This window comes from Leptodactylus fuscus, chromosome 5, assembly GCF_031893055.1.
Source record: "Leptodactylus fuscus isolate aLepFus1 chromosome 5, aLepFus1.hap2, whole genome shotgun sequence".
In the NCBI taxonomy this organism is placed as follows: Eukaryota; Metazoa; Chordata; class Amphibia; order Anura; family Leptodactylidae; genus Leptodactylus; species Leptodactylus fuscus.
Genome location: NC_134269.1, coordinates 186,385,440 through 186,529,618, shown reverse-complemented (window position 1 = coordinate 186,529,618; position 144,179 = coordinate 186,385,440). Strand labels below are relative to the sequence as shown.

Sequence of the window (144,179 nt, the reverse complement as noted above, 5' to 3'; positions counted from 1 at the left end):
ATCCTCCTTTTGCAAAGATAACAGCCTCTAGTCGCTTCCTGTAGCTTTTAATCAGTTCCTGGATCCTGGATAAAGGTATTTTGGACAAACAATTCAAGTTCAGTTAAGTTAGATGGTCGCCGAGCATGGACAGCCCGCTTCAAATCATCCCACAGATGTTCAATGATATTCAGGTCTGGGGACTGGGATGGCCATTCCAGAACATTGTAATTGTTCCTCTGCATGAATGCCTGAGGATTTGGAGCGGTGTTTTGGATCATTGTCTTGCTGAAATATCCATCCCCGACGTAACTTCAACTTCGTCACTGATTCTTGAACATTATTCTCAAGAATCTGCTGATACTGAGTGGAATCCATGCGACCCTCAACCTTAACAAGATTCCCGATGCCGGCATTGGCCACACAGCCCCAAAGCATGATGGAACCTCCACCAAATTTTACAGTGGGTAGCATGTGTTTTTCTTGGAATGCTGTTTCTTTTTGGACGCCATGCATAACGCCTTTTTTTATAACCAAACAACTCAATTTTTGTTTCCAAAATGAAGCTGCCTTGTCCAAATGTGCTTTTTCATACCTCAGGCAACTCTATTTGTGGCGTACGTGCAGAAACGGCTTCTTTCTCATCACTCTCCCATACAGCTTCTATTTGTGCAAAGTGCGCTGTATAGTTGACCGATGCACAGTGACACCATCTGCAGCAAGATGATGCTGCAGCTCTTTGGAGGTGGTCTGTGGATTGTCCTTGACTGTTCTCACCATTCTTCTTCTCTGCCTTTCTGATATTTTTCTTGGCCTGCCACTTCTGGGCTTAACAAGAACTGTCCCTGTGGTCTTCCATTTCCTTACTATGTTCCTCACAGTGGAAACTGACAGGTTAAATCTCTGAGACAGCTTTTTGTATCCTTCCTCTGAACAACTATGTTGAACAATCTTTGTTTTCAGATAATTTGAGAGTTGTTTTGAGTAGCCCATGATGCCACTCTTCAGAGGAGATTCAAATAGGAGATCAACTTGCAATTGGCCACCTTAAATACCTTTTCTCATGATTGGATACATCTGGCTATGAAGTTCAAAGCTCACTGAGGTTACAAAACCAATTTTGTGCTTCAGTAAGTCAGTAAAAAGTAGTTAGGAGTATTCAAATCAATAAAATGATAAGGGTGCCCATACTTTTGCACCGGTCAAATTGTGGTTTAATGCATATTGCGCATTTTCTGTTAGTACAATAAACCTCATTTCAATCCTGAAATATTACTGTGTCCATCAGTTATTAGATATATCAAACTGAAATGGCTGTTGCAAACACCAAAATATTTAGAACTAAAAATGATTAAGATTAATAGAGGTGCCCAAACTTTTTCATAGGACTGTACACTTCTATGGCCCCATACACACAGTCATACTTTTTGCGATTGAGTGTCCAGGCCGTAGTGATGAGCTGCAAAATATGGAGAAGGTGTATACATGTTTGTTTTTGCAGCCATTCATTTCAATGTATGGATCAGTGAAAACAATGGTTGACAAATGGATATCAAACAGTGTGTCCTCCATGCCATTTTTACTGACCTGTAAGGTCATGTGCGGAGGCCTTAGGGTTCCCATACACATTTGATAAAAGTAATCCAAAACGATGTATAATGTGTATGGTGACCTCTCGACAGCAAATGTGGGGAATAATGAGTGCTCAGGCGTGTTCGTTTCAACATAGCAGCACAATATAAGTCGTCATCCAGGCTGATGTCACAGGTTGAGAATACGCAGGGTTTTTGGTTTGGAGAGAAAAACACTTTGGAATCGATTCAGGTTTTTTTTCCTCAGCGTTTTTCATTGCGTTTTCGCAGAGTTTTTCTCTGCGGACTTTCTGCCCCTATTATCCCTAGATGGAAAACGCTAGCACATGTATAATTGACATACTGCACTTTACAAAAATGCAAGCTTTTTCAACGCAGGGTTTTCAATGGGAGGCAGATTTCGGGCATTTTTCACTGGCACTTTACACGAGAGTCTGAATGTAGCCTTAGTCTACGTTTACAAGAATGTCATAGTTGATTTTTTTTTTTTTTAACAGTCATCATGTGTTGCATTAAAATCCGTTGCGGTTTTGGAAATTGCAGCACTTCCATTATACCTACGGAAACACCAGCAGTTTCCCCATAGGTATAATTGTAACAGAAAGTCCGCGGAAGAAAACTCTGCAAACTTTCTACCTGCGCTGCGTTCACAACCGAGATGCACATTACCGTGTGTATGTCACAAGGCCATGACACATGGACAACATCCATGTACAGCCCCTGACTCAACGGCCTCATTCACTGAGGTCAGTGAGCATGGGCTGCAAAATGGACAGGAATAGGACCTGTACTGAGTCTTGCTCCTGCCTCACAGCCCCATACATAGAACCGTGAAAATACATGGCTGTATGTTTGTGACCATAGAAATAAATAGGACACAGCTAGCACACTAATAATGCACACGGTCATGTACATGAGGCCATAGGGTATGTTCAAACATTGGGAATGGGGTGGAATTCCACCTCCCTATTTTCCACCCCTCCTGTTACCAGTGGCAGTAAGCTGAAGCAGAATCCATGGCAAAATTCACCAGAACACTCTTTTTTTTCAACCGTCTTGCTACCATCTCTTCCTCCCATTGAATACAATGGGGGACATATTCAGGACGGAATGTAACACAAAATCAGCACCAAACTCCGCCATGTGAATGTACCCTTAGAAGCACATGTATTCTATACCACTATGTATTCTATGTATTCTCCATGGAGTCAGGTATCTATTGTATTAGGGCTCGTTCACACGGTGTAACGTCCCGCAAGATTTGGCACGTGTACGCCGCGTGACCCTTTGCGTGCCGTACACGCTCCCATTCATTTCAATGGGAGTGGGGATCGTATGTGCCGCGCTAGTTTGCGGCCGTGAATAATTGCACGGCCGCAAACTAGCGCGGCGCATACGATCCCCGCTCCCATTGAAATGAATGGGAGCGTGTACGGCACGCAAAGGCCGCAAACTAGCGCGGCGCATACGATCCCCGCTCCCATTGAAATGAATGGGAGCGTGTACGGAACGCAAAAGGTCACGCGGCGTACACGTGCCAAATCTCGCGGGACATTACACCGTGTGAACGAGCCCTTAGATTGTAAGCTCTTAGGAGCAGGATGTGTATTGTATTAGATTGTAAGCTCTTAGGAGCAGGATGTATATTGTATTAGATTGTAAGCTCTTAGGAGCAGGATGTCTTTGTCTCTTTCTTCCCTTACAGATTCAGCTTTCCGGATAATATAACAAAATACAAATATACAGCAATATGCAGCAGGACAGACGTGATCCAGGGAGATATCCGATCGCCACTTCTGGGGTCAGGAAGGAATTTTTTGCCCCCCTGAGGTATAACACTCCGGGGGGTTTGTTTCGCCTTCCTCTGGATCTTTGGGTCGGGTGGCTCTCATCTCAGGACATGGTGGTCAGAATCCATCGGCCTGAGAGTCACTGTGACCCATTTTATAGTTTATTAAAGGGCCAGTAATCATTTTATTACAATGTTGCTTATTGCTATTCAATAAAAAAATAGAAAGTAAAAAATCTATATTTTGGTTTTTGTCTTTTGTTTGGATTTCTCCTTACATAGCCACCATGATGAGAGTGGTCACTGAAGTAGACTTGGCCACTGATCCAGTATATAATAAAGTCTATCATCTACATATGGTAGTAGCAGCTGCTGTAGCACCAGGGTCTCTAGGGGGTGCCAGAGGAGGTTTCCAGGTTACATGCCAAGTGTTATGGGGGTCAGTCTCTGTGATGGGGGGTAATACTATTGTTTGTCCTCACTATACACAACATACTACCTGAAATACTAAATACTGGGACAACAAGAGCGGCTGAATACAGTACACTCCAGGGGTCTTGTATAAAAGTATACAGTCCTATGAAAAAGTTTGGGCACCCCTATTAATCTTAATCATTTTTTGTTCTAAATATTTTGGTGTTTGCAACAGCCATTTCAGTTTGATATATCTAATAACTGATGGACACAGTAATATTTCAGGATTGAAATGAGGTTTATTGTACTAACAGAAAATGTGCAATATGCATTAAACCAAAATTTGACCGGTGCAAAAGTATGGGCACCCTTATCATTTTATTGATTTGAATTCCCCTAACTACTTTTTACTGACTTACTGAAGCACAAAATTGGTTTTGTAACCTCAGTGAGCTTTGAACTTCATAGCCAGATGTATCCAATCATAAGAAAAGGTATTTAAGGTGGCCAATTGCAAGTTGATCTCCTATTTGAATCTCCTCTGAAGAGTGGCATCATGGGCTACTCAAAACAACTCTCAAATGATCTGAAAACAAAGATTGTTCAACATAGTTGTTCAGGGGAAGGATACAAAAAGTTGTCTCAGAGATTTAACCTGTCAGTTTCCACTGTGAGGAACATAGTAAGGCAGGCCAAGAAAAATATCAGAAAGGCAGAGAAGAAGAATGGTGAGAACAGTCAAGGACAATCCACAGACCACCTCCAAAGAGCTGCAGCATCATCTTGCTGCAGATGGTGTCACTGTGCATCGGTCAACTATACAGCGCACTTTGCACAAATAGAAGCTGTATGGGAGAGTGATGAGAAAGAAGCCATTTCTACACGTACGCCACAAATAGAGTTGCCTGAGGTATGAAAAAGCACATTTGGACAAGGCAGCTTCATTTTGGAAACAAAAATTGAGTTGTTTGGTTATAAAAAAAAGGCGTTATGCATGGCGTCCAAAAAGAAACAGCATTCCAAGAAAAACACATGCTACCCACTGTAAAATTTGGTGGAGGTTCCATCATGCTTTGGGGCTGTGTGGCCAATGCCGGCATCGGGAATCTTGTTAAAGTTGAGAGTCGCATGGATTCCACTCAGTATCAGCAGATTCTTGAGAATAATGTTCAAGAATCAGTGACGAAGTTGAAGTTACGCCGGGGATGGATATTTCAGCAAGACAATGATCCAAAACACCGCTCCAAATCCTCAGGCATTCATGCAGAGGAACAATTACAATGTTCTGGAATGGCCATCCCAGTCCCCAGACCTGAATATCATTGAACATCTGTGGGATGATTTGAAGCGGGCTGTCCATGCTCGGCGACCATCTAACTTAACTGAACTTGAATTGTTTGTCCAAAATACCTTTATCCAGGATCCAGGAACTGATTAAAAGCTACAGGAAGCGACTAGAGGCTGTTATCTTTGCAAAAGGAGGATCTACTAAATATTAATGTCACTTTTCTGTTGAGGTGCCCATACTTTTGCACCGGTCAAATTTTGGTTTAATGCATATTGCACATTTTCTGTTAGTACAATAAACCTCATTTCAATCCTGAAATATTACTGTGTCCATCAGTTATTAGATATATCAAACTGAAATGGCTGTTATAAACACCAAAATATTTAGAACTAAAAATGATTAAGATTAATAGGGGTGCCCAAACTTTTTCATAGGACTGTAAAAGAGGAGCTGTTCACAGGAGTGCAAAAGTAACCATGGGGCCCTATTACAAAACTTGGAAGTGGGCCCCATTCGTCAATAACTACTACGGGCAGACGACAAAACATGGTAAAAGAAGGCCACAACGCACAAAACGGCCACTGGGAGGATACACCTAGAAACATAGAATTGTGACACTATACAAAAAACATTGTTTGTTTGTTTGTTGTTTTTTTTTTTTTTTTTGGGGGGGGGGGGGGGGTAATTAAAAAGTGATGTTTCCTACACCAGTCTTAATCTATCCCCCTACTGGCACTAGATGAGCCCGAATTATTAAGAGGCTAATAAACATTTTTATTCTGTGGCTCTTTAGGAAGGTAAATTATGTAAATTGCCGTGACTCTTATTACCAGTGACTCTATTTTTGAGTTATCCACACTATCCTGGTCCTCAGGTGTGTCATGTGACCAGCACTCTCACTCTCCAGTGTCTAATGTGTGTTATACTCACATAATACAATGGATTCCTGTCTGCACATAAGACACTGTGTCACCTGGAGAGTCAGAGTACTGGTCACATGACACAGCTGAGGACCAGAAGAGTGTGGATAACTCAGAAATACATTCACTGGTAATAAAATAATCCTGGTAGTCCTGACTAGGTGGTATAGATGTCCAGTGCTTCTCCAACGTATTTTTCCGGCTGTTTCCGGAAATCAGTGTTGGCGTTGTGGCACCTCAAGGGGCACTATGATTCACATCTGGTGGGACTGTGACGTTCTGCGGCCTTTCTGGGACGCGGTGTTTTCTTTATACTCCAAGGTGAGTGGGCGCTCTGTCCTTGCATCACCGCAGTTGGCGCTCCTGTCTGTCATTCCGGGCAAATTGTCTGCGATTAAGAAGGACCTCTTGGGGCATTTCCTTACGGCCGCCAGGGCGGTCATTCCGAGGCATTGGCGTAGCCCCACCCCCCCCCTCTTTGCTTGAGTTCCTCCAGGAATTCCTTGTTATTCAGAGGATGGAGGCTTTGGTGGCGGAGGACTCTCCTGATTACTCCAGGTTTGAACGCCTCTGGCGGCCTTGGATCTTGTTCCGGGAATCGTCTGACTTTTCTGTTTCTTTTGCTTGAGTGTGGTGTGGCCTTCTATATTCTCTTTCTCCCGTTGTCCTCTCCTCTCCCTTCCCTGTTTGTTTCCCGACGTTTGTCCTGACTATTTCTTTTTTTCTTTTCTTTCTTTTCTCCTTCCGTTTTCTTCGTATTTCTGTCTTGTTTTTGTTCCCTCCCCTTCTATTTCTTTTGTATTATGTTGAGCAGGTACTGCACTAATTTGGCGGTTTGGGGTTTCCTCCTGAGCCGCCCCTTTTTCCTTGTCCATTTGATTAGTGACGTTGCTCCGTTTGTTCCTTTCTGTTTATATGTTTTAATTTTGAAAAATCTCTAATAAAACCCGTTTACACAAAAAATAATCCTGGTAATAAGATAAAATAATCCTTTAATAGTCCCACCATGGGGAAATTCAGTGTGTTACAGCAGCATGGATAATACTGTAATATAATTCAGGAAAGAACACATACAAGTGCATAGCAGATAGAAAAGATACTAAGAACCATACTAAGAAAAAAAGAAAGACTCAGGATCATTTGTTCTCTGTGGAGAGTGATCTTCGCTTAGCCTGATGTTGATTATACAGCCTGACAGCGGTTGGGAGGAAGGATATTCGATAGCGCTCCTTCTCACACATGGGGTGAAGCAGTCGGTCACTGACAGTACTGCCCAGTGCTGTCACGGTCTCATACATGGGATGGGAGTTGTTCTCCAGCATGGAGCTCACCATAGACTGTATCCCTCTGTCACCCACCACCTATACTGGATCCAGGGGGCTCCCCAGGACAGAGCTTGTCAAGTCTGTTTCCGTCCCTGGCTGGTATGCTACTCCCCCAGCAGGCCACTCCGAAGAAGATGGCCTAATAAGAATATGTTCACTACAGCTATATACATCATGTACCTAAAGGACCTGAAAAAAATTGTGAGTGTAAAGTATAATTTATCCCTCAAAAACATCTAAAACTAACATCTGTAAGAATTCATATTTTTTTGCCTAATGTGGGAAACTGTCTTATCGCTTAGGGGGTTAAAAAAGAGAATTACAGCAGTAGTAGAATAATAGTGAGATCTAGGAACAGAGCATCTGGAAGGGGGTGGCCGACACAATATTGGCGGGACAGAATGTGGTGAAAGTGAATTACAACACAGACAACGTTGTGACACTTAATTCAGCCCAGGATTTGGTTTGCTACGGGGAATAGCGCGCACAATGATATCAGGTTCATCTGGAGAATACAACTATTAGGAGAAGCGGGGCGCACTGGATCCTCTCCAGGACAATACAATGAGAATGGAGGATTGCAGCGAAATCACCGCACAACTACAACATTCTTCAGTTCTGAAAAACGCCCCAAAGCTCCAAGTTTCCTTAAGGCTGCGAGACAAAACAAAGCCGTTCTGTGCACAAGGAGAACATAGCAATTAACAAGGTCTTTATAAGCCAAAATATAACATCCTCTTTGTATTCCTCGTAAATTTACTTAAAGGGGCGCTGCACTTTTTTTTAGAATTTGTCGCTCCTCCACGCTCATCAATGTGAATGGATCTGCATCAGTTGGGTTTCTAGTGGCAATCATCTGTACAGAAAATGTACATAGGCACTTCTTGTCTTAGACTTCATCTTAGTTTTTGATATTACCATGGGACAAACTGGGGTAGTATCCCATCTAAGCCACGTTTCTGGGTTAGATAGAGGACAATGTGGCGCTCATTTGTTGCAAGGCCCTTTCTTGCGCCAAATGTGCAACACATCCCCATCTTCTGCGTCCTGCAGAACTTGATAAACTTGCAAAACTAATGGCACCGATATCTCCAGCTCTGGGGCTCATATCAGGAAAGCTGATAGTGTGCTGGACATGAAAGGTCCTCTTTAAGAAGACACCTGTATTTATAGATGGCACATGTAAGTAGGGGCCCCATTACAGATAATGTATTAGGAAGAAGCCTCTGGAGCTACTCCAGCACAAGACGGTAAAGATGAGAAAACCATTTCCTTTTCTTAATTGGCTGTTTTCTTATCTGCAATATTTTGTAGAATTGAAGATATTTTAGATATATTAGATTATGCCACAAAGAGTCATCTCATAAATCTGCCCGCAAGGATTCCCCTGAATGTGGACATAATTGAAGTCATCTTGAATCCATATTTTCTTATCTTGCAGAAAGTAATGATCTGTTATAAAAGGTTCTGAACTTTTATGAGGATATAAATCTTAGTTTATTGTCTTCCGGTTTCGGATTCTGTCTTTCTTCTTGAAGTCCTCCTTTAGATATACAGCAGAGTATCACGTACCGGTATGGCAACTAACAATGACTAAGAAGAAAGGAGCCAAACAAAAAAGTAAATACATTAATATTAACTACGCTGTGGACATTCACTGACAAGTGTCAAATATTCAACTTAAGGCTCTATTCACACAGAGTAACGCCAGGCGTCATTTGTGTGTAATTTGTGTGTCTTTTACGGCCGTCATAAAATGTTTACATAGAGTTCTATAGGAACTCTGTGTGAATGGAGCCTATAGGGGTTATCCCATCACAGTCTCTTTAAAGAGGACCTGTCACCAGGCCTGAAAAGCCCAATGACATCACCCTGAACATTTTGTTGTTTTTCACTTCCAAATCTGTTCAGCCATTCAAAAGATAAAAGCCCTTTCAGTGTTCATGTAAATTAGGATCTACTAGTTAAGTGGACACTAACAAGTGTCTTTGGGGCAGGTTCTCTGTGTGTTATAAACACTAACAGGGCTTATATCTTTGGAATGGCTGAATGGATTTGGATAAATAAAACACCAAAATGCTCAGGGTGACAGCTCTGACCAGATGAATTATGACATTGAGCTCTTCAGAACTCATGACAGGTCTCCTTCAAGATCACTTTTGGACACAATCCCTTGTTCCACTGGTAATACTTTCTGCCCTTTGCTGTGGCAAGTTGTAAGTGCAGTTCCCATGTAACATATGGCCATTCAGTTAGCACTCTTGTGGGATAAAAAAAATTGCCATGGCTATATATTGGCACAGTTTTATATGCACAGTTGGCACACTGGCTCACTAAGATCATCCTTGCAGGTAGTAATGGCTTCCCTTGCAGTGGGTCAGTTGTCACTGTAACACGGTTGCGATCTGCTACCATTATACGTACAATTCAGTCTCTGCTGTAGCCAGAACTTCTTTCTCTCTGGTCTCTTTCTGTTATACTCCAAGCTCTCATTGGTGGCAGCGTTGGACCCTATCTGGTTAGTACAGAATCGGTAGTAACCAAATGTCCTGCAACTAAGTCGGATCTCCACTGTACTGTAGCCCTGGCTTTACATACAGTCCTTCACAATGTGCCCCCAGTTTCCCTCTAAGGCCTGTTACTTGACCGTAATTTCTCTCCCTACCTCCATTTTCCACGTGGCTATACGTCATCACCTGGCCTGTAGCTATGACTAACAATGGTAACCGAGTCAGAAATCTCCTTCTAACCTTTGTAGGTATATCTGTCACATCTTATCACATGTCTCTGTTCCCTACACAGCCTTGAACAACCCTTTCCTTTTTGTCTTGCCCATCACTGAATGGCAGCCGATCTGCAGTTACTGATCTGGCCACAACACAGAGAACAGTGCTGTTTGCTTCCTGTCCCATTCTCTGTGTATAAGCTGATCGGTGGAGGTGCTTTATGTCAGGCCCCCACCAATCTGATCAATCAACATACCACTTTTTTAGCCCCCCCAAAAAAAACACTTTAAACATACTGCAGGTGCAATACACTTGTCTGAATGAGCTCTAATGCTCCCAGTATTGGTTTAGGGTACTTTAGAAACCACAACACATCGGGTAATAGAGATTTGTCTACAATATTACAGCTAAAGTTGCCCATACAGAAGCACTGTCACTTTTAGGCAGAAAAAAATCTTATAAAGAAGCCAAAAGTTACAAAAAACAATTTCCACTTTTAATTAAAGCCTTAAAATGTCCACAATGATCCCAGACGATATTTACACGTTTTACTTCCTCAGACATTGTGCTATGCTAAATTAAAAGTCTGCCCCAGATGGCATCATGCCCTCGCACGGCACTATGACATCACTTTATTTATTTCCCTTTTATTGCCCTTCTTCGGTGACAATAAAATTTCCTAGAAAATTAATAAACAAGATATTTTTGGAGCCTTTAAATTTATTGCCAGAATTTTATGTGGAAAAATCTTATTTTAGAATGCAATTATCATAATGCCATTTAGAAACTGGGCACTAAACTCTACAGCTCCATGGCAAAAGGGCAAAGAATTGAAAAAGGGACAAAATGTGCAGTGCTCCGTCCACTTCCACTTTGTCTCCATCTAATCCTATCTATGTCCCTTTGTACCTCTTTACAAAATAATACCCTTACAGTGGCCCTGACACTGTCTTATGCCCCTTGAGCTCCTCACGGGGTATAATGTCCCTCTTAAAATCCCTGGTATAATGGCCCACACATTGGTATAATGGCCCCCCATATATGTCCGTTGAATATGCCCCTACATTATATCACCCTGAACATGTCCCCACATTATAATATCCCCTTATAGCAGCCCTGACACTGTCTCATGCTCCTTGTGTTCCTCCACATGGTATAATGTCCCCTTAAAATCCCTGGTAGAACGCCCACATTCACACTGTGGTAATTCATTTACAACCAATCCCGTGCAAATGAAACCCCGCCCACCTATGTGCCGAGAGAAGCAGGAAATGAAGAGAGCACAACAGCCTGCAGGTTAGTGAACAAGCGTCATGGGAACACCCCTTTAATAACATGCTTGCAAAATGTTATTGCAAAAGTGTACACACCCCTGAAAACTTCAGCTTACGCTAGGTTTTCGACTCTCAGTTCTTTGGTTCTGCTTAAGGACCTTAAAAACGGAAAGCTAACCCTTTTAAGAAGTGGTTACAGAGACCTGCATACCCCATAGACTATAATGGGGTCCATCAGGTTTCCATCTAAAAAAGGCACAAAAATGCAAAGAGAAAAGTCCTGCTTGCCCAAGCCCCAGTGTGAACCTAGCCTAAGATAAATCTGACATTGTAGAGCAAACATATTACAAAAAAGGCCGCACGTGCCATATGCTGCAGCAAAAACCTAGCAAATCCCATCAATACATTGCAGTAAAATATGCGCAGCGGAAATGCGGCATTTTCCAAAACCGTTGCAACCTGCTACATGGGCTCTTAGGCTTAGACTCTATTCAGATCACGTTTTTTACATCAGTTTAACGGATGCCAATATCGGATGCAAACAGATGGTTATCCATTTACATAGACATCAATGTTTAAAAAAGTGTATCCATTGCTATCCAATTTTTTTGAAGGACACAAAAACATAGCTTGCCATCCTTTTGTGTCCAACCAGAAAAATGGACATCAACGGATCCGTTTTATGTTTTGTTTTTTTTTAACATTAATGTCTATGTAGACAGATGACCATCTGTTTGCATCTCTTAAACGAGTGTAAAAAAATGTGATCTGAACAGAGCCTAAGGAAAAGTTTTTGCACATAAAAAAGTGCATTAAAAATAAATAAAAAAACACCTTGCATGAGCTCATCCTGTGTCCCAGACACCTGTAAACCCAGATGGCGCCCAGTCTCCTCTTCACAGCCTTATGTAATACAGTAAGAGAAAAGCTTAATGTAAACACGCTTATATTTACTTTTTGCACCAGCGTCGCTCTGCACAGACGGGTTAGAAGCTGGCACATTTGTTGAATGCACTCTGAATTTATTATAACAACCTATCTCTTATTGAATGTGAAAAACGTGTTTTAACATGTTAGTTCTATACTAGGATAGGATGACTCAAAGTCCTAGGCCCAGAGCCTGAGGCTGCACTACTGAGGAATTATGATTCTTTTATGTTTGTTCAGTGGCGTAACTAGGAATGGTTGAGCCCAAAGGCGAACTTCCTGCACAATTATGCCCCATAGTGGCCCCTGCACACACTGTTATGCCTCATAGTGGTCCCTACACACACTATTATGCCCCATTGTGGACCACCCATGAACAATTATTACACAGTCTTTTCAGACCCCAGAATATAATGATCAGAGACCCAGGGGAGAATACAAACATAAAAACCAATGTTACTTACCTCTCCCTGGCTCCACCACCCTCCCCTCTGCTTACGGTCATCTTCAATGTTGGACTAGAAGTCACGTGAGCCAGGCCAGCGTAATGATGCATAAGGACTAGAGATGAGCGAGTACTGTTCGGATCAGCCGATCCGAACAGCACGAACGCATTGAAATGAATGGACGCGGAAGTACCAGGTGCTTCCATTCATTTCAATGCATGCGTGCTGTTCGGATCGGCTGATCCGAACAGTACTCGCTCATCTCTAATAAGGACTCTAGCCTGGCCTGCGTGACGTCACCAAACAGGCCCGAAGCCTGCTGGAGCCCAGGAAAGGTGAGTAACACTGTATTTTATGTTCCCTCACCTCCTCTGGCCCTCCTATCGTTAAACTCGGTGTCTGAAAAGACCCCCAAGTATAATGACAGTGTTTGGGAGGTTTGCAAGCCTGCGGCCTTACTTACCAATCCCAGTTCCCGATCACAGCCGCCTCCACTTACGCAGAAGGGAAAGCGCCGGCATCTGTTAACCAGACCGAGGATCGATAAGTAAATAGGGCCCGTTAGCTGCTGAGGTTACTCCAGCAGGTAACGGCCTATTAAATTAAAAAAAAAAAAAAAACATCAGGAGCCCACCGGATCCCCCAATGTCCAGGGACCTGTGTCAGCAGCTACCGTTGCTACTGCAGTCTTTATGCCACAGCATTAGCTGCAGTGTGAGCTTGCATCTCCTTCCACATCAACATCTATATCTAAGGCTGGTCTTACATGACTGTGTTGATTTAACAGTCCGCAAGTTGCTGATCATCAACATAAAGACACCACAGATGCCTGTGTCCTGCCGCACTCGCGAATAGGGTTCTATGGACAAGTCCGTGCAGTGCCGTGAATTCACGGCCTTTGCGGACCTGCTCTATTCAGTGAGGAGGCCCAGCACACCACGTTTAAAATATCCGGTGGTGTAAGAGGCCGCAGTGAATATAATGTGTCCGCAAATGGTACGCAATTAAAAGCCCTCAATTGCGGACCATTTGCGGACTTAAATTACAGTCGTGTAAGACCAGCCTTAAAGGTGTATTTCCATCTACATAATTATTTTTTAATTTGTAGATGATTAAAAGTTAAACATTTTTGCAAATGTAAGTAATTAAAAATTCTGCAGAGTTTTAAAGATTTTCTCTAACTTTCTTAGTGGTGACAGCCTGTTATCTTGATCGATTGCCATGGATACGAACACTAATGCAGAGACTTTCTAAGGTCAGAAAATCAGCCATGATTTCCTTATTGTGGCCAGGATATCTTCTCATATATGTAGTGTCCCTGCCTGATAACCCAGGTACAATAAGAAAGTCATAGCTGGGCTCCTGACAAGTCCCAGACCATAGAAAGTTTCTGCATTAGCATACCTCCCAACTTTTGAAGAACTGAAAGAGGGACAAAATGTGTGGCGTGCGTAGCGCGCCGCGGTAAATTTAGCCCCACCCACTTTTGTGTTGACTCCGCCCGCTCGTTAATTTTTCATGTGCCCGCACACAGTATAATCCTCCTACAGTCACCCGTAAATTATATGTCCCCCCTCTATCTCTCCCCCAGTTTCATATACACCCTTCATCTGCCCCCAGTTTCATGTCCCTCTTCCATCTCTGCCCCCAGATTCATGTCCCTCCATCTCTGCCCCTAGATTCATGTCCTCTCCATCTCTGCCCACAGATTCATGTCCCCACATCTCTGCCCCCAGATTCATGTCCCCCATCTCTGCCCCCAGATTCATGTCCCCTCCATCTCTGCCCCCAGATTCATGTCCTCTCCATCTCTGCCCCCAGATTCATGTCCCCACATCTCTGCCCCTAGATTCATGTCCCCACATCTCTGCCCCCAGTTTCATGTCCACTCCATCTCTGCCCCCAGATTCATGTCCCTCCATCTCTGCCCCTAGATTCATGTCCCCACATCTCTGCCCCAGTTTCATGTCCACTCCATCTCTGTCCCCAGATTCATGTCCCCACATCTCTGCCCCCAGTGTCATGCCGTCCTCTCCTTCATCTGCCCCCAGATTCACGTTCCACCTCCACATTAAACTTACCTTCTCCTCCGCTCCCTCGTCGCTCTCTGCCCGCCTCTCTCGCTGACACATGCGGCTGAAGGAAGGAGCTGACACAGATCAGCTCCTCGCTTCGCCGCTGCCCGCCTCTCTCCCTGACACATGCGGCTGAAGCTGCTCGCGTGCTCGCTTCGCCGCTGCGTCTCTCTCTCGCTGACACATGCGGCTGAAGCGAGGAGCTGACCTGTGTCAGCTCCTCGCTTCGCCGCTGCCGCCGGCTCCTGTCTTGTACATCGCGTCTACAAGCCAGGAGCCGGCGGCAGCGGCGAAGCGAGGAGCTGACACAGGTCAGCTCCTCGCTTCAGCCACATGTGTCAGCGAGAGAGAGACGCAGCGGCGAAGCGAGCACGCGAGCAGCTTCAGCCGCATATGTGTCAGGGAGAGAGGCGGGCAGTGGCGAAGCGAGGAGCTGATCTGTGTCAGCTCCTTGCTTCAGCCGCGTATGTGTTCAGCTCAGATCGGCGTCCTCTGGACGCCGATCTGAGTTGAAATCGGGACATACCTCCCTCCAACCGGGACCGCGGGACATGTCACCCAAATCGTGACTGTCCCGCGGAAATCGGGACGGTTGGGAGGTATGCATTAGTGGTCGTATCCACGGCAACCGATCAAGATAACAGACTGTCATTACTAAGAAAGGTAGAGAAAATCTTTAAAACTCTGCAGAATTTTTAATTACTTATATTTGCAAAAATGTTTAACTTTTAATTATCTACAAATATAGATCTGATTATGTACATGGGAATATCCCTTTCACTGACTTGAATTGTGGTGAATAGGTGTGAATATTATTGGAGATGATGATGATTCAGGAAACACTGATACCAAAGTATTTGGGCAAAAACCATCTGTTGGAGACATCAACATTAGTGTTGAGCGAACCCATCGAAGTTTGGGTTCGATGAGTTCAGCCAAATTTTGCCCCATTCATGTACTAGAGTTTGAAATCAATGGGGACCCGAACTTGGTGATGCAAAAATGGCTGTAAAATGGGGATAGTAAGGGGTCGAGGACTGCAAAATGGAGGTAATAACAGGGCAAGTGCCCTACAAAAAATGGGGTATGGAAATTACTTAAAATATATAAATGAAGGAATGAATTAATTATAAAAATAAAAACAAAGAGTATGAGAGAGAGAGAGTATGAGTACACATGCAGTTTTTGTAACTGTGCTAAAAGACAGTATGGGTACACACGCAGTTATTATTGGGGCACAAAGAGACAGTATGTGTATATACGCAGTTAGTGTTACTGCTCTAGGAGAAGGAATGGGTACACACACTGTTACTGCTGTAGGAGACGGTATATTAGAGTACACACACACTTTACTGTCACTGCCCTAAATAGACTATTCTTATTTCTAGGCTATCTGCCCCTCACAGTATCCGGCTCCTCTCCCTGCAATGGTCAGCCCCTTTGCTTAGCCGGGATCCACCATCAGGGTCCCGGTCAACTGCGGTTTTCACCGCATCCCATATTTATGGTGTGGATAGGTTAGACAACATGCATCGGAGATTGAGGGTAGCATGAATGACTTATATTGTCTCCTGATGATTAGTCAAGAAACGCGTTGAGATGCCGAGATAGGGGTGGACGCGGAGATTGAGCGTCCCATGTTATTATCTGTATCTTCCACTGGTGTAGCCACTAACACTGTCAACTGTATGTGGACCTGCATTGCACATACACACCCCGGATATATATAGAACCGGAGAGTGGATATATTTAAGACTGAATTAGTCATCTCCTGGGGCTAATCACTGAAGGAGGTGTGTGCTTGTTATAGGTCCTGGTTTGTAACAGTGTATGTGATACAAATTCCTAAAGAGTGTGGATGTGGTTAGACGCCTAGATTCAGGGGTCGCTGGGGTGACCCGATGACGGATTAGGCAGGATCACCAAACACTTCTGGGAACAAGCCGGTGTAGATAACTTTATTAAAGCAAAAAAAGGCTACAAAAAGATTTTTTAAAGAAACAGTTTTTTATTTAAGACAAATAATAAAAGGTTTTAATATCATTTTGTTTGGGGATACCCCTTTAAGAAAGTATTCCTCTCCCTGCACTGCCCTGACAAGGACAATTATTACATTTAGCTCAGGCCCTGACTGTCCCATCTCCAGCTGCAGCCTCTCCCTACATAGTATAACTAGCTAAAATGGCGACAGGACCTGTGACCCCGCCTCTTATACAGATGGGTCACATGTCCTGCCTGGCCAATCACAGCCTTGCACATAATGGGCATGTCTGTGATGTCTGTGGGCTTAAAGCTGACTGATTGGCTGTTTAGCAATGTATACAGTTTATACAGTGTGCTGAGCAGTGTATACAGTATATACAGTGTGCTCAGCAGTGTATACAGTATATGGAGTATGCTCAGCAGTGTATACAGTATATGGAGTATGCTCAGCAGTGTATACAGTGTGCTCAGCAGTGTATACAGTATGCTGAGGAGTGTATACAGTATGCTGAGGAGTGTATACAGTGTGCTCAGCAGTGTATACAGTATATGGAGTATACTCAGCAGTGTATGCAGTATGTTTAGTAGTGTATACAGTATGCTCAGCAGTGTATGTAATATGCTTAGCAGTATATACAGTATGCTCAGCAATGTATACAGTATGCTGAGTAGTGTATACAGTGTGCTCAGCACTGTATACAGTATATGGAGTATGCTCAGCAGTGTATACAGTATGCTGAGTAGTGTATACAGTGTGCTCAGCACTGTATACAGTATATGGAGTATGCTCAGCAGTGTATACAGTATATACAGTGTGCTCAGCAGTGTATACAGTATATACAGTGTCCTCAGCAGTGTATACAGTATATACAGTGTGCTCAGCAGTGTATACAGTATGTTTAGTAGTGTATACAGTATGCTCAGCAGTGTATGTAATATGCTCAGCAGTATATACAGTTTGCTCAGCAGTGTATAAAGTATGCTCAGCAGTGTATACAGCATATGCAGTATGCTCAGCAGTGTATACAGTATGCTGAATAGTGTATACAGTATGCTCAACAGTGTATACAGTATATACAGTATGCTCAGCAGACAATCTACCAGCTTTAGGGATGAGCCGAACCCGAACTTCAGCGCAGAAGTAATCTGCATGTAATAGCCCCCCCTAGTGATAGCAAATAAAAAAATATTTTTAACGCCTTCCCACCACAGCCATTTTTCAATCTTTGTTTTTTACTCCTAGCGTTCCAAATCCCATAACTTTTTATTTTTCCGTTCACTGAGCCATATAAGGGCATAATTTTTGTGGGACATTGTGCAACAAAAATGACACGTCATCTGTATCCTATGGGTCATTATGAATAGGGCAATGCCAAAGTTATATAGCTGTTATCACATGTTAACACCTTAAAATGAAGCCAAAACTTTGATCAAAAAAATTCTTGTAGTCGCCATGTATTGACAGTCATAACTTTCTTATATTTCTGTATAGGGGGCTACATAATTAATTTTTTCAGGGCTATATGTACTTTTTATTTCTACCATTTGAGAATGTCTGAGGTTTTGATCGCTTTTTATCCAAATTTTTATGGGAAGAAAAATGGCGATCACCATATGGGAAAAATACTATAGCAATATAATTTTATAACTATAGATTTATCTGATTATAGATTTTGTTATTCTATTGCATGTGGTATGTGCCTGTATGTGGTTGTGGAGACGGCCGCTTTGCTTTATCTATAGTGGTGTTATCTTCTATTGTAATCATGTCTGTGATGTAAATGAGGTTACTGCTGTAAATAAATTCCCTACAGATTAGCAAGTGTTAGGCTTAGGGGGGCGTTCACACTACGGCCACTATCCGTCCTAAACGCTGAAGAGACTGGACAGGGGATGGCTTGCCGGTGGTCTGCTTTAAAACCCATTCATTTGGATGGGTTTATCGGTTATGGGTTATCGTTCCGTCCAGTTTTCCCGGGGTTTAGGACGGAAACCCAACGGACGGGCATAGTGTGAACGCCCCCTTAGTGGTTAGAGTGAAAAACACAAGCTATGGTACTTTTTTAATATAAATAAGTGAACCATGGGGAAATTTTTTTTAAAAAAAACCCATCAAAATACTTAAAAAATATTTTTAAAATGCAAACTTTTTTTTCTGGTGATGTCTTCCCATTAAGGCTCTGGCCCCTTCAAAATGGAACATTTACCCGTATATACTCGAGTATAAGCCGAGTTTTTCAGCACAGTTTTTGTGCTGAAAAAGTGCTCCTCGGCTTATATTCGGGTCATTACAGTAATTTTCTGCTAGCAGGCCAGGATAGCAGACCCCGCCCCCCCACCGCTCCATCACACGCCGGGTGACGTAGCCACGTAAACTCAGGCCCGCACCCGGCATGTCTGCTTCCTGCCCTGCTAGCAGAAGTACCATAAGTACTTCTGTAGATTTTAATGTACAGCATCGCCGCGCTCCTGGCAGGAGCGTGGGGATGCTGTGGGCCCCGGCACCCGCCGCGGTGTCTGGATGCCGGGTCCGGATGCCGGGCTGTAAACGTAATGGCGCCGCTCTGCAGAGCAGCCGCCATAGAAACCAGCACCTCCGCTGTAATGCTTACAGCAGAGATGCTGAAGCTTATGCCTGCGATCTCTGATTGTAGGCATAAGCTGTGGCATCTCTGCTGTAAGTGTTACAGCGGAGGTGCCCTCCGGAGATGTCCTCCCCCCTCCTAGTTCAAAATTAGCCCCCGGGGCCGGTGCCCACCGGCCCCATACCTTTAAAGTTGCAGGCCGGCTCCTGCGCAGCGAGCTCGCAGAAGCCGACCTGTTCCGATGACAGCCGGGAGCCTAATGAAGGCTCACAGGCCTGTCATCGCTATATTACTATTACGGCTGGTCTATGACCAGCCGTAATAGTAATGTAGAGAATCTCCCATAGACGGCAATACACTTGTATTGCCGTCTATGGAACTTGCAATCAAATGACTGCAGGTTCAAGTCCCCCAGGGGGGCTAAAAAATTTTTTTTAAAAAATATAATAAAAAATAAAATAAATAAAAGTTCACAGCGGGTTCACACCAGCACCTGATCTCAGTTATGCAGGTTTCCGTTTTCTGTCAGCAGAAGACAGAAACCGACATTCAGTGTCTGTGGGTGAGCCGTCTTCTGCTGCCCATGGCGAAACCGTTTTGTTTTTTACTGGACACAAAGTCCTGCATGTCCGACTAAAAAAAAAAAAACGGTTTCAATGCGGAGAGCAGAAGACGCTCACCGGCGGACACTTTTCAAACCCATGAATGTTTCTCGGGCAGGAAACGGAAACCTGCATAACTGAGATTGGGCGCTGGTGTGAACCTGCCCTCAAAGTAGAAAATGACTGTGAAACACATACACATTAGGTATCCCTGTGTCTGACAGTGCCCAGTCTACTGAATATAGGGGGTCTGCAGTGCTTCTATTCCGTCGGGAAGGGGTTAATAGGAGCACTGCAGATCCCCTATATTCAGCCAGGCTGAATTCCAAGTGGGGGTAAAAAACCCAGTCCTCAAGCTCAGGGAAGGGGCAGACAGACAACCAAAAGACCCCCTCCCCTTTCCCAGCACTTACTGCACCCAAGAACTCGGCCATTTTAATTTTTGAAATTTTCCAGTAGCTGCTGCATTTCCCCCTAGGCTTATACTCGAGTCTATAAGTTTTCCCAGTTTTTTGTGGTAAAATTAGGGGGGTCGGCTTATATTCGGGTCGGCTTATACTCGAGTATATACGGTACTTCTAATTATTTTTTAGAAATTATTGAATTGGTCACATGCTCCACATGACACGTAAACGTGACGAGTCACCTTAAGATGTCCTGATGCCAGAGACACATTACACAAAGAATGACACTTATCCTTACACAATGGTGTTCACATACTAATTATTGGATACAATGTGACCTATATATCTGTACCTGACAACTGTTTATTAGAAAGTAAAATGCTACTTCTCTTCTTATGTGAAGTAAATGGAACACCAAAAAATAAAATCAATTTTCTAACGAAACCTAGGAATACATCAAATTAGAAAAACAGCAAGAACACTGCGGAAGTGCTGAAAAAAAATTAGAGAGAAAAGATGGAAAACCCTTCTAAATAATCACCCCTGTAACATACAGTACATCAGTGATAGACAACCTGTGACTCTCTCAGTGTCTGTAAGGAAGGTGCTGGAAGGGATAATTGCTATCACTGGGGACGGTGACAATATCGTGTTCAACTCCACCTGCACCAAACTTCAACGTTGGGTAGTGCTACACTCCAATGTCTGGCCCTCACGGAACTGCCTGACAGTTCGGTCACCTGGAGTCCTCCACCAGTGGAGAAAGGACATACATGACACCTGCCCTCACACCATGGCTTCTTTCTTTACTGTGTCAGATGTTATGCTACAGCAGGTCTATGAGGGAATGACACACAAGGTGCTAAAATAGCTATGAAGGTCTTCAAGATGTGGCACCAAAGTCTACTGTCGTAGGGATTGTGCCACCTGACACCACTGGACTTGTGCTCCTGCTCACCATGTACTTTCTGTCAGATGCATGTGGTCACCCAACTAGGTCTTCTGGCCTCCCTAAATGGTCTCTTCACACAAGCTCTCATCCAAGATTGTGCCATCTTTCCATCTTCCTGAGCCATCTTCAAGCCGCCTCCTCCCATTGAAGTGCAGGAATGAGCTCTTAAATACCAATCCAATTCCCATCTTGAGTAGTCTGGACAATGCCTGACTTCAGTAGATTAGACCATGGCATAGTAACAAACAACTTTGCTGGTTGTGCACTCCATGGTTGTAATTTTGTTCCACCTCCAAGGATCAGTACATGCTACAGATTCCAGACCCTGTAACCTCCCTCTAGTGGTGGTTGCAGACAGCTCAAATTTTCTCATTTAAAGGGACTATCCATGAATTTGCAATCTATGGAATTTCTTCAGGATAGGCCATAAGTATCTGGTTAGATTAGGGCCAACAGATGGCCCCCACATGAATCAGCTGCATAAGGATGCTTTCAACACTCATACTATACACAACATTGGGCTGGGATTAGTTGGCTCTGTGCCCTGTTTAGAGGCTGGGCATTAGTATTACAGATCAACTCAACTTCTTGCCTTGTAAAATTGACGCGTGCAGGGACCACTTTTTGGCCCCCTACGATGCAATGTTTATGAACTATCCTAAGGATAGGACATAAATTACAAATTCTTAGATAATCCCTTGACTGGTATGTTCTGATCCCAATAAATCAATCATAAGTGCAATTTTGCCAACAAATATAGTGCCCCTTGATGGTTAATACACTTTATATGTACTGCCAAGAGGAGTGGTCAGAAGAGAAGTGACAACTGGTCTGGCCATAGTTCCAGTGTGACTTCTCAAGAGTATTCAGTCAATGGCCCAACAAACTCAGTTCTAATAGAGACAAGAATACTGAGAAGTTTCATAGTTAACATATTATGTAAGGCTAGGACTATGCATTGACTTTGGATGTGATTCCCGCTATCTCTGGCCAACAGCTTTACCAACGTAAATAAATGGAGTCACGTTACAACCTCAATGGTGCTGAAACTGCAACTTCTACTCATAAAGAGATCGAGCGCTTATATTAGTGAAAAACTCAAAGAGAACACAAAAACGACACCGAGCAAACCAATGATAGTATAGTATTTTTGTATAGCGATCTAATATATAGACAAAAAAAGGTTAATAGACCAGATGGCCTCTCACCTGCTCCGGTTGTGACAATTCCGTTCACAACCACGTTCAGAGCTTAGCCATAATGGGCTGAAAGAGCAGATGGAGGGGGCAGCACGCCTTATATCCACCGGTAGACCAAAAGGAACCCGGGAACGACAATGGAGAAAGAAGAAAGAATATTGGCGGCGCTCACTGATCGAAAACAGGTCCTTTTATTGGAGAACAATAGGCACCAAGACACAAAGTGATGCGGCCATGTTTGGTTGTGCAACGAGAGTCATACCCTAAGTTGTAGAGTAGCCTAGCCTAATGACCCATGCCCATTTCCAGATGCCTAGACCTGGCATGGCATCCCTTGGGCTTTATAAGGTTCCCTATCACATAGGGGTAGTGTCGGACCAGAGGATCCTCCAGTGGGCCTAGTGTCTAATACAATAATGGTCCAGCAGAAGACACCCAAATTTAGAGGGTACTACTTCCTAGAGGTTGACCACAGAATCATTTTATCTGGTGGAACCTTAGTCCAATACCGCATAGGGGACATTGTGTGCCTCCACATTCTCCCCTAAAACAACTGTCATGTCTGAGGTTGTCTCTTGTTCACATAAGTGTTCACCAGACTACAAACAACATGAAATAGTTGGGGGGAACTTTGTCCTAAACTTTGAATTAAGGCACAGGAGCTTCAAGTTACCTCTAGTAACCACATTTAATCTGCTCAAGGGCTTATTAACCCATTAATTCTTGGACAGAATAGACTATGTAGCCTCAAGAAATTGCCTAGATCAGCCTGTGGTGTGACACAGCAGACTTGGAGTGTGCCAACACAGATATTATTATCTTGCTTGGTATTGTGGTGGGGGTAGACGTAATGTAAGAGAGAAGAAGCAGCGAAATAGACCTGTCATATGAGATGATATGTCCCTGAGTCTGATTACTATGCCACAATAACCAGCTCCATCATGGGGTCATGTAAGGAAAGAGTAACCCAACTCATTCTGATCCCAGTTGTTAAGCCCATCGAAATACCTAGGTATTGGGAATAGTCTTTACTAAGGCCTGTATGTTAAGAGGAGAGCATTCACTAAGCATGTGCATTACCATTCAATTTACATCGAGGACTCTTTCAGGCCTTCTGGTTGTTGGGAATCTTAGTGGTCGCACTGCCAATATTAGTCAATCCTAGGGATAAATTATTGTGTTGATTTTAATTTTTGCTAATATTTTTTTTTTTTAGTTAATTTTTTGAATGTTTTTGTTTTTTCCCACTTGGAGACTTTTTGTTTATAACTTTTTTTCACTATGTCCATGGTTTGGGGACAGAGCCAGGTTCGTCTTGCCTTACTCTCCATTGCCCACCCTCACTCCCTTCCCCACATTGCAGGTTATGGCTAGGTAAAAACATTGAGTTCACATTGTACCTAATGGTTGCAGCAATTTTTCATCCCCTGACAACCTCATGAGGTAGCAACACATTTTCTTGGTTGTTTCCTTAATTCCCATAGAATAGGATGGAGAACATCTTCTTTCACAGCCTGGAGACCTCTTCACCACCTTGGTATGGAGGACCCCCATTCTCGACATAGATCCCAGAACCAACAGTTGTCATTATGGGACTTTTTTAACAGCAGTAACCTTAGTAAGAAAAGTCATCTAGTGATCGCTGTATTGATGCCAATGTCGTCAGATCTCATTTGATTCAGTGATTCTGTACTCGATAGTAGAAGCCATGTGACATGACCATATGGTCAATACGGAATAATCCAGGCTTATGTATGAGTCTGTTTTCTGTATAACACAACTTTATCTGTCACTGTGAAGTACAGAAAACATAAGAGCGGATTTTTTTTTTATCAGGGGTGATATGTTGTGTGATATTTATAAATTCTCCGTTATAGTTCTGACCAAATCCTCAGGAATGTTAACAGTTTCCATGTTTTTTCAGCATGAGATTTTCCCTTTCTGAGAAGAGAAGCATGCTTCGTTCTGTGGACACTTTGCTGTGTTGTGTAAAGTGATCCTAATAATGACAGAGCCTCCGGGAATGGAAGCGTACATTTTGCATGCATTTTTTACTACTCTAATCCATCAAAATGTCAAAAATTTAAAGGAGTTTTCCCTTTATGGACACTTATCCGCTATCCACAAGACGTGGCAATCAGATATGTATCCCCTGCCCTGTGGTAGCGAATAAGTGTCCATAAGTGTCCTAATTAGAAAAAAAAACCTCTATTGTTTTGTGTATGTGTATACAGCGCCTAGCTGGACTTAGGTGTCTCTATGACTACCCAACACAAATAATCCTGTAAAGTTGGATTCTCATTCATACACTGGGTTCACACCTGTTCTGCTCTATCCATTTTTCTGATCCACACAGGACCAGAAGAAATGAAAAAACATTTTGTCAAATGAAGGACAGCAACAGATCTCGAGGGACCCCATTGACTATAATTCAGAATGTTATAGAGTGGAAAAGTTGACAAAATTCTTATATAGATTCTGGTCCAGAATAGAATAATATCTAGGAACCAAAACTGAGAAATTTAGGAGCAAAAACAAATTTTTAGCCAGCAAAAATTATAATGCTCCATGGTGCCCCCCCCCAAACATAGTATTATGCTCTCCAGTTGCCCCACACACAGTTTAATGTTCCCCAATGGCCTCTCCACACACAGTGTAATGCTCTCTATTTGTTCCCTCATGTAGTATAATGTTACCAAGTGCCCCCATACACAGGATAATACTGCTGATTGGCCCCACACAGTTTAATGCTACCCAGTCGTCCCATTACACAGTAGAATACTCTCCACTAGCTCTACACACACATATAATGCTCCCAATGCCTCCCCACACAGTATAATACTACTCAGTAGCCTTCCCACAAGTATAATGCCCATACACAGTGCTTACAAATGAAAAAAATACATACACAGAACTCTCTACAGAGCCGATCTTCAGCTCAATGCCAAGCCCCAGACAGTACTAGTGGCAGCCTGAATGGTGGAGCAGGAAGCTGAAGTCTTCCCACTTGACCATTCTATTCAACTTAATTGACATTGACACACATAGCTGAATGTACTGCGTCTGTTTGCTTGCTACTCACAAATAGCACCAGACTGAAAAGTCTTTGTAAATTCATGAGCCCTGAGATTGGTGGGAGAAGTCAAGAGCAGTCTTCCTTGTATAAGTGTAGTGATGACAGTCAATCACTGAGTAGGACCGCCCACTGGACTCTTAAATCCAGAATAAGCAGATATGTAGATGAATAAATGATACTAAAAGTTATAGTACAGTCCTATGAAAAAGTTTGGGCACCCCTATTAATCTTAATCATTTTTAGTTCTAAATATTTTGGTGTTTGCAGCAGCCATTTCAGTTTGATATATCTAATAACTGATGGACACAGTAATATTTCAGGATTGAAATGAGGTTTATTGTACTAACAGAAAATGTGCAATATGCATTAAACCAAAATTTGACCGGTGCAAAAGTATGGGCACCTCAACAGAAAAGTGACATTAATATTTAGTAGATCCTCCTTTTGCCTCTAGTCGCTTCCTGTAGCGTTTAATCAGTTCCTGGATCCTGGATGAAGGTATTTTGGACCATTCCTCTTTACAAAACAATTCAAGTTCAGTTAAGTTTGATGGTCGCCGAGCATGGACAGCCCGCTTCCAATCATCCCACAGATGTTCAATGATATTCAGGTCTGGGGACTGGAATGGCCATTCCAGAACATTGTAATTGTTCCTCTGCATGAATGCCTGAGTCGATTTGGAGCAGTGTTTTGGATCATTGTCTTGCTGAAATATCCATCCCCGGCGTAACTTCAACTTCGTCACTGATTCTTGAACATTATTCTCAAGAATCTGCTGATACTGAGTGGAATCCATGCGACCCTCAACTTTAACAAGATTCCCGGTGCTGGCATTGGCCACAAAGCCCCAAAGCATGATGGAACCTCCACCAAATTTTACAGTGGGTAGCAAGTGTTTTTCTTGGAATGCCGTTTTTTTTGGACGCCATGCATAACGCCTTTTTGTATGACCAAACAACTCAATCTTTGTTTCATCAGTCACAGGACCTTCTTCCAAAATGAAGCTGGCTTGTCCAAATGTGCTTTTGCATACCTCAGGCGACTCTGTTTGTGTCGTGCTTGCAGAAACGGCTTCTTTCTCATCACTCTCCCATACAGCTTCTCCTTGTGCAAAGTGCCATGTATTGTTGACCGATGCACAGTGACACCATCTGCAGCAAGATGATGCTGCAGCTCTTTGGAGGTGGTCTGTGGAACGTCCTTGACTGTTCTCACCATTCTTCTTCTCTGCCTTTCTGATATTTTTCTTGGCCTGCCACTTCTGGGCTTAACAAGAACTGTCCCTGTGGTCTTCCATTTCCTTACTATGTTCCTCACAGTGGAAACTGACAGGTTAAATCTCTGAGACAACTTTTTGTATCCTTCCCCTGAACAACTATGTTGAACAATCTTTGTTTTCAGATCATTTGAGAGCGGGCTGTCCATGCTCGCCGACCATCAAACTTAACTGAACTTGTATTGTTTTGTAAAGAGGAATGGTCCAAAATACCTTCATCCAGGATCCAGGAACTGATTAAAAGCTACAGGAAGCGACTAGAGGCAAAAGGAGGATCTACTAAATATTAATGTAACTTTTCTGTTGAGGTGCCCATACTTTTGCACCGGTCAAATTTTGGTTTAATGCATATTGCACATTTTCTGTTAGTACAATAAACCTCATTTCAATCCTGAAATATTACTGTGTCCATCAGTTATTAGATATATCAAACTGAAATGGCTGCTGCAAACACCAAAATATTTAGAACTAAAAATGATTAGGATTAATAGGGGTGCCCAAACTTTTTCATAGGACTGTAAATCATTTCCCATAAACCTATATATTAATACTCTCCACTCCTCCTGCCCTATAACATGGTGCAGATTACACAGCAGTTTTAATATGATATTTTCTCTTAAATTTTTACATACCAGAAATGCAGGAATCATTTCTTATTTCTGTAATTTTGTATGAAGAATTTTTGTCATTCTCCGCTGTCATTTCTCATAGATCCCTGTGGGACAATATGGCATGATATTCACTCTGCAATGTATTCTAGAATAATAAGTTATCCGTACACAAGGAGGCTGGCATTCTTATACATCCCACCATCCCTGGAGTACCATTCCTTCCACGTTACATTAATTAGTATTTACGACATTGCCTTACAGATTAAATTCATACATCGTCCCTCTGAGATTCATTTCGTGGGAACTGTCTAGTAAATTCCTCTATATATTTTATATTATTTTTCTTTCTTATGTCACAGAGGACACCATATTGGAATTTGTATATCAAACAATTGGTAAAAACTGTCAATTTGTAATATTAGTGACGAGGATACACCTTAATAATGCTGGCAGTAAAGACAAATAGATCGACAACAGTGGAGTAACATTCATGGATGCAAGGGGTTTGACCGTGATGGGCCGTGAAGCACCATGGTAGCGGTTGGGGAAAGCCATGTTCCGCAACCACTATCTCTGCTATATATCTCAGGCAGTAGAAATTGGCACTCATCTCTTCAGCCTGTGAATATCGCTACTAATAGAAAAAGGCCTGGCATTATCTGATGTATGTACATGCCACCAGGCCCCTTTCTAATAGAAGCCTGCCCAGGGTTGGTGAGTAAAAATAATAAACATCTATACTCACCTCTCCTGAGCTTCCAACAGTCCATGGTGTTTTTGGACCTGTGATTAATGTCACATGGGGTTCTCAGGCCCAGGCTGTTGAGGTCTGAAGAGGATGCTGGAAAGAGACAGACAGAGCATGGATGCCCAGGAGAGGTGAGGCAAGGTGATCATAGGTATTTTTTTAATTTTTACTCACCTCCCCTGGGCCTTCACTTATTATACTCTAGGAACTGAGGAGACAGGGACAACCTGAAAAGGGGAGATTATACTGGAGTGGCAAACTAGAAAGGAGACATTATACGGTGGGGGCAATTTGGACAGGTATCATTATACTGTTGAAATAAACAGGAACGGAGACAATATATTGTGGGGGAAACATAATATGAGGGGGAAAACTGGAAAGAAGACATTATACTGTGGGGCAAAGTGGACAAAGGACATTATAATGTGGGGACAAAGTGGAGGAGTACATTATAATTTAATGTCTGTGGGACCCCTGGGGTAGAACAGGTTAATGTATGTAGGGCCACTGGGAGTCATGCTAATTAGTCTGATGCCTCTGCAGGGGAATTTGATGGACCAATGATGGGCATTATATTTTATGAGATCCACTAAGGGGCATTATACCATATGGGAGACACTGAAATTATAATTTGTGTGGGTCAGGTATTTTTAAGGGGTGATGAGAGGGGAGCCGAGTTTTGAAACCTTTGCACTGGGCCTACCCTGCTCACACATGTATGTGTCTTCAATGGGAAAAAGGGAGCATAGGCTTATCACCCATTGTAACATAGCCTGGTTTGCCCAATCTACATCTAAAGAGTAAGGGCAGCAGTACTTCTCATCGAAAGGGGTCTTCAGGAACTTAAAATATTGATGACCTACCCTTAAAATAGTGGGGGTTCTTACAGATCAGCTGATCAATAAACATTTAATCACAAGTCATGTGCTATCACGTTCATCAGTCATATGACCTTTTTGCAGCTTAGTCCCATTCAAGCCCTGTGTTTGATACAGATGATCAGTGAGGTTCTGAGCGTTGGACCCCCACCAGTCTGATATTGATGATGTATCCGAAAGACAAGTCATCGGTAGCTTTGTCTTAGAAAGAGCCTTTAAACATCATTACATAAAAATAGAAGATTACAACACCCTCAAAACTAGAAGAAAATGACTTTAAAAAGCTATAAAAAGAAGTTGGACCACACATATTGTAAAATGCTACTAACACAGTAGAAACTAAAACAACATCCCCATCGCTGACCAGCAGATGTTGTGCTTCTAGCAACGGGTCAACATAAGGGTTTCGAGCCTATTTCCTCGGGACATTATGTTTCTTACTGTTCTGATTATCCTTAGAAATCTCTCAGTTTTAAGGTTTTTGCTCTCACATAGAATGAGTCACAATGTTCTCCTGTCATCTAACCTCAATGACCCATCAATAATCCTGACATAGACGTCAACGTACTTCTCAAAAACTCTTCAAGAACTTTTGTTGAACAAGTATGCCCTGAATCACTAATGGTTTACGATGCTAGACATTAGACCCTTCTTCTATAGATGGTATACAAAAATAAAAACTGAAGCTTCCTGGCACAGTCTAGGATTACAATTTCATAAGAGAAGGAATTCTGTGAGGTTCTTGACCAGAACAGCTGCTCTTAAAGAACATCTTCAGATATCTTCTGCTGATTAGACAACATAACCTTGACAACCCTCCAACTACGGACAGAGGGTGAGAAAGCAGAATTATTAGCACTCTTTTTAGAGTGTCTTGAGATGATAAGTGAAATAGTATTCCGGTCATATCACATTACCTCTATCCACAGCTGATTGGTGGGGGTCTGACTACTGGCCGACTACTGGCACCCTAAAGTATTGAATGAATTGGGGTGTTTTGGATTGAATAGGTTGTAACCCTGGAGACATACAGTACAGACCAAAAGTTTGGACACACTTTGTCATTCAAAGAGTTTTCTGTATTTTCATGACTATGAAAATTATAGATTCACACTGAAGGCATCAAAACTATGAATTAACACATGTGGAATTATATACTTAACAAAAATGTGTGAAACAACTGAAAATATGTCTTATATTCTAGGTTCTTCAAAGTAGCCACCTTTTGCTTTGATTCCTGCTTTGCACACTCTTGGCATTCTCTTGATGAGCTTCAAGAGGTAGTCACCTGAAATGGTTTTCACTTCACAGGTGTGCCCTGTCAGGTTTAATAAGTGGGATTTCATGCCTCATAAATGGGGTTGGGACCATCAGTTGTGTTGTGAAGAAGTCAGGTGGATACACAGCTGATAGTCCTACTGAATAGACTGTTAGAATTTGTATTATGGCAAGAAAAAAAGCAGCTAAGTAAAGAAAAACGAGTGGCCATCATTACTTTAAGAAATGAAGGTCAGTCAGTCCGAAAAATTGGGAAAATTTTGAAAGTGTCCCCAAGTGCTGTTGCAAAAACAATCAAGCGCTACAAAGAAACTTGCTCACATGAGGACTACCCCAGGAAAGGAAGACTGAGGAGGGGGTGTGATGGTGTGGGGGTGCTTTGCTGGTGACACTGTTAGGGATTTATTCAAAATTGAAGGCATACTGAACCAGCATGACTACCACAGCATCTTGCAGCGGCATGTTATTCCATCCGTTTTGCGTTTAGTTGGACCATCATTTATTTTTCAACAGGACAATGACCCCAAACACCTCCAGGCTGTGTAAGGGCTATTTGACCAAGAAGGAGAGTGATGGGGTGCTATGCCAGATGACCTGGCCTCCACAGTCACCAGACCTGAACCCAATCGAGATGGTTTGGGGTGAGCTGGACCGCAGAGTGAAGGCAAAAGGGCCCAACAAGTGCTAAACATCTCTGGGAACTCCTTCAAGACTGTTGGAAGACCATTTCAGGTGACTAGCTCATGAAGCTCATCAAGAGAATGCCAAGAGTGTGCAAAGCAGGAATCAAAGCAAAAGGTGGCTACTTTGAAGAACCTAGAATATAAGACATATTTTCAGTTTTTTCACACTGTTTTGTTAAGTATATACCGTAATTCCACATGTGTTACTTCATAGTTTTGATGCCTTCAGTGTGAATATACAATTGTCATAGTCATTAAAAATACAGAAAACTCTGAATGAGAAAGTCTGTCCAAACTTTTGGTCTGTACTGTATATATCTGCATTGGAGCTGTAAAAACTATTTGCAAAGTTGACATAGGGGTATTCTGGTCAAAATAAGTTATCCCCTATACACAGGATAGGGATCATTTGCTGACCATGGGGGTCCAAAAGCTGGACAATCACCAAGAACTGGAATGTTTTGCATCTCAGTTTGGGAAGAGTTGAGGGTTGGAAATCCGTGCCTCCTCTTTATTCATTTTAATGAGACCACCGGAGATACTCAAGCACTGTTACATAGATGATCTACGTTCGTGCGTTGTAGTAATGAGAATGGGCACATATCTCCAACCACCGGTTCCATTCAAGCTGGGGTGCAAAATCATTTTCATGATCAGTGGTGGACCCTCACAGATCAGCAAGTTGCCCACATCTTGTGGCTATGGGTAGAGATGAGCGAACACTGTTCGGATCAGCCGATCCGAACAGCACGCACGCATTGAAATGAATGGAAGCACCTGGTACTTCCGCTTTGACGCCGGCCGGCCGCTTAACCCCTCGCGTGCCGGCTACGTCCATTCATTTCAATGCGTGCGTGCTGTTCGGATCTGCTGATCCGAACAGTACTCGCTCATCTCTAGCTATGGGGTAAAGCTACTGTTACAGTCTGTTGCTGTTATCCGTCATGTTATATGACAACAACAGACTAGAATAGTAGAGTAATGGAGACAGACATGACCCTCCCCACCCCCACCCTGTATGCCTCTGTATTTCCCATTGACTTTAAATGTAAACAACATTACGGACACTTTATTCTGTTATTTATGTTTACTTTTGTAAGGGAAAACAAGTAAAAAAATGAAAGAAGAAAGCTTCCGTCATGTTTTTTTACATGGGGATTAATTTAGTCAGACATCACATGGAGGGGGCTCCATCTGCATCTGTTGTTTAAAGCGGGTTTCCAACCCCAAATCAAATTTTAATACTGATGACCTATCCACAGGATATTTTGGAGAACTAAACTAATCCCAGACAGACTGGATGATGTTAAGATCAAGGCTCTGTGGGGGCCATATCATCACTGAGGGGCATAACTACTGGGGTAGCAGCGGTAGGGGTTGTCACAGGGCCCAGAACATTAGGGGGCCCATCGGACTCCTGATGTCTTTTTTTTTTTTTTTTCTTTTAATAGTCCATCACCTGCTGGAGTAACACCAGCAGGTAAGGGGTCCTATTTTCTTACCGATCCTCCCTTCTGCTCATGGCCGCCTGCGCTTCTCCTTCTATGAAGAGGGCTGTGATCAGGAGCTGGGATCGGTAAGTGAGGCCTCGGCCTGCGAACCCCACACGGCCAGCTATCATTGTACTCTGGGGTCTTTTCAGACCCCGTAATATAACGATCAGAGGCCCAGGGGAGGTGATGGAACATAAAGAATCCTGTTACTTATCTCTCCGGTGCTCCTGAAGGCTTCAGGGATGTTTGATGAAGTCACAGACAACACCCGACCCAGTTCAGTGTCATTATTCGTTGCATTATTCGTGGCTGGAGTCAGGTGATGTCTGGTCCAACATTGAAGAGATCTGCAGGGAGTGCGCTGGAGCCAGGGAGAGGCAAGTAATATTGTTTTTTATGTTTGCATCCTCTCCTGGGTCGCCAATCATTATATTCTGGGGTTTGAAAATACCCCAGAGTATAATAGTTGTTCATGGGTGGTCCACAATGGGGCATAATACTGTGTGCAGGGGAAATTATGGGGCATAATATTGTGTGCAGGGGCCACTGTGGGGCATAATACTGTGTGCAGGGGCCACTATGGGGCATAATACTGTGTGTAGGGGCCACTGTGGGGCATAATACTGTGTACAGGGGCCACTATGGGGCATAATACTGTGTGCAGGGGCAACTATGGGGCATAATACTGTGTGCAGGGGCCACTATGGGGCATAATACTGTGTGCAGGGGCCACTATGGGGCATAATACTGTGTGCAGGGGCCACTATGGGGCATAATACTGTGTGCAGGGGCATAATATTGTGTGAAAGGGCTACTATTGGGAATAATACTGTGTGCAAGGGCCACTATGGGGCAGTACTAGTGTGTACAGGAACAAAGGTTTGTGCGGGGGAAAGGGTCAGGGGGGCCCCATGTGAAATGTTCCCCTTCGGACCCCACCATTCCTAGTTATGCCACTGTCATCACTTCCAGCACTCCTCCTCCAAAGGGCAAAGGTCACACCAAATATTAAGATTTAGATTTCGCTTTTCTTCATTCACATTATTTTGGTAATTGACAAAAATAAACTATTAACCCTTCTATTTTAGAAAGCATTCTTACTTTGCCAAATTTTGCCATCTGCACCCAAAACTTTTGCACAGTCCTGTGCAGCATCCAGATAAGCTGCTATATGGGTATGAGTGAGTATAAATGCTTTCCACTCTGCTGCCCTGGGTACATTGTATTAGAGGACATTGCGTTCTATGCTATGTCTGCTAATGTGTTTGCTGTCCTCAAATAATTCAATGGACTTCTATAGAAAAACCATTAAAAGTCAATGGGTCATATGAGAAGAATAAATAGGTGGCCATATATGTGCACAGCTGTCATCATTCACTTCCCATCCTAGAGATTTGTGTAGGTCCCTGTGGATATGCCATAAATGTCTTAGATGGGAAAACGCCCACCCATGCCTAAAAAAAAAATACATTCTCAATGCAATGTTGTGCATAACCTTAATACGAGTTGCCTATGAGTGGTGATGGTAAATTCCAAGCATGTGAATACAGTGATGGTTTCCCCATGTATGGAAACTTCAGAATCTCCCTGCACTTTCAATAGGAAATTAAAATGTAACAAAATTTTTTAAAAAAACATTTCACATATCATCAAATTTTGATCAGTGGGGCTGTGGGTGCAAAGACCCCCTCCAATCACTGAAATAAAGGGGCAAAAGCTCTTCTCTTCAATCAGCTCCATTCTGGTATGAGTGATCCACAGAATAGGGGATGACTTTGGGGGTCCGCTGACCCTTACTGATTAGGAGAGCAGGGGACACCTGAATGTAGTGGTGGCCGGGCCGCAATACCAAAAGCATTCATCTCAGTGGGAACCCCAGAAGGGAGTGGTGTATGCATTGCCTGACCACTGCTCATTTCAGAGCAGAGGACAAAAGATCCCATACTCCTGATCAATGGGGGTCTGAGTGGTCAGGCTACCACCAACCTTCTCTTTTTGAAAACTTGAAAGGTTGGGAAGCATTGTTCTAGATTACAACTGGGAATCCCTAGGAGTCTCAAAATCGGGGCATCCAATGATCAACTTATTTATAGAAGATCCTTTTATCAATAGGAACTGGGAAAAGTAGACTGTCCCTTAAAGGGAGTGTGTCACCAGATCCCAGTATATCACCCCAACCCTGCAGATAGATTGGTTAGGGTCACCAGTGTTTTCCCCTTGTGAATCACTGCTTTTGTAATATGCTGTTTGGAGCAACAAGGGCATTATCATGGTTGCAAAGTGGGGAAGAACTCATTCGCATATTGACATAAATAAGTGATATCTCAGTAACAAAAGTAGCGATTTACAAGGAGAATACACTGTTTGATTCAGGTCACCCTAACCAGGGTTGGCATCAGCACCTGGCCAACCCAGGCTCAGAGCTCTTGGGGAGTCCATTGGGTGTCAGCAATCTATTCTGAGATTCTGTTCTGAGGAATCGCTCATAGCCTGCTAACAGCCAGGGGTGCAAGTGCCGTTACACATTTCATCATTAATTACCGCAACTCCCCGGCCTCCCTGCCCCTTCCTTGCTCTGGTGCTCATAGGGTTCATTTGTGCCGATGCCTGAGCTCAATGAGGGGGCAGGGAGGCCAGATGCTGTGAGAGGTAAGTAATGATGAAATTTGTATCAGTGCCTGCAGCCTGTGGCCCAACAGAAAAAGCGTACATATGGGGCTTGGGGCCATTATACTTGGGGGGACAAAAAGGTGCCATTAAACTGCGCATGCTAAAATTGTGCCAGTAAACTGCGTGGGGAAAAAGTGGACCATTAAACTGTGGGGGAGGAGCCATAAGAGGCTGCTATATGGTGGGAGGGCAAAAGGGATCATTTAACTGCATGTGAGGTCAAAAATGGGCTATGCAGGGCAAAAGGGGGCCATTATACAGTTTGGGGGGGAAGAAGAATGCACATTTTATGGTGTTTGGGGGCAAAAGTGGGAATTGTAATGTGTGTTGTGGAAAATGGGGCCATTATACATAGTGTGAGGGCAAAAGAGAGTCATTATACTGTGTGTGGAGGCAAAAGGGGCCATTATACTGTTTATGGGTGAAAAAGGGGTAGCTATGGTGGCTTGTAGAGGAATACACTGCTACTGAATGAGTTGGGGCCTGCTGGGGTTCTGTTGCTCAAGGGTCCAGACCCTAACCTATCAATCTCTGGGGCTGTGGTTGATATCCTCCCTTTAAAAATACAGCTATTATCTAATAAGAAATGAACCAACAACCAGTATAAATAAGGAATAAATTGACATAAATTAACCCCTTTAAAGTTTTATTAAATAGTCATAAATTCTCATCTGGACATAATTTCGCTATGTGATCCTAAAGTAACCCATCCCCAAGCAGCAATGGGAATTCTTACCACAGTTGTTTCCTTGTTATTTCTGGTAAAGAACCAGCTTGGAGATTCACAAACTTATCCCAAGATCCAGACTGCATTGTGAGTCTATGAAGCTGGACTTGGTTGTCTTTCTTGGCACTCATATAATCCTATTAGAGATGTACAGTAATACAGGCCGGGAAGAGACAGGAAAGCGATCACACAAGCCACAACTTCCTTATGGAACATTTCATACTAAAGCAAATACAAATAATAAGCGGCAAATACACAGGGCAGACGTCGGACCGTGATGTATTACACTGTGGTTATGAACAGTGACTCAAGAACGGAGCAACAGCACTGCCACATCATACACTAAAACCTATAAACCATGTATTCCCTAAATCCAGTAACACAATTCATAGGAAGAACCTTAATGCTCAGTGTCAGGGTGCATTCACACGGAGTAACGTGCCGCGTGACCTGGCACGTATACGCCGTGTGAGATTTTGAGCACCGTATACGCTCCCATTGATTTCAATGGGAGCCTGGATCGTATACGCCGCGTTATTTTGCGGCCGTGATTTTACGAACTCTGTAAAGCAAAGGATCAGTAGACCTATTAATATATGCAAATGATAAAAAAATGGAAACAAAATATTCAAAACATCTCAATTTATTCAGTAAAGATTATGAGCGACACAAGTAAAAATCCTAACACTTCCACGCCTTGGCATGCTATCATTGAGATTAATGGTTGTGTGAGGAATGTGATGCCACGCTGAATGCCCTTGGGCACGCAAATCATCAAGATTGGCCGCTGGCAGCTCCCTTTGCAGTTGTGGACCAATTGACATCCTAGATGTGCTTGATGGAAGACAGGCCCTAGCAGCAGTTTTAGACCTTGCCCTGTTAAAAAATTGCTCCTGTGACACTTTGGAGAAATGGCCGAACCACTTGTTCTATGACCAAATCAATGTATTACTGAGATATTAGTGTTCAGAAATGAAGACTACAGTGGTCCTGCTACCATACATTATGTCAACCCACACCATAATCCCAGGAGTACGTCTGGTCTCCAGACCAATCTCAGGGTGTCATTGTGTCCAAGACAAAAGAAGGACTCAAGCTGAAGATGATAATCTTCTATTCCATCCAATCTGCTGGAGAAATAAACCAAGGTCGCTCAGCTCTAGGATTCATAGAAATGGCCATTTTTGGTTCCATCTGATCTTCTGGATTCATGGCGGCTATGGAGAATCTGTTGAGTGAGATGTCAAATGTAAAGGAAAGTGCAGCAGCCAACATTATTAACATAGCAAATCGCAATTTTTTCTTCCAAATGAATTTTTTTGTTTAGAACTTGGCCTTCAAGCAGATGCTTGAAGGGGCACTTATGGAGAGTCAGGTGGTGCCCCCATGGTGAGGCTGGTGAGTAGAATGCTACATTCTAAGGTAAACCTAGCCATCAACATGCCATTATTAACATGATATGGCCACTTCATCTGTCCATAAAAAAATGTGATCATAAAACTTCATAAGACTATGTAGGTCACGTGCTTTGTCCTCAAAATTAGGTTTTAAAAAACAATGCCCAAAACACAGAAACTGCAAGTATGAAAGCAACTAGAAAAAGAAATACATTTATCCTAAATCTGAAGTCATCTCAAGAGGATAAATAAATATAACCTTTATACGTTTTCCACAAGTTCTTATCTACGTACTTCGAGATTCTGGGACATTTGCCAGTGCAAAATGAAGTTGTTTGACAGATCCAAGCACCAATCAGAAATGTTCAACTTCTTGGCTCAGGAACAACAATCTGACAAAGGGGTTACGAAGGGGTACAGTCCACAGGAAATGTCTCATCATGCCATACAAGAATCTTCATATTTCATTTTTACATTTGGTTTGCCTTTCTATCCCATTTACATGTCTCCAATATTTTTATATTCTTTTTTGTAAAACAATTTTAAAAATTCTGAATTCTCGACACAGTATGATTATTTTCAGTGAGTCGTACAAAACTATAATGGACCTGAGTGAAGTCCAGCCTCTGCGGTACAATTAAGCCAGGGTGAGCTAGACCTAAGAGTAAAGTCGAAACTCCCTAGTCATCAAACTCAATGGTAAGATGGAGATGTACCAATTGCTCCACAGGAATTCCTTGGCCAGAGAATAGTCTTCCATCGTCTTCAAGGAAATAGGATTGAAATGAAGATATTCTGGAATAGGTGACAACAGAAGAGTCAACAATGGCTCAACCAGAAGATGGAGCAAAGTCAAAGTCAAAAACATAACCAGGAAAGATACCTAGAAGCTATTTGTGAAGCTCACAGACCTCATGTAAAATCTGCCCCTTTGACTTATCGTGTGCCATTAACAATACCAGCATATTTTTCTTTGCGGAGGGGATTTTACTCTCCCTCAAGGGTCCCCAAAGTCCTTGGGTGGCTGATGCCTCTGTACCAAGTGAACAGGAATACAAGATCTGTCTTCCCTTACCTATCAGCCTGGTTCAAGATATGAGTGACATCAAATGACCTGCTTTGACTAATAAAAAAAAAATTACGTTACTCTGATGGGTGTTATGAGTAATGAAAAACCTTTTTTCATAAAAGCTTCTCATCTCAGGATATCTTGATCCAAATGGAAAGGTAAGATGTATAGTCACTGCATCTATACACCTTATTGTATAGTGAGTTTAGAGATTTGAGAGACACCTGAATCTCTGCTATGCATCTGCCTTCATTGTTGAGGTGGACTATAATATCCTCAATTGATGTTGAGACTAGCAAGAACTACCTCTAGATCTAAAAGGCTGTGGGGTTCCTGAAAGCTCCCTTTGGTTCCACTGTTGGGTTATACTCATGACTCCACTTGAAAGAGAAGATATGAAGCCATTATAGTCTAGGACCCAACAGTATCTCCTGCATGTGAAGCTGAGGTTGACCGATGAGACCTTGAGGAGCACCACACTGCCTTCTGACAAATCTATATGTTGCACTTACACCAAGGACCAAAGAGTCTTCATCCAACCTGTCTTCCATTTGAACATTGTTGCAACAACTTACAAACACAAAATGTCTCATTGTCTTACAACAAATATGAAGACATGTCATTAATCAAAAGGCAAATAATCCAAATTCTAATGACTTCCTGTATTGTTGTTATGGGTTACATCATTGTTAATTAACCTCTCTGTGTCTTATAACACTTTCACAATGTATCAGACTCGTGTCTAATATCCAAGCAGCGACTCTAGTAATGATGTCATCATGGATGTGTCAGCGCAAATTACTGTTCCTTATTTATGTGTTTAGCCTCTAACCCATGGGCACTGCAGGCAATTTTGGCTTTCATGGCGTGGCAAGTATTTTCATTCCCATGTTCCGATGTTCCCATGTTCCATGTCACGATATTTTTATTTCTCTTTATTTTCCTTTTTTTTTGCTTGTTTTTTTTTTTTTTTGCAGGATGAATTATATTTTTTAATGGTACCGAGTAAGAGTAAATGCAATGTATTCAATAACTTCTTTTGCATTGGGGTAACAGATATGTGATTGTTGTATCAATGCTCTGTAAATCTGTTCTTGCTTTGTGTTATACTGTGTTGGTTGCAGCGTTTCTTGCGAGTACAAGTGAGGAGGTAGAACTTTGATTTGTGACTAGTTGTTGTACCATGGGGGGAGTTATTTTGGTGTGGTATGACCCCACGCTGTCTGTGGCATGATATTTAGGTTATGCCAGGATGAGGGCTCCTTATATAGAGGAACCTTTGCACCTTTTCTAGCTGTATTGTGTTCCTGTTGTCCCAGAAAGCAGTTTCACAAAACACCGGAGGCCTCAGGTTGTGAGCATGAGTGGAAGAGACATCTATGGAGATAGCAGTGTTATCCGTTGCTTTGCACAAACTCCAGTATCTTGTAGTTGCTGTATTTGAAGTGCTGTGAAATGCTAAAAAGTAAGTGTAACATCTCTGCCTGTTCGGGTCACTGCACCACCCTCAGCGCGCATGCGGCGGTGCAGGAGGCGTGTGCAGTTTGGTTCCTTGCTTAAAGTTTTTGGTTGCACTGTGTGAACACGGCTCTAGTTCTGTGATTTAATTTCCACCACACCCGTCTTCTGCACTTTTTTGCCTCTATTCATGAAGTAGTTAATTTGTGTGATTGACAGCCTGTCTACCTATTAACTTCAGGGCGGGTTCTTCCTCCCTGTTTAAGCTTGGCTCACATTCACACTTTGCTTACTATTGCCTCGTGCTTGCTGGCTTCTCTTGCTGTTAATTTACTTGTATTCTTATCCTTGACCTCTGGCTTTCTCTATTGACTATTTTTTTGGACTTCGATTTGGCACTGCATAGTTTGACTGTTACCAAACCCTGGCTAGCTGACCTCCCTTTGTTGTTGTTTGTCTTATCTGAGTTTTGTGTTTCAAGTATATAGGAAGGGATCGTCTCCAAGTTGCCACCTATTCCCTAGGTTAGGACCGGCAAGAGGAAGGGACAGTGGGGGGCTTCAGCTTAGGGCTCACTGTCTCTTGTGCCCATTTCTCCAGGGTTTCCAGCAGCTACTGGGGAATTGCTGTCCTAGCAATTCCATAATCGTAAGAATAATTTGACAAATAGAAGGATTAATCATTGAGCTGGAGCCCAAGCAATCCGGTGAGAATCTGCAGGTGTAAGTGTCCAGTCGTGAGGCCATTTATAAATCCTGTTGGACTGATAATCCTCCAAATCTCGCTGAAATTTTCATCACTTCTGGGTTGTGACATCTTTCCGATGGTTATTCAGGATAGAATTACATTTTTCTTTCAATTGAGTAAATTACACTACCACTTGTAGTTGTTCTTCTGGAGCCTCAATTAGTTCTAATACTTTTTTGTAAATGTGAGATGGTCAGGACCATTAAGTCTAAAGACCAATTATTCAGGATGTATTCAAACCCCCCCCTCCACCTCGCCCGCTTTCCACGTCAGGGTGATACCGCTATCCTGCACCGTCCCCATCTGGGCAGTAAGTAAGACCTATCATTAAGATATCACTGATGCCTTAGGATTAACTGCTTTACATGTTACTCGTAGTCCATATGGAGTGGACCTCTTTAGCAGCTATATGTTCATTTACTGGATGTACATCGCATGGGACCTGGGAACTATATGAATAATTGTGACAATACTTGAACAATCATTAGATACAGATTTGGATCTTTGGGAATGTCTGTAACATTATACAATCCTATTAATATTATAAATGTGAAAGTTTGTGAGTTTGGATGTTTGTGGGTTTGTGTGTTCGGATGTTTGTTAGTCAATCACGCAAAACCCGCTCGATCGATTTGGCTGAAATTTTCCACAAACATAGTTAATACACCCCATTGCGCAATAGGCTACTTTTCGTCACAATAGCGCACATACGTTTTTCCCAGGACCCCCACAAACCCCAAACTCACATCACCATCTCTGCAATCTCACACACTTTGGACCATAGTAAGCCACAAAATTCATATTGCCCTCTACAGCCTCGCCCCTAACCCCACACAATCTCATATACATTCACTTTACCACTTTGCCCCTCACCCTAACGATACTCCAGGAGGCTCTCTTTAACGCTCCGGAGCTGCCATGTTTGGCAACCCCCACCGCTCTGACAATCCGCGACACCGCCCACCCATGTCAATACCCCTAGGCGGTCTAATAAATGCAAAAAAAAAAGTTTAAAAAAAGTAAAAAAATATTAAAAACAAAAAAAAGGATTAAAAATGCAAATCACCCCCCTTTCCCTACAACACATATAAAAGTAGTTAAAAACTATGAAACACATACATGTTAGGTATCCCCGCGTCCAAAATTGCCCGCTCTACAAAGCTATACAAATATTTTTCCTGTACGGTAAACGCCGTAGCGGGAAAAATGGTCAAAAGTGCCAAACCACCGTTTTTTCACTGTTTTGATTCTGATAAAAATTTGAATAAAAAGTGATCAAAGCAATAACATTTCCCGAAAATGGTAGAACTACAAAGTACACCCAGTCCCGCAAAAAAAGACGCCATATACATCCTCGTACATGCACGTATAAAAAAAGTTACGGCTGTTGGAATATGGCGACTTTTCAAAAAAAAATTTTTTAACAGTTTTGAATTTGTTTTTAAGGGGTCAAAATGTAACTAAAACCATATAAATTTGGTATCCCTGGAATCGTAACGAAACAAAGAATACAGGGGACATGTCATTTTGGTTGCACAGTGAACGCCGTAAAACCAAAGTCCGTAACAATGCATTTTTTCGTGAAATCCACCCCATTTTGAATTTTTTCCCTGCTTCCCAGTACATTATATAGAATAATTAATGGTGGCATCATGAAGAAAAATTTGTCCCACAAAAATTAAGACCTCATATGGCTCTGGGAGCGGAGAAATAAAAAAGTTATGGGGTTTAGAAGGAGGGGAGTCAAAAACGAAAATCAAAAAATGCCATCGGCGGGAAAGGGTTAACTTCAAATACTTCTGTCCCAAAGTCACTATGTAAAGTTTCTCACAACACCGTATAGCAGCGCAAATACAAATTAACTTCAACACAAAAGTCTCATGTATTGTCTGAATTACAGCAAAAACAAGATACAAAGTTACATTTCATATCCCATCCCTTATACACAGTACGAAAACCTTACCCGCGCCTGTATATACCCACTGCTACAATCACCGCAGACGAAGTCGCGGGTACCAGCTAGTATCTAATAAGGGCCATTTGTTCTGGACACCTACAAATAAAGAACTCTATCATGCCGTATTAGGGCTGGTTCACACGGGGACATGGAGGAGGATTTTGACAGCGGAATCCATGTCATAATCCTCCTCCATACAATTAGTCTATGTCAGTCTTTCTCAAAGTGGGCGATAACGCCCCCTTGTGGGCGCTGGAGGCCTATAGGGGGGCAGTAAAGGGCACAGTGAAGATTGGGGGCATTGAAGCGGTTTTGGGGGGCGATGGATAATTTAAAGGGGTGGTATCATAACAATGATTCTATCTATACTGCTTGTTAAGGTGGATTTAAGACTTTTCCTAAATACATTGCTTCAGCAAAACTGCTTTGTTTGTCCACTATCTTACTTTATTCACTTCATTATGGACACTAGCACCTGGCCCCCTGCTCATTGCTGAGGGAGCCACATGACGCAGCTCCCTGCTGTGTGGGGGCTGAGTGTACGGAGCCAGCCTGTGTCTGCACCACACATACACATCACATACACATCACCTAGCTCCCTGCTGTGAGATGGGGGGGGGGGGGGTGGAATAAGTGCTGGTTTCTTATATAAAGCAGTCTAAATCCTACTGGGCTAAAGGACCTGGTCTCTCTGTTCACTAGGATAAAGCTTTATTATATAGAGCAGGCTGCTAGTGGGCAGAGGAGCCAGGTCCTTTAGGAAACTCCGTACAAGGTAAATCCAAGTCTTATTTTCACATGACACACATAATTTAATTATTAACTTAATGACTGCGATTGTGATTCTTAAGATGTAGTAAAGTAAAAAAATTTGGGGGGGGCGCTAGAAAATAATTAATTCTCGAAGTGGGCGGTAGACAAAATAAGTTTGAGAACCTCTGGTCTATGTAGACTGCTAGCTTTTTTTTTCTGCTAGAAGATTTTTCTGCTACCAGAGAAAAAGAAGCAACATGACCTTTCTTCAGGTGTTTTCCGCCTGAAGAAAGCAATAGAAGTGAATGGGAAGCGTTTTTTACCGCACAGTTTTTTGCAAAAAACTGCGTTGTGTTTTTTTACAAAAAACGCGCGGTTAAAAACGCAACGCGTTTTTTTGCGGCCCGTTCTCTTAAAGGATGGGAAAACCGCCTGGAAGCGGTTTTTACAAAAAAACGCTCCACAAAAAGCATGCCAAGGTAAAAAAAAACGCTTCCTAATTAGGAAGCCTTTTATCCGGTGCCAAAATAAGCCACATTGTGGCTGGGTTCACACTAGTGCTAAATCTTTGTTCAGGGATTCAATTTCCCATTCCACTTGAAGTCTGGAGAGAAAAGTCCTGCGCATTTTTCGAGTGGATACCCAGATAGTTCGGGTAACTGAACATTACCCGGACTATAATGTGGACCCGAAGAATGGAAACCTGAACATAGGTGTGAACCTGGCATTAGAGCTGATAAGACAAGTAACATTATTCTAGGACAGTGATGGCGAACCTATGGCACGCGTGCCAGAGAGGGCACGCAGAGCCCCCTCTGCTGGCACGCGTGCTGTCGCCCTGATCGCTCACTAACGGCGAATCCGATGCAGGATTCCCCGTTAGTGAGCGATTGCTGCCTTCAGCTGGTTGTGCAAATGCGCATCCAGCTGAAAGCTGTCAGTGTAGCTCAGTGTAGGCCACGCGTACTACGCGGCCTACACTGACTACAGAGTGTGACCTCTGAACAAGCGCGGGCGTGATGACGTAAGTCATCAGCGCGCGCAGTGAACAGAAGAGAGAACACCCGGCAGCTCTTCAGGTAACTATATTGTGTTTGTTTGCACTGTCAGGGGAGGGGGGCAACGGTAGACATTTCATGTTGTGTAGGAGGGGGCTACTGTAGACTTTCATGCTGTGTGGGTAGGGGGCTACTGTGGACCATTTTATGCTGTATGGGAGGGGGCTACTGTGGACCTTTCATGTTGTGTGGGAGGGGGCTACTGTAGACTTTCATGCTGTGCGGGTAGGGGGCTACTGTGGACCATTTTATGCTGCTACTGTGGATCTTTCTTGCTCTGTGGGAGGGGGCTACTGTGGACCAGTTCATGTTGTGTGGGAGGGGGCTACTCTGGACCATTTCATGCTGTGTGGGAGGGGGCTACTGTGGACCATTTCATGTTGTGTGGGAGGGGGCTACTGTGGACCATTTCATGTTGTGTAGGAGGGGGCTACTGTGGATCTTTCATGCTCTGTGGGAGGGGGCTACTGTGGACCATTTCATGTTGTGTGGGAGGGGGCTATTGTGGACCATTTCATGTTGTGTGGGAGGGGGCTACTGTGGACCAGTTCATGTTATGTGGGAGGGGGCTACTGTGGACCAGTTCATGTTGTGTGGGAGGGGGCTACTGTGGACCAGTTCATGCTGTGTGGGAGGGGGCTACTGTGGACCAGTTCATGCTGTGTGGGAGGGGGCTACTGTGGACCAGTTCATGCTGTGTGGGAGGGGGCTACTGTGGAGTATACAGGTATAATCCTGTGTGGGGGCCACTGTGGGCCAGATTGTACTGTGTGGGGGGCCACTGAGGGGCAGATTGTACTGTGTGGGGTCCCCTCACTATGTATATCACACAGTATTTGTTTTATAGCAGACGTGAAATTAGTACAGGATGTAATAACATTGCACGGTAAACTATAAAACAGATCCTGTGCGATGTAAATAGTGAAAATTAATTGTTTAAAAGTACAGAATGCAGAGACCTTTACCTTTCAGTACAAGATCTGTAAAGCCCCAGTCACATGACTGTAATTTGTGAGTCCGCAATTGTGGACCCACAGAGTTTTAAGGTTAAATTGCCGTGTTGGCACTCCGTGATAATTTATTTGGTTTTGGGTTGTAGTTTAGGCACTCGGTCTCAAAAAGGTTCGCCATCACTGTTCTAGGATATATGTGGCTTCAACAAGGGGTGTTTATTGTATATCATGATAGACTGACCTCCTACTATGTACCTACCCACATAGGATAGGTTAGTCATTTCCTATCTATAAAACTGGAGTTTTGTTGGTGAATGTGCCGCACTGGATGTTATTTACATGTATTTATCACTGTGAGTGAAACAGACTGTTGTACGTTGGACCACTTCACTTGTTACTAATATAAATATGTAATGGCATACATGTAATGCTCAGATTGAATAACAGATTTGTCATTTGACTTGTATGTCTGTAACTCTCATTCCTGTAGTTGTACATGTTGTTTACCTGTAGAACATTACAGCTCCTGCCAAGTATGACATAAACCTCGATATGGTAATTCATGTTATCTGAGTAATAATCAGTTATGATGCAGTAATGTATTCCCATATGACTAACTTCTATATATACAGTATATATATGATATCTTTGATCATATGATAATACTTGTATTACGTCTGTACTCAATGTTATGTATCACTTGAATCAACAGAGTCTGATAAAGGCCACTGTACGCTGAAAACATTCACATATACTTCTACTGTGTGCGAAAAACCATAATCCTGCATAAGGCTGGGCTCACACTAGTGATTGATTTCCGTTTTTTCTCTGCATTTTTCCACCTTTTTCAGCCAGAAACTCGGCAGACCCCAATAAGTGGGTTAGTTTTCCATTTTTGGGGGCATTCACAAGATGTCTTTTGGCACGTAATGTGGCACGTAGACGCCGCGGGAGCTTTTGCAGGCCATATACGCTCCCATTGATTTCAATGGGAGCCGGGACCATATACACGGCGCTATTTTGCGGCCGCCACAAAATTACGGCTGCAAAATAGCGCCGCATATACGGTCCCGGCTCCCATTGAAATCAATGGGAGCGTATACGGCCCGCAAAAGCTCCCGCGGCGTCTACATGCCACATTACGTGCCAAAAGACATCTTGTGAATGCACCCTTAGGACCCAAATAACTGATAACTAAACATTACTGTGAACCTAGTGTGACCTTGATTAAAGCAATCGCTTTGAAATAAACCTTGGATCACTGGATAACCTCAGGTCTCATAGAAGATCCTAGACACTACAGTGTGCTGGCTGGTGGACGACACTGGTTGCACATAGGACTAAATGTGGTTGTGGTCTCACCCATGAGGCTCCCCTAATTGCTGTTCTGCTGAAGGGGGCTGTCCCACTGATGTAGGTGGCTGGTGATTGGTTGCAGTTCAAATAGGATGGGAGGAGCTTGTCTGCTAGACAGATTTGGTTTTTGCCCACCTGAGCATTGTTTTGGTGGGCAGTAGGCTAACTTCTGCAGGGCTGTACAAAATTTGTATGATGCAACAATAGATTCCAAATTGGCAGTAACCCCTTGTGGGCTGGGCTCTTGTGCACAGAAACGTCACAGCAATCCACATACCCTCCGGTAACGGCTGACAGTCCCTGAATTTGTAGTGTGGCACCAAACTTGGCAAAACAGGTGCAATAGTCCACAGAACAGGTGCAAAATCCACAAAATGGCTGACAACTATACCGTTTAACCCTTAACTACTATCATGGTGTCTATCATACACCACTACCATAGACATATCATTATGATAGAAACCATTATAGTACTTAAAGGTTAACAGCACATATAACTGAGTCCTCGGTTTACTCCACAAGCAGCAGGAACGCAAATTTCACTGGCAGTGGCATGTAGTTTCTCATACAAGTTAATGGAGGTTTTTTGCTCACCAGTTAATGCTGTAGGGATGAGCTTTTCTACTTGTGTCAAGTGATGATGAAGGACACAGAAGTGATGATTCTGTTCACAGCGCCAAAAAATTAGTTGTTGCGACTCAATTGGAGAGAACCGGATGATGGGAGTAGTAGTGATGGTGGTGTTGTCATAGAGTAGGCTGAGTACACTCAACCAAACTCCTCCAGCCTATCTCCCAGACTGGACACTAACAAGGGGGGCCTGCATGGTACCTGATGGGGGTGGTAGTTGTTCCCCCTGGGCACTTCCAGTTGGCGAGGGGTCCACTCTCACCCTGAGCCATGTGGTGGTGTTCGGAAGGGCCCTGATGGTAAGTACAGGAACCACTTAGGAGGCAGTGGTGCAATTTAACCAAGGTGAACTTTACTCTGAGAACAATATAATAATAATAATTATAGTCTCCACCTGGTTGGCTATATCAAGGCCGAGGGATACCCAAAGTATGATGGTAATATGGTGCCTTTTCTCTAATCCAAATAATATGGGACAATCTGCCTCATCGACTATTAAGTGTTGGGGCTTAATAAACCAAAGTCCCTAGGGCCCAGATACCTGGATGCAAAATGGTCCTGGTTAAAGGTCTCTTATGAAGAATGAATTCTCTCTCCTCTATGGCACTCTTGCTGACTCTCTGGGATTGACAACTATGTCTTCCTTTTATCAGATGGTATGTTTCTGTAGTACTTCTCCCTCAGGGGCTGCCGAGGCAAGGTGTTACTCTAGTCACAATACTGACACACTCAAGAGAACATCTACTAGTACCCTGGAGACCTAGAGTCTCCACCCCCAGCCCAGTGGCCTGTGATACGCCAGGACTGTACAAGCCCTATAACATAGAGGGGTAGCCAACCAGTGGCACGGAACACCAGAAAATAAAATAAAAACATATAAGCAGTGTCCACTGGGATTCTGCATACTTACCACTCCTCAAACTCTCTGCTTCCTCTCTGATATCAGAGCTACACTGGCATACAGAAGGATCGAGGAGTCCTAAGAGCAATAAGTACTGTGTATTGCACTCAACACTCACTTCCGGACCGCACTACGACCAGTGAGCGCTTCATCACTACTAATAGACTCGCTCATTAGTTATCAGGCAACCCCTCTCCGGAATCATCATTCCAAAGAGGGGTGCCTGCCAGCGTCAGCAAGGGGGAAGTTGTACCTTTTGTAAGTTCCTGGATAAGAATATACAGGAGTTATTTGACCAATGGTATTTTAGAACTCAACCATATGGCACATACAAGAAGGTACTGCATGACATGAGCCATGACTATTGCCATATGGCCTCCTCCACCACGTGTAGGAGATGGACCCCAGTTTAGATGCCATCATGTATTATATGTAATTAACCGTGATGGCATTTAGAGAAATAGCAAACATATACATCCGGAACAGGACGGCCTGCTCTAAACCGGCACACGCCCATGGCACTGTCTCTTCGCCTCTGCCAAATGTCTTCTGTTTAAACAGTGACTCAGATTTGCTAAACAAAACCCTTAGGGAGTATTCACATTACCTGCAAGGTGCTCTACTCCCCACAACCCCAACCCCCACTTCCCCCGCCCGGGACAGACGCAGGTGCCTTACTTAATCTGATATTCCTTACATGAGGATGTATTTGTGAAAAGTCTTTATGGTGTTTAGTAAGTGATTCTGTAAAGGTCACTTTATGTTACTACAAGGTGTATCACATTTCCAATCTTGTTAAACACATTCCCACAGGTTTGTGCATGTACGCGTGACCTATAAATCATCAACGAGGATCCGTCAGCTTTCCTGACACATCTATCTTTGGAAATACTATTATTCCTTGTGAAATTACAACTCTGGGACATCTTTTCTTAGATAGTGTTCCTCTGTTATTTTTCCTGGAAATATAATATTAAATTGACAGCTGGTTGTTACCATTCCCATTATCAGTAGAGCGGGCATACCAGGTCTGGCACTGACTGCATACAGTAAGTATAGAGACGTACAGCATGGACAAGTGGGTGGTATCACCCAGTTGTCAATTTAGTAATAAATTTACAGGAGGAATAAAAAAGGGGGAACACATTAGAGAATGATGAGGTACTCCATAACCTACTAAAAGACAACATGCCAGAAGAGTAGACAGGTCCTCTATAATATGGATCCATAAAAAGGTATATGAGGTAACACCACACAACACCAATGGAAGTCGCAAAAAGCTCTCTACAGATAAAGGGGCAGAGTGCCCAGCTGAGGGCTTCGGCCCCTTTAGCAATCTCTAGGGGTCTCAGCAGCTGATTTGCCATCTATCTTAGTGACATGTCAGGTGAGGTGACATATCTATTCCCTGTTGTCGGGGATCATGCTGGGGACAGATCCCACTTTTTTTAGGTGGTCCTTGTCATATTAGTATGCTCAGCTAACTTTCATTTGCCTTCTGCTCATTGTTCTTCTGAATGCTGGTACCTCAACTTAACTGGGGATCTTCCTGGTGTTTTTTCTTAAGACGAACAACCCATGGCAGTCCTTCTCTATATCAAACTACTCAGCCCCTGGCCAAGTGCCTGAATTATATAGGTTCATAGTATGCCAGGTTCTGTAAGGGTATGCTGTTGCTGCATCCGGACTCTGTATATTGACCTTGGCTTGTTTCTGACTTCATTGCTGATCTTGATCTACTTCTGCTGATCTCCTGTGTCTGACTCTGGCTTGTCTCTGACCTATAACCCTAGGCTGCCCATCCTGACCTTCTGCCTGTTTATGACTTTGCACTCATTCCATCAGCCTCAGACCTCGGCATGTACCTGACCTTTCTCTTGTCTGACCTTCTCGTGTTTCACATTGGAACTACCTATACCAGGACAAATCTGAGAATTAGTAATCTGGTAGTTTCCCTGCAGTGAAGTCTAAATCCTCATACAGGGGTCAAACAGTCAATACCAGTTTCACTGCTTAGTCAACACCCTTGGGAGTGTCCCAAAGTCGAACTGGTTAGGTGGCAGATTGGGTCCACAACATGCTACAGCAAGTGGATAATCACCTTAGTAATTGATACCTAGCTGGTTATTACCCCATATGTACATCTGACTGGGATTTTTTTTGGAACCGCCAGAGTAAATGATTCTGACAACACTAGTCCTGGGTGTTCCGTCTATGTCCCCCCTACCAATGACTAAACTGGATTTCTCTAACTTTATAATCAGATATTGCTACATATCAGACATAATAGAACAGCTGTTATTTGACAGCCCCTCCCTGTAGGATTGTTATGTAAGTACATCAAATATGGGGACGTCATGATACATCATCCTGAGATACCACGTCCCTTGTCCTATCTTGGTCCATTGGACCAATTGGTCAGATACAATTTACAACTCCGCATCCTCGACTTTCTAGAAACATCCGCATTTGTGACATATATCAAGCAGAATCTACATTGACTGTATTCTTCGATGTGAAATATCGCTGACAAATGTATTGGCTCAGATCCAGTGTTTAATATTCATGCAGGTGGATAAGGCCATTGCCTAGAGGTAAAATATCATTACCAAGATTTACGCCTGCATTTAATCTATTGACTTGACATCCTTCCCGTCCATTTGACCTCAGCCTTTCAACAATGCGGTAATTCAGTATTGACTCTGATAATTTACTTGCACATTTATGAGAGTCAGTCAATTCTACATTTACATAACAATTTACATTACAATAATCCTGCTGATCCACGTATAATGGCAGCAGATATTGTTCTTCTCACCTCACTGCAGACATTGCTGACAGGAACCAATATGGCTGTTGCCTATATAATTAAAGCTAATCATATATTAAGATAATGCTGGAATTTCTCTTACAGTAGCTTATTTATGAACGCATGAGGCTTCCAGCAAAAAAAGTCCCCGCAATGGCATGTTTGTCTTACCACAAAAATTCGCCTCTGAGGATTAACGCTCCGGAGGCCTGTCCACAAAGACCTTGCTGGAAACTAAGGTGCACATTGCTGGTTTATCCAAGTTGTCTTAAAGGGGTTGTGCCTTTATGGACACTTACCTCAAATCCGCAGGACAGGGAATAAGGGACAGATCGCCAGGTCATCCAGTGATCACAAGTACAGAGGATTGAAAGTCAGAGAGGGCACTCCTTACTGTATACACTGTACTGTCAGAGAGGGCATTCCTTACCATCTACTTTGTACTGTCAGAGAGGGCACTCCTTACTGTATACTCTGTACTGTCAGAGGGAGCATTCCATACAGTATACTCTGTGCTGTCAGAGGGGGCATTCCTTACCGTATACTCTGTACTGTCAGAGGGGTCATTCCTTACCGTATACTCTGTACTGTCAGAGAGGGCATTCCTTACCATCTACTTTGTACTGTCAGAGAGGGCACTCCTTACTGTATACACTGTACTGTCAGAGAGGGCACTCCTTACCGTCTACTCTGTACTGTCAGAGAGGGCACTCCTTACCGTCTACTCTGTACTGTCAGAGAAGGCACTCCTTACCATATACACTGTACTGTCAGAGACGGAGCTCCTTATCGTCTACTCTGTACTGTCAGAGAAGGCACTCCCTACCATATACACTGTACTGTCAGAGAGGGCATTCCTTACCGTCTACTCTGTACTGTCAGAGAGGGCATTCCTTACTGTATACACTGTACTGTCAGAGAGGGCATTCCTTACCATCTACTTTGTACTGTCAGAGAGGGCACTCCTTACTGTATACTCTGTACTGTCAGAGGGAGCATTCCATACAGTATACTCTGTGCTGTCAGAGGGGGCATTCCTTACCGTATACTCTGTACTGTCAGAGGGGTCATTCCTTACCGTATACTCTGTACTGTCAGAGAGGGCATTCCTTACCATCTACTTTGTACTGTCAGAGAGGGCACTCCTTACTGTATACACTGTACTGTCAGAGAGGGCACTCCTTACCGTCTACTCTGTACTGTCAGAGAGGGCACTCCTTACCGTCTACTCTGTACTGTCAGAGAAGGCACTCCTTACCATATACACTGTACTGTCAGAGACGGCGCTCCTTATCGTCTACTCTGTACTGTCAGAGAAGGCACTCCCTACCATATACACTGTACTGTCAGAGAGGGCATTCCTTACCGTCTACTCTGTACTGTCAGAGAGGGCACTCCTTACTGTATACACTGTACTGTCAGAGAGGGCATTCCTTACCATCTACTTTGTACTGTCAGAGAGGGCACTCCTTACTGTATACTCTGTACTGTCAGAGGGAGCATTCCATACAGTATACTCTGTGCTGTCAGAGGGGGCATTCCTTACCGTATACTCTGTACTGTCAGAGGGGGCATTCCTTACCGTATACTCTGTACTGTCAGAGGGGTCATTCCTTACCGTATACTCTGTACTGTCAGAGGGGGCATTCCTTACCGTATACTCTGTACTGTCAGAGGGAGCATTCCTTACCATATACTCTATACTGTCAGAGGGGGCACTCCTTACTGTATACTCTGTACTGTCAGAGAAGCCACTCCTTGCTGTATACTCTGTACTGTCAGAGAGGGCGCTCCTTACCATATACTCTGTACTGTCAGAGAGGGCACTCCTTACCATATACTCTGTACTGTCAGAGAGGGCACTCCTTACTGTATACACTGTACTGTCAGAGGGGGCATTCCTTACCATATACTCTGTACTGTCAGAGGGAGCATTCCTTACCATATACTCTATACTGTCAGAGGGGGCACTCCTTACTGTATACTCTGTACTGTCAGAGAAGCCACTCCTTGCTGTATACTCTGTACTGTCAGAGAGGGCGCTCCTTACCATATACTCTGTACTGTCAGAGAGGGCACTCCTTACCATATACTCTGTACTGTCAGAGAGGGCACTCCTTGCTGTATACTCTGTACTGTCTGAGGGGGCATTCCTTAAAGGGGTATTCCCACCTCACATACTCATCAGTCTTTACTGCTGCAAAATCTTCTTTCTTCCTGTTTCTTGCATCATTTGGTGGGCGGGGTTTCACATTCAACCTGCCATTTAGCTCTGCCCCCAAATTCGCGTGTAGCTCCGCCCACCCATATTGGACTATGAAGTACAGGCAGCAGCAACTCCACTCTGTGTTACATCCAGAGACTGCCTGTCTCTGCCATAATGAACACAACTGAATTAGCTAGCCTGATAACTGGGAGAACAGAAGAAATGAAAGCAGCTCCTCTCTCCTATCTGCTAACAGGAAGCTAGGTCACATGGTGTAGACACAGGAATAGCTAGATACACAGGCTCGCTCCCTGCACTTAGCCCCTCCTCCCTCCCCCCTGAGAGCAGAAGATACATCACATGACTCATGAGCAGATAAGTCAGGGCTGTGGCCACAAAGAATTGAATAAAGTAAGATAGTGGACAAACAAAGCAGTTTTGCTGAAGAGGTGTTAGGAGTATTTAGGTTCATTGCTTTCTATTTTTCTTACCTGGGGAGTTTTTGGCTGCGCAGTGTCTGGGGTGGCATCCTGGCGCTGCAGGGTTGTCCTGTCGTGGGTATTGGTGCACACCTTCTGACTTGCACACGCGCACTGCTGGTAGGCAGCTTTATTTCCTGGTTGATTAGTCTGTCCTCCCATTTGCACCTGGGAGGAGTGGTCTCTACTCTGTATTTAAACCCATGCCTCCCATGGTTCTGTGCTGAGTGTCGCTTTTACAGAGCTAGGCCTTAGCAGGAGGAGTAGGTGGTGTTCTGGGATAGAGGAAGTTCCGTGGTTGGTTTTTGGGAGGTTTGGGTGAACGAGTTGGTTTGTGTGTTTTCCCTTCTGTGTTCACCAATCCTCCCTCTGTGTGCTATTGACTGTGTGAGTGAATTGCCTTATCCTTTGATTTCTACTCAGTTTCCCTGTGTTTGTTTCCTAGTGTTAGGTTCCTTCCCATATTGGTTTGGGGGAATCCTTTCCCACATTTTTCCTGTGTGCTGCTTGTGTTGTTAGTCAGCGCACACCCTTGTCAGTCCCTGTCAGTAGCAGCTTCACTTGTTTGTTAGGGGTGACCCCCTTTAGTCTCCAGTCCCTAGAGGTCTTATAGGGCATTCCTTCTCCCACTTCCCTCTAGGCCTACGGAATCAGTGAGAGAGGAGCTGTCGGGGTCAGGCTTAGCCTGAGTACAGCCGACGCACACCCGTGAGGCAGGGACCGGGATAGCTAGTGGGAGTAGTGCAGGGCGAGATTTCCTACTGCTGGTCCTTAGCCCCGTAGCAGCTACCTGGACTGACATAACAAAGAGGTGTATTTAGGAAAAGTCTTACATCCACATTAACAAGCAGTATAGATAGGATCCTTGTGATGGGACAACCCCTTTAACATATATTCTTTATACTGGGGGGGGGGGGGGCAATCATTACCTCATACCTCCCCGATTTCAAAGACAGAAAGAGGGACAAAATGTGCAGCGGACATAGTGCGATGTGGCAAATTTGGCTCCACACACTTCTAAATTGACTCCACCCATTAATTTATCTATGTGCTCCCCACACAGTATAATACTCCTACAGTCAGCCTAATATTATATGCTCCCACATTATGTTCTCCTCAAATTGACCCCACATTATACAGTCTCTCTTCAGCTGCCCCAGTTAAATGTCACCCTCCAGCTGCTCCATAGTTTAATTTTCCCCCCTCCACCTGCCGCAGTTTAAACTGGGGGCAACTAGAGGGGGAAATTAAACTGGGGGCAACTAGTGGGGAGCATTAAACTGGGACAGCTGGAGAGGGACATTAACCTGGGGCAACTGGAGGGGGACATTAAACCGTAGGCACAACTAGAGGGGGACATTAATGCCCCCTCCAGCTGCCCCCAGTTTAATGTCCCCCTCTAGCTTCCCCCAGTTTAATGTCCTCCTCCAGTTGTCTACATTTTAATGTCCTCCTCCAGCTATTCCCAGCTTTAATGTCCCCCTCCAATTGCCCCTAGTTTAATGCCCCCTCCATCTGCCCCCAGTTTAATATTCTTCTTCATCTGCCCCCACAGTTTAATGGCTTCTCCATCTGCCCTGCCCCAAAGTTTAATGTCCCTCCCATATGTCCCCCAGTATATTGTCCCCCCTCCATTTGCCCCACAGTTTAACATAAAAAACAGAGATACTCACATCTTACTCCAGTGTAACCAATTTCAGGTTAAGGGTGCATGCACACTACGTAACGCCGGGCGTGTATGAGAGCCGTACACGCCGGCGTTACAGCAGGGCTGCCGAACACTTCCCATTCACTTCAATGGGAGCGCTCGTAACAGCGGCGTTTACGAGCGCTCCCATTGAAGTGAATGGGAAGTGTTCGGCAGTCTGCTGTAATGCCGGCGTGTACGGCTCTCATACACGCCCGGCGTTACGTAGTGTGCATGCACCCTAACTCTGCTACATCTGTATATATGTATTTGTTAAGGTGGAACTCACTTTTGGACGAGAATTTCACTGGAGGCTCCCCTCTACCGTATATATATATATTTTAAATGTAGATTGTGAGCCCCACATACAGCTCACGATGTACATTTTTCCCTATCAGTATGTCTTTTTTTTTTTTTTGGAATATGGGATGAAAATCCATGCAAACACAGCGAGAACATACAAACTCCTTGCAGATGGTTTTTTGCCCTTCGTGGGATTTGAACACCAGGACTCCGGCGCTGCAAGGCTGCAATGCTAACCACTGAGCCACCGTGTGGCCCCCTCCCTCTACCATATTTAGTTGCATTTGAAAAATAAATGTCCTGACCTATATTTTGCCTCTTATTCAAACTTTCTATAATTTTACCTCTTAGCAATGTAATCTTCCTTTTATTATATTCTGCCATCAGAAATTTTAGGGTCCTGTACCAGCAAAAATAAAATGCTCCACAGTGGTCTCACACAGTGTAATAATCCAGAACAGTCACCCACAGTATAATGCTCCACAGTGGTCCCAGTCAGTATAAAGCTCTATAGTTACCCCCTAACAGTATAATGCTCCAGAGCAACCCCCCCCCCAGAGTATAATGCTCCACAGTGGCCCCAGTCAGTATAAAGCTCCATAGTGTCCTCCACACAGTATAATGCTCCACAGTGTCCCCTAGCAGTATAATTCTCCAGAGCAGTCACCCACAGTATAATGCTCCACAGTGGCCCCACACTCCAGAACAGTCACCCACAGTATAATGCTCCACAGTGGCCCCACACAGTATAATTCTCCAGAGCAGTCACCCACAGGATAATGCTCCACAGTGGCCCCACACTCCAGAACAGTCACCCACAGAATAATGCTCCACAGTGGCCCCACACAGTATAATTCTCCAGAACAGTCACCCACAGTATAATGCTTCACATAGAGGTAGGATCCGCAGCAGAAGAGAATTTGCCTCTAGAAATCAAAGGGGTTTTTTAGCCCAAGGACTTCCAATTTCGGATTGTATGCTCCATATAAGAAAGTGAAAATGGATGAACATTCCCATATGAAAACTAGGTCATCTTAGGATAAAATGCTAATTATTAACCTGTATTTCGGAGAATTATCAAATATTGAACATGGGTTACTCCAGAGAGGCCTCTCCTTTGTCCCCACACCCACGTTTGACTCATCCACAAGAATTAAAGACCTTAACCTGTTTTTCAGGAAACAGAGGTGGAAAAAATTATCTAAAATGAGTAATAAGCGTTGATGTAATGGATTGGAGATAGGAGAGGATGGTTTGTTCTGGAGTTACTACATGATATCTGGGATAAAGGGCAAAGGGGACTTTGTGAGGGCCCGTTCAAAAAGCGACATCCTCTGTCAAAAAAATCTCTACCTTTGGGGGTGATGCTGTTGTGGATACCCTCCTCAATATGGTGACTGCTCAGATAACCAAGATACATAGACCCACAAAGGGATGGATGGAGAACCTAACTGTTAAGGTTAAAATCTAGAAAGGAACAAAACAATTGTTATAAAGCCATCTGACAAAGGGGGAAATCTGGTGGTGTTGGACTGCACACATTATGTTAGGATGTGTCTGGATATCTTGGATAACACAGAATGTTCTGAGATCCTCACCAGTGACACCATAGCCATGTATATAGACCAAGGTAGAACTATTTTACAACAGGCTAAAGATGATCACTTCAATTAGATTTTTTGTTACCACATCATCCTACCTTTTATGCTTTGACCAAAATCCATAAGGCTTGGTCACGCAAAACGTGATCTTATACTTGGATGATATCTTATGTTCTTTTATTAATAACCTGCCCTTATATGTCAGGGACACCATGGATGGGCTCAGACATTTAGTTGGCCATCCTGGATGTGGAGGCCCTTTACAGCTCTCTACCACATGATAGGGGGTATGGGGATGTAGGAGATTTCCTACTCGCCATTTTGCCAGACACAAAGCTTTTGTCTGGGACCTCCTATCCTTTGTAATTGAACATAACTATTTTTTGTTTGACCACCAACTGGGAGTGGCCAAGCAAAACCCATGTGATCCGACCTATGCTTATCTGAGCTGGTGGGAGAAAGAGGTGGTCTTCCAAGAGACCATGATTGTCTGGACACAGAAGATCTTCCTATGGATCAGAGTCATTAATGACAAATCATCATCCAAATCCTGAATGTTAATGACCTTCGACATTCAGATACAAAAATGGCATTTTTGGACTTTTCATCATTAAATCTCAATCTGGTAGACTCAGTATCAATGTCAATCGAAAAAAAAAAAGATCTAGAAACCAATTGTCTCTTGTGCTGAAGAAAGCTGAAGTCCTGCCCTGTTACGGGATGGAATCCGAAAGAGACAGTACTTGAGGGTCCGGCAGAATTGCTCAGATATCTCTGATTACCATCTGATGACTGATGATGTCAGAGGAATATTTAAAAGGAAGGGGTAAACTGTATTGAGGAATGCCCATCATCATACCCTGACAAGTGACCAACTGCTCAATCCAAGAGTGCGTAAGAGAGGCAGAATATTCAGATCTTACACACACTAGCCTCACTATAAAATGAGAATTATGGAGTTATAATCCAATGTATAATAGCCACATATGCTGGTACCACTGAGAGCGTTATATCATGAATGGGCTGTCTGTTATATAGCCCAACAGCGAGTTATTAACCCCTTCTTCTTGGATGAATACAATTTATGCTGCTTAGCCAATTCTTTATTGATTTTTTGTGCTGGTCGTTTGGGGCAGATACAGTCCTATGAAAAAGTTTGGGCACCCCTATTAATTTTAGTTCTAAATATTTTGGTGTTTATAACAGCCATTTCAGTTTGATATATCTAATAACTGATGGACACAGTAATATTTCAGGATTGAAATGAGGTTTATTGTACTAACAGAAAATGTGCAATATGCATTAAACCAAAATTTGACCGGTGCAAAAGTATGGGCACCTCAACAGAAAAGTGACATTAATATTTAGTAGATCCTCCTTTTGCAAAGATAACAGCCTCTAGTCGCTTCCTGTAGCTTTTAATCAGTTCCTGGATTCTGGATAAAGGTATTTTGGACAAACAATTCAAGTTCAGTTAAGTTAGATGGTCGCCGAGCATGGACAGCCCGCTTCAAATCATCCCACAGATGTTCAATGATATTCAGGTCTGGGGACTGGGATGGCCATTCCAGAACATTGTAATTGTTCCTCTGCATGAATGCCTGAGGATTTGGAGCGGTGTTTTGGATCATTGTCTTGCTGAAATATCCATCCCCGGCGTAACTTCAACTTCGTCACTGATTCTTGAACATTATTCTCAAGAATCTGCTGATACTGAGTGGAATCCATGCGACCCTCAACTTTAACAAGATTCCCGATGCCGGCATTGGCCACACAGCCCCAAAGCATGATGGAACCTCCACCAAATTTTACAGTGGGTAGCATGTGTTTTTCTTGGAATGCTGTTTCTTTTTGGACGCCATGCATAACGCCTTTTTTTATAACCAAACAACTCAATTTTTGTTTCCAAAATGAAGCTGCCTTGTCCAAATGTGCTTTTTCATACCTCAGGCAACTCTATTTGTGGCGTACGTGCAGAAACGGCTTCTTTCTCATCACTCTCCCATACAGCTTCTATTTGTGCAAAGTGCGCTGTATAGTTGACCGATGCACAGTGACACCATCTGCAGCAAGATGATGCTGCAGCTCTTTGGAGGTGGTCTGTGGATTGTCCTTGACTGTTCTCACCATTCTTCTTCTCTGCCTTTCTGATATTTTTCTTTGCCTGCCACTTCTGGGCTTAACAAGAACTGTCCCTGTGGTCTTCCATTTCCTTACTATGTTCCTCACAGTGGAAACTGACAGGTTAAATCTCTGAGACAACTTTTTGTATCCTTCCCCTGAACAACTATGTTGAACAATCTTTGTTTTCAGATCATTTGAGAGTTGTTTTGAGTAGCCCATGATGCCACTCTTCAGAGGAGATTCAAATAGGAGATCAACTTGCAATTGGCCACCTTAAATACCTTTTCTCATGATTGGATACATCTGGCTATGAAGTTCAAAGCTCACTGAGGTTACAAAACCAATTTTGTGCTTCAGTAAGTCAGTAAAAAGTAGTTAGGGGAATTCAAATCAATAAAATGATAAGGGTGCCCATACTTTTGCACCGGTCAAATTTTGGTTTAATGCATATTGCACATTTTCTGTTAGTACAATAAACCTCATTTCAATCCTGAAATATTACTGTGTCCATCAGTTATTAGATATATCAAACTGAAATGGCTGTTGCAAACACCAAAATATTTAGAACAAAAAATGATTAAGATTAATAGGGGTGCCCAAACTTTTTCATAGGACTGTATATGGTATAAGGATATAACACGTCCTTGTCCCAACAACCCACTAGTCCACCCATGAAAGAAATCAATATATTATGGTTGGACACAGGTTTTGATAGAGATTTGTTGAGATTATGAATTTCAGTAAACTGTATATCCATCCCCAGTTATTCTCATGTCAGGCCCTATTGTATAGCCTTATTAGGGTGTTGTCTTTAAATATTTTTTTTATTTGGTCATTTTACTATATTAACTGTATTATATTATAAATTATATTTTATTACTTTTTTCCAATTTCTTTTGTTCAGCAGAGTTACACGTACCTTGTATTTGTGGTATTAGTGAGGCTCGTGTTTTTCTAATACCATAATGAACAATTATAAACTCATTAGTGTACAAATCATGTGTAACAAATTGATACATTCAATTACTATATATTATATCAATCTATGCACATCTTTCAGATCTATCTCATATCTATCCATCCCTATAATCTCATATCTATCCCTCTATTTATGTATCTGCTATTTCTCTTTCTGTTTTATAGCTATGAAACTAGCTATTTAGCTGTCATCTATCTACATCTATCTATCTTCTGTCTGTTAACTATTTACCTATTATATATCCTTCTATCTATCTACCATATATATAGGTCTATCTACTATTTACCTATTTTATATCCTTCTATCTTATAACAATCTGCTTATTATCAATCTTTCTATCAATCTAATATCTACCTATGATATATCTTTTTATCTGCTAACTATTATCTATCTACTGTATCTATTATTCACCTGGTATCTACCTATTATCTATCTTTCTATTTTTCTCTCTTTCTATTATATATCCTATCTATCTACTGGCTACCTATTATCCATCCTTCTAACTATTATCTATCCTTCTATCTATTTATTATCTAGTCTTCTAGCTACTTATTATCTCTATCTATCTATCTATCTATCTATCTATTTATCTATCATCTACCTATTATCTTACCTTCTATCTATCTATTGTCTATTTCTTCTATCTATCTATCTTTCTATCTATCTATAATCTGTTCTATCTACCTGTTGCCTATCTATCTATCTATCTATCTATCTATCTATCTATCTAGTTATCAATCCTATTTATCTACTATCTACCTATTATCCATCCTTCTATCTACCTACTATCTATCTATCTATCTATCTATTGTCTATTCTTCTATCTATCTATCTATCTATCTATCTACAATCTATTTTGTCTACCTGTTGTCTGTCTATCTATCTATCTATCTATCTATCTATCTATCTATCTATCTGTATCTATCATCTACCTATTATCTATCCTTCTATCTGTCTATTGTCTATTCTTCTATCTATCTATTTATCTATTTATCTATCTATCTATAATCTATTCTATCTATAATCTATTCTATCTACCTGTTGACTATCTGTCCGTCTATCTAGCTATCAATCCTATTTATCTACTATCTACCTATTATCCATCCTTCTATCTACCTACTATCTATCTATTGTCTATTCTCCTATCTATCTCCTATCTATCTACTCTATCTATCTATCTATCTAGCTATTAAATATTGTTCTATTTCTCTCTATCTCGTAACCATTTATCTAACTAGCTGTCTATCAAATATCTATCTCCCATTGATCTATCATGTATCTAGCTATCAACTTCCCATCTATCTATCTATAATCTATTCTATCTACCTGTTGTCTGTCTGTCTGTCTATCTATCTATCTATCTATCCTATTTCTCTACTATCTACCTGTTATCCATCCTTCTATCATTCTATCTCTCAACCATTTCTCTAACTAGCTGTCTATCAAATATCTATCTCCCATTGATCTATCATGTATCTAGCTATCAACTTCCCATCTAACTATCTATCTATGGAATATACATATAAAGACACCCCATAATAAGTTTCAGCTAATTATTAATGCTCCAGACCTGGCTGTCCCCCAGCACGTCACCTAGGTGGCCTGAGCCTACTATTGTGTAATATAGGTCTTGGCCTCAGGCAGAGAAGATAATAATTAAAATCCCTGATCCAGTCCTGGCTTCTGCTGTCATTTACCTCCATAATGAGTTTTTGTTTGACTTGCTGTGCCCTCTAGTGGCCACTTGGAAGTAGCTGACATTTCGCAGTGATGTCACTTCTAAGAAAGGCAGCTGCTAAAAGCTTATTTCTTAAGATCCCTGAGACGTGCAGTTCGTTAGAGGAGCAGCATGTCATCCCACCTACAGCTCAGCCTTCCTGACCCTCTACTACAAGGCTGTCCATCAGTGACTTGCAGATGTCACTCTGCTCCTGGTGCATCCCTGCAAAGAACATAGAAGACTCCTCAGAAGAAGGACATGACTTTCTATCCTGACTTCTTGGGTCACTTTACAATGTTCTTAGCTGTTCTTCTATCACTTTAAGGTGGCATTGCCTGCTTCTAAGTAGCCATCATCCAGCTATGGAAAACCTAATCGAGATGCCTGGAGACAACTCCTCACTTCATGCGACTTTATCATGGAGCAATATAAGTTCTGGACCTGATAACCAGACTGATACCAATGGGACTTTACCTATAGACCCCATCAGGGCTACGGTCCTTGGATTCACTCTTGGAGCCTTCATTTGTGTTGCCATAGTGGGCAATATCATGGTCATCATCTCTGTGGTCACCAACAGGCAGCTGAGGATCCCAACCAACTACTTGATCATCAACTTGGCCATTGCTGACTTATTTCTGAGCACCACAGTGCTACCCTTTTCTGCCACCCTTGAGATTGTCGACTACTGGGTCTTTGGGAGGATATTTTGTGACATATGGGCTGCCATGGATGTTCTGTGCTGTACAGCCTCCATTTTCAGTCTTTGTGCCATTTCTATAGACAGGTACATTGGGGTGCGTTACTCTCTTCAGTACCCCACTATAGTGACCAGGAAGAGGGTCATATTAGCAATGATGGGTGTCTGGATGTTGTCCATAGTGATCTCCATTGGACCATTACTGGGGTGGAAGCAGCAGACTAATACAGATGAAGCTGTGTGTGATATCACCACAGAACCTTATTATGCCATATTTTCCTCCTTGACTTCCTTCTATATCCCCTTGATTGTCATCCTGGTGATGTATTGCAGAGTTTATGTGGTGGCCAAGAGGATCACTAAGAACCTGGAAGCAGGTGTCATGAAGGAAAGAACTGACTCCAAAGAGTTGACCCTGAGGATTCACTGTAGGAACATGCATGATGGATCTCCAAATAGCAAAAGCAAGAACCAGCCGCCTCGCAGCTCCTTATCTCTGAAGTTACTCAAGTTCTCGAGGGAGAAGAAGGCAGCCAAGACTCTGGGGATTGTGGTGGGCTTGTTCATCTTATGCTGGTTACCATTCTTCACAGCTCTGCCTTTAGGTAAGTACCTTTGCTTTTAGAAATCTCCTTAAAAAACTCTAAGGTTACTTTAGGCGCCTCATATTTATGAGGATCATGTCTAGTATGTTCTTGTGTCATCTGTGGGGTCAAATAACTTCTTGAGCCAAAAGTAGAGATATGTTACTTATCAGATTAATGATTCGCCTAAAGAATTAAAAAGCATCTCCAAGAAACTGAGACTATTTTTCTAAGAATTTAGGATAATTTTTCTACAGCATTGTAAACTTTACTCAAGGATATAAGTTCCATAGGGATAACTAAAGGTATTGAGAACATCTGACTACAGTATATACAGTATGTAGTCAGATTAGAAGAAGTAGGAGAACCAATCTAAGATGTCAGCAGTACCTTTCTAAGATGCAAAGTGGTCTTGTTAAAATGGATTTCTAGTTTTATGTAACTAAAGCTTATCACAAAATCACAAAGATACCGCTAGGTCATGAAAATGGGGTCTCATAACTTTTAAGAATGACGGTCGCACATGTGTATTCACGCTCCATTCAAAGTCTATGAGACAGACAAAAATAGTTTATTGCCTTGCTCGGTCCCATAGAGAATGATTGAGGAGGTGCCAAGTGGGGGGCATGGGTCCCCCATTGGTGTGATCAGAGGGATGCCACACCGGTCATACACTACTATATAGGTGATAAGTAGGTAGCAGTGAGAAGGTGATAAGTTGTGATCCTAGGACAACACCTACCTCATTTTTAGGATGTCTGCTTGCTGTCAGTGAATGTAAACACTCTATTTTACTTTCTTGAGGAATGGATATAATGGTATCCAATCTAGGCAATGCTCTGTGAGCTAAACACAGCGAAGCATCGGTCCAGACCTCTCTAGGAGTTTGCTACAATGTCTAGTCCAGATTGTTGAGCTCACAGAGCATTGTCCAGACTGGATACAAGGGTAAATACTCCGAAGCTGAGATCAGGACTAGATATATACAGGATTACTATGAGTATTATCATTCACTGACAGCAAGCAGAGATCTTAAATAGTGAAAAAATGGAACAAAAAGTATTAAAAAGTTGCGGAACGTTATTGTTTATAAAGAGATTATGATTTATTTTTATAAAACTGGAAACTATATATAATAATAATCTCTAGGGTCTTGAATACATTCTTCAGTGAGGCCTCTTCAAGGATTTTATGATATCTATAAACTCTATTGAAGATACGTTCCAAGACTTTCTGAGTATTGGACCAAGATACTGAAGATTTAGTCAAAAAGGAAATGTGAAATATATCTGTAAAATCTGACGTTTTATGAACTTTGGCTCCTGTCCGTGTCCTTCTAAGTAGCAGCTATAGGCTAATAATTGACTGACCTTTGTAGCGATTCACAGTCTTCAGTGCCCCCCTTCCTGATTCCCAATTAACCCCTGACATACCATCCAAAGAATATTTTCTCGGATTTACCAAATAAAGGTAAAAGCTCAGATTCCTGCATTATTAATGCTTACGTGCTACAGTATCACTAAAGAAAGCTTCCCATCGTTTCTCAGTTTCCAGACTTGGCATCATGTGACGTCAAGTCTGAAGAGTACATAGAGGGTTGTATATGGTGACAAATGTGTTACTCATGTATAAGGATGTGTTCCCGCAGGGCATTGGCTGCAATTTACACAAAATCTTTAAAAATGGAACGTGCAGTTCTCCACTCTCACAGTTGTCTTCTGTTGTCTACGATAGTTCTCTAACCCTGCGAACCCTTCTATTCCATCACTTCCAGGTGGTCGGCTCGGCACTAACCTACCTGTATTCTATTATAATCCCTCCCCCCGTCCTCTCATGCCATCTAGTTATGTCTAGACCTTCAAACGTCTTATAATGCTGTCATGGTCACTCAATGTCGTTGTTGGACGTCTATGCCTGTTTGTTTGTTATGTCTCTGGCAGACTTGAGACGTTATTATTACGCACTGTCCTATTGTCTATTGTTAATTGTAAGGTGGAAAAAAAACAAAAAAAAATACTGAAACGTTCAGAGAAGGTAAAAGTTCACTTATAGTACTTAATACTATGTGTCAGTTGTCACCAAAATGTGGATTTTAAGCTGTTGTTAAAGTACAACTTCCCGTATGGTGGGGGTTGTAGTTTTGGAATAGCTGCAGAGCCATAGGATGGAGGTCACTGGTGTAATAATAAGGAATACCTAAGGCTAAGGGCTCGTTCACATCTGCGTTCTGCTCTCCGTACTGCAGGTTTCCGTTTCCTGCATAAAACAGAGGCAGGAGACGGAAACCTGCAGGACTCTTTCTCAGCTGTCCGGCCATGAGCAGCGGTGAGCGTTTTATGCTCTCTGCCGCGAAACCGGGTTTTATAATCCGGACACAGAGTCGGACATGCAGTACTCTGTGTCCGGATTTTAAAAAACAGTTTCGCGGTGGAGAGCATAAAACGCTCACCGCCGCTCACGGCCGGACCCGGTCTGTGGTTTCCGTCTTCTGGTATGCAGAAGACAGAAACCACAGAACGGAGACCCTGAACGCAGGTTTGAATCTAGCGTAAGCAGTGGGACTATGTGCAGTCCAATATAAAGGGAAGGTGTCAGGACGATATAGGACACTACAGTTCCTTATGAAACAGGAGTTTAGTGTCCCAAATAGCTCTTTTGTAAAGCTATCCACATCCACATTGAGAAAATAAAATCCTTACTCTTCTCCTCCTGGCGCTTGTGCCAGTAGGAGAAGAGTAGTGAAGAGAAGAGTAGGAGAGTAGTGAAGCGGGGAAAGTATATCTCAGTTTCACTGCGCATGCGCTGGACCTCGGGCTCATATGCAGTGAAACTCATAAATATAAAGGTTTTCTTTCTAATTCGGGTGTGAGCTATTTGGGACACTAAACCCCCAGTCTATAAGATAGATACCCTGTTTCCCCGAAAATAAGACAGTTTCTTATATTAAATTATCTAACGAAATACATAACCTTTCTTATTTTCGGGGGATGTCTTATGCAGCGGCTGGAGCGGGGAACAATCGGCAGTCATGCTGATGCTTCCTTAGCGGAGCGCCGGCATGACTGCCGGTTGTATGTGATACAGAAGGTGAAGGGGGGGGGGGGTCTTATTTTCGGGGGAGACAGGGTATGGGTCCCATTTTCAGAACAGAGTTCCCAGCCCTATCTTTCCTGTTTCCATACACTTCTAGAAGATGGCAACAGCAGAATTTTCATTCATACTCTGGATGTGGCAGTCAGTCACCTAACCAGTGTCAGACTGGGATGTGTAGGACCCACTAGTGGAATTGTTTCTAGGGGTCCACCGCTAGGACCCCTGCAGATCAGCTGTACCGACACAGTGTGGTTAAACCACCTCTACACTATGCATGGAGCAGCATAGTTCTTGGAATTGATAACATTAAAATGACTTCTATAACTATAGTACCCACAACTGTGGAAATCAAGAATATTGTGAGTGAGCATGGAAACAATACCGGGAGATGCGTGTGGTGGTAAACATCTGATCTGTGTGGTCCTAAGAGATCTACAAGATAGTGGCTGATGTCATTATGCCAGCGCGCCCCAATTGACTGCTGGGGCCCAATCACAGTGATGTCTGGGGTGTCTGACCTCAGTCACAGACTGGAAGAGCCCCCAAGAAGATGCTAGAAGCCATCAGAGTCCCAGGAGAGATGAGTAAAAGTATATGTTATATTTAATCACCTCCCCTGGGCCAGATACTATAGGAAAGGGGCCCAGCATGAAAAGGCATCAATGTGACCCTGCACCTAATCACAGGTGTTGGCAAACTCCTGTTCTGGAGAAGACATGTATGTATCAGAGGTGGCACATTTTGGTACAGGATAGGCAAGTGACTGACTCTTACCTGTCGTGTAAGACTGTATTCACATGGAGTGTAACAGCCATGAAAAGCGGATAAAATGTTCTGTTGTTTTCACGGCTGGAGGCTCTGGTGAGGTGACAAAAAAAAAAAAAACCATTTATATTCACCTTCCCTTTTCTCTTTTTGGCCTCCTCTGATGTCATGGCGCTCGGTGTACCCATGTCACTACTGAGGACCAATCACAGGCCTCATCGGTGACCCTGGGGGCACAATGTCAACATGGAGGCAAAAAAAGAGCGCCAGACGCTGCGAGGAGACCCAAAAGAGGTGAGGGAAGGTTTGTATAAATGGGTTTTTTTTTATCTTCTCATACATTTCGTGTCTCTTTCTGATAACACAATAAGGACATCATGGACGTCATTCTGACCATAGAAAGTTCCTGCATTCATGGTCGTATCCATTGGCAACCGATCACGACAAATCACTGTCATCACTGTGATAGTTAGAGAAAATCTTTAAAACTGCAAAAATGTTAATTATTTCATTTGTAAAAATATTTACCTTTAAATTGAAGGCAAATTTAAATATGATAATGTTCATTGGAAAATCCCTTTAAGTCAACCATGCACATTACATATCTGCCGGCTGAGCTCTGCTTTGGCCATAAGATCCTTCTTTCCCTGACAACCCTCCATTGAGGAGTTGTCAGGTAGCATCAATACACATTACTCTGTTCAAGAAAGAAGAAAAAAATTCGGAAGTTTAGGTGGACACTGTCAGTAGGTGGTTTAACTCTTGCTGACAGTTTCCTTACTTAGAAAAAATTCTGAATTCCTATAAGCTTAGGGTTGCTCACATGTGGCAGATTTGCTCTAGAAACTTCTAAAATGGAAGATTCATAAACATATACATATAAATGGGGTTGTTATGGTCTCATGTGCATACATTTCTGCAACCATCTATCAAAGGGGACAGTGGCAAATAATTCTGCAACATATCTGTGGTGTGTGAATAGATCATTATTATTTAATTTTCATAATACTTTCAGATTTTCATAATTATTATTAATCAATGATTAATTTTGGCATCTTAGAAAATACTTGTCCAAGTAGTCAACATCCCAAACTGATTGTCACATTCAGAATTTCAGCTGATGGTCTGTTTTAATGTTTGTAAAAGAAGGCAACCTTAAAAAAACTGCAGAACCAATCTACACTGTAAGACCAACTTGTTTTATTTTTCTAGAAACGGCGCCACACTTGTTGACAGGCCAAGTCTGGCATTGCAGGTAAATGAAACTTCAGTATCAGACACAGCCAAGCATGGTAGTCTTTCTGGGAAAATGGAGACCCTCTTTCAAAGTCCCCCCTGTGGATATGCTATAGATGTCCTAGATACCCCTTTATCTATATACTTTTCGCCTCTGTGTAATGCGTCTGTCCTCAGTGAATTCCTATTAATCGACTCCCACGCAGTTCTGTCATTTTACTCAATTATTGACAGCGAGAAGCACATCAAGATCAATTTGGAAAATAAATTGTCCCGAGTCGATGGCAAATTCAATTCCTGCCTCACATTAAGTGCTACGTCTACAGAACATTAGGTGCTGCTGCTATTAACATTGTGTGAATAATGAGGCTGGGGTTGTTTATGGAGCCCAAAACAAAGCCTAAATAGTGCCCCCTTATGTCTAAACACTGAGGGCCTGACCAATTACGAAAACAAGGGACTTGTGTTCTTGGTCATCTCCGAAAGTCCCATAGACTTTGAATGTAGAACCAGTTTTCAAATGGGTGGGCACAGAACTCCTTTTTGGGGTCCCAGTAGACAGACCCCCATGGATCAGACACTTATCATCTATTCTGTTGCGTTATGATGAGTTGTGATTCTGACAATACCCCTTTAAGAATAATCAGACATGGATGACAAAGTTCATATGGGTCCAACCATGGGCAACAACTTATCCAGGTTAGAAGATCTATATGAGGTAAGAGATAACTACTCTAAGCTCTGGTGGGCCGGGGGAGTGCCGGAGAACCCCATGCACATTAGATGGTCTGCCGAACCCCTCGGAATTGGGAGGTTCAGGCAATAATAACATTTAATGTGTATGGCCAGCTTGTGTAGATCATGCAGGGGGAATCTTAATAGTGGGCCAAAAATTTAGGAAAAGCAGGAATTCAATTTGCACTTTTTAACCCCTTAGGGATTAGGCAGGTTTTTGTCTTTAAGGATGCAACCTTGTTTTTATTCTTTTTTTTTCTTGGATGTATTCTGCATATTTTTTTCTCTGTCGGTGTAGTTTAGTGACTGCTTGTTTTTGCAGGATAAGTTATATTTTCCCATAGCACCATTTTAGGATGTCTATAACTTCAATTTCAATAACTCTTTCTTGAAGGGATGAAAAAACACCAGATTGGGCATTATTTATTTTACATTATGAATTTCGTACCATGCACCGTACAGCATAATTTATTGTACTTACCGTATATACTTGAGTATAAGCCGAATTATTTAGCACAGTTTAAGCACTCGGCTTATACTCGAGTCAGCAAAAAAAAATATATATATTTTTTTTTTTTTTAGGGGGGGGGGAGGTCTATGACCAGCAGCAATATCAATGTATAGAATCTCCCATAAAATAGTGGGTGGAAAAAAAGAAGCTTAAAAAAAATTAAAAAAAATTAAAAGTTGTAAATCACTCCTTTCCCTGGACTACATACAAAAGTAGAGAATTACTGTAAAACACATACACATTAGGTATCCCTGTGTCTGAAAGTGCCCGGTCTACTGAATATAGGGGATCTGCAGTGCTCCTGTTCCGTCGGGAAGGGGTTAATAGGAGCACTGCAGATACCCTATATTCAGCCAGGCTGAATTCCAAGTGGGGGAATTAAAAACAGTCCTCAAGCTCATGGAAGGGGCAGACAGACAACCAAAACACCCCCTCCCCTTTCCCATCACCCAGAAACTACTGCACCCAAAAACTCCGACCATTTTAATTTTTGAAATTTTCCAGTAGCTGCTGCATTCCCCCCCTCCTCGGCTTATACTCGAGTCAATAAGTTTTCCCAGTTTTTTGTGGTAAAATTAGGGGCCTCGGCTTATACTCGAGTATATACGGTAGTCCTTATTCACACAACTGTGCCAGTTTTCAAAGACCTAACGTCGATTAAAAAACACCTTCATCGGGGCCACACGGTGGTTCAGTGGTTAGCACTGCAGCCTTGCAGCGCTGGAGTCCTGGTGTTCAAATCCCGCCAAGGGCATAAAACCATCTGCAAGGAGTTTGTATGTTCTCCCCGTGTTTGCATGGATTTCCATCCCATATTCCAAAGACATACTGATAGGGAAAAATGTACATTGTGAGCTCTATGTGGGGCTCACAAGCTACAAAAAAAACCCACCTTCATCAGACCTTTCTTGCCTGTAGAAGGGGCTTATTCACATCACTTTTTTTGGAATTGCTGTCAAAAATAGCAATATCAAACCTGTGTAGATTTTGGGGGGGTTTACTAAAAACACAGTTCTAAAAAAAAAAAAAGTAATTTGTTTTTGAGTTATGCCATTCTAAAAGTTGTACCTTTTTTATTTTTCCATTCACTGAGTTGGTTGAGGACTTGTTTTCTGCAGGATGAGCTGTACTTTTTATTGGTGCCATTTTGAGATAGTTATGACTGTTTGAGCATTTTTGGATAATCAATAGATTTGTTTTTTTATTGTTTTTATTTGGTTGGGGTTTTTTTGCATAGTAAAGACTTTTTGCATGTTTAAAAGACAATTTTAAGTTTTTTTTATCTTTTTATTTTTAAAAAATGTTTAACATTTTATTTTTAAGATTAAGGTTGAGCCTTGATGAAGAGATCTTCTGTTACAATGATGCTGACAGCCAGTGACAGTGCTTAAAGAGAGTCTGTCCCCAGAAATTAATATGTCAACTCAGTATGCAAATTAACTTTTTGGAGCAATGAGGGCACTGCCATTGCTCCAAAGAGTTCCTTTACATATTGGCAAAAACAGCCATATTTCAGCAGTGGAGGCAGCAATTCACAAGGCGAAAACACCATTTGATTCAAGTGACCCTAACCTATGTATCTGCGGGTCTGGATTGATATGTTGTTAATGGTGACACACTCCCTTTAATAAGAAGTCAAAGATGCCTGATCAAAGCCCTGGTTGCTATAACAACTCAATTGCTTCTCCTAATCACAGTGTGGAGGGGCTAATGATGAGGCAATGACTGCAAACAACCCTTTAGATGCTGTGCTTGCCCTATGTTACCGCTGACACCCCCTGCCAATGGTGCTAACTTGGTAAAGCCAATGCGAGTTAGGTAATGGCATGTAAGACGGTACATATATGGGGATGCTATGGATGCATCATGTTATCATGTATCTTCACCTTGACACATAAGCCCGATACGTTCTTTAAACTGGACAACCCCTTTCATTCTCATGGTTTTCTAGGCACTTTTTTACTTGCTAACTATAGACGTGTTACCAGCCGTAATGTCAAAAAGTGAGATTTTATAAAAGGTTCTGGAATACATCACCAAATAAATCAAGTGTCAGTTCTGTATTCATTGTAAGAGTGAGATCTTCTAGGAATTTTTGCCAGATAGAGGAAATGTGTTAAGCACATGAACCATGACTTAAGAACTTTCTCTAAGACAAATTTTTGTTGTTTCGGCACACACATTGGTGTCTTCAAGAGGTTGTCTGGCTTTACAAACCAGTTATCAAGTACACTTATGGAAATGATGAGTGAAAGAGATGGGTGGCTATAAAGATAAAAATAAAGCTGCCTGCCAGTCACCACTAGGGGGCGCTTATTACATATGGATTTATACAGCTCCCACTAAACCCACCACAATAGAGCAGATATCCACTTCTGACTCCCATACTATGCACCACACAGGGCTGGAAGCAATTGACTCTGTGCCCTGCATAGTTGATGGTGACGCTACTGCAGCTCAGTTCTTATTTCTGGCCCTGTGTCGTGCATAGAACAGGTATCAAAAGTGGCTTTTCCTAAGGACTTATCAATTGATGACTTATTCTTAGTGGTTGTCTGACACCCGGGAACCTTGCTGTTTGAAGTGGTAACAGCACTCCATATCGGCTATGTAAATCATGATCAATAGCAGGGAGACCTATGAGCAGCTCAGTCCCATGTAAGTGAATGGGACTGAGCTACAATACCAAGCAAGGCCACTATACAATGTATGGTGCTGTGCTTGATTTTCTGCAGCGCTCAGCAGAAGGTTGTGATGTCTGCAAACTGATTTGCGGTGGCCTAGGTGTCACCACCTTTCTGCTGTTTTGACATATGCCACACAACACGGTCAGGAGCTTTCTAGAGTAATGTAATATCCATCTTCTTGCAAGAAGCTTATGAGTGTTACTGCTGGCACACGGCCTAACATGCGGATTAACAGGTTACTGCGGATATGTTATATATTGCGATTCATCACACACAGTTTAGGACTGTATCATTAAGATCGTTCCTAATAAAACAAAAAATGTCCGCATGTCAGCTAACTAAATACACGGACCCTACAGACAAATACACAGAGATAAATCCAGGCCACGGCTTTATTTTAATAAGTCAGGGGGTGACATGAAACTTTTCCTGTGATTCATTACTTGGACAAAAATAGATACAAATGTTTGCCATCCTGGTGTACCAATACTGGCACTGGGAGCAAGCGAGCCAACTTGCTGAGGAGACTACACAACTTCAGGAAATAAGTGTTAACTCTTACATAACTGGCCAGCGAGACCTGTCAGCAGAACGCAGGCTACTCTCTGTAGTAATCTTTACACTGCTCCAATTGTTAAAGGAAGTCTATCACTTCTCCCAAGCATATTCATCTGTCATCATCGTGTTACAGAGCACATTACACTGATACACAACCTACCTTTTTTTATGTAGCAGCACGGTGGCTCAGTGGTTAGCACTGCAGCCTTGCAGTGCTGGAGTCCTGGGTTCAAATCCTGCCAAGAACAACATCTGCAAGGAGTTTGTATGTTCTCCCCGTGTTTGCATGGGTTTCCTCCGGGTACTCTGGTTTCCTCCCACACACCAAAGACTTACTGATAGGGACTGTAGATTGTGAGCCCTATATGGGACAGTGACTGACAATATCTGTAAAGTGCTGCGGAATATGATGGCGCTATACAAGTAAGCATAATAAATAAATAATAATGTATGTCATGTTTGTAGATTAAGAAAAAAACAACTTTGAAGTCGGGGCTTCAGCTTCCTGGAGCACTGCTCTTGCCATTCAGACCTCTACTATCTACTGCTTGCGCCACCGTGTGCAGTGAAAGTTGATAATCCCACTACTATGACATCACCCATCCTACTTCAACAACAAGAGCAGTGCACCCATGACTGAAGGCCCGCCCCCAATGCACCAACTGTCTTATTTGTATAAGATCTAAGTTGTTTTTCTCCCAATTTACAAAAACGGCATACATTATAAAGGTGTATTGTATATCACTGTTATGTGCTCTGTAACATGGTGGTGACAATATGCTGGAGGTGATGGACTACCTTTACATGTAGCCATCTTCAACTTGAATCTAATAACTCACAACAAAAGCCATTGGAAGGCAATGGAAAAAAGTTGAATTAATGTGATTAGAAACGGTTTACTGAAAGTGTAACTATCGTATTGTTTGCTGAAGGGTTTACTGAATATTTTTTATATTGCCGTTTTTGGGTTTTTTTGTAGAAAACAGGTTGTAGAGTTCTCCCTAGCAATGTTCTAACTAAGTCTTGTTAGGGAGATCCTTCCAATAGTCATCCTGTATTGCCAGTATATACAGATATAGCAACAAATAGCTATATCTTATGTTATACTACCTAGAAAAGTGGTTCTGGTGTCCTTTGAAAGCTGAAAGCCTTACATTTTATATGTCATCAATATTGGAGTATACACAGCAACATGTAAAAATCACCTTCCCAACTGTATTTTAAACTAGTTATTTCTCCATTTTTGTTATAACTAGAGCTGCAACAAATCTGAGACTCAGCTGTCCTATGAGAGACACAGTTATGTGACGTGATACCCCTTTGGCTATAGCTGTATATATTGGCAGTACAAGGTGAATACAGGATGGATCTTCCTAGCAAGCATTGATAGGGAGAACTTTAGTAATTGTTTTCTGCAAAAAGAAAGTAGAATAGGTAAATAATGTATATTACAAAAATAATAACCAAACCTGTCCCTATACAACAGCAAAGAAAAAAGTCAAAGGGCAGTTACACTTGAACACATTAAAAGTCATGTGAAACTTGGCTAGGTTATATCTGTACTTGCAGTATCTTGTTTACCTGAGAGCTATCCCTCCCGACTCACCCAGACACATGCATGTATGTGAGAGAAGAGTATCGTATGGTAGCGTCGTATCTCCAGGGGAACAAAGAATCTGCCTCATTATTATCTGCCAGGAAGAGTCATAACACATTCATGTGAAAGGTGCCAGGCATGCTTGCGACAGGTGCAGGAAGAGTTAACCTGAGTGTGAGATGCGTGCGAAGCAGAGTAAGGGAGCTTGGCATTGCATTATAATGACATGGAGCACTACACTATGTATGTGTTGCATTGATCTCTGTATCCTGTTATACACTGTCTACCAATAAGTATTTGGACACCTGCGGTAGAATAGAAAAACAACATTTATTTCTATTCAATAGTTGGTAGAACCAGCAGACGCTTCCTTACGGATGGGATTGATCGACACAATACTCCCGGATGCCTGGTGAAACTCCTGGTGTATGTGAGCCATCGGCTGGTTGTGGTTTCTCTGGCCTGCACTCGGTCTCTATTTCCCAGTTTCGGGGGTCTGCCGACTTGGGGCACATTCCGACAATCACCGTTCACCTTCCACTTTGTAATCACATAGGCCACTGTTAATTTTGGGTATTTCAGTTCGCTTGCAATGTCCCTTAAGGATCGACCATTTCTGTGGTACCCCACAATTACCCCTTTCTCAAAATCGGACAACTCTGCACTTCATGGCATCTTGCATGTGACTAATGCCAATGCACTAATGCCAATGCTGTTTCCTATTTAATGGCGGAAGGCGTGACGTACATCACGACTGCAGATATCTTCATTTGCATGGGTGTCCAAATACTTATTAGTAGACAGTGTATTTGGATGCTTAGTATTTCTTTTTTGCTTTAAGTGCAGCTCATCACGGGGTTCGTTGTTCTGGTAGCTTCTGGAGACTTTAGCTTGCTGACTCTGAAAGTTACTGTATGAGTTGCACCATGGGAGAATTTGCATGTCTGGTTTACTGACGTCAAGCATTGCCCAAGCTACCCATGGCCAGAAGTGGCTTGATATTTACAGGGTACCTGTCAGGGTGAATTGGGACAATAACCCACCAACAGGCTCTTGTGGATACTAAAAATAAAAAAGATTTATACTCACACTGCAGCTGTACTTCCGATGCTGCTATATTGTTCAGTGAAACTAGAGTGGACCTCAGCCTCACTGCGCATGCGTCCAAGGTCTGGTGCACGTCCCTGTCTTCACTGGAGAACTGAAGAACCAGAGATGAGTCCAATGAGACTCATCTCTAGTTAAATATAAGGGTTTGCTTTTTTAATGCAGTCAATGATGGCTTTCCAATAGGGCGATTTTGAACACTAAACCCCTGATCCATAGGGACCCGAGGGTGGCGGCACAGGAGTGTGTCCCTCTACGATGTAGCTGATGGCAGTTGCAAAACACTTTGCTGTTAATATAAGTTATAAAAACTGCAATGTAAATAGCAGGAGTGGGGACTGGTAACTACTGTAGGTCCCGCAGCAACAGTATTGATTGGACGACCCCAACAACTTATTATCCTCTGGGGTCTTTTCTGACACTGGGGTATAGTAATCGGAGGTCCAGGGGGCTCAGCACTGAGATTCCATTATTCACAGTAACTAAACTACTAAAGTGCACATTAGAGTGCAGGCCTGTCCTGTCTTTATATGGGATGGCTGGGGTCAGGAGGTAGACTCGCATTATATTCAATGGTTTATATTTATCTTATCTGGAGAGGAGCTTTGTATTTGCTACATTTGGGGGTTTCACAGCACTGATTTCTCTGGTGTATCAGAAATATTCTACAACGGGGGTACACTGGAAACTTCATACTTTATGGCTAGTCATGTCCAGTGATTTGCTCTCTCATATTCATCATCCTGGGTTGACAGATCTAGATTTGAATTTTGCGAATGTGTTTCCATGGTGACAGACTACAAACAAACCTTGTGTAGTCAGATCCTGCAGTCACACACCCAACCACCATAGCCCTGCCCGTGCTTCACAAAGTCAGCTGACGCTAAAACGTGTGTATAGCCCCAGTACAACTGAAACAAAACATAGTATAGTCTGTATAGTTACAGACTACAATCAAACTCTGTGTAAATCCTCCAGCCAAACCCCCTTCTGTCCCTCTCTTATCCCTTGATATACAAAGTTAGGTTACCATGATGGCGAGGAAGTAAGAGAATATGACTGCTGTATCAGACTTCACAGGGTTTGTTTGTTATGCCCCATAGTGGCCCCTACACACAGTATTATGCCCCATAGTGACCCCTACACACAGTATTATGTCACATAGTGACCCCTACACACAGTATTATGCCCCATAGTGACCCCTACACACAGTATTATGTCCCATAGTGACCCCTACACACAGTATTATGTCCCATAGTGGTCCCTACACACAGTATTATGCCCCATAATGGCCCCTACACAAGAGTATTATGCCCCATAATGGCCCCTACACACAGTATTATGTCCCATAATGGCCCCTACACACAGTATTATGCCCCATAGTGGCCCCTACACACAGTATTATGCCCCATAATGGCCCCTACACACAGTATTATGCCCCATAGTGACCCCTACACACAGTATTATGTCACATAGTGACCCCTACACACAGTATTATGCCCCATAGTGACCCCTACACACAGTATTATGCCCCATAGTGACCCCTACACACAGTATTATGTCCCATAGTGACCCCTACACACAGTATTATGTCCCATAGTGGTCCCTACACACAGTATTATGCCCCATAATGGCCCCTACACAAGAGTATTATGCCCCATAATGGCCCCTACACACAGTATTATGTCCCATAATGGCCCCTACACACAGTATTATGCCCCATAGTGGCCCCTACACACAGTATTATGCCCCATAATGGCCCCTACACACAGTATTATGCCCCATAATGGCCCCTACACACAGTATTATGCCCCATAGTGGCCCCTACACACAGTATTATGCCCCATAGTGACCCCTACACACAGTATTATGTCCCATAGTGGCCCCAGTACACAGTATTATGCCCCATAGTGGCCCCTACACACAGTATTATGCCCCATAGTGGCCCCAGTACACAGTATTATGCCCCATAGTGGCCCCTACACACAGTATTATGTCCCATAGTGGCCCCTACACACAGTATTATGCCCCATAGTGGCCCCAGTACACAGTATTATGCCCCATAGTGGCCCCTACACATAGTATTATGCCCCATAATGGCCCCTTTACACAGTATTATGCCCCATAGTGGCCCCTGCACACACTATTATGCCCCACTGTGGACACCCATGAACATTTATTATACTCTGGGATCTTTTCGGACTCCAGAGTATAATAATCGGAGACCGAAGGCGGGGTACCAAAATTAAAAACAATGTTACTTACCTATCCCCGGCTCTGCTGCAGTCCTCGGTGGTGTTGGCCATCTTCAATGACATCCAGGATGTCACATGACCCGGGACGCAGACCCTGGTCATGTGACGTCAGGGAGAGTCACAGAGGTAGGCCCGAAGACTGCCCGGAGAGGTGAGTAACATGATTTTTTATGTTACCTTACCTCCCCTGGACCTCCGATCATTATACTCCCCTAAGTATAATAATGATGTTTGTGGGGCCCGTGGCCACTGCCAGGATTGGTAAGTAAATAGGGCCCAACTCCAGCCGGTAACGACCTATTAAGAAAAGAAAAAAAATGCAGCGGTAGCGGCTGTCCCGGGCCCTAAGACAGCCGCTACACCTGATACCCCGGTAGTTATACCACTGGGTAGGAAATTATTACTCAAGACATTTCTATGTAAGGCCCGGTTCACATCGGACCCCCCCAAAAGGAAACTTATATGCATGAAAAAGCGGTTACCTGGGAATACAAGCAGATCCCATAGACTAGAACATAGATACACCTTTGTGGCTATGTGGCTATGAAAAAAATATTCGGATGCTACAGTGGGGCAAAAAAGTATTTAGTCAGTCACCAATAGTGCAAGTTCCACCACTTAAAAAGATGAGAGGCGTCTGTAATTTACATCATAGGTAGACCTCAACTATGAGAGACAAAATGAGAAAACAAATCCAGAAAATCACATTGTCTGATTTTGTAAGAATTTATTTGCAAATTATGGTGGAAAATAAGTATTTGGTCAGTAACAAAATTTCATCTCAATACTTTGTTATATATCCTTTGTTGGCAATGACAGAGGTCAAACGTTTTCTGTAAGTCTTCACAAGGTTGGCACACACTGTTGTTGGTATGTTGGCCCATTCCTCCATGCAGATCTCCTCTAGAGCAGTGATGTTTTGGGGCTGTCGCTTGGCAACACGGACTTTCAACTCCCTCCAAAGGTTTTCTATAGGGTTGAGATCTGGAGACTGGCTAGGCCACTCCAGGACCTTGAAATGCTTCTTACAAAGCCACTCCTTCGTTGCCCTGGCGGTGTGCTTTGGATCATTGTCATGTTGAAAGACCTAGCCACGTTTCATCTTCAATGCCCTTGCTGATGTAAGGAGGTTTGCACTCAAAATCTCACGATACATGGCCCCATTCATTCTTTCATGTACCCGGATCAGTCATCCTGGCCCCTTTGCAGAGAAACAGCCCCAAAGCATGATGTTTCCACCCCCATGCTTTACAGTAGGTATGGTGTTTGATGGATGCAACTCAGTATTCTTTTTCCTCCAAACACGAAAAGTTGTGTTTCTACCAAACAGTTCCAGTTTGGTTTCATCAGACCATAGGACATTCTCCCAATACTCTTCTGGATCATCCAAATGCTCTCTAGCAAACTTCAGACGGGCCCGGACATGTACTGGCTTAAGCAGTGGGACACGTCTGGCACTGCCGGATCTGAGTCCCTGGCGGCGTAGTGTGTTACTGATGGTAGGCTTTGTTACATTGGTCCCAGCTCTCTGCAGTTCATTCACTAGGTCCCCTCGCGTGGTTCTGGGTTTTTTGCTCACCGTTCTTGTGATCATTTTGACCCTACGGGGTGAGATTTTGCGTGGAGCCCCAGATCGAGGGAGATTATCAGTGGTCTTGTATGTCTTCCATTTTCTAATTATTGCTCCCACAGTTGATTTCTTCAATCCAAGCTGGTTGCCTATTGCAGATTCAGTCTTCCCAGCCTGGTGCAGGGCTACAATTTTGTTTCTGGTGTCCTTTGACAGCTCTTTGGTCTTCACCATAGTGGAGTTTGGAGTCTGACTGTTTGAGGGTGTGCACAGGTGTCTTTTTATACCGATAACAAGTTTAAACAGGTGCCATTACTACAGGTAATGAGTGGAGGAAAGAGGAGACTCTTAAAGAAGAAGTTACAGGTCTGTGAGAGCCAGAAATCTTGCTTGTTTGTAGGTGACCAAATACTTATTTTCCACCATAATTTTCAAATAAATTCTTACAAAATCAGACAATGTGATTTTCTGGATTTGTTTTCTCATTTTGTCTCTCATAGTTGAGGTCTACCTATAATGTAAATTACAGACGCCTCATCTTTTTAAGTGGTGGAACTTGCACTATTGATGACTGACTAAATACTTTTTTGCCCCACTGTATATGTCCCCTGTGGCCTCCAGACTGTCTAGTTATAATCTATTTTGGAAAATTAAAGTGACTTATCCAAATACGGGAATTGTTAGCCAAAGTCCAAGTATGCCATTATCTCATGGTCCCTGAATATAGAAAATTGTGTTACATGAATCATTGAGAGACTGGATTTAATAAATCATCCTGGTTTTTCTAAGCGCAATCAAGTGTCTTAATTAGATAAATGGATTTGCTATACCCATCACAGGCACCCAGCATTAGAACTGCAACATCGCCACCTAGAGGGACAAGCCATGAAATACAACACTCACTTGTCAAAACTTTGTTGTTAGATGCGATTGTGTCACCTTTGTATTACATAGATAAAAGATTTTCAAGCAATATTGTCCCGACCTTGGCCCCTCCACACAGTATTATGCTGAGTCTGAAATTTTTGCAATATTTGCAACGAACATTGTGGGGCCTTTGTGGAACATAATATTGTGTGAAAGGGCTACTATGTAATATAATATTGTATGAAGGGACCACTATGGGACATAATACTGTTTGAAGGGACCGCTGTTGGACATCATACTGTATGGAGTGACCACTATGGGACATTATACTCGGTGCAGGGGCCACTATGAGACATTATACCGTGTGAAGGGGCCGTTATGGGACATTATACTGTATGAAGGGGCCTCTTTGAGATATTATAGTCTGTGTATAGGCAGAAGGGGAACGGAGACAATAAGTAAATAGGGCCCATTAGCTCTATTAAAAAAAATCAACAGGAGCCCACTGGGGCCCTCAAGATCAGGGGCCCAGCAGCAGCTGCTACGCCAGTAGTTATGTCACTGTATCAATCACTTATCTGTCCGTGCAACTATCTATTCATCTATCTACAATCCACCTTATCATTAATATCTACCTATCTAACTATAATTTAGCTATTATCTTATATCTATCTCATCTCTCTTTTTATCTACAGTGGGGTAACTACTGTGGTAGCAGTGGTAGCGGCTGCCACAGGGCCCGGGACATTAGGAGGCCCGGTGACAGCCGCTACCGCTGCGTTTTTTTTTGTTTTTTTTTTAAATTTAATAGGCCGTTTAATAGGCCGTTACAGGCCCTATTTACTTACCAATCCTGGCTGGGCCGGGATCGGTAAGTGACACCACGGGCATCACAAATACTATCATTATACTTGGGGGTCTTTGCAGACATGTATCGAATAACAATAAATTATCTATCTCATATCTATCTATTGTCAGGGTCTGGGGTTGCTAGTTGGGGTGGCATAGACACAAAAGTCCAGATTCTTTAGTCCAAAACAAAGGTAGAGTTTATTTTCACTCAAAAATATAGTGCAGCAGCAAAAGGAAACAATACAAAAATAAATCCCTGCCCGGCTAGGCTCTAACGAAACATAGAATAGGTTACCTCACCTAGAATAACAGAAATCCGAAAAAGCAAGTAGAATCAGTCAGGACACAGATCCAAAAATATGACCTCTCTGTCAGCTCTCCAGCCAAGCTCTGCCCACAGTCTGCTGCTGGAGCTGACTTCTTAAGCCTCCTTGACGAGGAGACTCTATGCAGCTGAGTCGCTGCCGGAACATCCCCAAAGTGTGGACTGGAGGGGGGTGGAATGACAGGTCCCACTACCAATCCTACCTGCCATTCCTAAAAATCCAGCCCAGTTACTGGAACTCTGAAATAACCCTCAGCAGACAATAGTTATCTGCTGAGGAATGTTCTTTCTGGAGTTTTCTCATCTCACCCACCTTAGTAGTCTGGGTGAGATGTACATCCCCTCCATTACCTGACCAGCCATCGGTTACACTATCTATTTATATACAGTATCTGATCTCTGTATCATATCTATCTACTCAACTCCAAGAAGACACAGGCAGCACTCCAAAAATGGTGAAAAAACATATGGAAGGACTTTATTAGTCCCCAAGTGCAACGTTTAAGTTCCTATACAACTTTTCTGAAGCAGTTGTATAGGAACTGAGATTTTGAGCTTGGTGGCTAATAAAGTCCTACATTCTTTCATTATTTTTGGAGTGCTGTCTGTGTCTTTTTAGAGATACTTATATGGCCAATAAGCTGTTGACCTATTTTCATCCATTTTTGCACAATTTAACCCTTTGGTGCTTCTCTCTTGTGGACTCTATCTATCTATCTATCTATCTATCTATCTATCACATCTCTTTATCTTTCTGTTTGTTTGTTTATCTATGTATCCTTTCTAGCTATTTGTCAGCTTATTCGGCCATCTACATTTCTAATATTAATTTTGTGTAATCATGTGTCGATCTATCTTCTATTTTCGTTCACATTTCTACCACATATCTATCTGTTCATCCTTCCATCTTACTACAGTATAATTCTCTTTCTGCATAGTACAGGTCATATTTCGGACTGATTCATACAGAATATAGATGCCAACATTTTTAAATGATTCCAGATACTGATCTGGATATAATTTAGGATCTACCATTTTTCTATGTATGGAATAATTTGAAATGCTTTGTTTCTTAAGGCATCTTGTTTTGGCCCCCCCCCCCCACTTTTTTTTTTCAAGTGGAGAGACAACCCTTTTAAGGATTAGATTTTTGACTGATTTATAGCTGCAAACATAATAAAATGCATAAAGAGATGAATAACCTGCCAAAATATGTTACAGAACTGTACATAGGATGCAGAATCTGAATTGAAATCTGCATGAAATCTGATATGTGTGAACATACGACTATGTCCACATCATGTTTGGGGGTTAATATTTGATATTCACAGAGGATTGATCCTGGCACATGGGCCACATGAAACCATAAGCTCCCGTTAACCCAGTATATGCCAGGTGTTCCCCTGAGCACACATTCAAAAGTTAACTGTACTGTAAATTGCAAAACCAGAAATATACATATAACACATAGTATATAGATTTTTTAACAGAGGGGCCTAGAGGAATGATAGGCAACTCTATAGCATACAATCTGTTTACTGCACATATGTATATATACTGATTGTAGCCCCTATACATGATGTGAACATATCCCAAACTGAAAGAAATTCCCCTTAAAATTAGGAACGTCTTGGGATACGTTGCAGACTCTTTCCTATACGTTGTCATAGCAGAGGTCTATTTTCATTTTTGGAAGATGTTTTTTATGTCTTTCTAGCTAACACATTATCTACCTGTTGTGAGACCACTGGTGTCTCTTTTGTGGTTATTTTTACAATTCAAGATACAATTTTGTCTCTTTCTTAAGCCAGCAAACATTTGAGAACAAAAGCTGTCTGGAGCCCGCTGTGTGTCTTTCTCAATCCTGCGCACTCCTCACATCCCGCTGTGTACCAGGCTTATAAACATTTCAGCACCAAAACTGGTGGTCAGGCGCCACAGCGACACAACGTAGTGTGAAAGCTCTGTAAAACTGCTGTAAAATCACATTATTTTAACATAAAAAACTGCGAACAATATTGTACAATGTGTAGAATTCTATCACAGTAATGCTTGCTTGCAACTTTTTTTCCCTATAGGGTGAAACTGACCAATATTATCACTTATCCTAAGCTTGATTTGCTAATTCCAGGCTTTGATTTGGCAACCCAAAGACTTAAAGGGGTTGTCTCATGAAGATATTGCCTATTTAAATAGAACCCAGCACAGAAGCCATCTGTTCTCAATGGGACCAGCTTCTCTACCAAAGTGCTGTTAGTGAGGAAGCTACTGTATCTCTGGCCATACAATTCCCCTATATGCCAGCAATACAGGTTGGTCAGAGAAAAGTTGTCTCAATCCAGGATAAAGGCCCCAATATGGCTTTGCAAAATGTGAAATACACCTCCAATTATAAAAAAAAATTTCCATAAAGTAATAATGTATCATACTTAAGAAATATGTTTGCTTCACTGTTTATCAGGTTGAGTTAATTTTTAGATAAAAGTCTATGGAGAGGGAAGGGAGGAGGAGGAGGATTCTGGAAAAGTGAGGGAGAGAGCGCTCTTGTGAAACTGCTGTATCTTCAAGTTACGACTCTACTATTACACTGTGGGGGCTAGAGAACCTTCCAACTCGATTGAGTGGGGCAGCAACTTGTACAGGATCCAAAGAGTTGAACTTGGTCTAGATGATAAAAGGTCCTCTTTAATCTCTCCTGGACTATTGATAGACTATATACTGTACGTTCAGGTGGTCCACTCTATATCTACATCCTTGCAGGGTTAAGCAGCTATAGGAGTAAGGAGCTAGCTGTCACAACAGCGGGACCTCCCATAGAGAAGACAGCGATGGGTTCATCATCATCAACAGCTATGGGAGGTGCCAGGACGTGGCCCCACTTCTGGATGTCACCACCGCGGCTAGGAACTGTATGAGCTGCTGGGTCCTAGAGGATTCAGATCAGCTCTGCAATGTATCTTAGGAGGCTGCATTCCTTCTGTACCTAGGGCTAATGTATGAAACCCAACTACATGGATAATTGGCAAAAAAAGGAAAGTTAAAATGCCCCCCAAAATTATAATATGATCATACGGGGGCACAATGTATTATAAAAAAAAATATGCTACCATGCCCTTGTCACTGATTCTAGCCCCCCCCCTCCCCCCCACAACACAACAATATGTGTCAACTATGTAAAAATTACCATAATGGTGAGGGAAAAATCTAAGAATTTTTTTTGCAGCACTATACTATTAACAAACTAGAAAAGCATGTAAAAATGTGAAAAACAGATGTTTCCTCTTTTTATTGTTTCAATTTTCTCAAATATTTAAATAAAAAAATTAAAAAATTTTTAATGTCATAAAAAGAAGCAAACATTATTTGAATAACCAAAAAAGAAGAAAAAAATTATAGCTCTCACACATGTATGAAGAAACCAAAAAATGTGTCTGGTCCAAGGAAAATGGTGTTTGGAAGGATCTCAAAAATAAGGTGTAGAATTGATAAACTAATATCCTTTTGTTTATTTCCAGGGTCGATCTTCAAAGAGTTGGAGCCGCCATTAACAGTGCAAAAAGTGATCTTCTGGCTTGGATACTTCAACAGCTGCCTAAATCCGATCATCTACCCCTGTTCTAGTAAAGAGTTTAAGAGAGCCTTCATACGTATCCTGAAGTGTCAATGGGGAAATAGGAGACAATCTGGTATGAGGAGGTCCCAGCTTCACCCTCGGAATAGCAGCACCTACACCCATGCCAGGAAAGAGTCCATGGAGGACAGGACATTTATGAATGGCAGCCAGAAGACCGTGTCATCCTTTGCTCACAGCCCACGTTTTATGAGAAAAGTTCCTCGAAAGGATAGCAACGCACATGACTGGAAACCTTCCTACATTCCAGTGGATACAGATCAGAGACAGATTGGAGAACACAAGGAGCAGGACAAAAAGAACAATGTCTTCACGTTAGCAACCCCCTCGGACTATAATGTGCTAGGCATGGAGACTAAAGCTTCTTGAGATACTTTTGGAGGACTACAGGTCATAAATAAGTTTGACGCAATGTTCTTCTAGCTGTAACCATGGACCAATTGTCCTAGGTGTGGTGGATCCCAGCTTTAGAATGGGACATATAAGGGAAAGCAAAGCAATGGTGAATAATAGTCTTAAAACAAGACTTATTTCGGTATAAAACTGCAGTTCTTGGAAACAAGTAGCCATGTTTTTCAGGATAAAGGTACAAGAAGAAAACTTTTTTGAGGGCAGCAGAAACACGATAGCAAAGAAATTTTTCTAGGTGCAGTGTAACTGATAGACACTAGTTGGCGCTATCTTGCCCTACTCTTGTGTTCCGTCCAATGGGCTCTGTATAGTGTATTGTATACAGGGGCATGTTTTGTCCATGATCTATGTATGGTATTGTCACTTCTATTTGATCGACAGACGTGTGTGCTAACATTATTGAAGTGGATCATTCACACCCAGATAAATTCACTATGGGGTAATAAAACAACGCTTATTAGCTTCGCTTCTTTCTCATAAGGGTACATGTATATGAGGGGCGCCATTGTTGTCCCGACGGGATCTAGTTATGGTCATAACCAAAAGTAATTGAGATGGCACCACAAAAGATTTGCACAACATGGCTGCTTTCTACTAAAAACAGCACCACACCTGTCTATGGGTTGTTCCTGGTATTGCAGCTTGGAATGGAAATGAGCTGCAGTACCACATTGTTTTTTTGGAAAAAAGTGGCCATGTTTTTGAAGTCCTATACAAGTATGATATAGGGGATCCGTATGGTAAATTCTTTTTACAGAAATCTAATTTATTTAATAACTCACTTTCTATTTGGTCTGACCCTAGGGTGTCTGGGTTGATTCTAACCAAGAGTCACATGATCAAAACCGATACCTCTCCTCTCCCGTGTTCTCTGGTATTTACCTGTGCTATGGAGGCTGGCAGACTACATCATTATTACAAAGACAGTCCCCATAGTGAACAGGAAGATGGCAGAGCCATTCGGATGCAGGGTGCTGGTTCCAATCATGTGACCAGGGTTGGACTATTCCAGCCCTTAAAGGGGTTATGTGGGCGTTAACTATTCATAACCTATCCTTAGGATAGGGCATCAATATCTGATCACTGTGGGTCCCATACATGGGACCTACACAGATCAGCTGCTTGAAGCTTAGCTGGACAGTCCCTTCTACTTCATAGGCCAGTGACGTCACGTTGAATTATCATGCAGCTTGTTGGCAGCTCAGTCCCATTAAAATGAATGAGACTGAGCTGCAATATCAAGCACAGCCACTATACCATGTACAGTGCTATGTACAGTGCTGTGCTTGGTAACTAGTGAAGACGCCACTGTGCTTGCCTGAATGTTGCAGTCTCCTCAAATAACTGATGGGTAGGGGTCCTGGCAGTTGAACCCCCACCAATCTGATATTGATGACCTATCCTAAGTAAAGGTCATCCCAGAAAACCTTTTTAAAAGACCTTGACTTATAAAAGATTGGTCATTGGACAGAAACCAGGTTTTTGGACATCCCAGGGGTCATATGAAATCATGAAAAGCAAGGTGCTGTGCCTAGTAAAACAAGAAATGAGTACGCCACCTAGAGCTTTGTCCTGAAGATTTGTGGAGACCAATGCACACGCTGCTCACTCCATTTACTGGTGGAAGGTCAGAAAATAGCCAAGCATGCTTGTGGATTTGTCTTTATTGCCTGAGATGAGAATATCCAATAAATATGGTCCTCTTTATAGATAAAACTCCTCAGTACACACATTTACAGAATATTATCCCTCCCCCGCATTGCATCAATTACCCCATAGCAAGTTACATTCTGAAAGACGCACAATTGGAGTAAATGGAGTAGAATGGCCTTGTAAGGGTTAACCAATGGCACCTCCTCAGTGTTATCTACTGGATAGCGAATATTATAATTACATATATCTATAATCCTGTAAAAAAAAAAAATCACCGTGAAATATAAATCACTTGTCACTTTCTTTCAATGTTACAAAAGTTTTCTTCAGTCATTTCTGAGTTATAACTACTCTGGTCAAAGGAAGGTGACAACCAATATGGTCACCATCAAAGCCAACTGAGATTGTCCCTTTCCCAGATTTTCCCTTCATCGTTGCTCCCTTTGCAGCCCCTTTATAAAGCATTTTGTGGCTCCATTCAGGAGCTTGGGGAAGTTGAGTGACAACCCCGATGAAAGTTGCAATAGTAGTCATTTACAGGTGTCACTTTTGGAACTCAAGAAGGGAAAAGGCTATAAGTACCATATAGGCAGCTGTTACGGGTCCTCTGTGAGAGGGGGGTCAGCCCAGATCCAGGTCCTTCCTTTATTTTAAAGGGGTTTTCTGGACTAAAATGATCAGATTGGTGAGGGTCTAACACCCGGTACCCCCACAATCAGAGAATAGAGCAGGAAGCAGATAGCGCCGTTCTCTGTGTAGTGGCCCGTCTGAGCACTGCAACTTAGCGCCAATTCAAATGAATGGGAGCTGATCTGCAGTAGCTGGTCTACTTCCTGCTGATTAATGGGGGTGCTAGGTGACTGACCCTCAACCAATGTGATATTGATGACCTATGCTTAGAATAGGTGATCAATATATTTAGCCTGGAAATTCCCTTAATGTGTGATGAGAACCAGCACAGACACCTCTCCATAGGCCCTGGCAAACAAGGGTCATAGAAGATCACAGAAAATAAATGGGGACAACACGCATCAAATCCTCCTATCTTAGTTGATTAGGGGTGTTGCTTTGTCAATCCCCATCAGCAGGGGGCACTCTTTTAATTCTTCCATTGAGTCTCTTCACTTCTGTGTATGACTAAGAAACTGCTGAATAAATTTTTACATCTGGACAGGACACTTGGCCCATAGTTTTACTATGGGGTTGACCTGACATAAAGTACAGGGTGCAATTTATAGCTACATGGGTGTTATGCTGTCTTTTTATTAGGGGAGTGTAAATACACAATATTCTGGTTGTATAGTTGTTGTGTGTATTTGAATTATATTTATTGCGTGCATTTGGTATATATTTCAAAATTCTATTTTTTCTGGTGTATTCATTATTTCATATTACATAAAAATAAAAATATATAGATATGACTACATTCTTCCCTGAGTATTAGACGGCTGCCGGCCACTGGCGTGACTATAGTGATCAGGATGGTTGCATTAGTGAGCCCCCATAAGCCAAAGGGGCCCACAGGTTACTCTCATCACACCAGGGCTAGGTAAACTTTGACCTCCTATCTGATTCCCTTTGATGGCAGGCAGTCTGGCATTGTACATTTATTTCCCCTGCCCTCTGGTGCACTGGAATGAGAAAATGTATGATACACAGCCTTCCACTGTCAGAAAGGAGAAAAATAACCCTGTAATGACACAAATGTCAGTTGGTCAGCAGCATATGAGCAAGGAAGGATTCTGTGGAGGAGGCTGTTGTACAAAAGGGGGCAAAATTTTAAGTGCGGGGCACCAACAAAAGGTGGGTATGATAGTCTTGTGAGCACAGACATGTTGTGAACAAGTCTTCACGGTCCAGATAGAGAAAGAAAGGGAAGTGTAAATGCTGCTAAAATGTACAGATGGGATGTGGCTGATGGTCAGGAGAAGTTGCATAGGGACACCCAAGCTAAGTTTTTTGACCTGCCCCCTTAAGCCTTTAGTTCTGCCCCTGCTGCCAACATTAAAAAATTACAGAAATCCACAATTACTGGTAAATACCTATTGGTTGTATGAAAAAGTACAAAATTTATTTATTCATGCTTTTCAGTGATATTACCGGATAACTATATTTGTAAATGTAATAGATGTAACAATAAAGTTATAATTTTGTGTAAACTGTTAAACTTTTTTGTCTATTTGTATTTCCTTTAGCAATATACATTAAATGCACTATACTACTGCCATAGAGTACCCACATATGCCAACAGTGCCATAATGTGCAAACATATGCAACATACGCTCACGTGTGCACTCTTGTGGACGCTCAAGGATAGGTGTTTGCACGCACTAGACATCAGTACAAAGCATTTACCTTCAGGGGGATCAAGAGAACCTTTCACCACCTCCAACTCTTTCCATTGTTCAATAGGCACCAATCCACTTTTTCTCTAGTCCCCACCATTCCTGAGCAATTGTTTCTGTCAGGTTTAGCACCCTATATGCTAATTTAGTTCCTTACCATCAGGTGGGCGGTCCCAGACTATCTGCTCTACCAAAGGACCACCCACCTGCTGGTAGGGAACCATATTAGCATATCATGCTGCAACTAACAGCACTGATTGCTCTGGAACTGGGAGGGCTAGAGAAAAATTCCTACTGCGTCAGAAGCAATGGAGTGCTATCTACTGAACTATGTAAAGAGTTGAAGTTGGTGCAGGAGGTGAAAGGTTCCCTTTAAACCATCAGTCAGTTGTCAAGACATCCAGGGATTGAGGCGATTCTCATAGAGCAGAAGAACTACATCTGTGATATTCTTAAGGAGCATGGTATTGGAGAATACAACAGAAATGACCTCCATATACCTCCGCATGAAACAGAAGGAATTCAGAAGTAAGTGTCTACCTCCAGGTTAACTAATGCCACAGGTAAGTTGGGGTGTAAGAATGGGGGCCCGTGTTGCAGGAACACACCATTATGGGGGTATCTGTGCTTGTATCAGCTACTTTGGGCTAACTAAAAAATAGACAATAAAAAACTAGTGTATAGTATTCTATATCTTTATTATTCTATATATTTAGTATTCTATACCATTAGTATTCTATAACTTGATTTCAAGTTATAGGTTTTTTTTACTTTTTTGCTAAAACTGATTTACAGGTTCAAGACACTTGGGAAATTAGATGATTCACATTTCCGAAAATAAATGTAAAGGTATATATTTTTTTTTATCATAGCAGTCATATATTAGTGACTGGGGTGTTAGTAAGTTACTATACTTTTTATTTATTTTGGAGTTTTACAAACTAGGGCACATGTTCAGGAGGAGACTCAGGTAAGTCTGTGGCAGCTGCCAATAGAGGAAGCTTTCTGCATATATATTTCTTTATTGACTAAAGATGTTTGCAGTGACTTCCCTCTAAGGGCCCTACACGGATGTGTTCATGCTGTGAAAAACAGTCTGTGTATTGGCAGAATGCACAGCATGAATACGCCTAGGGATTCTACCATTAAAATCGAATTTTTTGTCAGTCACACGTAGGAATAGCCTTAAGAAAGGGTGTTCTTCTCCTACCTTTAGATGCCTTCTTACTGTGTAACCGGCCATTGTTCTTGTGGCCGCGGGCATGCGCAGTTGGCTCTGCCCGAGGCCTAGAAGTTTGACCCCCAGCGCCGGAAGAAGACGCGTGAAGAGGCCGTTCCAGAAGAAGATGGAGGCGGCGCTGGAGAGTTCTCTTGCAGCATTGAGAACGCCCCCAGTGCTATGAGAGAACTCATTTGCATACCAATGAAAACCAGTATTTCTACGGAACGGCGGCGTGGAGAAGACATCTAAAGGTAGGAGAAGAATAGCCTTTCTTAAGGCTATTCCTACGTGTGACCGAGAAAAAAATTTGATTTTAACGGTAAAATCCCTTTAAAGGGATCCTATCACTCAGACACATTTTTTTCTAGGTACCATCTCGGAATAGCCTTAAGAAAGGCTATTCTTCTCCTACCTATCGTCGTCTTCTTCTCGACGCTGTTCGCCTACAATCCCCATTCTTGTCGGTAAGCAAGTTATCTCTCTCGCAGCACTGGGGGTGGGCCCCAGCGCTCAGACAGCACTGGGGGCGTCCCCAATGCTGCGAGAGAACTCTTCTTCAGCAGCATTATCTTCAGCCTCTTCTTCCGGCGGTGGCTTGTAAACTTCTAGGCCTCGGGCCTTGGGCAGAGCAGACTGCGAAAGCCCACAGGCCACGAGAAAATGGCCGCGGTAGGCGAACGGCGGCGTGTAGAAGACAACGAAAAGTAGGAGAAGAATAGCCTTTCTTAAGGCTATTCCGACGTGGTACCTAGAAAAAAATGTGTCTGAGAGATTGGATCCCTTTAAGTCAACTGAAATGCTGAATCGTCTACTGGTAGCTGCATGCAGAGAGAATTTATGCTACATGCAAACGACTGTGTGCATGTAACCGGGCTGTGAATAAAAGACTCTGTTGTCTTTTGGATGATATTCGTGTACTGCACATGCCTCCGTGCCCCATTTACTGCTGCCGGTGAGGCCAGCCTGGGGCCCTCAGCTGCATACATAGGCCCATGATAATATACAGGCATGTGTATGTGGTGGAAAATAAAGAGAAATTCTTAAGGGCTAGTTCACACGGGGACATGGAGGCGAATTTTGACAGCGGAATCCATGTCATAATCCGCCTCCATATAATGCTAGTCTATGTAGAGGGCTAGCTCTTTTTTTTTTTCGCTAGCGTTTTTTAACGCTAGCTCTTTTTTTTTCGCTAGCGTTTTTTAACGCTAGGCGAAAAAAGAAGCGAGCTGCCCTTTCTCCAGGCTTCCGCCTAGCTGCAGCACCCTCCGATGTCGGCTCATTCATTTGAGCCGGCTACGGAGGGGAAAGCTGCGACCGCAATGGTTGTGGCAGGCGGGTTTTGGCTCCCGCGTCACTCTCTGTGTCAAAATCCGCCCCCATGTGAACGAACCCTAATTTTCCGCTGCCGTTTTCTAGCTGCCTGCATTCAGTCGCGGCATTCTGGGGCTATTTAGGGCCAAGGCTGATGGCAAGATTGTGCAGAATTTTTATTTTTTCAGCATCTTGCTGATTACGTGTCAAAATCTGCCTGCAAAAAACTCTGTGTGAATACACCCCTGCGCACTGGGAGGCAGAATCTGCTGCAAGTTTCTATGTGTGAATGGCCCCATAAAACTTCACCGTATAAAACTCTTTTGACATTTTTTCCGATGCAGTTCTAACTGCACTGTGTGAGTGCGCCCTTAGGCTTAGTTGGAGTATGACCTGTATTTGATACCATCCACCTATCAGTAACTGACAAATTCAGTGGGACATCCCTATATTTTGTCTTGAGTGCCAGAGATAAGTCAGGGCTACAGCCATATCTGTGATAATGGTAGAGCAGAGAGTCCATAATGCAGCAGCAACCTCTCCATCCATATTATAGAAGACACAACTATGATGAAACAAGCTTGTGATTATTGTTCTCTAGCAACAAAGTTTATTGAAGGTTTTTTTCCCCCGCCGCAGCATCTTAGCTTCCTAGAGCGTGACGTAGAGCGGTGCCGGAAGTGACGTTGGCAGTATCGCTATAGTGACACGGAAGCTATAGCAGCTGGGAAAGATGGAGGCTCCGGAGATTGAACGCTCCGGCAAAGAAGAAGAGGGGGAGGAAGACTTTCAAGACTGCCGGGAGGAACTTGTGGAGAAGAATGAGGAGGGAGATGAGGCTGCAGAGCGGCCTGAGGAGGAGGTAGAAGATACTGGAACAAAGCCTAGGTGTGCTGAGGAGGAGGAGGAGGGGGCTGTATCTGCCGGAGAAGATGTGGAGCTGGACGAGAAGACTCTGCTGGAGATGGAGAAGGAGCTGACAGAAGAAGAGAAAGAGGTGACTGGGGGAGGGGTAATAGCCTGAGTGGTGACAGCCCTGTACATGTGTCCTATCAGGATATATATGTATATATGTGTGTATATATGTGTGTATATATGTATATATGTGTGTATTATATATATATATATATATATATATATATATATATGTAATAGGGAGGGGTACACACTGGGAAGCCCCTCAGTGAGGTGCTGCAGAGAATACGTATAGTGGCCACTGATGGAGCGCACTGTAGTACCTGTGTGACCTGCGCTCTCTACATGACTGATATATTATCTACTTTCTGGTTAAAGGAGAGGAGGAAGGAGAGCACCCAGCTGAAGGAAGAAGGGAACGAGCTCTTCAAGAAAGGAGGTGAGAGCGCGTCTTCATGGTAAACTGTATATTATCTGTCTGCCCATGGGAGATAAGAGTCAGAACATTTCTTCTTCTCCTGTTATATGGTGACATAGTGAGCGTACATCTTGTCAAAGTACAATCTTGCCACCAAGAAAATCAGTTTATAAGCATTATACACACTTTTTTTTTTTTTTTTCTTTGTGGATGTACTAACAGGTGAAATCAGGTGGCCGCAGCCGCACCCTCGGTGCACCGGACCCCTGATTTGCATATGGATTAGAAGGTTTTTTTCTTTACTATTTATTTTTGAGAGGTCTCACATTAGAGGTCTATGTAGACAGCTAGCGTTCTTTTGTCCGCTAGCAGTTTGTTCCCACTCGTGGAAAAAAGAAGCGAGCTGCCCTTTCTGATTCAGCCACGGCGTCCACCTTGTGACAACACCCTCCGGACAGGGCCCATTCATTTGGGCCTAATCCAGAGCAGAAAACCGCAACGGGATGCCAGTGCAGTGCACCGTCATCCCATCACGACTGAATGTGTTCACGCGGAACCCTGTGTGAACTAGCCCTAAGGTTTATGGTGTTTACCATGTAGAATAATTAATATTTTCTTGATTTTATTTTAGGGGTTGTTGCAGACATGGTGATACCAATTGTGTGTTGTGTTTTGTGGGGCTTTTTTGGTTGTTGTGTTTTTTTCCTCTCCATTCAAGGGATATATGCTTTCTGATTGATAATGGGGGGTGATCAATAGTCCATAGTCTCCCCTTCCCTGGAGTTACTGAAATGACAGGGACTGGAGAATAATAAATCATTTTCTTCTCTCCTGTACACAAGTGAAAGTATAAGTGTATGTAGCTCTGCTTTAACCAGTCATATCTCAAAATCTGTGGACAAGAGAGTTAGAGCCATTTAAAGTGACAGTGTCCCTGGACATATCGTGTTTGTGGTTCCTCCAGAATTGTTGGGGTTAAAAGGATAGGGGATAAGTGTGTGATTGGGTTAATGTGGGTCCAAAGACTGGAAACTTAACCAGACAGCAGAAATCTCGTGTATTGGGCTGTAGTTCACATTCATTTCCCTTGCATCATTCACTTCTGTGGGGCTGATGGAGTGCTGTGCTTGGCTAACTCAGTAATTCCAATTGAATGTAAAGTATCGCTCAGTTCGCAGAGGGTGCTCAAGGACTGCCATTCTCTTGACTGGTGGGTATCCCAATATCGAGACTCTCTGGAGAGTGGAATAGGAGGAAGAACATATGACGTCATCAAGAGCTCCTACACCGGAAACCAATGCAGTGTGAAGGTGAACGGGAAAAGGACTGCTTATTTCCAGCAGGCCCGAGGGGTCAGACAGGGCTGTAGCCTGAGCCCAACGCTTTTCAACATCTACATCAATGAACTGGCTACAGCCCTGGAGGCCTCACCAACCCCAGGCCTCACCCTGAACAACCGTAAGGTGAAGTTACTGCTATACGCTGACGACCTCCTACTCCTGTCCCCCACCAAGAAAGACCTCCAAGAAAGCCTGTCCAAAAATTCCTCCAAAAATTCAGCACCACATGGGCCCTACCCATCAACCACAAGAAGACCAAAGTCATTGTATTTCAGAAGAAGGGCCCCAACAAAGCTCAGCCAATCAGGAAGCTTCAAAACAGCAATAGAAACCCTGAAAGTAAAAGCCTGCAGAACCTTCTATGCCATCAGAAGACAACTGTACCACCTCAAACCACCGGTGAGGGTCTGGCTGAAGATATTCGACGCAGTCATTGCTCCGATCCTCCTCTACGGCAGCGAGGTTTGGGGCCCAGCCATCTACCCAGACCAGTCAAAGTGGGATTCCAGCCCAACAGAGACCTTCCACTTGGAGTTCTGCAAGTACCTCCTCAATGTCCATCACAATACCTCCAACATGGCATTCTGGGCAGAGCTAGACAGGCTCCCCCTATGGCTCATCATACAGAAGAGAGCGCTATCATTCTGGATGCACAGGGCAGCAGCCCCGGCTCTTACCACCACCAAGCCTGGCTGAGCCACAGAGCCCTGAGCAAACACGACACACCCCAACCAAGCACCAGCCATCTGCCAAGCCAAAACCCCCAACATGCCCTGAACAAGGCTCAAATAAAAAGAGCCATTGAGAGCGACAAAGAGCGGTACATCGAGGAATGGAGAAGCGCAATAAATAACTCCAAGAAACTCACCGTGTACCAGTCACTGCAAAGAGACTACTCCATGGCCACCTACCTGGAAAAAATACCCCACCTCAAACGAAGACTGACCCTGAGCTGGTACAGACTGAGTGCCCACAACCTGGAGATGGAGACGGGGCAACACAGGCAGACGTACAAACAACGGGAGAACAGACTGTGCCAGCACTGTGACCAAGGGGCCCTAGAAGACGAGACCCACTTCCTGCTACACTGCACCAAATACTCAGCTGTGAGGGCCGTCTACTACCAAAGACTCTCTGCCCACATCCCAGACTTCACATCTGCAGACAAGAAGAGGGAACTCTACATCCTACTGGGAGAAGAAGAGGCCACTGTGGAGATCGCTGCCCAATATGTGTCCAGCTGTCAAACCAGAGGAAGATGAGACTCCATGGACTGTTATACCCCAAACCACTACTCACCACTCTCCCCACCCCAACTTCTCCCCCCCAAACACACACACGCACACTTCTGGGTTAAGATGTTGTCTGGTTTAGAGACTAGATTTTCGACCTGTGATATGTTTTCCATTGTGGCTACATGCCATGTCTCTACGAGATTCTCATCCTGTGCTTTTCCTCAGATTACACTGAAGCTGAAAACATTTACTCTCAGGCACTTCTAAAATGCCCGGCCTTTTACCAGAAAGAAAGAGCTATTCTGTATTCTAACCGAGCAGCTGCCAGATTAAAACAGGTAGGTCTTTGGGTATGTACACACATACTGGATATCCTGTGGATTTTCCATACAGATTTGGCCTTTGAAAAGTCTGCAGTAGAATATAGTGGCAGCAAAGTGTATGTAAATGTAGAAACCACTGCAAATCCACGTTAAACATGCAGATTCGCAGAAAATTCATGGTGTGTGGACCCGGCCTTATCATATGGATGAAAATACCAGTAAGTCCCTCCTTCGAGAGGTCGCGCTGCCACCATCATTTTATATAACGAGATTAGTGGGAAAAATCCATTTCAGGTTCTTTATTGCAGGGTGCTGCTTTATGCCAAGGTTCTGTCTAGACAGAAGGTTAGAGTCACATGGCTGAGTTTCATCCTTGTGTGAGCTAGATTTACCAGTCTGAACAGTAGGCATACTGCGGCCGCACCATAGACTCCTAGCATTATAGTTCTCTGCCTCCCTACCCTATAGTATTCCCTAGTGACTACAGTACAAGACAGTATGTGGCTGGACCTTAAGGACTTTTAGTGTAGTGTTCTGGCTGGCAAATCTGGATCCGGCATGGACTGGGTTTCACAGCCTAACTCTGAGGTATCATGTCGTGTTCACTCCCATGCATGAGTTCTCTCAGCTTATTTTGCTGGTGCCAAAACTGCTGACGGATGTCTAAATCTATGTTGTGGGATCAGGAGGCAAAACCACCAACTCTGACTCCTGCTCTAGTTCCTTTATAGAGGGCTGACAGTCATGGTCAAACAGTGGCAGATCCTCGAATTCATAGAAAAGCCACTAAATATGTAACAAACTATCCAACAAATGATATGTTGTCAATAATTGTATAATGTAGGTAAACATGAATCTGAATTTTGTCTCCACTGCCCTGGTATAATCTGTATCAAGTCTTTATTTGGCCTCTCCCCTCACTTTCTGTCTCTATCCCTCTTCCCTCATAGACTGTAAGCCCTCATGGACAGGGCCCCCTACCCCACTGTCCCATTTGGTCAATGTTAGTATTATATATGTTTGTATATTTTGTGTATCTTATGTAAAGCACCATGGAATTAATGGTGCTGTATAAACAATAATATTATTCGATTCTAAGCAGCTTCTTACATTGTTTTCCACAGGACAAGACAGAACCTGCACTAACAGACTGTACAAAAGGTTTGTACACTCCATTTATTCACCTTGCTCCCTTCCCTTACTCACACTAAGCTTACATTATTGGATATCTTTTATTGTCTGCAGCAATAGAGTTAAATCCTGACTATATCCGCGCATTGCTGAGAAGGGCTGAGCTCTACGAGAAGACGGACAAGCTTGATGAGGCACTGGCCGATTACCAGTCAGTTCTAGAAAAAGACATGTCATGTCGCCAAGCCAAAGAGGCCTGCATGGTAAGGGGTTCCCATAGCGCTCTATAAGGCACCTGGCTGGTCAGGTGTACAAATGAGGGTCCTTTTGGGGTAGTCCTGTACCAATGTACCAGTCACTTAGAGGCATATTATTAACTGATGCACAGTAACGTCTCAATGACCCATTACTAAATTGTATATTATGGACATTTGTCTGTTTTGGCGATAAAGATATCTTTAGGGAACTGAAGATGCCTCCTCGCTGTAATCTGACTAGGTGTGCATCACCTGATGAAGCATGTACAGAAAAAATGCAAGGGTCAACAAGGTGGCTCAGTGGTTAGCACTGCTGGAGTCCTGGGTTCGAATCCCGCCAGGAACAACATCTGCAAGGAGTTTGTATGTTCTCCCTGTGTTTGTGTGAATTTCCTCCCATTCTACTAAAAAATGTACATTGTGATCCCTATATGGGGCTCACAGTCTACATGAAAAAAAAAAACAAAAAAAAAACAACAAATGCAGACAGGAAGGAGTTAATATAGAAATTAAAATGTATTTATTGAGGCTCTTATTAAAATAGAAAAGTGAAAATTATAAAAAGAATTGTGTGGCAGGGATACTGGACAAATAGTGGTGGGCGACCTCTTGTATTGCCCAATCCACTGCCCGTAGGAGTTATTGAGGGATAGAAAAACTGTATGTTTTGGAGCAGAGATGGGCCACGCCTATGCCTCATGTACACACTGGCGCTTAATTCATAAAGGGGGCTTTCTGTGCCCCGTCCTCCTGATTACTGGAAGACCTGACAATCAGACACTTATGCACCCACAGGACTGGGTGTAAGTTTCTATAACGGCACAACCCCTTTAAGATTACCACACTTTAGATTGCTTTTCACCAAACGCATGTCGTTCAAGCTCCTTATGAGCGCACACATTCATGGTTTAGGCAGCGGCTTGTATCCTGCAACACCAAATGATCTGCTATGTCATAATCCAATATGTCCGACGACTCCTGGACCTCTCTGTTGATTTCAGTGGAAAGAGCTTTTTTTTTGTTTTTGTTTTTTTTGGTAAACCTCATTTTATCCCACTTTTTTTGTTGAAAAATTATGAATTTTATTTATTTATTTTTGTAGCGTTTGCCAAGACAGATTGAAGAGAGAAATGAGAGATTAAAGGAGGAAATGATAAGTAAGTAGATCGGCCGCAGCTCTCAGGCCACGAACACTACGACCCCTCGGCCGAGAGAATCTCACCTAGTGTTTTCTTATTCTCAGGTAAATTAAAGGATTTGGGAAACCTGGTCCTTAAGCCTTTCGGACTTTCTACAGATAACTTCCAGCTGAACCAGGACTCTAACACCGGCTCGTATTCAATCAACTTTATTCAAAATCGGAACAATAATAGATGATATGTTTTCAGCAGAGGAGACCGGATTGTCACATGGTCAGAATAGACTTAAGTCTCCCTTGCTGTGCTGCTCCAGATGAAGCTATCAGATGCTTAGCCGTAGTTGGAGCCTGTCACCCCATAATTTTTTGCTTTCTCATTTTGTGCCTGGCTGTGCTATGGTAAGGGTAGCTGGGGTCAAGCAGCAGTTTACATTGGCTCACCATGTTTGTTCGTCATATATGTGCGGACCATTGTTTTAACCATTGGAAAAACCTATAAATTATTTAACAGAAAAAAAAAATCTGTTTAGTTAATTTTTCAGCGGAATTGATCCAGCATTAAACCATCCGAAATACACATGTCCATAAATGCAAGTGCAGTGCTGGTGTGTATCCTGTTACTTCTTTACGTACACTTTGTTCTGTCTGTCTATCTCTATAGTAATCCCAAGCAATGAAGCTCTTGTGTAAAGTCCTTACACTCTAATAGGGAATTTTCAGACAACTCTTAATATTTACTACCTCAGATTACTGCAGATTAGAGATGAGCGAGTACTGTTCGGATCAGCCGATCCGAACAGCACGCTCACATAGAAATGAATGGACGTAGCCGGCACGTGGGGGGTTAAGCTGCCGGCCGACGTCAAAGCGGAAGTACCAGGTGCATCCATTCATTTCTATGGAGCGTGCTGTTCAGATCGGCTGATCCGAACAGTACTCGCTCATCTCTACTGCAGAGGGTGGAAGCTGCCATGTTCTTTCATTGAATGGCGGGAGAATTCAGCTTTGAAAACTTCGGGTTGTGAATGTCGTTCTGAATTATACAGTAGCACAAGCTGTAATTCATGATAAATGAAACCTAGCAAGTATCAATGTATTTACAAGGACACTTAACCTGTTCTGTAGATTGGTTCTGTATGTTAAAAGGGTTTGTCTTTTGGTATCCCATTCAAAGGTTATCATAGAGCTGGGTGATTACTTGAAACCGATCTACCAGGACAGCCAACGTGTCTTTGTTCATGTTGATTATTTCGGTTTAGTTATTAAAATGTTTGTCATGTTCCCTCTGCAATTTTGTTCGGACCAAATATGTCTGAAACAACTGCTATTCTACTCTGCGTTTTCTTCAGACGGTGGTAATCACCTGTCCTGGGCTCCAGCGTAATTCTCTCATGTCTTAGGCTCCTCTGACGTACGTCAGGGACAGCTGAGGTCTGTGATTTGGCCTCAGCAGTCCCCAATGTCAGTCAGAGGCAAAGACAGCAGGGAGTTGTGCCAGAGCCCAAGAGAGGTGACTAGCAGTGGTTTTTGTGTGTTACTCACCTGGACCTCTGATCATTATACTATGGTGTCTCTTCGACCCCCCCAGAGAATAATCGCAGTTTCAGTTGGGGCATGTGATGTCCGAACAAAACTCCCGGGCAGATCTCACAAGGTTCATCCAACACCTACTCATACTGTAAAAGAGGTGGGACCTGAATAATTGTGACTGAGGTAAAATCCCTGATTAATTGCAATTTCAATTTGGCTCATGTTCATCCCTAGGTCATCATATGTGATATCTGGGAGGGGCGGACGTAGACCCCACACAGATGAGCAGCTCTGGAAGTTACAGCAGACAACTGGTATAAGTAATAGGAGCAGCGCTGCAGTTCCTAGAATCTCGTATCCGCTTACTCTTGTAACTTACAGAGGGTTCAGCTGACGGATTACATACTATATCTATTCTGGGGATAGGTCATCATTCTGAAAAATACTTCTGGCTGGATAGTCCCTTTAAACAGGTGTTGTAAGGAAGACATTCAATTTAAACATACTTCTAGAGCCAAAACCATTCTAGGAGTTTTCCAGAAGTTGCATATTGCTTGTCCATATCTAAACAATGTGTTCCCGATCCACAGATTAGCCGCTCAAAGCGGCAGCAGTGTTTGGTTGAGTGGTGCTTCACAGTCCATGTGACAGAAGCTCAGTCCCATTCAAGTGGATGGGGCTGAGCCACACTACTAAATCTAGCCACTACGCAATGTAGGGCAGTGTGTTTATTTGATGAAGAGGTTTCTTCAAGCAGCTGATTGGTGAATGTTCTGGGTATGGAGGAATATAAGATAAGGAGTTATGTCTTATATGGAATCTTTCCTGTATATCTTATTGTGATCTATAACATGCAGCTCAGGCTCCTTTTCCCTTTAACTTCCCTTTTGCCCCACAACAAATGAACTCACTGACAGAATTAACAAAATGTTCCTCTTTATTGAGTTTTATATTAATGCTACACAACATTCTGTTGCACGGACGTACTTGTGAGATGCGTGAAAGAAAAAAATACAACATGGAGTCTCTTCATCCACATACAGACAAGGATGAAAATGAAGTCAGATATAAAAATAAGACTTGAAAGTGAAGTTCTCAGAAGAGAGATCCAGATCTCAGAGATGTCTGGACCAGGAGGATGTGCTATACTGTATACAGGTCAGCAGTCTCTGGGTATATAGAAAGAAGAAAGACCGATGGATGCGAGGATAAACTGCGCTACTCTCTTGAGATAAAATACGTTCTTTATTCCGCTTTTCTTAAAAACACGACGCTACATACAGCGTTTCGGGGGATTCCCCTTTCTCAAGTGTTACAGAAACACACAATGTACCTTAATAAAAACAAACAAATATCATAATGAATACAGGATATAGTTTCCTACAAAAAAAAAAAAAAAAAAAGGTAAACAACTAAACATGGATTTTAAGTCTCTTCCAACCATTATTAAAGACCTCAGTGTTACCCTCCAAAATAGTTGTCACTAATAAATGGTCTGGGTAGCTAAAGAGGCAAACCAACACAGATACAGAGTATAAGTCATCAAATGTAAATCATCCAAAACCAACAACATATTAAATACAATATACAGCTAGATAGGAAGAGGGTTAGGGTAAGTTTTCTTACCAGACACAAAGTCAGGAGCAGGGATCAGGAGCAGAAGCTTCCCTGCTGGGGTATGGTTGTGATACTTGTGATACACAGCGTGGAGTGAATCCACCACGTGTGTATTTATTTATTTATTTTATTTTATTTATTTTTTTTTTATATATATTTTTATATCATGGACCTATTATACCAGTATCCATGTTACAGTCTAAAATAAGACCTATTTTTTAATAAAATTCCCTCATTTGAGGAGTAATATTCATTGTGGGTTCAAGTTGATAACAATGTATTATATAGTTTTTATTTATTTATATACTTATTTATGATGAGGTTTCAACCTATTTCTTAAACAGATGTTTTAATCGTTTTGGGACTCCTGATTATATATGTGAAAATGCACTTTAAAGCATGATCAGGGTCCGTGGCTTCCTGAATTCGAATATGACCTGTCCTTTTTACACATCACAAAACACACTGTGAAATAAGATTATGGTCTAGGGCTCCCTAATTTTGAATGAATCTGCCCAGGCGTTTAGTTCCAGTGCCCTAATTGAACAGCGTTTTGTCTGCACCCTCTGTTCTTTCTGACAGAGGGATCATCTGTGGACAGCAGTTTTCAATTAGCTTGAGCGGCTGGTGGGGATTAACAATTTGGATACATGTGACCCTCCCTACCAGCGTGCGTAGCAGGTAAAAGCCCGCGTTACACACGTGGTGGATTCACTCCACGCTGTGTATGACAAGTATCACAACCATACCCCAGCAGGGAAGCTTCTGCTCCTGATCCCTGCTCCTGACTTTGTGTCTGGTAAGAAAACTTACCCTAACCCTCTTCCTATCTAGCTGTATATTGTATTTTATATGTTGTTGGTTTTGGATGATTTACATTTGATGACTTATACTCTGTATCTGTGTTGGTTTGCCTCTTTAGCTACCCAGACCATTTATTAGTGACAACTATTTTGGAGGGTAACACTGAGGTCTTTAATAATGGTTGGAAGAGACTTAAAATCCATGTTTAGTTGTTTACCTTTTTTTTTTTTTTTTGTAGGAAACTATATCCTGTATTCATTATGATATTTGTTTGTTTTTATTAAGGTACATTGTGTGTTTCTGTAACACTTGAGAAAGGGGAATCCCCCGAAACGCTGTATGTAGCGTCGTGTTTTTAAGAAAAGCGGAATAAAGAACGTATTTTATCTCAAGAGAGTAGCGCAGTTTATCCTCGCATCCATCGGTCTTTCTTCTTCATTTATCGTTCCCTAAGGGGTATTTGGATGTTATTACTGCTGCTGTAAATCTCCCTTGTGTTTGGTACACGATCTTTTCAAATATATTTAAGTGTATATTTGGGAATCATCTGGGTTGCTCGGTATATATATATATTTTTTCTTGTGGGTATATAGAAAGTCACTGGAATTATAGCATCAATGTAAAATAAGATTACAGGTTATTCCCATCATGGCTTTCACTTTAGACTATCCAAACAAAGTGTGCAGTCATCTGAACAGTTAGGTGACTAGAAAGCACACGGACCAAAAAGGAGGGCACCAAATATTTTAACTCTTTATTTCTACATTTATTGAGAGATTTTTGCTGGGAATACATCTTATATAGGTTCAGTATGTTACCCTGGTGGGTATATCACACTATAAACCCCACTATAAGATACTTGTACAATAGTGCGGCCTTATAAATAAAGCAATACAGGAGTGATATGGCAGCAAGACCTTAACCCTTGTGCGGTTCTCCTGTGCCTAACTTAGGCTCCATTCTAACGGAGTAACGCGCTGCTCATTTAGACACGTATACACGTGTCAGAGCGTGGCACTTCAAAACAGATCTCATTGATTTCAATAGGTGCCCGCTTACGCACGTAACACATTGAAATCAATGGGAATCTGTTTTGAAGCGCCGCGCTCTGACACGTGTATACGTGTCTAAATGAGCAGCGCGTTACTCCATGAGAACCGGAGCCTGACATCACCTATGATCCTCTGGCAATGTGCGTTTGCTTCATTAAAACCACCAGGGTTTGGATCTTGCAGCCATTATATGGACCATGGCCTGACGACAAAATAAAAGGTAAAATCTAGTATATTTACAAGAGTCGCGCTCAATAACCACGAAGCGTCAAGCAGATCAGACACACTATATCATTTACAAGTAAAATAGAAAAATAAAAAACCTCAATCAAATTTTAACATTAAGGGACAATTTACAACAATCTAAAGGAGTGTTTCATTTCCGATTTTCCAACAGGTGGCGATAGAGGCACAGTTTTTGTTTTTTTTTTCTTTTTTAACTTTTTTTTTTTTTTTGCATACCCATCTTGTATAGTAATGAGATCTTTCTAGGATATGCCATCACTTTAATACTGTGGTGGTCTGACCTCTTAAACCACTACTTATACTGAAAATAATTGTTTTACACCCCTCACACCCACCCCAGAAGGATTACTCCGGCCACTCCAGTGTGCAGAGACATACAGTGCAGCCCCCATTCAAATGCATTGTTCCATGAGATGAATTTATGTTTCTGCAATGCCCATGACAACACTTCCTGTCCCTGTTCTCTAGCATCTGTGTTATCACGGAGATGTGATCTGATTGCTACAGAGCCCCTATGACAACACTGAGCGGCCTCTACACAGGAGTGTGTTGTATTGAGCTAGTGAGTACAAATGCCTACGGTGACCATCAGAGAGCATAAAGTGAGGACCAGAAGGGTGTGTTGTCCTTTACTGCACTTCCTTGGTTACCCTATCAGCCATGTAGAACTAAAGAAAGTTGAGAACACTTGGAAATTGCTGATCTAATAAATCTGGTGAACAAAGGGGTCTTATGGCTGCTTGGCAGCACTTATTGAGGCACAGGGGCTGCCCCAATTTCTGGCATTTAACAGCATGATATCGTAAAATGAGACTATTAATCTGTTTTCTTCTAACACAGGTCAGCAAATCCCATCATAAATTTAAGAAAAATTAAATTAAAAAAAAAAAATTGTCTGCCTACAGTCACCACTAGAGGGAGCTCGCTGCATCCTGTTATGCAATAAATAATAATACAGTTTACAGTAAACACCCCCTGGTGGTGACTACAGGTAGTGCCAAGGTATATTCTGAAATTAAAGAGGACTTTTCACTACCTTCACTAACTCCAGTTCTTTAACAGATGCAGCTCCACTGATTCCGACACAGTTGGGATTTTTTCTCTAGCCCCTAATGTTTCTGAGCAATCAGTGCTGTTCGTTTTGGTGTCTGATATGCTAATTAAACTCTCTAATGTAAAGTGAGGAATAGGAAAGGGGGCGTGACTCAGTGCTCCAATCAGATGCTGACTGTAAGAACTCATAGTCACATCCCCTTGCCTGCTCCTGTCTGACTCCACTTGATATAAGAGAGTTGATTGATCATATCAGACATCAAAACTAACTACACTGACTGCTCAGGAATGGTGAGGGCTAGAGAATAATTTCCTAAACCAGTGGAGCAGAGCATAGAGTGTGTTGGAGTAGTTGGTAACGTTTTTCTTCCATTTTTTTTTTCCTGAGTATTTTCTTGAACTGGACTCCTAATTCTGCCAATGCTCTTAAAGGAGTTCTCCAAATTGTAAAACTAAAGGTGCCCCACTCATCTAGAGCTTACACAGGGATCCCATAACCCACAGCCTGCTCCAAATCACTAGAAATAAAAGTACCATGTGTGTATCATTGTGACAACTTGTCAGGTGATTGTGCAATCAAATGCAACTAGTGATCGGTGTACTGAAAGCATACACTGGACACGTAGTTTGAGTCTGGTATATTCATGAGGAAAGTGCCCCCTATAGTCACTTACAGGCTGCAATCTATTCTTTCCATGGCACATGGTACTAGGAATATGGGCTTATAGTTATAGAAGGGCAGCCTAATAAGAAGGCAGAGGTAAGTCCATTTATTAGTTATGTTACGGAGGTTTGGGAGGAACTATAAAGTGCAACTCCAGCCAAAAAGTGACCGTTCAGCTTTAGATCTCATCCCTATGTAATGTAACAGCCCCTTTTACGTACCTGCCTGCTATAAGGCTATATTCACATGGGCATGAAAAACAGATGAAACGCTCCATTTTTTAACTGTTTGGGACTTTTTACAGATCCCTCAAGACTTGAGTCTATTGACAGACCTGTGAAAACTGACTAAAATGGGATGTTTTCTATTTTATTTTTTTGACATTCTGTCAAAAAATGGACATGTGACTAGCCACATTGTAATCAATGAGATCCAGTGATAAAAACTGGTGTAGATAGATTGTTAGACGTTTGACATTCATGTGAACAAGGCTTATTCTGGAGATCCCACACTGGCCATGGCTGAACATCACTAGTAGAGATGAGCGAACAGTGTTCGCTCATCTCTAAATTCACTAGTATAAGGCTCTGTTCCCTCTGGGTAACGCGCCGTGTATTCAGACACGTACACACGTGTCAGAGTGTGAGCGCTCAAAACAGATCCCATTCACTTCAATGTGTGCTGCGTCACATGTGCTACACATTGAAATCAATGGGTTAAAAAGCCTTCCATTGATTTCAATGTGTAGCGCCCGTAAGCTGGCACCCATTGAAGTGAATGAGATCTGTTTTGAGCGCTCACACTCTGACACGTGTATACGTGTCTGAATACACGGCGCGTTACTCTGTGGGAACGGAGCCTAAGACAGAAAATAAGTGCATTTGTGGCATTTTCTGTGCTGTGGCTTCATGGCAATGCTGCTCTTTAAGCAGGGTCCCAACAGGCTTCAGCTGAGGCCTAGTAGAAGAAAGTAGTAAGGGCTTAAAAAAAAAAAAAGACCAAAAGTATTTTTATTTAGACTGTTGTTCCACTTTTAGCAAAAGAGTTTTTGGCTCATGTCCCTCTCCATAACCCCGGAGAACCCCTTTACCATCCAGTGACACTATACATCCGGCATAGGCAGCAGGAGAGTCTGGAATGAGTTAGAAGTTACAAACCCTTCATTGAAAAGTCATTGAAATTGCAGACCTCAGTAAGTCCAGGCGGCTCACAAGGCTTCAGACCCCGCCATATATGTTGGTCCCCCTTCAGCAGGTCACGGCGACTAGTCCAGCTGCTGTAACCTGCAAGTAACACTGGTCGAAAAGCTCACACCATAGAAAATATACATTACATCACAAATAAAATAGAAAGAAACGGCAAGAAAAAAAAAAAAAACCATAAGCGATCAATTCCTTCCATGAATTTTCAAAGAAAACATGAAAATCTCGCTTTTAACATCTTCCTTTTTTTTTTTGTACAGACTCATGCTTTCATTTATGCGATATTTGTAGCACTAGTTTTTTTTTTCTTTTTAAATAAAATTTACAATAGTTATAACAATCTGTATAAGTTATACATTATTTTCACAGCTCGGGATTGTACACTTCACACGTCCTCAAACGTACACAAGACACGAGTCCTTTTACTTTCCTGTACCATAGGATTAGAAAAAAAAATAAAAAATTCCACCAGGTGGCAGCGTCATGGGAGTCTTCAGGCCCGCAGCTCCTAGTCTGTATTGGCTACAAGAAGAGAAATAGAAAAAATTCATTATTGTTTTATGTTGTAGACTGATGAGACAATCTTTTTTCTTTTTTCTATGGGCCAATAATAGAAGGGACCGATCTCCTGGAACCAGTGTGGTCAGCCACTACGGTCCTATGTACAAGGGGAAATCTGGGCTGCGGTATTACAGGACAGTGAGGTCACCGCCATATCAGTGAGGTCACCGCCATATACTTCCTGCTTCATACACTTTCAATCAGGAAATGCAGCCAATGTATAGATTGGATTATCCAACCCAGATTCACCCACATGTATGGGGTATATGGCCGGCTGCTGAACTGAACTCAACATGTCAACCCCTTTCAAATAACTGGGACTGAGACCATGACATGATGTCACTTCCTGAGAAGAGGAAGTGACGCTCTCTCTGAAAGAAAGCAGCCATATTTTCTAATCCTATCCCCTTTACAGAAGCATGGCGAATGGGTAGGTGAAGCTTCTAGAATTCACATCCTGTGCCAGAATTTGGCTCTGTTATCCAAGATCAGATCGCCTTCTCCGTTGTCACAATTTTCTGTTGCTGTGTCCTTTGGAGCCCTTAGGCCAGGGGTGTTAAACTTATTTTCGCCAAGGGCCACATCAGCTTTATAGTGTCTTCAAAGGGCTGTTAGTATAAATGTAGCTGTGCCAGGTAGTTGTAGTTACATGTATAGCCTGTAGGAGGCAACCCTACTAGCACCTCCACAGGTAATCGTTCACTCCCTCACATAAGTAATGCTATTACCAGGGGGGGGGATTATTATAGTAATAGTGGCCTAATAGTCCCATCCAATGCTCTATAGCACTGTATATAGATATTATACATACAGAGCAGTGATGTGCTGGGCCTGGGCTCCTCTTGCACACAATCTGTGTGCATCATCTTTTTCCCTCCCGATACCTCAACCCCTAGTTCATGATACCTCTGGGAGGGAAATAGAAGATGCACACAGGCGGGTCAGGTCTCAGCCACCACATCACTGCTCTGTAAGTACAATAACTATACAGCACTGGGCATAGGCATCTTAACACTGTGTGGGCGGCGGGGGAAAAGTTACAGGCCACTGCTTGGGGGGGGGGGCAAACAGCAGTCTGTCCCCACAGGGACTCACCTCATAGCAGGTGTGGCCCTGCCGGTGAGCCATAAAACACAAGGCTGTGGGCCTTGTGTTTGACACCCGTAGATGGTGCAGCATGGCCCGTTTCCGTACCCTGCACTGAGCCTAACACAGTATCCATTTTGTAGGGTGTTACATTAATACTATGTAATACTAATATATTAATACTATGGACTAAGGATAGGCCATTAAAGGGGTTTTCTTGGGATGAATTGAAAACTCACTGGGGGCCAGGAGTGGGATCAAAATAAAAAAAATAAAATTGGGGGTGAATGAAATGATAATCTATAACGGGTAGGGAACGTACGGCTCTCCAGCTGTTGCAATACTACAACTCCCAGCATGCATATTTGCTCTGCTGTTCTTGCAACTCCCACGGAAGTGAATGGAGCATGTTGGGAGTTGTAGCTGGAGAGCCGAAGGTTCCCTACTAGAGGTGAGCAAGTACTGTTTGGATCAGCCGATCCGAACAGCACGCTCGCATAGAAATGAATGGACGTAGCCGACACGTGGGGGGTTAAGCGGCCGGCCGCCGTCAAAGCGGAAGTACCAGGTGCATCCATTCATTTCTATGGAGTGTGCTGTTCGGATCGGCTGATCCAAACAGTACTCGCTCATCTCTATTCCCTACCCCCGCTCTATAACCATCTCCGCCCCACAGACTGCCCAATCCAGAAGTGCAGAGGGTCAGGTGACCAGTGCAACCAATTACTGCTGATACATCACTGATATGCAACATGTGACCACTGGGTGGAGCAGTCATCTGACCCTCTACACTTGTGCAGCAAAATCCATGGGGCAAAAGGGAATGGGGACAAAGCACCCAAACCACGAACTGAGACTAGGAGAGTTTTTATTTTAAATTTAACCCAGCAAACCCTTTAAGGTTAAAGCCCCACGTTGTGAAAATGCAGCTTTTTTGTTGTGGTTTTTTTTAGCCAAAGACAGAAGTGGATTGAGCAGAAGGTGGAAGTGTAAGAAGCTTCCTAGATATTTCCCATTCCTTTTGTAAGGAAAAAAAAAAATCTGCAACTTGACAAGATAGCCCTTAAAGGCTGAGGCCCCACGTTGCAGAAACGCAGCTTATTTTGTTGCAGACTTTGCTGTGGTTTTTTTGAGCCAAAGTCAAGAATGGCTAGAGGGAATGGGAAATATATAGCAAGTTCTTATACTTCTACTTTCTGCTCAATCCAATCCTGACTTTGGCTCAAAAGCTGCAGTAAAATCTGCAAATAAAAACCCCCAAAACCTGCATTTCCTCAACATGGGGCCTCAGCCTAAGGGGGCATTCACATGGAGGAAGTAGGCGCTGATTCTGGCACGATAAATCGCGTAAGAATCAGCGCTGAAAAACACTCCCATTGATTTCAATGGGTTCCACGAAGAAAACGGAACCCATTGAAGTCCATGGGAGTCTTTTTTTCAGCGCTGATTATGCGATTTATTGTATCAGAATCAGGACCACTTTCTTCCGTGTGAATGCTCCCTAAGATTTTTCAATGTATGAGATTTAACATGACCAACATTGTAAACAAAAATGGAGTACATAATGTCAGTACTGTGAAATGTGTACTATATAAATGGCGCAAGCCCTAGATGAATACTCTTGCAAAAAAAAAAAAAAAAAAAAAAATATCCTAAAAATTACAAATGACCATTTCTCAAAATAATAAAAAATAATGAAATCCGAAATGTCAGTTTCTGTTTGCAGGAAAGAACTCATGAAAACAAAGGAGCATTCACTTCATGCGGAAAACCAGCCGTAGCAACGAAGTAGGTAAAAGGTTGGACGACCAACTTCTGTGTAGCTAAAGGTAAGAATTTATATGGAAGTTATTAGAAGTTAAACATTTTTATTATATATTTTATTTTGGTAGAAATCAGAACAAGATGCCCAACAAAAAAAAAAAAATCAAATCTAAAATTTAATTTAAATAAATAAAATTTAATCTAAATTGAAAATACCTTTTTCAGCTTTTTGTGTTATGCACTGTATGGTTGTATATACTAAAAAGAAACTCTGGGTAGGGCATGACTAAGAACTCCCGAGTGTGTGCGCACCGCCTTAAGGCCTATACTACACCGCTGTATCAAATTTTGCTTGCAGTGCTCCTTTAACAAAAAAAAAAAAATCCTTAGCCTGTCTTGGTAAAAGCAAATTAGTGAGGTGTGTTTCCTATTTTTATTTTTCTAGATTTTAACTATATAAAATACTTAACCATAAACCAGTCTGTGAAGATCCAAATACATAAAAAAAAAAAAAAAAAAAAAAAAAATACATGCTTGAATAAGTTCCAATTACTTAAGTTTGAAATAAAAAAAAAAATAAAAAAAAATTCTGGAAAATATAATGTGTTGAATCCAATTAACACAAAGTCAGATAGTCCTTCTGTATATGAAGTCAAAAATTTCCAGCTTGAAAAATTTTAGACTGCTTTTTGCAGTTACCTGACATACGGCACTGTCTGGAACAAAACAGATTCTCTGCTGTCCATGAACATCTTAAATGGTATTTTGGTAAATTTACTCAATCTGACCCAATCCCAACCCATTTCAATCCCATTTAAAGGAATTGTCTGGTTTGGAAACCCCATAATCACTTTATTGACTGCCCATCTATTAACCAGACACATCTTATACATAAAACAGTCTAATTATTTCAAATGAAAATCATGTAATGCTTCACTCTCCCTGAAGAGGCGCTGTTCGGAAACTGAACACTTGCTGGGGAGATTGCTCACAGATCTTTACTGATCGCTGCAGAAGGGGACTGACCCAATGTTATATTTTCGGGTTGTAGAAGTCACCATGTGCAGTAAAAAGGTTACTGTACTACCCCAATGCTTCTCAATGAATGTGTCTATTTTTGGATTGTCTAGCCATTTTTTTTGTTTCCAGTAACACACAACAAATTCAGATTTAGTCGATTTTATTTACAGTTTTTGTACATTTCAGAGCAATACACAATTACATTGGTTTCATATTTTCTGACCTGCAAACAGATACCTTAAACTTTAATGAAAAAGAAAAAAAACTGGAAAAAAAATTTGTTTGATAAAGTACATCAAAAAAGAAAAAAAAAATATATATATATAAGGTAACAGTGAGACACTGACAAAGCACAACATGTCATAACCAGAAGATATCCTAAAGAAAGCCAGGAGATAAGTCTTTTCTGAAGAATTTGTACGTATATATAGATTCATATTGACATATCATGATGGCCACACATTTGTCCTAATGGTTTGCACTTAGACCTTTGTCCTGGAAAAAATAAAAATGGCAAAAAAATAAAATAAAATCCACCTTTTACACTTTAACATATCTATATACATCTCCTCTTCCTGATCCATTGTCACTGGGGCACTGAAAATGGAAATCTATAAATTAGAGAAAATAGGCCCCTAAAATAGAGGGGGGTTCAGTGGTAGCCAATGGCCAGTAGGGGGTGGGGGGTAAACATAACAAATGGAGTGAAATGTTAACTACAGCAAATATACTCTCTAAGGGAGTCTCCGGGATCAGATCCAGACCCCTTATCACTTCATGGTTTATCCAGCCACAGCGCCGTACATTCAGGTGTGGCCGTGCGTGGTACTGCAGCTCATCCCCATTCACCCAGCCAATAGTCTGGCAGCAGTTTCAATCTCCTCAAAACTGCCAACAGCGCTATATAGAGAATAGAGAGCAGTTTGTGCGACTGAGAACACGTTTTATTGCCTTCCCCACGCTGAGACCAGGAGGTGGCACCTTCATGTGCACTTGTGACTGACATCAGGGGCATTAAAAACGTGAACTTCATCATGAAACCTACTTGACAATCTCTTTACCCATGAAGACACTGCTCTCCCCATTCTCCATATAGCACAGTCAGCGCTTTTAAAGGGGGTTTCCAGCACAACAAAACTGAATTAAATACCCTCCATCTTGTTGGGGCGGTGTGTCCTATGAGTGCTAGTGGCTTAGGTGACCACTGCTTCCACATACTGGCCACAATGGTCACCTTGGGTACCAGTGACATCACTGCTGAAACAGTACCCAATAACTTATCACAGCAGTCATCCCCACACAAGCAGTCGGGGGACACATTTCTTGAACTGCAGATCGGGGGTAGGCAAGTATTTTTATTTTAACCCAGCCCCTCATCAGTTGAGCAAAACTGCTGCCAGACAAGTCCCAAAAAACCCAGTTAGGAAAATGGGCAGAAACCCTTTCCTGTAAAAAAAAAAAAAAGAAAAAAACACTTTCTAAAATACTTTATGGTTGTGGCTAACCTAAGGGGAATTGGGAGAGAAAAAGGAAAAAAAAAAAAAAAAAAAAAAAGTATGACGTACGACCTCTAATCTTGCCTACCTTACATGTAGGTGGGATCACGTTTCAAATTGAGTCAGGAGGGCTCGTACTTCTGGGGTGAGCTGCTTGGCAGCCTTGGCTGCCTCTGTGATGGCCTTGCGATAAAGACCCTTTCTCTTCTTGTTAAATCGGGACTGGAAGTTTTCTAAAAAGGGGGACAATTGTGACAAAGCAAGGAAGGAAGTCGTTGGGGACCCAAACCATGATATGCTGGCCTCCTGCCGCACAAGCAGGCCGTTATCTTTTCGACTGACAGTTATGGTAAGTATACGGGCGGGCCACCATGGGAAGCCATATATCTTGGCCCAAACAATGTCCCCAACACATATGGTCCTGCCATCGGGGGTCACGCACTTAGAGACGTTTTTGGAAAACACCTTTATTTTCAAGGAATTGCTCAACTTTTTCTCTTCTTTGGAAGAGGAGGAAGATGATGAAGAAGGTGCATGCATGCTGCCTGGGGGGAAATCAAAGTTTTCAGTAGAACTACACTCAGAATGGGTGGATTTCAGGTCATCTGTACTATCGCTACTACACACTGACGCACTGGAAGAGTCTGCTTTCTTTTGATTTAAGGTCATGTAAACTGTGATATTGCTTTTGCTGCCTCGCTTGCTCAGGGCTTGCTGCTCATCCTGCTCGCCAGGCGGTACACAGACACTGGTGTTCTGAATAGCACTGCTGACCTCCTCGGGGCCATTGGGAGGGGTCTTTATTTCGGAGGGTGCCTCACCTGCTGAACGGGTGGCAGTGTAGCGAGTCTGGGGCTTGATACCAATCTTACTGCTGCGCAAGCTCTCAAGTCCGATCTTGAGCGAAGAGTCGTTCTCCTCGTTGCGGTACCTTTGAGGTTTAATGCGTAGTCTCGGCGGAAGGGTCCCTGAGGTGGTGTTCTGAAGGCGTCTCGTAAAGTGGACTTTACTGTGAGCATTCTTAGAGGAAGATGCATCCTTTTGCTTCTTTTGTGCCTTTTCTTTGGCCATTTTTAATACTTCCCGAGCCTTGACGTGATCCATGTTCTTACTCTGTAGCACCTTCTTCGTGTGCAGCTGAGCTTTCGGGGCGTGCGTTTGAGAAGCCACTTTGACCACTTTGCCTCGCCCATGCCCAAGGTTTGAGACCTTGGACACCGGATTTTTTTTCTGACTCTCGCTCTGGCTTTTTCCATTTACTTTATGATCAGTTTTAAGTTTCTTATTCACAGTAGTTACACTTTCATGCCGCCGCCTCTTTCCCTCTTCTAGCTTAAAAGAGTCATTGCCAGTCTTCCGCACCTCCCTCTTATCTGTCACCACATTTTTACACTTATCACACAATACCTGTCTGGGCCGTAGCTTGATAGCATTCATGATCGAAGTGGGTTCTTCCCTGTAGATTTTCTTTTTGAGTCTTTTAATTTTACGTGGAGGGGGTTGAGGTATTGACTGGTTATAGGTGTCCCTGATAAACAAAGGAGGGGGGTACGGAGCTCCTTCGTGAAAAAGAGGCGGTGGCTTTGAAGTCCACAGGTTATTATTATTACTAACTCCACAGGGCTCGGTGGGCTGGATGGGGGCAACATCCGTGGGAGCGGTTCCGTTCTCAGTTTTCAGTGATTCTTCTTCTTGGAATGATGTGCTCTGAGGCTCAATGAATTCCTCCGGTTTATTTTTATACTCTCGCTTAGGGTGAACGGTGACAGGGATTCCATGAGGCCCAAACCTGCAAAAAAAATAAAAAAGCCAAAATTACACAACGGATTTGAATAACCCCTTAACTTTTTTCACACCTGCATATTTCTGTGCAAGAGAAAATATGCAACAATTAGAGATTAACAGAGTTTGGGGTTCCAGGCAGATTCTGACCTCGGGTCATGTGATCAGAACCAGCACCTGGTCCCTGGGTTTCTTTGCCTCTCCCCTCATCTTTAATATGGGGTCTGGCTTTACTATAGTCTGCATGTCCCTCTTCATAGACCCTTGGAATACAGGAGAGCAGAGAGGAGGCAGAACGTCATGGCAGGGTGCTGGTTTCGATCATGTGACCCAGGGTTGGAACAAGTATTGGAAAAAAACTCCTGGAATTAGTAAACTAAGACTCCCTGGACAACATCTTTAAATTGTAGGTAAATCAAGTGGCAGCAAAAAAAAGCAGTGGAAAACAGTATTTATACACACGGCCTTTCATATTCAAGGAAAAATACATTTTTTAATTTTCTAAAATTTGCCCCAGTGCCCATTACTATAAATACAATCACAATGTGATCTAGAAACAAGGAGTCCGAATCATACAGCAGAGGAGGAGGGGTCATGCCCGCCCTCTTCACTGACCTAGCACAGCGCTGCCTAGATCGTAGTGGATGTGCTTGGCATTGCGACTCAGGTCCATTCACAGACAGAGCAGCAGCAGTGCAATGTGACCAATGAAAGTGATGTCATCGGGTGTCCAAAGGATAAGTGATCTATATAAAAGTCACGTAACCCATAAGTGTCCATAATACATAGCGCCTTCCCTGGCACTGGCTTATCAGTATAACCAAATACATTACCCACTAGAAAATGGGTCCCACACCGATCTCTGCAATGGCCCTGTCCCGTCTCCACTGCACTCTCCATCAAATTCAGAAAAGTCATACAATGGCTAGTAGTGATATTTTTCATGTACACATATTACAACTTACCCTGACGAGTCCTCAAACTCTAGGTACATCTTAAAGGGACACTCTGGTGATTTGTTTTTATTTATTTACTCCTATCATGTGAAAGTCCATTCCCTGAATAGTAATGTTACCTGCTCCATGTCTTCCCTCATCCTACCTTCACCTTGTCTAATAAGTCACATGATCGCAGTGTGAGCTAATATGTGACCTCAAGTCATGTGACCTCCCTCCTATCATAATGCCTCCTAGTCCTACTTTGTCCTTATATGCTGCCCATAGCCACCCTTTAGCTAGGCCGAAATCCTTATTTTTCATCATCCGTTTCTAATCCAGCTGAATGGGAATATATACAGGTTAAACACAGATCTGGAGGAAGTTGCTGCTAACCTGCAGTGTATCAGACTATTCACAGACATGCTAAGGCTACCTGCACCTGACCGGGTGATTGTACTTTCTTCTATGGGGGCTTCTGTTCCGATGACACGTTGCAGGCTGGAGCAGACCACCACACTTCCCCCTTAGGGGAGTATCAGCCTGTACACTCCATCATGCGCATTAGGCCTTTTTACACATACTCCGCGCTTCATATTACAAACAAACAGCACAGTTACAAACTCGTTTCTTCTACAAGAAGGATTACAATTCTATGGCAAGGACAGAAGCTGAAAGCCCTTACTAACAACTGCTGTGCACAGGGGTCCACAGTGACACACCGGCCCATTTATCAGAGAGCGCCAGGTAAAGCCTCACGCATATTATAATGTGCGCTGTTCGATGTTTCTAAGGGGCTTCTGTGGCCTGTTCTGTGGAATATGGAGCGTGTCCTATCCAGCAGGATGACAAAGGAAACCAATAGGGGCACTGCTGCTGCAAGGCTCCCCTTAGTGCCTACACAATGTTCTGCAGTATCCAGAGAGTCCTGGTATATACCTCCTATGTATATCCTTCATATAGGCACACATGTACAGTGCCATCAATTGCTCATAGGTTTGCATAATAAGTATATATGGTGCACTATACTTTTTTTTCATGCAAAACATACAGAAGCATTTAGTAAAAAAAAAAAAAAAAAACCACTTAAAAACAGACAGTATTTTACAAGCTCCGCAGAGGCCACAAGGATCCCCCTATGACCTCAGTCCGGAGAGTTGTGGCCACACTGAGTAACCTTACAGATACATCCGGCCTCTACATCTAGTCTACAACCTTCTGCTCCAGCCACATCCTCTTTTAGAACACAGTGAAAAACCTCTTAAAGGGAACCAGTCAGGTGGTTTTTCCACCATAATCCTGCACATGATGGGCCAGTTTGAGTCCTTACCTTTCTACTGTAGAAGAGTGGAAGCATAAAAAGTCCTTCCGGACATCACAAGGGAGACGTCGATCACCACTAGGAGGTGAGACTGGCAAGGGGACACTGACAAGGTGACGGCTGCTTCCAAGTGACTACTTAGGGGTAACTTCAGCATAAAATATATTAAGCAGACATTAATAACCTCACTTAACTGAGGCCAGTTTTCAGTGGGAACCCCCCTTCAGGGGGAAATACAATTTGAGACGCCCCCACTGTTCAACTTAAAGGGGCTGCAGTGCACTTGAATGGCACAAAGCTTCAGCAGCATTCCTGGCCACTAAACCATGTATGGCGCTGTGCCCACTGCCAGTGCACCATGGCCCCTTCAACCAGCTGAGCAGCATGGGGATGCTAAGCACTGACCCCCTCCCCACCAACACGCAAACAAGTGATCAATGGGTTTTCTAGACCAAAAATATAGAAGATCTAACCTTAGGAAAGATCATGAATATTAAATTGATGGGAGTCCAATACCCAGTGCCCCCCGTCGATTAGATGTTCTCAGCAGCTGATACACAGAGAATGGAGCAGGAAGCAGACAGCGCTGTCCTCCATGTAGTAGCTGATCTGAGACACTGCACCTTGCAGTGTCTCCTTCATTTTGTTTCGGGTCTCCATCATTTGGGTTTTTCTTGTAGGACCTTGCCGCAGGTTCTGCCTAAAATTGTCAGAGAGAAAAGTCTCTTACAGAGACTCCAACTCTGATGTGACCTTAGGCTTCGCTACTATTTCAGTAAATGGGTGCTGTTTTTTGGAAATCCCAGCATGTCAACACCAGCAGTTTCCCTATAGGTATAATGGAAGCGGAGAGTTGTGCAGGGCTTTGTGTGACCCACCACATGGGGCCTTGGCATTAAAGTCCTACTATTTTGTAACAGCAAAAATGTCTTCTCTTTAGACTGGTCGTCTCCAAACGGAAGAAACTGAACTCCTGGCAGGCCCCATCAGTTCCCCCACACTTAGGGGGTCACAGGTCAGAGACCACTTGCACTATTCTATATTCTCATCTAGGGCCTGTTGTGCAGATCCTTTACCAGCCGGGCAGGTGTGAGCGCCAGTGTGTACACAGCCATGAAAGTGTGCTAAAGAGCACTAGACAAACACAAGGTGCACAGTGCACCAAAATACATCACTCACCCACCCTGCCCTAACAGCCACTGCAATAGAACAGTGCTGATAAAACCAATCTGAATTACTGCCATTTATTGAACAATCACCGATTCCCGCCAATAGAAAGTATTCATAAGGGTTCTCCAGGACCCAAATACTGATCTATCCATAGCATAAGTCATCCATGTGTGATTGTGGGGGCCTCATACCCGGGACCCCACAGATCAGCTGTCTGAAAACAAGGCAGGGCTCATTAGCACTGCAGCCTCTTTCCTGTACCGATAAAGTCAGTCACACACTACAGCTCAGCCCCATTCAAGTGAAGTGGGCTGAGCTGTAATACTATATGCACAGCGCTGTGCTTTGTGTAGGGGCCTCTTCAACCAGCTGATCTGGGTCCCAGAGGAAGTGACGTCTCGTGTCCTTCCTTTACGTTGCTGTGGTCCAGTGCGACAAGGACTTCAGATGAAAGAAAAGACCGGAGCAGCAGGACAGAGACCTGAGCATGTGGAGCATGGGATTTATTATTAGTTTTTTTTCACCTGGACAACCAACTTTAGGCAATGTTTTATAGTTCCTGCAAACTGGATGGTTGTCTAGCGAATCCAATCCCTACATAGCAGAAAAATACCTATAGCAGAAATTTTTGAAAGTCAAACATACCTACGGAAACGCCGGCGGTTTTCATATACGTATAAAGAAGTAGAAAGTCCGCAGAAGAAAACTCTGAAAAGTGCTGTGGGAAAAAACTGTGTATTTCTGGCGCAGGTTTTCCCGCAGTGCTTTTTGCCTGCTACGTGGGACCTTAACGAGATTTTGCAGACTTCTGATATAGATCACCTATTATATCAGTGGCTGTGTAGGACACTCCACCACTAGAAGAGGACAGGGCAATTGATATGCCAAACAGAGGCAGCGATTCAGAAGAGGAAGCCACAAGTTTGATCAGGTGACCCCAACTCCTCGATCTGCTGGGTTCTGGTGACAGTATAAAGGATAGAAACATGGTATATATACAGCCTTATTCTAAATTTATATAAGCACAATGGACCCCTTATACATTATGTATTGGTGCCTTGAGTTCTGGTTTTGAGTTGTGTCTGAATATCAAAGAGGTTTGTAATACCGATGACCTCGCTTAGGATCCGTCATTGATATGACATTGGCACCCCCACCTATTAGAGGTTTAAAAGGGACCGCAGCGTTTTGGGGAGTCTTCACTGAATACCAAGCACAGTGCCACACATTGTATAGTGGCTGTGATGGGTATGACAGCTTAGCCCCCTCCTCAAACAGGCGCCATGGCGAATGAACGTGATGTCACTGTGTTGTGAAGTGGAACTCGACTGAGTGTCACCATCTCCTCGAGTGGCTGTGAAGGTCACAGGAAATAACGGCCAGCGATTGGCTGAGCAGGCATTTCCTGTGTATCCAGCAGGACCAGGGAGTAGAGACGATCAGGGAGTATCCATGTGGAAAGCATCATTATCCTTTCTTTTCCTCTATTCTGACCATTAAGACATTGCTTGTAACAATTCATCTCAAACAGCCACACTTTGCCGGGTAACTCAGGGACACCTCTGACTACAACACCGCCGTTTTAGTAAACTTGAGTTTCAGGCACCGTGGCACTTTAATGTTAACACTAGTGCCAGTGTAAGGAAAAAAAAAAAAAAAAAAAACAGACCGCAAAATCTCACATCTGAGCCAAGAGTGTGACAACAAGCACCGCACACTCACAATGCGGTTATTCAGTCCAATTCCTAAAAGACCGGATCCGCAGACAGATCCCGCTCTTAGGCCAAACAAGAGGGTAGTTCAGGTCAACCGTTACTTCACATATGCACCCTATATCGGCCAAATCTGCTATATCATATAATCGATAGGTAGCGACACTCCTCACAACCTTATTTTTAAGAAAAAAATAAAAAAAATCACAACACACACAAGAAGGGGAACTATTAAGGCTTATTCACACACAAGTCTCGGCTGTGGAACACTGATGGTAAAATTTCAAAACCGAGAATCAGCGTTGTGAATAAGTCCTCAGGCTGAATATCCACAAATGTGTTAGGCTATGGAAATATTAAAACTGAATGTATTGTTGGTATATAGAACAACAAGCTGAGGGGTGTACATGTTACCCAGACTACTCAGGTGGGCGAGATGAGAAAGCTCCAGGAATGTAACTTTCGTCTGCTGAGCATTTTGGTAAATGCTCAGTATTGGGCTGGATTTTTAGGAATGGCAGGCAGGTTGGTAGTGGGACCCGTCATTCCACCCCCCTCCAGTCCACACTTTGGGGATGTTCCTGCAACGACTCAGCTGCAGAGACTCTGCTCATCAAGGAGGCTTAAGAAGTCAGCTCCAGCAGCAACACTTTGGCAGAGTTTGGCTGGAGAATGACAGAGAGGTCATATTTTTGGAGCTGTGTCCTGAATGATTCTACTGGCTTTTGATTTCTGTTACTCTAGGTGAGGTAACCTATTCTATGTTTAGTTAGAGCCTAGCCGGGCAGGTATTTATTTTTGTATTGTTTCCTTTTGTTGCTGCACTACCTCTTAGAGTGAAAATAAAAATCTACCTTTGTTTTGGACTAAAGAAACTGGACTTGTGTGTCTATGCCACCCCACCTAGCAACCCCAGACCCCAACAATATATATATATATATATATATATATATATATATATATATATATATATATATATATATATATATATATACACACACAAACATTTTTCTACACTGAAGTCAAGGGCAGACCGTATATTTACCTGCTCCTGGTATACACATTCTGAGGGATAGCTTGCTCTGGCAGCTGCCGGGTGTAAGAGCAAACGCATTGGAAGAGATTTATGAAGACTGGCATTTGCACCACCAGTCTTAATACCCTGTAAAACGACAGAGGGTACGCCTCAATCATAAAAGAGCTGCACCCGCTGGCAGCCTGTGTACCTGGAGGGAAGTCTATACCAGCCACAACCCTGCCCAGAAACTGAGTGTCGGATCCCCACAGATCAGATTCTGTATTATTAGGCGCCACAAAACCCCTTTATTATAGGTAGAATTAGACATCAATTTTGCTATTTAAAAGATCAGAAATCCTTGAATGACTGCAGTGTAAACAGGGCTAAGAAACCACCCAAGGCCAGGCATTCATGTGGTGGTCATGGTGTAGTCTGCCATGGATTGCTGGCTAGTAGAGGCAGATTCTTCCGAGTCACCTTTCTTAGCCATGGATTTCCAGTAAGACGTGTGAGATATCACCAAATGGATTTTCAGAGAGACTGCTTAAAAGGTCCCACAGCCGCCAAGTAACCACCGAGTCCAAGCCATGCCGTTATCTCAGACAGCAAGGGTTAGCCCTCCAGCTGCTGGGGGCCTACAACTCCCAGCATGCTCCATTCATTCCTGGGGGAATTCTAAGAACAGGAGAGCAAGGATGTATGCTGGGAGTTGTAGTTTCACAACAGCTGGCATGCTGAAGAGTCTTCTTCCAGTGGCTCTCCATATCACTGGGAGCTGGCGGTCAGGACCCCACCGTTCTGATACCGGTGACCCATCACGAGGATACGTTATCAGTATGTATTAGTACATATGATCAGGAGTGGTCTTTGTGAGAAAGCTGAAAAACAATGGTCAATGAGCAGCCATTGAGAACCGCTCGGGCAGGTGCACACAAGCAAGCACAATGTCTCAATGCAGAAAGCAAACAGCACAATCTAAGAATATGGTATGACAATATTTATACAGTACTAGCATCTGGGAGCCATATTGTAAGCCTTGTAAAACGGAGCCAGATGCTCGAGAGCAAAGTGTAGGCTTATCACCTAGAAGCCTATGGGACATTACAGCAGTTTTAAACTGCAAAATACCAGGCACAGCTGTTACTAAAAGGGATGGGATTTGTGTACATGCAACAGTCCAGTTGGACCCCCACTGAACCGATACTGATGGACTATCCCAAGGAGAAGACAACATTTCTTAAAAAAAAAACAAAAAAAACCTGCAGATACCCTATCCTAAGGTGACCACTTTCACTGATTACCAACATGACCGCAGTGTTCAGGTGATTGTTGAGACGTCTTCACTGAGCAGTGTCTTACATATCACAGGGACTGTACATTGCAGCTCTGCTCCAACAACATGAAAGGCAAATCAGCAGCACAGGTTAAAGCAGGGGTAGAGAACGTACGGCTCTCCAGCTGTTGCAAAACTACAACTCCCAGCATGCATACTGGCTCTGCTGTTCTTGGAACTCCCATGGAAGTGAATGGAGCATGATGGGAGTTGTAGTTTCACAGCAGCTGGAGAGCCGAAGGTCCCTACCCCTGGGTTAAAGGATGAGGCGCTCGGCCCCTTCAAATAGCTTAAGGTGAGAGTCCCAGCCATCAGACCCCCACCGATTACACAGAGAACTTATCCTATGCAAGTTCCTTTAATGGTATTATCATGCTAAAGCCATTTCCATGACCCAACAACATTTTATTCATCCCAGCCATCACTACTAAATGCACAATAACCATCACACTACCCCCATTCCTTCAATAGGTTGGCCTGAAAACATCTTTCACCCATCTACCTACAGAGTAGTGAGTATAATGTCCGACTGCTGGGACCCTCATTACTGAGCTGCAGGCGCTACCGGTGATTACAGTCCCATAGAAGTGAGTGAAGAGCTGGTCAGTACAGGGCTATGTAAGAGTACAGTCGGGGGGGGGGGGGGGGGGGGGTGTTTCCTTACTGACTGGCCATTGCTGAGCTCTGAGAAACACCCTTCTGACAGTGGAGAGATATCGGTGCTGACACCTCCAGGATGACATACCGGGGAAAGCCAACGGGGCGGCTGAATTCAGTGCACTATGAGCTTATACCGCACATTGATGAGGACATGAAAGGTCGCCCACCCATCCCAAGAACGGGGGAAGGTTTTCTCTTCCACTGGGAACATAGAGGATAAAGACGTTTCACTCATTTTAGCTGATCATTCTCAGCACTGATCAATATATACTCCATAATTTCCGTGGTTAGCCCCTTTAAATGTGCACCAGATGGTGGACAAATCATTACAGACATTTCCTCAGTGGCCCAGAAAAGCCCTCTGAAGTCAACAGGAAAAACCGCAAAAAAACCACAAAAGGAAAAACTGTTGCACTGAAATTGCCATGTAAACCGATGAATGAGATTTTCCATACAAAGTTACAGGAACTTTTTCTCGATCTGCTCCTTACACGCAGCATTCTAGTCTATCAAGGGTTCCCCAGATGACAGCAACAACTTGCCCTGTCACTTTTACAGCAGGGCAGGCAAAGTGACTCCAGCTCAGAGCCGTACCCACCTATACACCAAGGCCTGGGGCAGGAACGGCATCAGAGGCTTCTCTGTGGGAATCCCTACAATAATGCATACAGCACTAGCCCTCATGCACACAACCATGTGTCTTGTTAGAGGAACCCACTTCTCTGTATGGCCACACACACAAGACAATGTATTAATATGGTCCTGCGTATGGGGCCATGATCTTGGGCAAAATTCCCGTCCATTTTGAGGCCCCACCTCACAAAGCAGTGAATGTGGCTGTGGAGGTACAGGCGACACCGATCATCGATGTGCTGTCTGAGCCGTTCCACCACGGCCTGGCTATATGCAGTCATGTGCACATATACTCGGACCAAGAGCAAGTGACCATCAGCAATTCTTAGCATAATCTGAGATCTAGGCCAAATATTGCCAATATGCAGCAGCCATTAAAGGGGTATTCCTACCCATGGCAGATGTCAGCTGCTGTGGAACTACAACTCTCAACATGCTCCATTCACTTGTATGGGAGTTCCAAGAACAGCAATTCTGAGAGTTGTAGTTTCACTCCATCTTTGCCACTTCCCTTGAAGTGAACAGGAGCAGGGTTGTGTCTTCATCCACCATGAGGGTGAATACAACCCCCATTCCCAGGATTAGCAGGTCTCAAGCCCCATCGATCAGCAATTCATCCTATCCAAACATACTTCATGGCATAACCTCATGTCTGAGTCCAGCTCTAACCCTATTGCAATTTTGAGGGAACACTCTCACTGAAGCCCTAAGATCAGAGGGTCTGCCAATGGAAAGCCCTCTTTAGGGCACACATTAGGATGGCTCAGCTGGCAGCCATCTGTCCCAGCCCTCCCATACACATACATGCTCATCTTGACTAAGTGTGCATGTGTTCTGAATGAGGAGGGGGGTACAAGCTGCTGCCAGACACTTCAGATGGCAGCTTAGCTACCCTCACAAACAGAACTGGCTTGTTAACTCCAACATGCCCAATACTTCCCTCCCTGGCACATACCGCAGTGTGATTCAGCACACATTATATGAACAGAAGATCCAACATACATGAAACGTTTACAGCCACCTCTTCAGGACACTGGATAATGAAGAGATCCTCAACAGGAAAGGTCTACAAGGAGTTCGGAGAGCTAGAGACAATGGTCTAGCCTGATTTTTGTTAACACCGCCACTACAGTGGGTACTCGCCTCTCCAGAGGCCCCAGTTTCCACGTCTGGCAGCAACTCTAAAGGTTTGTATACAGAACCCATACAACTTGTAAAGATACAACCGCTGAGGCCAGTGATGGGCTGCTGTGGTCCCCGCATACAAACAGCCCGGAACCTATATACAAACCAACAAAGCTGCTGGCGGTCAAAACAGAGGCCTGGGGAGAGGTGAGTACCCATTTGTTATGTTTAGATGTTCTGTAGTAGCGCTATTAAATAAAAAATAGGAATTGGACAACCCTTGAATTTGGGGTTGAATAGAAGCCGCAGTACAGACTGTCCCTGATTTACTATCGTGCATACGACTAGACACTGGATTAGGCATCTTCGGCGCATCTCATTTGGGCTAGAATGTTTCTACACGTTTGAAGTGTGGGTGTAGATTGTCAGAAAAAGGACGCGTGGCTTAAATGCGCAAAAATGCTAGCATAGAGTAAGCCAGCTAAAGGGTGCCATAAGAGTCTGCAGATACGCCAGATCTGGTGTATTTTCAGACCGCGTAAGTTTGCTCCGGCAACTGGATCAGCCGACTCGTACAGGAATCCATGGGGCGAGATACTGAGAAACTATACTGTGGAAACTCAATAATATCCAAAACACTCCTTTAAGGCTTTGCTTTTCCGGGGACCTTATCGGGGTTTCTGACACAGAACTAGAGAGGATTCATGCTGACGGAGATGGTTATAGAAGAGAAAGGTCTGTCTGGGACTATTTCAATCCATGATACAGATACGTGCACAATAGTGTCATGGCTTCTAAGAAATGCTTTACAGAGGACGTGTCATGGTGAGATACCTCAACTGGATATTTGACATCCCTGACTGAAACTAGCAGGTGTGCTAGAAGAACAATGTGCCCCCCCCCCCTCATATACTTATTAGGGGTAGTGCTGGCAAATGCTACATGCTAAAGAGACCAGGGATAGCATTTTTTCATCCATGACACCAATCTAACTGGCCACATGGTCTCTTGTTGCAACCACCTGGGTGGGCTTCACTTAGAGCAATCTGTCTAGTGAAGTTCAGAAGGTGGCTGGTAGGGGGCAACTGGTGCCTGTTCTAATAGACCAACAACAAGTCAACAATCCAAGTACTATTAGACAGTCATATAGAATTCACATTGAAGTGGACCAGGCCTGGCTCAGGATAGGGTCATCAAATCAGATCAGTGGGGGTCCAACACCCAGCATCCCCACTGATCAGCTAATATCAGAGCCACAGCTCAGGCAAAACACAGAGTACAGATCTGTACATTCAGCACAGACCAAGCCAGGTTACTGCAGCTCAGCTTCCAAGGCAACCATCGAGCCCCCAGTAAATATAGTGCATGCCAGAATGGAAACTATGCCTGTCAGGAACTGGAATAGATAATTATGTGCCCTAGGGGTCCCTGCCTCTCAGCAACATATTACTGTATAGGACAGTACCTCACTAGGAGGTAGGGACTCGGAGCATCATAGTTAATATACTGCTAGGCGTCCCTCTCCTGACATAAGGTGCAGGCCAGTAACTCCAGCCCACACACGGTCAGAGTTTCACAGCTATAAGTCGGGTGGTGTGAATGCGCCCTTACAATAAATGTCAAGCCGACGCACTCCCCGCTCCACTCACATTAGTGGCAAGTGATAACGCAAAATGTGTTACACATTCAACACAAGAATATCCTCAAGGCTGAACATACTGAACGGAGTGTGAGCAAGAGTGGTCTAGGCTATACACTGCAGCACATACCCTAACGGGATAGTCAGACAATGTGGCTGAGGTAATGCTGAAATCACATTACAACCCGCGTGCATGCTGTACCTGGTATAACCACAACGGCACACAGTTTGGAGGTGGTTTTAATCCATTGGTAGCCAGACTATTTTGGTACTTAATGACCAATCATTTCTTGCATCTATCCATCATTGCACAGCAACGTAAACCATTAAAGGGGCTCTATCAGCCAAAACATGCTGCTAGAGCCCCACATATGCGTGAATAGCCTTTAAAAAGGCTGTTCAGGCACCGTAAACGTTATATTGAACTACCCCCCAGTTTTAAAATAATACCCTAAAAAAGAATGTGCTCTACTTACGCATCGTGCACGCTGGGAGGGCATTCAGGGTGCGCTGTCTTCTTCATCCACGCCTCCTCTTCCTCGGGTCCCATCCTCCTCCGGCGCTCGCGAACTGACATTGATAAAAAAAAAAAAAAATTGGCCCGGGCGCATGCGCAGTAGCCATAGCAGAAGCCGCATGCTACTGCGCATGCGCCCAGGCCATTTTTTTATATCAATGTCAGTTCGCGAGCGCCAGAGGAGGACGGGACCCGAGGACATCGCAGGAAGAGGAGGCGTGGATGAAGAAGACTGCGCACCCTGAATGCCCGCCCAGCGTGCACGATGTGCAAGTAGATCACATTCTTTTTAAAACGGGGGGTGGGGGTGGTAGTTTAATATAACATTTACGGCTATTCACACATATGTGGGGCTCTATCAGCATGATTTTGCTGATAGAGCCCCTTTAATGGAACTGAGTTTTTTGTGCGTGTGTATAATGGCACCATTTTAGGGTCCATATACCTCATTGAATAACTTACTTGGAGCAAGTGAAAATAGAAAACAATTCTACTAATTTCAGGTTATTTACAGGTTTAGGGTGCATTCACACGGAGTATACGCTGACTGATTCTGAACGTTAAAACACGTGTGTACTGGATACTTGATCGGTGGGAGTCAAAACATCCAAAACCCTGCACAAATCAACCGATTCAGCTTAAAACACGTTCAGAATCAGCGCGTACAAAGCAGATCCCATTCATTTCAATGGGAGCCGGCATACGCACGTATCACATTGAAACCAATAGGGGAAAAAAGCAGCCCATTCATTTCAATGGGGAGCGCTCGTATGCCGGCTCCCATTGAAATGAATGGGATCTGCTTTGTACGCGCTGATTCTGAGCGTGTTTTAACGTTCAGAATCAGTCAGCGTATACTCCGTGTGAATGCACCCTTGCTGTAAATTCTGTGCTATTCTGGGGTTTTTTCAACGTGCAGGGAAGACATTACAGACATTTTGCCTGGCCCATTATGGACACGATAATATACTATGTGAATTATGTTTTCATTTTTTATTTATTAAGAGATTTATTAATATTAAGAGATAAGAGATATTTTGGAATGGGTTTTTTTTTTCTTCATTCATGTTTCTTCTCCTCTAGTGCTATATATTATACCTTCAGTCCTGAACTGACAGGCAGCATAATAGATGGCCCAACAAGCATGTATTGAAGGTAGACCAGAAGGCCGTCCTTACCACCCCATGATTGGGACTATGATCATATTTGCAGGGGTGCTGATTCCTAAGAAGCCTCCTCCACCTGCAACCAGTGAGATGACGTGTTTTCCATTGACCATGGCACCTAAGGCTGAGTTCAGAAGGGGTTTTTTGGTCCGGAATTAGACATTGAGCCAGCCTCAGACTCCAGACCAATAATAGGTTAGCCACAACTGGATGCCAGTGAATTGCACCAGCATCCAGTCGTGGCACTCTGCTCCGGATTAGGCCTAAATGAATGGGCCTAGTCGAGAGGGAGTGTCTTCAGGCAGACGTCCGGCAGCGGAATCCACCTGAAGAAAGAGAATGTCGTGGAAAAAAAGAAATGACCGACTCCCATTTGGTCCGTGTTAAAATCCTGACCAAAAAACCTAGTCTGAACTCAGCCTAAAGGGTTAGCCTTGCCGGTTCTGCAGCCTCTCCTCTCACTACCTGCGGTCAGAAAACGCAATGCATGGATGGGAACTAGTTAAAGGGATACTCCATCCATTATACCAAAAATCTGCTCATTCACCTGTCAGGTATGTAATCCCTCATGCAGCATTGTTCCTGGGGTTCCCTATACCTTTATCCTACAGCGATCCTGATTGATATGCAATTATTATGGTGCCGCTGCTGGGGTCATGTGAGCTCCTCCAACTGCTCTCGCCCACATTTCCCACGACCCCCTGCAGCACAACTCAGTCTCTTTGCGTGTTCACAAAAACCTCTGCTCACTCTTTTCCCAGGAGCAGAGAGCCTTGTGACAAACATTTGCGACATCCCCAACATCTCTGACATCATGGCGTTCAAGGGACTTGCTGAAGGCGGAAGGAAGATGGACTCGCCGCACATACTCCGCCATATCTAATAGAAATGGAGGCTAACCAAAGCAAACTGTGACCTAAAAGGCAATTTTACTGTGAGAAAATGCTGCAAATTGTTTAATAAACTGGGGACTTGCATCATGGGACACTCAACTTCATTTAACCAGAATTCCCCTTTAACGCACCTGTCACAACCATAGATTTGGTCCATATGCTAACCATCATAATCATCATATGGTCACACACAAACCCATGTGAAGGATTGTAGGACCAATCTGCAAAATATGGAGTTACCTTTGTGTTACCTTTGGTAACATTTGTGACAGTCCAACTATTCTAACGACCGGGTTACTGAAAAACAAGATGGTATACAGACACCATCTATGTGCCGTCCATTCAGTTTTCCAGCGACACGCACACGACTACGGTCGTATGCACGAAGAACTGCACTTCAACTGTTGTATATGTATATAACCTTAGGAGTTGGCAATATCACTGGAGTTATGAGTTGAAACCAAAGCATCACAGCAAACAATAGTTATATAACCAAGAGCTACAGACTGATGGCAAAATGTCCTACAAATCACAAGGGTCTCACAGACTTCAGAAGGTGTGCAATGCCCAAGTGTGAGCAAATATGGAATTCAGATTCCACACAACCTCTAGTCTAAGGGACCTATGGCACAGGCTCAGCATGTAACTAGGGTCAATCGAAACTGCAGGAATTAGATTTGGCTTGTTTAGCTTCTATTTCTATACAATCACCATCATAAGTAAACTATATGGTTAAAGGGAATCGGTCAGGGAAACTAGGACACTAAACCACTCACAGGGGTAAGTGTCCAAAATCACCCTGGTATAAAGCAATCCGTGGTCACCTTAAAAATAAAATAGGTTTATACTCCCCTATCAGCTGTTCTCCCACACCGATGCAGTTCTTCAATGAAGCCTACACATCAGCTTCAGTGTACATGTGCTAAACCACTGGTACATGCGCAGTGAAGCTGGGGTACATCTCTGGCTTCCCAGAAGAACAGTACAGGCGTCAGGAGTACCAGAGAAGATTCCGATAACACTCATCTCTAGGTAAGTATAAAGCTTTTTTTTTTTAATTTTTTGTTTTTAATATGGTAGTGGATTGCTTTTTAAAAGGGCAATTTGGGGCACTAAACCCCAGGTCTATAAGGGCTTGTGAGGGGTTTAGTGTCCTAAATTGCCCTAACAAGTTTCCTTTCAAAAGGGCTGTTTAAGACCCCATGTGTACCTGATCGGTGGGAGTCAAACATCCAAACCCTGCACAAATCAACCGATTCAGCTTCTGGAAGCAGGGAATACAGAGCTGTGCATTGTGGGGGAGGCATAAGGTACCTGAATAAGAGCATTAGCCACATACCCTATATACAGCTTCCAGTTTAGCTGATTTGTACAGGGTCCAGATTTCAGACCGAGCAGATTCTGAGGACTTATCCGCGGATAGGGCATCAGTATCAAACACGCATGCAGGTCTTGTACAACCCATTTAAATATGACTGTTTGCCCATGTGCAGTTCGCATCATCGCTGGGGGCACATTCCCATTTCCATAATTTGTATAGCTGTGACCTGGGGGAATTTAATTTTAGTCTATCATCCTTGGGTTGTGGACATGGGTGGTAGAAGCTAGAACAGAGTGGTCAGAATTTCTTCCAAGCTCTAGAAGGGATATAGTAAGTGGTGCTGACTTGGCTCTTATGGCTACGCCAAACCAGATGGGACAAAATTGCATTTAGGAGAGGTATATTTAGTTATTGGGACTAGGACCACCTTGCAATCAAAAATGACAAATGGAAGGTGTTACCTGTGCCCAACACAGATAACATACCAGAGACAAAGCGCACCACCTACTGGATCCATACCAGGCCAAGGAGAACCTACTCCTAACCAACCCATTCTAGAGTCAACCACATCTCAATGTCATGTACACAACGCATCTGATGTTGGGTGAGATTTTCAGGCTTTATCAGGAAGTATCAGTAATAACCTCCAGTTACGGCAACTGATGTCAATCGGTCCTGCAAAGAAAAAGAAAATGGTCATTTCCTCTTTCCATACCTTTTTGACAGATCCATTAGAACCCCTGAGAAGATTCTGTCTCCGTGGCGGAAGGAAACCACCAATGCATCCTGAATTATGTGATCGAGTGTAACCTGAACTTCAGAACCAGGAATGAGATCATCGATTCCACCGGTAACAAGTCTCTGTGCTGGGGACAAAGGATCCTGACATGGATTAGGATTGTCCATACATGCGTCTACCTTAGTGGAGGGCTCCTCCATGTGCGGATCAGTCTGTACAATATCAGCAGGGGCTGTCAACGCCTCATGTTCTTCTTGTACGTCAGCCTCCTCCATTTTAGTGTCCCTATAAAAAGGATCGTATTCAACGTCTTGAGAATAAGACACAAGCTTGGTGCATTCAGAACTAGATTCTATGGTCAGCTCAGTTTCCATGTGACTGGATCGAGAGTCCAGCTCTTTTTCCACAGACCTTCGTTCTGAGCTGATCCCGCTGTCCATCGGCGATACGGCCTCTTCAAGCGACTGGACGTCTTCCGGGATGGAATCAGACATGATTAATCTCACAGATGATTCTTCAGGAGACCTGTTGGATAGACATTCTTCATCAACATGATTATTTGGACTGTGACACCTTTCATCTAGGGCTGGTTGCAAGAAAAGCTTAACTTCTGCCACAGCCTCTGTGGATTCAATGGCCTCTTGGTCATGGTCTACAACCTCAAGGACTCGCTCCTCTTCTTGAAATGCTTCAGGGACACACTTGTTATCAGCATCTACTGAGTTAAAGCCTTCCATACAAGATTTGAGGCCTTCTTCAGGCATTGCAATCTCAGGGACTGGTTCCTCCATTACAGTATGTTGCATTTTATCCAATACCACCACAGGCTCAGCTATGACCATCTCAGGAACGGAATCTTGGTCCTCATCAGACACATCCCCTATCAACGGGGCGACTTCACCTTCCGTCTCCTGCACCTCCTTTGATATAGGCTCTTGTACCTGTAAGAAAACATCAGGAACTGGATCAGGAACATACGTTTCCTCAACCAAATCAGTCTCAGTTGGTTCTTGTGCATCGTCCACCTCAACCGTGGTGCATTCCTGTACTAGGGGCACCGTGTCGCTGGGCTCTAGAGGGGCACAGTCCTTAATTGGCAGGGGGGCAGCGTCCTGTTCAAGTTCAGGGGCATCTTGCGTTAACGCAAACGTCTCTGGGAAGGATTCTTCTTGCAATGTGTCAACATCTTCTGGAACCTGGACTGGATCAGATGTAACCAGTGACGGTTCTGACACGACCTGAGGCTGGGGTGAGGATGCATGGACTAAATGCACCTGGTCAGAAGGGCACTCCGCCTTGGAGGGAGTCACCCCACATTCGGTCTCTTCCACCTCCATGGCCTCAGGAGCAGGGTCTGGAGGGCAATGAAACTCTTTCCCCAGTTGCATAGGTTCCTCTGGCTGCTGGGAGGAGAGGACATCTGCCACCATTGTGTCCACCACCACTGAGGGCTCCACACCCTGCGCCCAGGCCCGGGGTGAGGCCTCCAGGACGACAGAGGGCTCCTCCATTTCACTCTCCCAGTGAGTTACCTCAGGCCCTATACACTCCGGCAGTCTGTCGGTCTCAGGTAGCCGCAGCCCTGTCTCCCCATGTCCGGCCTCCTCCGAGTCCAGGGCTTCTTCCCAGCCGAGCTCCTCTACCATCCCACCGTGCAGCGTCGAGGCCTCCGTATGCTCATGGCGCGGCCTATCATCTCCAGAAATCGGCTCGCTGTCTGGCTCAGCTTCTCCTCCCTCCCCCGAACCAGGCGCACCAGCAGCGGCCGCCATTTTCTCTTTCGCGTCTAACCCCCCTCCTCCTCACCACCACACGGGCAAATCGATCCTCGTCCTGAGAGACTGGCAATAACCCCGCCCCCGGGCTAATAATACTCACGCCTTATTGGGCAAACCGCTGTCAATCAAACGCTATCACCCCAAGAGCACTTCTCATTGGCTGCCCTAAGGCCTGGGTCCCGCTACCTTTCCCAAGGTAAAAAAGAAAGCTGGCTGCCGATTGGGTGAAGGGATAACAGCTTGCTTTGCTCATTGGCTGACGCTAGTGTCAATCATTCGTGACAGGCGGCGTTGATTGGTTAAGGTTGAAATCAATCATTTTTCTATCTTTTGGTCTTGTTGCTAGGCAGCAAGCCAACCGCTATTACCAATAATGCAGCAGATGGAAGCAGCATGGCCTTGGTGTGTTTATGAGCAGTGTCAGACCATTAATAATAAGATGTGTCATGGCTATTGCTGCATAATTCAGCTGCTCTTTTTTGAGAATCTCCATTATTATCAGAAAATATTCAATATTAATAAATAGTAAAAACACATTTCTGCACTGACACCTCAATAACAGCTACAGATGAGAAAAATACTCGGCTGCCCATCCCCCTCCGACAGTTCCGTAGTCCCCCGATGGTCTTTGTTTACTTGCCGCAGAGCTGACCTTTCTCAGGCCCGATTCACATCTGCGTTCGGTATTCCGTTCGGGGACCCACCCAAATGCAAACCTATGCATAGAAAAGCGGCTACCTGGGAAAACACGCGGACCCCATAGACTATAATGGGGTCCATTTGGTTTCTGCATGAAACATGCGGAGAGAAAAGTCCTGCTAGCACCAAGCGGAAACCACACTCATAGGTTTCGGTTCTGGGGGACTCCCTGAACGGAATCCCGAAAGCAGATGAACCGGACCTGACAGGCTATCTCCTGTGTCATGTCCCGACACATCAAATCTCTGTTCCTCTGGACCAGTACAATGGCTACGTGGACCGCTAAAATAGCAGTTACATATCGAGCCCGACAGACCCCATTGACAATAACAGGGTCAGTAGGTGTATCCGTAGTTAAAGGGGTTGTCCCACGTCGCATACTCACCAGTCTTCGTTTCTTTGAAATCTTCAGTCTTCCGGCTTTGTCTCGTCATTGGTGGGCGGGGTCACATATGCAAAGCCAAGCGGCGAGATGCCGCCGGCCCTGCGTGCGCGCTCATACACCAGTCTAGCCTTCACAGTGCAAATACAGACCCGACAGGGTGTCGGGTCTGTATTCGCATTGTGAAGGCTAGACTGGTGTATGAGCGCGCACGCAGGGCCGGCGGCATCTCGCCGCTTGGCTTTGCATATGTGACTCCGGAGTGGAATAACAGCATCGCTTCTGCCGCTGCTGGCTTCATGCAGGACAGAAGCATAGCGATGTTGCTGGCTTCACCTGTGCCAGCGTCTAACTGTCCCCGGCATCCGCCTCTCTATTACAGCAGATGCTGGGGAGTGTTAGACGCCGGCACAGGTGAAGCCAGCAACATCTCTATGCTTCTGCCCTGCATGAAGCCAGTAGCGGCAGAAGCGATGCTGTTATTTCGCTCCTCCGCCCCCCGCCCCGGAATAGAAGCATCGCTTCTGCCGCTACTTGCTTCATGCAGGGCAGAAGCATAGAGATGTTGCTGACTTCACTTGTGCCGGCGTCTAACCCTGTATTGGCGGCCCCTTCCCCCAAAGGGTAAACTCCCCCCCCCTCCAGGCTCGCTCCCGTGCACTTAGCCCCTCCTCCCTCCCCCCTGAGAGCAGCAGATACATCACTTGACTCAGGAGCAGCTAGGTCAGGGCTGTGGCCACAAAAAAATGAATAAAGTAAGATAGTGGCCAAACAAAGCAATTTTGCTGAAGCAATGTATTTAGGAAAAGTCTTACATTCACATTAACAAGCAGTATAGATAGGATCCTTGTGACGGGACAACCCCTTTAAAACTCAAAGCAGCAGCCGAAAAAGCCATATGTACAGGATTTTTTGACTGCTGATTCTGATGGACATTACAACAGGATCTCCAATGGACACTCAGTTAAAATGTTAACATGAGCCTGATAGGGAGCTACAGACTTGATGTGATTGGGATGTAAAAAGTGCTTTTATAAAGGTTGAAAAATCCCTTTAAGACTCCATAATCATAATAGGGGGTCCACCTAAAAGGGAATGGACAACACATCAGTGGCATCTGTGTACCATCCATTTTTTCATTGGCCCTACCAATAGAAAAGGTGGAACATGTCACAAAAAGTATAGGAATAGGACCACTTCTGTATTTCCTGGCTCGTTTCGGAGTCTACATGCACACAAATCCTTGCGCATGCACCAGGACTGTGGAAGGACGATGGATGATATCTATGTGCCCCCTGTGACTTTGTAGACCCATTGATTTGCTTTAATGAGCCCAGGCCACAAAATAGAGAGGTATAGTACCTATCCTGAGTTGTGCTCCGGGCTCATGGCCCCAAAGACATACCCATGATAATATTTGTATATTATCACGAGTATGTCTATGGGGCCAGGGGACAGGTCCTATATGTAAGGGTCCATAGAAATGTGTATGGGGCCATAGAAATGAATGGGCCTGTATACTATCCATTATTGCAGATATCATAGCATACAAACCAAAAATACAGTCATATGCATTGGGTTTTAGGGACGTGATTTGATGGCACATGGATCCTATCTGTGTGCCGCCCATGCCTCCACAGCCCCATTCATTGAGGTTAGTGAGCATGGGCTGCAAAATAGACAGGAATAGGACCTGTCGTGATTGTTGCTCCCCACTCATGACGCCACGCTTGGAACTGTGAAAATACACAGTCGTGTGTGTATGGGATCTTAGTCATGGATGGGTCAGTGTGCTAGCCATAAAAAACGCAGCCAGGACACTAACAGTGCGCATAGCCATGTGTGTGAGGCTTTAGGGTGAGACCCCGGAGTTTTCTGATGCAAATCCAAGAGTAACTTCATAAGGAAAGGGAAATGTAAAGCAAGGGCTCTAGTACTGCTATGGGTCACTGCGGCTGGCAATGTTATAGAATCAGCACGGTGGCTCAGTGGTTAGCACTTCAGCCTTGCAGCGCTGGAGTCCTGGGTTCAAATCCTGCCAAGGGCAACATCTGTAAGGAGTTTGTATGTTCTTCGCGTGGGTTTCCTCCGGCTACTCCGGTTTCCTCCCAAAGACATACTGATAGGGAATGTAGATTGTGAGCCCTATATGGGACAGTGACTGACAATATCTCTAAAGCGCTGCGGAATATGATGGCGCTATATAAGTAAGCATAATAAATAAATAATAAATCAGTGTGATTGGCATTATTGTGGGGACAATGTGGTTTCCATTGATATTAGGGATTTATGGCTTGAACTATTTTAAGGGAAGTGAGTGCCACTTGAACCCGTCCCTCCTTCCAAGATGCCATGATCAACATGATCAGATACAAAAGCTAATAAAACCTGTAGAATAGGCAAAAGGTGATTAAACCAGGCGCCATAAGGTTATAAAGCTAACAGACAACTGCAGAAGTTCATATTTTATAGCAGACACTTCATATAATGTAAGATTTATAACGTCTTGGTGTCAGGTACCGCAGATCACCTTCAGACCTGTCAAAATAGTGAAGAATGTCTAGCTGCCAGTGCTGCCACCCTTCAGCATCTGCAATGTTGATCCAATACAGAAGCAATAAAGTCCAGCTCAATTCAGAAATGGTGTAATGAAAACCGGATTATTTTAAGATGTATATTTTATGTATGTATCTTCTATTCAGTTTCCAACCCGGCACCTGCTACAGCTCCCAGAAATCCAAACATCTATGTTTTTACATTATGGTATTCATGAAGTTAATGCATTTCTCTCCACCAGATGGCAATGTTTCCTTTCGCAAGTATTTACATTCCACTTGTTTTTGGGATTTTTTTTATCACCACTTCATTTATCATTGGCCAAAAGGTCCATGTTAATGTTATTATTATTATTATTATTATTATTATTATTATTATTATTATTTATTGATATAGCACCATTAATTCCATGGTGCTTTACATTTGGGGGTTACATACAGTACACACAATATACAGGTAGATATAATACTAACAATGACCGACTGGCACAGTGGGGTAGAGGGCCCTGCCCGCGAGGGCTTACAATCTATGAGGGATGTTTGCCGTAGCCTTTTCGTTTCATCTCAACACTGTGTTTGTTGCACAAGGGAAATCACTATATCTCCTAAAATTTTAGACTTGGCTGGTGGCATCTATCATTACCTAAAATCAGCCCCAGTTCACCCAGTAACAGAGTCTGCGTTAACAGCCACCGTGCCACAAAATCCCCTATTCTCAGCCACATTGCCTCTAGTAACAGCCACAATACCCTAAGCCAGCTGCAATGGCCACGCTTGTGCAAAATGGACGTATTTTGGGGACTGGTTCTGGTTTTATTAGGTTCTTTGGGGCTTTGTAAGTGCTATACCTGGTGCATTAGAAAATAGCTGCAGTTTTTGAAGGCACCGGACTAAAGCAGGAGGATGCCAGGGACTGCAACAGTGCTTTAGACACATATGTACTATTATATCCCCTTTCCTAACTATTCTGGTGTAGCAATATGCAATCCACTTCCTATCCTTTACCCTTAGCAAGATGGCTGCCATGGGTCTCTTCCTGGTCTTCCTCACTGTCCTTTCCCGTCTCAGTGGCATTGGCCAGCTGTCTTCTGGTCCAACCCCCTTCCCACCCACCCCCCTTTTGATTTTTAAGGAATTTTTGTTGATGATTCAATTCTCTTTTATTTCAGCCAATCCTCGTTTTTTTCTGCAAAGTTACAGCTGGCATGTGGTGGTGCCGAGAAGATAAGGGGGTAGACAGGTGCAGTGGCGTAACTAGGAATGGCGGGGCCCCGTGGCGAACTTTTGACATGCCCCCCCCCCACACCGACGCCGAAGACCTCGACCGAACCCCTCCTCCGCACTCTATTATGTCCCTTAGTAAGCCCTGCACACAGTATTATGTCCCATAGTGGCCCCTGCACACAGTATTATGCCCCATAGTGGCCCCTGCACACAGTATTATGTCCCATAGTGGCCCCTGCACACAGTATTATGCTCCATAGTGGCCCCTGCACACAGTATTATGTACCATAGTGGCCCCTGCACACAGTATTATGCCCCATAGTGGCCCCTGCACACAGTATTATGCCCCATAGTGGCCCCTGCACACAGTATTATGCTCCATAGTGGCCCCTGCACACAGTATTATGTACCATAGTGGCCCCTGCACACAGTATTATGTCCCATAGTGGCCTCTGTACACAATATTATGTCCAGGATCAGCCAATTAAAAAAAAACAAAAAAACGCAGCGTTAGCGGCTGTCACCGGGCCCCCTAATGGCCCGGGCCCTGTGGCAGCCACCTCTGCTCTATGGTAGTTACACCCCAGGACTGCTGGTTGGAGGGCCCCCCAGAAGTTAAGGGGCCAGGCTTATCCCTTCTGTCTGGATGTTTTGTTGACCTTTGTTGTTGTTTGGTCGATACAAAGTTGACAAATGTTTACAAATAAAGCTGTGGCCGACTTCTAGCCCACATAAAAGGATATCCACGTCTCATGGTGTCTTTATTACATGGAAAGAGGGAGTTATGGAGCGAGTGGGATAATTCATCCTTGCGATCTTAACCCCATCATTTTTCGGGTAGTAGTACGTTACAGTTCAGGCATGTCAGTAGTAGAAAAGCTCTTTCTTCCTTCATTTTGCTTCCTACTGACACAGGCTCAGCTGCCAAATTGTAATACAAAGAACCAAAAACCATGGCTGCTCCCTGTAATCCAGTGCTGAATGAGTGTTAGCTCTGAGGGGCCTCGGGGTCATTTCCTGTCTTTTGGCCTTCTCATGGTAATTTGCATTTCAGAGATGTTCAGTCTATGAGTCAAGGAAGTTGACATCCCAACCATTGTTTATAGGGGTTGTCTGCTTTTTATACCTTATTAGGCAATTCTGAGTTAAGTTGAGGCCACACATTGTGGAAATGCAGCATTTTTGACCATGGGGAAAGGCAGCAAAAAAAACAAAAAAGAAAGAAAAAAAAAGAGCACCCCTCTATTTCTCTGGAGTTCCCAGTATGTCCATGCAATATATGTTCAACTTATTGATTTTGATGAGAAATGTGTGTATTTTTTATTTTTCCTGCACTGGCGCTGCATGGAAATTTAACACTTGTTAGATATCCCTATTACAGCTAAATGTTGGTGGTTCCAAAAACGAAGCAATAGGCTTTTTGTCTATGTATAGTGCCGCAACCGAGATGGAGGGAATCAGAGAATGGGAGTAGTAGTGGTGGATGACCTGCTAGGCCGAGCACACTCAACCACTCACTCCAGCGCCACTCAGGGGCCGGGCACCACTGAGCGGGATCCTGCAACACTAGATGGTGGTGGTAGTACTTTTCCCAGGGATTTTCCTGTTGGAGAGGGGACCTCTCTACTCTGAGCCGGTGTGATGTTGTTCATAAGGGGCCTAATGGTGATGCAAGCACGACTCAGGCAGCCAGTAGATGCGATAGAACAGGATAACAGCTTTATTCAGCAACTAGAGACAGGTACAAATAGCAGCTTCCAACTGGGTTAGTAGTACATCAGTGTCCAATTTCCCAGCCTTGGTCTTAGGAGCAGTGGCGTAACTAGGAATGGCGGGGCCCCGTGGCGAACTTTTGACATGGGGCCCCCCCGACACTGAAGATCTCGACCGAGTCCCTCCTACGCATTCCTGCGCGCTCTATTATGTCCCATAGTGGCCCCTGCACACAGTATTATGTCCCATAGTGGCCCCTGCACACAGTATTATATCCCTTAGTGGCCCCTGCACACAGTATTATGTCCCTTAGTGGCCCCTACAGGACTAAATACTGTCACCGCTGACCGCTATACCAGGACAATTGTGGATAAAAAAAAATCTGGTCCTGTGCATTACAATTTAGTAACTCCATGTGCCTCATATTAATAGCAGTTAACCCCATCATATCCCTCACATTAACCCCTGTCTGCCTCACCATAAGAGTTACTGATATGTGAGAGACATGGAGGTAATAATAAAGTATCTTCATTACTATTACCCCCAAATGTCTCACATATCAGTAACTCTTATGGTGAGGCAAACAGGGGTTAATGTGAGGGAGATGATAGGGTTAACTGCTATTACTATGAAGCACATGGAGTTACTAAAACACAAGTAATCCCCCCATATGCCTGATAGTAATAAGTAACCCCAGTACGTACCTGTGTAGCTTCAGTTTCATTTTCCTAGAGCAGCTTCTTCCTCTGCTCTTCTGTGCTGGACGGCAGGGATAAGCCCCGCCTCCTCCTCTCATTGGTGGGCAGAGGACAGCAGAGAAAGGGAGGGGGGAGAGAGGGGGAACGTCCTGAAGCGCTGACAGGAGCCAGAGCTGCAGCTCCTGTGTCTCAGCCGTTGCTGCAGCTTCAGGGCCCCCTGTTTGTGGAAAGTATTCCACCAACAGGGGGCCCCGATCATTATACTCGGAGGTCCGAAAAGACCTCCGAGCATAATGATAGCAGCGGTAGCAGCTGTCACCGGGCCCCTAATGTCCCGGGCCCTGTGGCAGCTGCTACCGCTGCTATGGTGGTAGTTACGCCACTGCTTAGGAGGGTGCCCAGAGATAACACAGGCTCTATGTCAGGCTTCTTCTCCAACTACAACTCCTCTTGTGCCTCCCCAGCTTAGGATACTGGGAACAGTAGTGCAGGGAGTCCTGACAGAGTTCTGGTTACCTTTGCTTAGGCCTGAGTCAACTCCTCCTGTCAGTGTCCTCCACTAATCCTCCTGGCACGGGATCCAAAAGACCTGACAGCAAAACTCTTTTCTCAGGGCTATCTCTGGATGAGCCTAAGGCAAGTCACAGTCCTCCTCGAGGCTGTATGGACGGCTACTGAAGCACAGTCTCAGTGCTGAGAAGTACCTCTGCAGACTGCAGGAACTCAATTGCTCACAGACATGAATTGACTGAACTGAGCTCTCAACAGTCACCACAGAGACCTAAGTCTCCTGCAACCCCACCCAGTGGCTTGTGATATTCCAGGGCTGTACCAAGGGAAGGTTTGAACACAAAGGGGGAAAATAACAAGGGAAAGCGGCAAAACAGTGACATAAAACATAGAGGACGGGACATACCAACATAACGCAGGGGCTTAGAAGGGTTATCCGTTTTTTGTCAGATTGATGGCCTATCCTCAGGATATTAGATCTAATGGATCAGTACTGCAGTACTGACTCTTGCTGCTACAGTTTATATGAAAAAAACAAAAAAACTTGATAGTCTTCAGTAGTTGATACCTTTTTAATGGCTAACACATAATGATGACAGATTACAACGTTTCGGAACGTCTAGGTTCCTTTCTCAAGTAAATTTAAAGCCATTTCTGAAGGAGCAGATTTATATACATTTATATCTGCTCCTTCAGAAATGGCTTTAAATTTACTTGAGAAAGGAACCTAGACGTTCCGAAACGTTGTAATCTGTCATCATTATGAGTTAGCCATTAAAAAGGTATCAACTACTGAAGACTATCAAGTTTTTTTGTTTTTTTAGATTTCCAACCCACTGGCTAACACGGTACGAGAACAAACATTTTCCTTATACAGTTTATATAGTGAGTGAGCAGCACAGGAGAGCCTCAGTATTAGTGATCTGTGGGGGTGCTGGGTGTCAGCAAAACAATAATTCTTGCAAAACAATATTTGTTTGCTCAAAATACTCACTATACCTCTCAAAGAACACCTGAAGGGGTCTAATTTTCCAAATTGGGTCATTTAATAGGAGGTTCTATCATTACGCCACCTATTCCTGTCTGCAAACATAGCTCGGTACAGGAAAAAAAAATCACATACTCAAAATTTCCAAAATTTGATTATAAGCTTGTCTAAATTGCTCAAATATGATTAAATTATTTCAAATATGCTTGAAACACCAAAGGAACATTTGGAAATATATAACTACTAACATTTTTTGCCCTGTATTGTGTATATGTGAGATATTGCAGCTGAAAATGGAAAAAATTGAAAGATTTTCAAAATTTTCAGCATTTGCGAATTTTTTAATAACTGAACTTTTATACAGTATATATATATATATATATATATATATATATATATATATACCGTATTTTTCGGACTATAACACACACTTTTTTTCCTCCCAATATGGGAGGAAAATGTGTGTGCGTCTTATAGTCCGAATGCAGCGTGTGCAGCGTCTGTGTCCTGTCTATGAGAATCAAAAGGAGAGCAGCACGGTGCCTGCCTGCTCTGCCCCTCCTTCCCTGTCTGTATCGCGTGTTTGCAGGAGCGAGATATGAGAGGCAGGGAAGTAGGGGCGGGCCAGACAGGTGAAGGAAGCGTGGTTTCAAGCTTGCCGAGAAAACCACGCCTCCTTCTCCCGTCTGGCCCGCCCCTCCTTCACTGCCTCTCAGATCTGGCTCTTGCAATGAAGCCACACAGACAGGGAAGGAGGGGCGGGCCAAACGGGAGGAGGAGGCGTGGTTTTCTCGGCAAGCTCGAAACCACGCCTCCTTCACCCGTCTGGCCCGCCCCTACTTCCCTGCCTGTGTGGCTTCATTGCAAGAGCCAGATCTGAGAGGCAGTGAAGGAGGGGCGGGCCAGACGGGAGAAGGAGGCGTGTTTTCAAGTTTGCTTAGAAAACCACACCTCCTTCACCCGTCTGGCCCACCCCTTTTTCTCTTCTTGCATAGCTTCACTGCAGGGTGTCTCTTTCCATCCATGGATGAGAATAGATAGATAGGATAGATTAGATAGATAGATAGATATGTTCAAATCACCCCCATATCCCTAGAATACATATAAAACAAAAACATTACTGTGAAACACATACACATTTGGTATCCCTGTGTCCGAAAGCCCCCGGTTCTATTTACATTGGTGAAATATTATATTATTAGGTTATTAAATAGTTCACCAATTTTTTTCCTTAAAAATTTTTTTTTCCCTATTTTCCTCCTCTAAAACTTTAGTGCGTCTTATGGTCCGGTGCGTCTTATAGTCCGAAAAATACGGTATATATAAAACGCAACTTATATCAGTCTAATTTTACCTTCTCAGTAAAGTACAACATGTCACGAAAAAACAATATCAGAATCGCTTGGATGCGCTATACTGTTAGGGGGCGTTCACACTACCGTCGGTGTCCGACAGCTAGTGTCCGTGTCTGTCCTTAAGTGTCCATTCACAAAGATGTCCGATTTTTCAAGCGGACAGCAAAACCCAACATGTAGTTTTTTTCTGTCCGCTTGAAAAGTCGGACATCTTTAGGAACGGACACTTAATGACAGGCACGGAGTGTAAAACAACGCACCCGATCTCCATTTAAATGAATGCAAAATGTCACGGACACAGCTAGTGTCCGCTGCTAATGTCTGTGCAAGATTTTGATCGGACATTAGCAGCGGACACTACCTGTCGGACACCGACGGTAGTGGAACGCTTCCTTAGGCTACATTCACACAATAGAGCTGTGTACTCAGTCTTGAACAAAAGTACTGATACCTGTTGTGTGAGTGAGCCCTAAAAGTATTTAGTTACATTTTAAATTGATGGTTCTATGAAAAGGACTAGAGATGAGCGAGTAGTGAAATATTCGATTCAAATAGACCCTCAATATTCAATTATTCGATCGAATATCGAATCCCATCTATGTCCATCCCAGTCTATGGGGAAAAAAATCTTTGTTTCAGGGGAAACCAATATTCAACTAATTGGAGTCACCAAGTCCACAATGACACCCCAAGAAATGATGCCAACACCTCTGGAATGCAACTGGGACAGCAGGGGAAGCATACCTGGGGGCATCTAGCACGCCCAAGTCCCAGTATTACCCCACTATCACCGCCTATCAACTAGACACATTCCAAACTCAATATAACCTCTATGAAAGTGGAAAAATACTTGGAAACCTTCTTTCCTCTACATTAGTAAGGACAGAAAGACAAATTTTAAGCTAAAGAAACATTAGCATGCACCCCTTTAGATCACGTTGCCCATGACAAGCACAGATGGCATAGGCAAGGGGGAAATCAAACAGCACCCACCCTTAACTGTCATTGTGCATGTGTGTGTGATGTGGTGAGACCTCCAAAAATTACTTTTGTGGCCCTTGAGGTGAGCCCTTCCAAATTACGTTAGAGGCTCTTAAGCTGAGCCATACAAAAATTACTTTTTAGGCCCTTGGGGTGAGCCCTCCAAAGCTTAGCTTCAGGCCCTTTGGTGAGGTGAGCCTTGTAGCAGCAGACTTTTAGGTCCTTAGGGTGAGTTGAGCCTTGTACCAGCAGAAATTGAGACCCTTAAGGTGAATTGAGCCTTGTAATAGCAGAGATTGAGGCCCATGAGGTGAGTTGAGCCTTTTACCAGCAGAGTTTTAAGCCCTTGAGGTGAGTT

General features: G+C 43.3%; 3 protein-coding genes across 6 annotated transcripts; 2 read left to right on the top strand and 1 right to left on the bottom strand.

Moving 5' to 3' along the window:
• The first annotated feature begins 62,340 nt into the window (after positions 1-62,340).
• Positions 62,341-85,700, top strand: ADRA1B (adrenoceptor alpha 1B). Its single transcript, XM_075274890.1, has 2 exons — positions 62,341-63,412; positions 85,065-85,700. Exons 1-2 carry the CDS (start codon positions 62,470-62,472, stop codon positions 85,547-85,549), a joined length of 1,428 nt encoding a protein of 475 aa, XP_075130991.1. The 5' UTR covers positions 62,341-62,469; the 3' UTR covers positions 85,550-85,700.
• Positions 85,701-92,823: 7,123 nt separating this feature from the next.
• Positions 92,824-99,448, top strand: TTC1 (tetratricopeptide repeat domain 1). Its single transcript, XM_075276392.1, has 7 exons — positions 92,824-93,119; positions 93,416-93,476; positions 96,256-96,368; positions 97,478-97,514; positions 97,599-97,747; positions 98,844-98,898; positions 98,985-99,448. Exons 1-7 carry the CDS (start codon positions 92,856-92,858, stop codon positions 99,116-99,118), a joined length of 813 nt encoding a protein of 270 aa, XP_075132493.1. The 5' UTR covers positions 92,824-92,855; the 3' UTR covers positions 99,119-99,448.
• A 7,836-nt stretch (positions 99,449-107,284) lies between these two features.
• PWWP2A (PWWP domain containing 2A) lies at positions 107,285-132,726 on the bottom strand. Of its 4 annotated transcripts, none has more exons than XM_075274801.1 (3): positions 130,915-132,726; positions 113,063-114,763; positions 107,285-107,569 (listed from the first exon to the last, which is right to left on the bottom strand). In XM_075274801.1, exons 1-2 carry the CDS (start codon positions 132,708-132,710, stop codon positions 113,080-113,082), a joined length of 3,480 nt encoding a protein of 1,159 aa, XP_075130902.1. In that variant the 5' UTR covers positions 132,711-132,726; the 3' UTR covers positions 107,285-107,569; positions 113,063-113,079. The 4 variants fall into 4 exon arrangements, with proteins under 4 accessions (XP_075130902.1, XP_075130906.1, XP_075130905.1 ...); XM_075274805.1 differs by having other exon boundaries at positions 113,796-114,763; XM_075274804.1 differs by lacking the exon at positions 107,285-107,569 and adding an exon at positions 111,720-111,973 and having other exon boundaries at positions 113,796-114,763.
• Positions 132,727-144,179: the final 11,453 nt, after the last annotated feature.

Bases quoted from the DNA above. Each gene is read 5' to 3' on its own strand.
- TTC1 (XM_075276392.1), top strand. From the start codon at position 92,856: ATGGAGGCTCCGGAGATTGAACGCTCCGGCAAAGAAGAAGAGGGGGAG. The intron at 96,369-97,477 runs GTAGGTCTTTGG...TGTTTTCCACAG, and splicing joins CAGCTGCCAGATTAAAACAG to GACAAGACAGAACCTGCACT. The intron at 98,899-98,984 runs GTAAGTAGATCG...TCTTATTCTCAG, and splicing joins ATTAAAGGAGGAAATGATAA to GTAAATTAAAGGATTTGGGA.
- ADRA1B (XM_075274890.1), top strand. From the start codon at position 62,470: ATGGAAAACCTAATCGAGATGCCTGGAGACAACTCCTCACTTCATGCG. The intron at 63,413-85,064 runs GTAAGTACCTTT...GTTTATTTCCAG, and splicing joins CTTCACAGCTCTGCCTTTAG to GGTCGATCTTCAAAGAGTTG.
- PWWP2A (XM_075274801.1), bottom strand. From the start codon at position 132,710: ATGGCGGCCGCTGCTGGTGCGCCTGGTTCGGGGGAGGGAGGAGAAGCT. The intron at 114,764-130,914 runs GTATGGAAAGAG...TTTTTTTTGCAG, and splicing joins CTAATGGATCTGTCAAAAAG to GTTTGGGCCTCATGGAATCC.